Source organism: Gopherus flavomarginatus, chromosome 2, assembly GCF_025201925.1.
Source record: "Gopherus flavomarginatus isolate rGopFla2 chromosome 2, rGopFla2.mat.asm, whole genome shotgun sequence".
NCBI lineage: Eukaryota > Metazoa > Chordata > Testudines > Testudinidae > Gopherus > Gopherus flavomarginatus.
The window spans coordinates 150,696,833-150,838,663 of NC_066618.1; the positions used below are offsets into that span (position 1 = coordinate 150,696,833).

A 141,831-nucleotide genomic window follows, 5' to 3' on the forward strand; every position below is an offset into this window, starting at 1 on the left:
TCTGGGGTTCTGGCTGCTGGCCCCTTGCAAGCCAGAGTCCCCGCAGCCCCACTCACCTTGCTTCCAGCGCAGGCCCCCTGCCAGACAAGGTTCAGGATTCCGGCCCTGCTCAGCCCTGCTAACCGATCTGGGGTTCCAGCCACTGACCTCCTGCCAGCCAGTTATCAACTAATAACTCAAAAGCCTGCATGCAGCTTAAAGTATCCAAATATGTGCCACCAGACATTGGAAAACTCAGCAAGGAAAAGCCAGGGCAAGGATCACACTAAACTAATAAGATCTGTATTTTAATTTAATTTTAAATAAAGCTTCTGAAACATTTTGAAAACCTTTTTTACTTTACATATAACAGTAGTTTGGTTATATATTATAGACTTGTAGAGAGACCTTCTAAAAAACGGTAAAATGTATTACCGGCATGCAAAGCCTTAAATTAGAGTGTATACGTGAAGACTCGGCACACCACTGCTGAAAGGGTTGCCAATCCCTGGGTTAGAACATGGATGTCTAGCCACGCTAGACAAATAAACCCATGGGCCCTAAGGAGGGATGTGGATTGGTCTTATTGGTGTGTGTGTGTGTGTGTGTGTGTGTGGATGGGCCTATGGAAGGCAGGGGAGCTGTGGATGGGCCCCAGGAGGGTGTATATGAGCCCTACAGTGGATAATGGGGGCTGCAGATGGGCCATACAGGGTATGTGTGGAGGACGGTCTCACAGGAAGAAAAGGGGTATCGATGGGCCCTATGGGTAACGAGTGTGTGGAAGAGTCCCAAACAGGAGACCAGCTTCAGCCCAGTTAGTACCCTGCAGGAAAGGAGAACCATCAAGGAACAGGGAGGGGTGAGTGAATGTGAGGATGATAGATGTCACATAAGGCAAAAGGACCTGTGGAACTGACTGCCACAAGAACTCTGTGAGGCCAAGGGACAGAGGTTGATGTGAAGAATGGGAACTGTCACTCTTTCTTTAGGGCACAAGCCAGTCTTGAATTCATGAGGGGCCTTTCCTAAGGGGGAGGTCACTCTGTCAAGGCAGGGGGCTCCTTGCACCATCCTCTGATGCAGCTGGGACCGAGCCCTGTCAGAGATGGGACACTGGGTGACACAGGCCCCTGGGCTGATCTATTCTGCCAGCCCCAGGGTTGCTATGAGGGTTGAGAAGGACTAAGGAGATGAATGATGGAGGAAGAGGAGCGATGCCAGGGAGGGGAGAGGTGGCACAAGGGGGCACTGCCTGCCTGCCAGGAGCTTGTTAAATTCAGATTGAAAGCCTCAAAAAGACAGGTGTGTTCCTCCTAGAAGGGAGACGGAGGAGGGTCTTGTGCTGCTGTAGGGCATTGCAAGCCATGATATGAGATATGATACAATCCCGTCCCTGCATGGTTTATACTTCTTGAGCTTGCAGCATTCAAGCAGCAGGGAAAGCACATCTAGCCAGAGCATTTTGCTCAGCTGCAGGATTCCTGCCCGCGGAGGGTGAGTTTGTGCGCAGATCTGAGCTGCTGAGCTTTCCTCTTGCCCTGTCCTGGTCCTGCTAAGGTAGGGCTTGAGTGGGTGTTAGAAATACCCAGGAATATACCACTACTCTCCCCACAGCTTTCTCAGTGGCACCACATTCAATATGGCTGTTGATGGAGCAGAGACCATTGTGCCTGCCAGGCAGTTGCTGTATCAGGCGGGCCAGCAGGCGCTACTCAGACTCGCCGAGCTGCTGGAGAAGAAGCTGTCACAACCAAGTCCCTGTGCTGTGGCAGGAAGGGTTGTGGATGGGGCAGACCTGCACCCCTGCAATGGTCTACAGGGGCTATTGTAGCAGGGACACAAGTGAGAACTGCCCTATCCTGCACTGGGGGCAGCCCCTGAATGTCCCTGCCCTCAGGGGCCTGCTTTCAGAAAAATTTCAGAGGACGGAGATGTGGCAGCATACAGAGCGTTACATGCAAAGCCTGGGGAAGGGGCAGCATGAGATACGTAATGGAAAAAGTGTGTACGTGCGTGTGGGGGAATCAAGATCTGGGAGGGGCCAACTGCCCCACTTGCCCCACAGCAGATGATGCCCTTGTCTGCACTGGGGTGGAGCTGGCCCAGTGCCATTCATGCCACACATAGCTTTGGCTTAAAGTTCAGCATGTGCCGAATCGGGAGCTCATTGCTTAAGTCCCTGCAGAAGGGGTTGATCCATAGAGCCCTACAAATCTGAAGATATCCGCGGGCCGTGTTTGTGGATCGCTGGTCAGATGCAAATACAAATTTTGTATCTGCATAGGGCTCATCAACCCATGGAGGCAGTGCCATTGCTGCTGCCCCACTAGGGGGAGCTAGAAGCTAACATTCCCCAGCTTCGCTGCCATCCTCATCCCAGCCTCGCTGTGCCTGGTCGCAGCTCCTGCCATCTGCCCATAGGTGCTGGAGCTTGGGCTGCTGGGGGTGCGGTTTCACTCCCTGGCTTGAAATGGTTTCCATCATATCCAGGGTTTACAGTTTGGTTCAATGGCTCTCAGCACCCCCACTATGCACACTGTTCCAGCACCCGTGCATCCATCCTGCAAATGGGGAAACTGAGGCACAGAAAGAGGCAATAGCTTCACACCATGGCAGAGCAGAGAGCAGAAGCCAGGACCTGGCTCTAACCACTAGACTTTACTGTCTCCAGCTCCTAAGTGTTAGCTACAGCTGTAACCCAGACACCCTCTCCATATCCCTCAGCTGTGGGCTGTGTGAGCTTCCAGTGGCAATAAAGCCATTCCCCCATTTCCCCCTAAAGGCTGCATGTCACTCTGCAGGCGTGTATGTAAGTGCGCTGAAGGTGCGATGCAGCACTCAGCGCTAGGCCTGGGCTCCCCTCTGCTCAGGAGGGGCAGGGGATGGGGAGAGGGGTGTGTAGGGGGCTGGTGTCAGTGGCTCCATGGCCTGCTTTCCCTCTCCTCCACCAGAAAGGCTGGGCTGAGGGGTAGAGACTCTCCAGGACACCATCCCCCCTCCCACTGGAAACAAGGCAGTGTAACCAGGGCAGCTAGTTAACCAGGGAGCTGCTGGCCTAGGGAGGTGGTGGATTCTCCATTGCTTGGAGAGTCTACATCAGGACTGGATGTCTCTATCTATGAAATCCCTTCTAGCTCAACCACCTGATATGGGCTGGATGCAGGAATCGCCAGCTAAGGTTCTCTGGGTTCTCTGAGTGTTGCATGATGTCAACTCAATGGTCACAATGGGCCCTTCTGACCTTGAAGCCTACAGCTCGATGAGATCTGACAGCAGTTTGGTATATCACTTTATACCCTCCCTGTCAGTGCCATCTGAAGCTCTTTCTTCCTGCAAGAGAGCCCCTCCTGTCAGTATTGCAGCACCCCTTGCCCCTCTTGCTATTGCACCTCCCTCTCAGTATTGCAGATACTTGGCAAAGTAAAGTCTCAGGCAGTGCCTGAATGGATCACATTATATAATTTGCCATAGTTTCCTTTTCCCCAAGGCACCAGATCTCCCTGCTGAGCCCCCCGAAGACTGAGTTTTTCACTGCCCAGGAGTCGGAGAGTGCCAGGGCTGGTCTTAGGGCTGGGCCACCTGGGCAACCGCCCACGGCACCATTGTCAGGGGATGCTGTGCAGCAGTGCACAGGTGCCATGCTTCTGGGTCCTGCGGTGGCTGTAACTCAGCCTTGTGTGCATGCAGCACACACAGGTGTGTGCAGAGCCAAGGGGAGCACAAAGGCAGGATGGTCCAGTGGTTAGGATACTACCCTGGGACTCAGGAACCCCAGGATCAGTTAGCTGTTCTGCCACAGACAGCTTGCATGACTCTCAGGGCCTCACCTCTGCCCTGGTCGTCAGACCTGGCTACTTGGAGCCAGGCAGACCACGGCAGGCTGACACCCACCATCTCTGCAGGATTCCCCTGAGGACGGTTGCAATCTGTTCTAGTGGATTAATATTAAACCTGTGGCTCAGGCCCCTGTCGCGTTGCCAACAGAGTGGTAGCTGGGTAAAAGTTAGGTGCTCAAATGTGTCCCATAGCTTGAGTCGCATGTACCGTGTGACTGGATGCAGTGGAGGGGGTCGGGAGGTGCCTTGTTTGACTGTTTGGAAAAGAAGCCACTTCCCGGTGGGGCATGTACGGAGGGTCTATGATATAACTGCAATACAGCACTGGGGCTAGCTGGGTGCAGGACCTGGCACTGCATGGATAGATGGGTGCTCATGGGTGCCTAGGTGCAAGAGTCTGAGTGCGGGTGGATGCCTGGCAGGATTTGAGGTTCTGAGGCTGGGTGGGTGCTGAGACTCTGGGCGGCAGACAGGTGAGACAGTCTGGAGCCAGCATCTAGCCCCTCATCAGGCTGCCTCCTTAGCTGCCTTCTCCTCCAGCCACCACTGCCTCCCAGCTGCTCCTTCCTGTCCTGCTCATGCAGGGACGGGAGGTGCCAGGCAGGCACCCTGCTCCGCAGGCACAAGAGCATCCCCTAGCAGTGAAAAGGTGCAAGTGCAGGCAAATGCCTGGAGCCTCCCCTGACATTTGCATGAGAATCCAGCTGAGCAGGAGGAATGCAGACGGGGCTGCGGGCCGTGTGATTGTCCCCCGACCCCTGCACAGGGGGAAAGAGAAAAGGGGCCTGGGCCCTTTTCTGCTTCTTCGTGAGCAGGGGATTAATCCATAGCCTGATAAAGCTATAGCCTTAGGCCCTCCTATTTTTAGGCCCCATTGTAGGCCCTCTGTTCCATACTGAAGTAACAGCTGAGCGACGGTAGCATGGCCATTGAATTTTTTTTGTCTCATTAGATATTGCTTTGTACAAATTAATCCATCAAGATGGTGAATTCAGTTGATGGTGGTTGTGATTTTGTCTTTGTGGGCTAAGGAAGTGTTTGTGGGACCAAGCAATGTTGAACTTCATACACAGGCTACGTCTACACTACAGCATAAAATCGAAATTACTAAAACCGGCTTTATAAAACCGATATTATAAAATCGATTTTATGCGTCCACACTAGGGCACATTAATTCAGTGGTGTGCATCCATGGTCCTAGGCTACCATCGATTTCCGGAGCGGTGCACTCTGGGTAGCTACATTAAAGGAATGAGACCAATAACTTCAATTTCTGTCCACACTAACCCTAAATCGATATAGTAATATCGATTTTAGGGTTACTCCTCTCGTTGGGGAGGAGTACAGAAATCGATTTTAAGAGCCCTTAAAATAGATTTAAAGTGCCTTGTAGTGTGGACGGGTACAGAGTTAAATTGATTTAACGCTGTTTAAATTGATTTAACTGTGTAGTGTGGACCAGGACACAGTAGGCCTACACTGGGCAATAGAAACCATCTCAAAGAAAAGAGGATGGTAAAAATTGAAGGAGGCCAAAGAAAGATGGCAAAGACAAGATGCAGTGCTGGAAGGAACTTCTCCCCTAACGTTTTTTCCTCCTACTAAATCTGGTTGTGAGGAAATCCAGGCAAATACCTGCCCAAGTGAATATGCTGCACCTGCGCCTGATGAAAAGGAGCAGCCTCCTGTGACTTCTCTAGCTGCAGTGTGACCCCACTCTTCTGAAGACTTACCCAGTGATAGTAATACAAAAATATCCTTCTCCAATGATCCAGGCGAGTGGGACATGACTTCTCAAGACTTCACTGGATATTGGACTGAGAAGGGCCCACAGAAATGCCAGAATCTAGATTCTGACTTTTCATTGACAAAGCAAGAGTACACCAATAAGAATCGTTATCCGATCAAATCAATGTTTGACTATGTAAAGCCTAACAAACAGATTGGCACACGAGAATTGTTCATCTATTTGCCTTCTAAGAAGAAAGTGTACTGTTTTTATTGCCACCTGTTTTCTGATACCAAAAAGTGGGGCATGTTCTGCGAAGGCTTCAATGATTGGAAGAATACTGTATATATTACCAATCATGCAATGAGTGAGCAGCATACATTGTCAGTTAGCTGAAGCTATGAATGCAGTTGTTCTGAGATACCCCAACATCCTTGAAGCGCTAGAGAGCATCAAGAATAATGAATCTAAAAAATCAGCAACAAGAAAAGATGCAAAGAACCTGAGTGACGCAATGCGCACTTTGGAAACTGGTATTTTGTGTGAGGTCTGGAATGATGTACTTCAGCCATTCAGCAGGTGCAGTCTAAGCTTGCAAAGTGCTCAAATTGACCTTTCCACTGCTGTAAACCTAATGAGGAGACTTGGAACTGTTCTTCAACAAATGCAGGATAGTTTTGATGAGTATGAAATTCAGGGGGCTGCAAGGACTGCTAACCATGAGTACAAGGCAGCCAAACGCGGCAAAAGACATGCAATGATACAACTGACCACTCATTCAGTGACAAGGAGGCCTCCAGAGTTAATACCTTCATCACAATCATCGACCAACTGAAGAGTTCATTAGAAGATCGGATCAAGGCTTATGAAAATATTAAGAAAACCTTTAGTGTACTGACAAACTTTTTTTCCCTAACATTTCAAGTTCCGAAGTCAGTGAAGGTATCAAATGTCTGTGTCAGAAGTACCCAGATGATCTCCCAGTAGATTTTACTAAAGAATTTCTTCAATTTGTTGAATTCACATCACCCTCAGATAAAGAGAGAAAAGATGACAAAAGCAAATGTATTTGTATGTACCAAGTCACTGAACATTTGTGTGATTGAATGTTTCCCAAATGTTGAAACTGCCTTATGGCTGCATTTGTCATTAATGATCACTAGCTGTGGTGGAGAACGTTCCTGCTCTCTTCTAACAAGTGCAAAAATTTCCTCGATCCACCATGTCTCAAGTGCATTTTGGTGCTTTGTCCCTCTTGAGCACTGGGAATGAAATCATCAGGTCTTTGAATTATGATGACATCATTCATGACTTTGCCACAGCTAAAGCTAGTGGGGGGAAATGGTTTGTTTGAAGATCTGAGTGTCATGAGAGTAGAATAAACTTGTTAATTTTACATAAAGAAATATGTAAATATGTATGTAGATACAAGTTTGATGACTTCATAATTTTTTTTGCAATATGTAATTCATACTTAGGCCCTTCCCTCCCATTAGCCTTAGGCCCCTCATAACCCTAATCTGGCCCTGTTCATGAGGCAGGCTGGGGTCTCTTCCTACCTTCACACAGCCAGGCACAGACTGGCCCTTTGGGGCCACAGCTGCCAGAAATCCTTGCTGATCTCTACTAGAGGCTGGGAGGTTTGCTGCGGGCTAATGCTGACAGCTGTGGCTGAGAATAGCAAGGGAACAACATGTGATGAACTTCTTGGGGAGCCTGGCTCCCACAGCCTCTGTGTCGCAGGCTTGTTCCCAAGAACGGGTCAGTTTGGATTCTTCCTGCTCCACAGCCTGGTCGTAAATCGCCTGCCATGTCCCTTGCAAAGAGAATGTAATCTACTAACAACGAGTGTAATTAAACTGATGCACCTGTGACCGTAGATCACTCCAGCCCTCTCTTTGCCATGGAAATCTCTGCTGAGAAACAGGGACCCTGATCCAAGCTGCCCTCCCTCCCCCTGAACGCTGTGAGCATTCAAAATCCCAAATCCAAATGACCTTGATTTATAATGGGCCAAAGGAAATATCCAGGTGCAAATAAGAGGGGGCTGGAAACCCAGCAATGCCTGTAGCAGCATGACCACCTCTCTGGCTGCTGAGAAGGCTGAGGGTGGGTGGATGGATGGGTGAAGCAGGAGCCACCCCAAGGAGCATCCTTTATTTGCCATCTTTCCTGCTGTGGAAAACCCGGAATTGCCCTAAAGTGACACACACCCGGTGAGGAAGAGACTGAAAATCCCCTCTGGGAGGGAAGTGAGACTGCGATGGAAGTGCCTTCGCTTGCGCAATCTTGCCAAAGAGCAATATGGGCATTTCTCTGCCACTGGGGAATTCACGCTGTGGCAGGAGAACGGGCAGGGAACTACCCATCCACACACCACATCCTTCTGCCCAGCATCGCTTTAGAACTGTCAGCCATAGCATCCGCGGGGGAACTCAGTGCAGTGCCATTGAAGTTACTGGGCCTAGGGAAGCAGGATAGCCTAATGGTAGGGTGCACACCTAGGACTTAGGAGACCTGGGTTCCAATACCAGCTCTACCCTGTGTGACCTTTGGCAAATCTTTCAGCCAGTGAAATCCCAGACTCCAGGTGGGAGTAGGCAAGTAATGCAGCCTCTGTATTCTGAGGTTCCCCCACCTATCCCAGTTCTTAGTGATTTCACTGGGCGAGGAGAACCTCACTGCTGCATTTCATCCCAACACTGTCCCCACACCAGGTCCTAGCTTATTGGCGATTTCAGCTCTAGTGATCACCAAACAGCTACAAGAGGCCTCAGCTGAGTTTGACCAGCTCTGAATACAGATCTGCTGCCCATTAGTCAGACAATAAGAAAAACATTTCATTACCATCAATTCGTCCAAGACTTAAGTGAACTCTAACCCAAAACAGCCAGAACTGATCACTTTGGCAAAGCAAATCTGACTGCTTATCAGCTTGGCAAAGTAGGTGTGTCTATGCAAATGAGACCTGCTCCTGTGGTCTCTTCCCCCAGTTCGTTAATAGCTGGCAGGAGAGTGCTCATTCAGACCCTGGCTTACATCTGGGATAATAGCACTGCCCTGCCTTGCAGAGGTGTGATGAGTCGCTCAGATACTATGGTGATGATAGATAAGTATCTTACATTATGTCTATACTGCAATCATGAGGTGTAATTGCTGCTTGAGTAGACAAACCAGAGCTAGCTTTAATCTAGATCAGGGGTAGGCAACCTATGGCACGGGTGCCGAAGGCGGCATGCGAACTGATTTTCAGTGGCACTCACGCTTCCCGGGTCCTGGCCACCGGTCTGGGGGGGGCTCTGCATTTTAATTTAATTTTAAATGAAGCTTCTTAAACATTTTAAAAACCTTATTTACTTTACATACAACAATAGTTTAGTTCTATATTATAGACTTAGAGAAAGAGACCTTCTAAAAACGTTAAAATGTATTACCGGCACACAGAACCTTAAATCAGAGTGAATAAATGAAGACTTGGCACAGCACTTCTGAAAGGTTGCCAACCCCTGATCTAGATTCATAGATTCCAAGGCCAGAAGGAACCATTGTGATCGGCTGATCTGAGCTCTTGTATCACACTGGCCAGAGACCTTCCTCAAAATAATTCCTAGAGCAGATCTTTTAGAAAACCATCCAAGCTTGATTTAAAAATGGTCCATGATGGAGAATCCACAATGGCCCTTGGATTCAATGGTCCATTGTCCCAATGGCTAATTACCCTCCCTGCTAAAAATTAGTGCCTTATTTCTAGTCTGAATTTGTCTAGCTTCAACTTCCAGCTGTTGTGTCATGTTAGACCTTTCTCTGCTAGGTTGAAGAGCCCATTACTGATGCTATAACCGTGTCTCCATTAGGGCTTTTGCCGGCACAGCTATGTCAGAGGAAACTCCCCCAACCCCCCGCCCCCAGGCCAACACAGATCTAGCAGCAAAACTTTTCAGCATAGAGACCAGGCTTCATTGTGAAATTACACAGGCTCTGTATCATAGACTCTTAGACAACATGGCAGAGAGAAGGGTTTGCCGGTCAGGGAGTGCAGCATTGGATGCAGGGTCTATGTGAAGAACAAGGACCTGGCAGAGTGTGATGGGGAGCAGGTCCCCAACTGGAAAAGGGTCTGACCCAACACTCAGGGGTTAGAACAGCCAATATAACTGGGTCACTTGGAACCGTCCAACATAGCTTGACCTGCAGTGCGGACATGGCTCTGCTGGGCTCCTTTGCTATTGCTAACTAGGACAGGACACTTACACCATCGGTTTCCTCTTGTGAGTCACAGAGAAAGTTGGATACGTCTCCTGAACTCAGAGTGACCGTGGCCGCTGGGTTCCCATGCGTCACGGCTTTAGGCCCAGCTTGGGGTTCCAGAACAGACACTTTCTGCAAATAAAAAAATATCCCAGCCTCCTACTTCCTGACCTGCATGCGAGCTGCAAACCAGCAACCCATTATAGCCTGCGAGCACTTTCCTGTTCTTCTGCAACTGAAGTCACAGTGTGACCACAGCTACAACTTCCCCTCTTTTCCCCTGCAAAACTCCCCATCAGAACCCTGGGAAGGAACCTATGCCCGGATACTGCCCGGATCGCCACTTTGTATAGGCAGAGAGAAAATCAAATAGCTCCTTTTCCTCTGCTGAGATAAAGGTGCTCTCACCCCTTTGTTGAGAAGGATGGGGGTCTCGACACAGTAAGGTTCCCATGTGCTTCCACCCTCCCCCCTAAGGCCCCTTCTAAACTGGGTTTTTTTTTTGACCCCAGTGCAGCAACACTGATGCAATCCACCAGTGCAGATGTGCTGGCCCAGTCAGATGCACCAGCACAAGCCTCATTTTACACTGGTTCAGTGTGTCTATATGTGACATCCTGGCACCCTCATATTTACTATTGAGATAGGATTATGATATGTTTAGTACAATGCAGGCCTTGTGAGGTATTAGTCTAAAATTCTTGATCTGTTGCACATTACTATCCTGTTGGATTGTATGTGCTGTCATTGTATCTGAAATTATGAATAGTGACTGTCTGTCAGTATTTCAAATGTGTTTGCTCCTGGGGTGACACCCACAAGCTAGTTTACATCCAGTTTAGGCAGCACATTGTGAATGGTCTATTCAAAGTTGATGGCCCATCAGATAACACAATGGGCCTTAGTGGGAGCTCATCCCCACCACCTGGGCCTTCCTGTGAATGCTTGAGCTAGTATATGGATCATGGCTGCCATGACTCATCAAAGCATGCAAGGACATGTGACTAGATCATGTGATAGTGGACTCCATCTTCTGCCTGTACTTTTCCACAGCTGGGCTGGGAACTCTCCTTGGAATAATGATGTTCCCTCCCCATGAAAGAAACTCTAAAAGGGGGAAGTGACATTGTCACTTGGGCTCACTCCCCTCCCCCTTGGAAACATGGCTAGAGGACAAAGACTTTGATTGGGGAGGGGGGTCCCAGGATGGAAAGGAGGAACCCCAGCCTGTGTGTGGAAGATTGGTGAACTGTTCGTACCATCAGGGTGAGACACTGCTTAATTTAAATCCTCTCTAGTTAATAGAACTCAAATTGTGAATTTGCTTTATTTTTTAGGTAATCAACTTTGATCTGTTTTATACTTATTACTTATAATCACTTAAAATCTTTCTGTATTTAATAAATCTGCTGTATATTTTACCTAAAAGCAGTGTGGTTTGAGTGAAGTGCATGAAAAAAATCTTAGCTCAGTTAACAAAAACCTGTGCATGTCCTCTCCACTTAGAGGGAGGGGCAGAATGAGTTATAAACTTATGAACTGATCAGGCTTTTGACCAGGGCAGGATGGTACAATTCTGGGGTCCTAGACTGGGGAGCTGTGGGGAATTGGCTGGAGCCTCCCTAGTGTTGGTGCATGAGTGGCTGGCAAAAACATTCATGTAACGCAGCTAGGTGTGTCCTTGCCTATGAATGTCTGTGTTAAGTACAGTTTCTGGAGAGGTTTGCAGCATGTCACGTTATCACAGTGTGAGAGGGAGCTCAGGCTGGTGAGACAGAGGGCTCAGTGATACCCTAGTTCCAGATTGTACCCTGGGGAAGTACGTCACACTATATCAGGGGGTCCTCAACCCAGACCAGCCCCAAGTTCCTTCAGAATGTTCCCTGGCTCTTGCCACAATGCACCTGTGTTCTGCAGCTGGAGGGAAAGAGTGAGGTGCATCAGATGAGTGGGTCTGAGATCTCGGGACTTGGAGAAGGTGAGCTCAGTCCTGCTCCTGTTGAGGTCAATAGCAAAATTCCCATTGAGGTACAGGGGGAGCAGGACTGGCCCTGCTAGGTTAACAGGTGTTGGCTGAGTCATGTCTCAGAAACGGCCCGTGTTAGATCAGTGGGGCTTGCTGTGAAGGAAAGCTAGGATGAATAGCAAGAGGTCGATTTGGCTCCAACAGGAGCTCTTTGATTACCTGAAAATAAAAAAGTATCCCTACAGAAAAGTGAAAGTGAAAACCGGGACAAATTGCTAAGGAGGAGTGCAAAAGACCAGTACAAGCATGTAGGGATGAAATCAGAAAGGCTAAGGCACCTGGCCAGGGACATGAAAGGCAATAAGAAGAGGTTCTTTAAATACATTAGGAGCAAAAGAAAGACACGGGAAGTGTAGGTTCACTACTTAGCAGGAAAGGTGAGCTAATAACAGATGACATCAAAAAGGCAGAGATGTTTAATGCCTTCTTTGCTCCAGTCTTCACTAGAAAGGTTGATTGTGACCAGATATTTAACACAATTAATGTTAACAAGGGGGAAGAAACACAAGCCCAAACAGGGAAAGAGAAGGTTCAAGTCTATTTAGATAAGTTAGATATATTCAGTTCAGGAGGGCCTGATGAAATGCTCTGTAACTGTTTAAAGAACTAGCTGCAACAATCTCTGAACCATTAGCAGTTACCTTTGAGAACTCATGGAGGATGAGCGAGGTCCCAGAGTACTGGAGAAGGGCAAACATAGCACCTATCTTTAAAAATGTGGGCAAATGAGGACTCAAGGAATTATAGACCAGTCAATCTAACTTCAATACCTGGAAAGGTACAGGAAAAAAATTATTAAGTAATCAGTTCGTAAGCACCTAGAGGATAACAGGCTTATAAGGAATAGCCAACATCAATTAGTCAAGAACAAACCATGCCAAATCAACTTAATCTCCTTCTTTGACAGGGTTACTGGCCTAGTGGATGGGGAGGGTGAGCTACAGATGTGATTAACAGCTTGATTTTTGTAAGGCTTTTGACACAGTTCCATTTGATTCTCATAAGCAAACTAGGGACATGTGGTCTAGGTGAAATTACTACAAGGGGGATGCAAAGTTGGTTGAAAGATCCTACTTAAAGAGTAATTATCAATGGTTTACTATTAAATTGGGGGGATGCATCTAGTGGGGCCCCACAGGGGTCAATCCCAGTCTGATACTAGTCAACATTTTCATTAATGGAGTGGGAAGTAGGCTTATAAAATTTGCAGATGGCACCAAGCTGGGACGGATTGCAAGCACTTTGGAAGACAGGATTAGAATTCAAAATGACCTTGACAAATTGGAGAATTGGTCTGAAATCAATGAGATGAAATTGAATAAAGACTGCATGTAGGAAGGAAAAAAATCAAATGCACAACTACAAAATGGGGAATAACTGGCTAGACAGTAGTACTACTGCAAAGGATCTGGGGGTCATAGCGGATCATAAATTGAATATGAGCCAACACTGTGATGCAGTTGTAAAAAAGACTAATGCCATTCTGGGGTGTATGAACAGGAGCATTGTATGTAAGACACTGGAGGTAACTGTCCTACTCTACTTGGCGCTGGTGAGGTCTCAGCTGGATTCTGTGTCCAGTTCTGGGCACCACACTTTAGCAAAGATGGGGACAAACTGGAGAGCGTAGCGATGAGAGCAACAGAAATGGTCAACGTTTAGAAAACCTGACCTGTAAGGAAGGGTTAAAAAACTGGGCACATTTAGTCTTGAGAAAAGCAGACTGAGGGGAGACCTGATAACAGTCTTCAATCATGTTAAGGGCTGTTAGAAGGAGGACTGTGATCAACTGTTCTCCACGTCCACTGAAGGCAGAACAAGAAGCAATGGGCTTAATCTGCAGTAAGGGAGATTTAGGTTAGATAGCAGGAAAAACTTTCTGTCTCTAAAGGTAGTTAAGCTCTGGACTAGACTCCCAGAGGAGGTTGTGGAATCCCCGTCATTGGAGGTTTTTAAGAACAGGTTGGATAAACCCCTGTCAGGGCTAGTCTTGGTTTACTTTCTCCTGCCTGAGTGCAGGGGACTGGACTAGATGTTCTGTCGAGGGCCCTTCCAGCCTAGCATTTCTGTGATTTATACCAGCACACTTGAAACTGACTAGTGAGGGGATTCAGTAAATAAAAAAGGGAAAGCCAATGAGGCAACACTTGGAAGGGGAAGTAGATTGAGCATGCACCTCCGGCACAGAGCTATTGGTCTGCACACTCAGCAGCTCCTGCCGGCCAGCTGGGAGATGGCTTAGTGAGGGGCAGAGGTGCTGGAACTAGGAGTGCAGCACCACCCCCTGGCCTGAAGTGGTTTCCACTATATCCAGAGTTTACAGTTTGGCTCAATGGCTCTCAGCACCCCCACTATGCACATTGTTCCAGCACCCCCGGTGAGGGACGATGCTGAATTGGTGTCAGTAACACTAAATGCTTCTTAATTTGCACAGGCATAACTCTACCTCTTATTGATTACCTGGAGTGCTGGACTGACCAGCAGCCCCTGTCCTGGACCAGAACCCCATTGTGCCAGCTCTGTACAAACCCAGGACAAAACCACAGCCCCTGCCCTGAAGAGCTGACAACCTCATCTGAGATCAGCCCTCATTTGCGCTGCGTTTGCCTCAATGAGGCTTGTGTCACTCACCTGCAGCTGGCGATGAATCTGATCCGGCGACCCCCATCTAGCAGCCAAAGCCCTAATAAGCAGAGTGAAGCTAGACAAATTCAGACTGGGAACACGGTGCAGATCTTTAAAAGTGAGAGCAATTCCACATTGGAAAAATATACCCCGGGCTGGGGTGGAGGGTACATCATGGATCATTTAAAACTCAAGCTGGGATGTTTTTCTAACAGATTGGCTCAAGGTCAAGCAGGAAGTAATGCAGGGCAGTTCTCTGGCCTGTTCTGTGCAGGAGATCAGACTAAATGACCACTGTGGTCCCTTCTGGCTTTAGACTTTATGGCTCAGCTCTGCAGAGGATCTGGGCTCACAGATCTGTTGTCATTCCCCTCTAGCAGGTGGGCCTACTGTCAGGGATCCTGAACTCCACCCCATATGGTGCACACACCGATGAGCGCGCTGGCCTGGGTGCGGGCAGAGACCTGCCCTGACAAGGTTACAGTCTGCGTTCGGGCAGAAGAATGCTAGAGGTGAGGATAACAAATCGGCAAAGCACTGGAACTGGTGAGGCCGGGCAGACGGCTGCAGTACTGAGATTATGCAAGGCAGGGGCACTGGAATGGGGGGGGGGCAGGGGCTTTAAGGGTAAGTGATGGCAGGGAGGAGCTTGCGGAGAGGTGTCAGTCGCAGTCGGGGCCTCAGAGGAACGGGTGGAGCGGGAGTGGGAAGAGGTGGAGCGAGGGCAGGGCCTCAGGGAAGAGGCAGGGCAGGGCTTTGGGGCAGAGCATGGGCATGGCCCTGGGGAGAGAGGTGGGGTGTGGGCAGGGCCTCGGGGGGAGGATGGAGCGGGGTGGGGTCACGGTCCAGAGGCCTCTGGCCCTCCCACTTCTAGGGAGCTTCTGGCATGGCCTAATCTCGCTCCCATTAGAAGCTTCCCATTCCCTTAAAGGCAGGGAGATTGGGCCCGTTAGGGCCTGCTGCTGATCAGTGCTCCGAACAGTAACTCCCTCGGTGCAGGGGAACCAGCTGCAGTTCCTGGCTAGGAGCAGGAGGGGACTGGGCACTCTGGCAGGGCTGTACAGTCCAGTGTCCCCTCAGTGTCATGGGAACTGCTCCGCTGGGATGCTGGGGGGTGTCCTTGTCCTTTGGACACTGGTGGGGGGTGAGGGTCCAGTGACGGAGATTGTGTTGGACAGAAATAATGCTAGACTTGTCCTGCCCTTGAGGAGAAGAGACCCGGCTGTGGGGAAGGATGTGTAGGGTCATGTTAGCACACGAGGGGAAGTCGTTCTGACTTGCTCACACTTCTCTATGCAGAAGTTGCTCAGGTAGTAATGGAGGAAATTCAGGGCAATTGTCGTTAGTCAGGGAGCAGGGCCTGGGGCAACACCAGGGCCCCTGGCTTCTTGTAACCTCTTTTGCAATCTCTGGGCTGAGCCTTGTTTGATTCACCTTGTGTGATCTCATTTCCTCTCTTTCACACTCATTAGCCCAGCCCTGCACGCCAGAGGGAGGTGCCTGGGACAGTGCCAGAGGAAAGACATGGCTCTCACGCACAAACTGCACAGGGCTGTGGATGTATGTTGGATTCCCTACGCCATACGCCTCAGTCAGAAGCAGCTGGTAACGACAGTGTCTGAGCTACTGCCTTCAGATCTGGATTCCAAACATTCTCAGAGCCTGGAGTGTTTGGCTTCTGTGTTGGTCCTAGCTCTGATAAACTCACAGACTTTACAGTCAGAAGGGTCCATCCTGATCATCTAGTCTCACCTCCTGCACATGGCAGGCCACAGAACCGCACCCACCCCCTCCTGTAACAGACCCAGAACCTCTGGCTGAATGACTGATGTCCTCAGATCATGGTTTAAAGACCCCAAGTTACAGAGACTCCACCATTTACACTAGTTTAAACTTGCAAGTGACTCAGACCCCAAGCTGCAGAGGGAGGCGAAACCCCCCAAGGGTCTCTGCCAATCTGACCTTGGGGAAAATTCCTTCCTGATTCCAAATCTGGCGATCAGTTCGACCCTGAGCATGTGAGCAGGACTCACCAGCCAGACACCTGGGAAAGAATTCTCTGTAGTAATTCAGAGCCCTCCCCAGCCAGTGTCCCATCTCCGGCCGGTTGAGATATTTGCTGCACAACATGGATCCATTAGTGCTAAAAACAAAGCAGGTGGGGGACTAACCCGCCAACACCACTTGCCTTTCCTGAGCAACTTCCAGAAGAACATTTAGGATGAACGGTTACAACTAGCTGTAGGTCTGCAAGAGGAACTGCCACAAGCTGAACCAGTGCAGGCAAACTGTCAGATCCAGCGGGTGTTGCGTAATTGAGCGAGAGATTCAGCTGCACTGGCAGTTAAAGAGAGGCTTTGTGCTGAAAAGTGACAGTCGGAAGAGGATCATGGGCTCCATGTTTATTGTGACTCCAGGTCAAAGCTCCCTCCAAACCCACTCTGGGATCTGAGAGCTAAGCTGGGTTCTTCCCGGCCCTTGCATCAACCCCCAGAAAGATTCCCACGGCAGGAACGACTGTTGTCGATGTGCGAACCAGGCTGCAGGTTAGCCCCCTCATCCAGGGCAGGGTTGGTTCTTGTGGAGCTAATGGGAGTAGATGAAAATCTTTTAGCTCTGTAAATGCTGCAGGTGAGCATGGGACAGCTGGGGAACAGATCCACAGAGCAGGAAAGGGCCAGTTAACAGAGCAAACATCTGTCATTCACCCAGCACCAAAGATCACCTTTTCCCAGACTTGTTATGGGGTGTTCAGGAGGGGTTAAAAAAGCACAGCCAGGGTGGCACAGGTCAGAGCAGAACCAGACAGGCCTATATGAATCCTGGGTCCACCTAGAACTAAAGACCCACCCCTGCAACTGACCCCTCAGCAAGACCCAGAAAACAACAGGTTTCAGGGGACAAAAACTGATGGTGGCGGAGGTCCAAGGGAGGGCGCCAAAGGAGGATGCTGAGCAGAGAACCTGGACAGTTCTCAGCTGTCTGCAAAGGATCCCCATGCGTCACAGAACCAGGCAGGAAACAGTAAGCAGAAGTATGAGTGATGGGCCAACTCTATCCATTCCCCAGCTGCGTCCCAGGAGCAGAACCGAAGGGACTGAGGGGAGCTGGACTGGAGCCTGCCTTGCTGTGCTGCATCCTTCGGTAGAGGTGAGTGATGTTCCCAGGTGTGCGAGGGGGGAGAGGGCAGAAGGGGACTATTTACACCCATCAATAAACCAAGCAAAAAGGACAAAGAAACAAATTGGAGAGGCAGGCATGTAGAGGTGACGGTGCTGCCTGGGAATCTCCACACACTGCCAGAGCCAACTGGGCCCATTCCCCGCTGCCTAAGGCCACAGGGGGTCTCTCGGCGTGGCTGAGTCACAAGGACAAGGAAATGTATACAGGCTTTTTGCAATGGACTAGAGCAGGCAGGAGTAGATGCAGTACAGGGTGGCAAACACTAGAGGGAGTTTTGGGGTGACCTGTGACATTAAAAAAATGGGGCTTTGGTTCCTTTGCAGTAGGTGAAGACCTGAGAGGTGTTTGTTTTGCAGGTGTTTTGTGTTTGATTCTCCACTGCAAAGTTCAGAGGCAGATGACAAAGTTCAGGCCTCACCCTGTCCAGGATGACTCTCAGGATGAGTAGGAAATTCGTCAAATCCTGACTGCTAAGGAAGCGAAGCACGCTCAGGCAGGCCCAGTGTTTACAACTCTTGAGCAAGCAGGTTGAGTTAGTGGGCTGGTCTCCCCTTCAAGCCATGCGTTGTTCCTGTTGCGTAGACTCTGCTCCGTCCTGCCTTCCACAATGACGAGGAAGATGACAAACGCATGGGAGGGGCCAGCTGCTCGGAGATGCTATTGGGAACAGGGTTGCCAGGTGTCTGGTTTTTTACTGGAACACCCAGTCAAAAAAGGACCGTGGCAGCTCCGGTCGGCACCATCAACTGGGCTGTTAAAAGTCCGGTCGGCGGCACAGCAGGGGCTTTCAAGTAAGGCAGGCTCTCTGACTGCCCTAGCTTCGCACAGCTCCTGGAAGTGGCTGCCAGGTCCTTGCGGCCCTTAGGCTCATAGGCAGCCAGAGATGCTCCATGTGCTGCCCCTGCCCCCTAGTATCAGCTCTACAGCTCCCATTGCCCAGAAACCACAACCAATGGGAGCTGCAGGGGCGATGCCTGCGGGCAGCACACAGAGCCTCCCTGGCCGCCCATACGCCTAGGGGCTGCACTGCAGGGACCTGGTGGCCGCTTCCTGGGTAAGCGCTACTGGGACCCTGCATCCTGAACCCCCTCCCGCACCCCAATCCCATGCTCCAGTCCAGAGTCCCCTCTTGTACCCAAACTCCTGGAGCCTGCAGCCTCCCCAACACCCCAAGCCTGAGCCCCCTTCTTCACCCCAAACCTCTCATCCCTGGTGTAATGATGCTGGTTCTGGCAGGACCTGACTGAGAGTGCCAATTCAGGACAAATTGCTTAAAGCAGGGCTGGGGCCAAGGCTGGGTTTTTTCCACTTCTAAGGCAAACCAAACCAGCCAGACAAAAAGGACTTTGGTTTCGCCCCACTGGCTAACCACGAATCACACAAGCAATTCCCTTAGACACTCCAGTTTCCCAGTATCACCACCAATACCCCAGTAAAAGAAAAAAGGGCTCTTGTGATCCCAAAGGACCAAGCCCCAGACCCAGATCAATATACAACGCAGATCTTACCCACAAATCATGCTGTTGCCAATCCTTTAGAATCTAAAATCTAAACATTTATTCATAAAAGAAAGAAATATAGACGAGAGCTAGAATTGGTTAAATGGAATCAATGACATACTGTAATGGCCAAGTTCTTGGTTCAGGCTTGTGGCAGTGATGGAATAAACTGCAGGTTCAAATCAAGTCTCTGGAACATCCACAGCTGGGATGGGTCATTCAGTCCTTTGTTCAGAGCTTCAGTTTGTAGCAAGGTTCCTCCAGAGGTAAGAAGCAGGATTGAAGACAAGATGGAGATGAGGCATCAGCCTTTTATAGTCTTTTCCAAGTGTAAGAACCTCTTTGTTCTTACTGTGGAAAATTACAGCAAAATGGAGTCTGGAGTCACATGGGCCAGTCCCTGCATATTTTGCTGAGTCTCAAGGCGTATTTGCCTTCTCTCAGTGTGCCAGTTGTATAGCTGATGGTCCTTAATGGGCCATCAAGCAGGCTAGGCAGAGCTGACATCAACTTGTGTGGGAAGTCTCCCAGAAGCACAGCATAATTTTGAAATACAGATAGTCTACAGCCAATACTTATGACTTTAAATACAAAAATGATACATGCATCCAGACAGCATAATCATAACCAGCAACCCATAACCTTGTCTTAGACACCTTATTTGACCTCCTTTGTACCAGATTTGGTGCCACTACAGGACCTTGGTTGCAACAATGATCTATACGGTCCCACTTCATGTCAATAATGTCACATCTGGCCCCACCACAGAATCCACACACACCCTGTACCTCAACCACCTGCCCCAGCCCTGAGCCCCCTCCTGCATCCCAAGCCCCTTATCCCCAGCCCCACCACAGAGCCTGCAACTCCAGCTGGAGCCTTCATCCCCAGCCTGGTAAAAGTGAGTGAGGGTGGGGGAGAGCAAATGATAGAGGGAGAGGGGAATGGAATGAGTGGGGACGGGGCCCGGACCCCAAAGCAGCCTGGGCGTTCCAGTGTGTAAAGGGAAGGATGGGGTGTCTGCACACTTGCATGCTGCAGCTCTTTGCTCCAGGAGGCTTAATCCACACTGCCACAGACGAGCTTGGGGGGCAGCTGGGGAAGGGTCCCAGTGATAGCTGTGACTGCACAGATCCATTGGATGTGCCCCTCTCAGAGAGCAAGCATGACGGGTAGGGCAGAGTGGGGGTGGGGCTTCTACAGCCACGAAGGGGGGTTCTTTCCCTTCCCCGTATGAAGGACCACACAAAGCTTGTGATGGGCCAATATTTATATAGGATGATGTGGGTCACTAGAGGCCAATTAGCCTGATGTCCATCCCAAGCTGATCCAGAATCAAACGAACAAAGAGTTACTAGACGACAAGATAATATGCACCAGTCAGCATGAAAAGCAGGTCTTGTCAATTAAATCTGATTTTTTTTCCTAATGAGATTACACGTTGGGCTCACAAATGTAGCTGTGTTAACAAAACAAGCTTCTGGCAGGCATTTGATTTAGTACCACAAGACGTTCTGATTACAAAATTAGCCTTGAACCAAATCAGTAAGTCCCTATTAAATACCAGCTCGCTGACCGATCTCAAGCGTAACCCTCCATGGGGAATTGTCATTGCCTCGGGACCTGGCCTAGCCTCGTATCTTTGCTGAGGCCATCCCAGGCTCCTCTCCTCTGTGGATCGGGCACAGAGGGGCCCTGGAACACGCGCTCACCAGTGGGTTACACACCTGCACTAGAGACTCCCCATGGCATCTCCTAGTCCAGAGGTCGGCAACCTTACAGAAGTGGTGTGCCGAGTCTTCATTTATTCACTCTAAGTTAAGGTTTCATGTGCCAGTAATACATTTTAACATTTTTAGAAGGTCTCTTTCTATAAGTCTATACATACAATAGTTTAGTTATATATGAAAGTAAATAAGGTTTTTAAAATGTTTAAGAAGCTTCATTTAAAATTAAATTAAAATGCAGAGCCCCCGGACTGGTGGTCAGGATTCGGGCAGTGTGAGTGCCACTGAAAATCAGCTCGCGTGCCACCTTTGGCACACGTGCCATAGGTTGCCTACCCCTATCCTAGTTCAAGCTCACCAAGTGGTCACGTGATTGCAGCTTTGCTGCTGCTGGGACCACTACAGGTGTCCTGGGCCTGCCAAGCTCAGCAAGCAATAGGGAACTGGGTCAGGGGGAACAATTAGTAAAAACCAAAGGAGACAAGCGCCCTCTGGACGTGATGCTGCGATTGTAGTGTTCTTCTCCGGGCCAGTGGGCATTGGATGGGGTCCTCAGTGCAGTTACTCTGGATCTACACTGGAGTAATGGAGCAGAGTTGGGCCCTCTTCCTGAGCACGTGAGCTGCACATTGTCCATGTCCTCATGGGCACTTGGTGCACCTCAGCATGCTCAGACCTAGCGCTCCCACCAGTGGGCTACAATGAGTTATCTGTGGCTGATTAGCTACAATGGGACAGCTGCTACGCGAAGCCAGCCTGGTTGGGGGATCTGCAGAGTGAATCTCCTGAATGAGTTGGTATCTGGCTCTTTTCAGCTACTCTGCCAGTTGGTTCCAGAAGGATCTTTTAGCCATGCTGGAATTCCTAATGCATGGGTTATTTGCATGTTGTAATCTCTCCCGTGAGAACAACCCCTCCCAGTATAAATAGCTGGGTGATCGCTACAGAGAGCCCAGCCTGAGCCTGCCTGTGACAGAAGGAGCTTCAAACTAGATGCCCAACAGGTATTGCTGTTGACAGAGCTGCTGCTGGGAATATTCCTCTCCTCCACTGCTAGACCCTGGGCCTTCAGCAACACCCAAGATGGTTTTAGTCCTTCCTCTAGCTTTGCTTGTTATTGTGCTTGTCCTCTGGATGCTTTTCTATTATTTTGTGGTAGCACCTAGGAGCACTAGTCCCAGCCCAGTCTCCTGCTGTGCTAGGTGCTGTACAGACAGCCTGAAGAGCTGATAATCTAACTATAAGCCAAGAGCAGGTGGATACAGACAGATGGGGGAGCACAAAGAAACAATTCTCTCTTTCCTTTTCAGAATCAGCCCTGCCAAGAGATCTCACAAAACTAACGGATCTGAGGACAGTCTCCAGGTAAATCTGTTCCCATTTGTAAAGGTGTGGGACTCACCCTTGCAGCACCTCCTACTGGTCATCTCAGGGAATTAGTCCTTTTCCAGCCTGGGTGCCCTCTGGAGGTGGGTGTCTCACTTGTAGCTGGCCCCGTGTCCCTCCTAGACCCTGGTGCCCCTTTACCCTGGGGCTGCCCCTGCTCCCTGGCAATACCTCACCAGTCTCTATGGGTCTCCCCTCTCTGGGAAACCCTCAACCCTCTAATCTCCACCTTGCCTCAGTCTGGGCTACTGCCAGTCATCACGCAGCCCCCACTCCCTGGGGCAGGCTGCAGTGTAAAAGCCACTTATCATAGGCAAGGGGAGGGATGGTCAGACCTGCTGCCTTCCAGTACCTCTATGGGCCTTGGACAAGGCCCTGCAGCCTGGGGAGTTGCCAGCCTGGAGCTCCCCTAGCTCTCCCCAGCCCTGCTTTACTCCCAGTACCCTTTCTGCAGGCAGGCCCTGCTCTCTCCCAGCCTGGAGAAAGACTACTTCTGGGCTGCTGGCTCACAGCCTTTTTATACAGGCCAGCTGTGGCCTGATTGGGGCATGGCCCAGCTGCAGCCGCTTCCCCAATCAGCCCAGCTTAGCAGCTCTCAGCCACAGCGTTCTCCCAGGGCTGACTTTAACCCTTTTTCCACGGGAATCGGGGAGTCGCCCCACTGCACCATTGTATAGACAACACTTTTAGGAGACACCATGGCTCTGGCAAGAAATGCTGCATCCTTCGAGGCATTTTGCAATATTAACACAGCAGATGTGGATATAAACTCTGTTGCGGCTGTACCTCTGGGGCGGGCTGGAGTGTGTTACTACACCACGATTGCATACATCACATCTTGAGAAAGAGACATTGCAAGGTAGAGAAACTAGCTATGGGAGACGGAGGGTTGAAGAAATGAAGGGATTTCTGAGTACTAAATTCTAGAACTGATCAGATCTCACCCCACCCCAATCATGGGAGAGTAGCCAAACTAGAAGAGGTGGGGGCAGTGGGCCTGGAGGCGGGCTGGGACGGCACCAGAATGTCTGCGCTCACGATCTCAGACAGTAATTTCCTACCAAGGTGTAAACTGGGAGTGATGCAGACGCAGCTCCCATGTCTGAGACCCTTGGCTCCCTAAGGGAGAGAAATCTCACGGCTCCTTGTTCTTTTCCCAGTGACCCTGAGGGCTCCGTCTCCGCAGCAGGATCGGCCTCCACACACACGGTACAGATCTGCACTCGTGTCACCCTGCCCCGTGTATAAATGGCTGAGAGTCCTGGCTGAGCCCGGGGCAGGGGCAGCCAGATACGCAGATTTGCTGGGCCATAGCGGATCCCAAAGGGGCACAGCCTTCTGGTGGGGACCCAGCCTGGCCTCCTGGACCCGCTCTGGGGCCCGCTCTGCAGGGGCTGTTCCCTGGCTCTAGCCCCAGGGGCCTGTCCGGGGCAGAGCAGCGAGGGGTGGGACTGCCAGTGGCCCACTGGGTTAAGGGGGGGTCAGTTACCTGGCTGGAGAAACACCCCTTGCCCAGCACATCCTGCCAGCAGCTAACAGGGCACTGTGAGGTCTGGATCCTCCTGCGTAGGGCAGCCTGGGTTGGCCGAGCCCTGTCGGTGCAGCTGGGCTGACAACCTGGCCCCAGCTAGCCAGTCTGGAGCCTTCTCAGAGTGGCAGAGAGGGGTCACTACCCGTAGCCCCCCCCGGCTGCATCCTGGGCCAGGCCCTAGCGGGGAAGCATCCCACCCCCGGCAGCATTGCCAATGGCTGGTCCACGGCCTTCGTCCTGCCGCGGCCATGAGGCGGGCATCCCCTTTGGCAATTCCATGGGGAGCTGCCCTGGAACTGGGCCACGGGAGATGAGATGAGGAATGAGCTGAGATCCAAGTCAATCAGGTTGCTTGGCAGGTGGGGCTCAGTCCCACCCCTGCACACCCCGTGCCATGTGCTGCTGGCTGCCAAGATCTGAAGGGGGCAGTGGGCCAAAGATGAGCCTTGCTCTGCCCCGCCCCCCATCCTGGCTCAGTAGGGCTAGTGGGGCTCCCCTCATGGGACCAGCCTGCCTGAGAGTTGGTGTCCATCTGTTCTTCCCAGCCACCGCCCTCCCACCAGGACACGACAGGCACCGGGCATACGTCCACCACAATGGCATTCCAGCCAGGAGCAGGGTCAGGGGGACGGCTGAGTGAACCCCGTGGGAATCAGGACAAAGACATGAAGGATTTGTTTGACAGATTTGTTACGACAGGTGGGTCTCGGCGCGGGATCCAGATAAAGGAGAATCTCAGGGCCTGAGAGGGCTGCCTGGCAAAACTCCTTTTTGTGCCTTCTCATCAGCCAAATTCCTGCTCAGTCTTGTCCTCGGCCCAGCACCGAGGAGGGGCATGGCAGGGTCAGACAACAGGCCTTGCACCTATAGCTGCTGCTGGAATTAGGGGTGTGTGGTGTATCTATTGGGTTTCCTGGAAGTGGGCGGGTGAAGCCCGCCCACTGCTAAAGGATCCTCCCCCAGCCTAAGGGGAGGAACCACAGGGCCACAGAACCCACTGAGTGCGGGGGACAACTAATAAAAGAACAGGGACAGGAGTGAGGTCAAAGGGTCAGAAGGAGGGAACCTAACGGGACACCGAGCAGAGAACCCCGGACAGCGCCCACTGCTCCTCGAAGGCGTCAAGGGAGCCAGTGGATGCCGCCCAGAGGAACTCCGCCCGGATGCGTGATCGGACCATGGAGCGGAAGCAAGCCCCACAGTCACCGGAGTCTCCATCGGCCAACCTCCCCTCCCTGGTCGCGTGGATGGCATTTTTAGCCAGGGCGAGGAGGAGGTTGACCAGGAGGTCCCGGGACTTCGTGGGGCCACGGATAGGGAGTGCGTACAGAAGGAGGTGAGGGGAAAAGTGTAACCAAAAACGTGAGAGGATGGCTGTGAGGAGCCGAAGTAGGGGCTGCAACCTGGCACACTCTAAGTAAACGTGTGCCAGGGTCTCCCTCACGCCGCAAAAGGGGCAGGTGTCCGGGACAGGGGTAAATCGCGCCAAGTACACGCCCGTGCTCACGGCCCCATGAAGGAGCCGCCAACTGATATCCCCAGTGGGCCTTGGGACCAAGGTGGAGTAGAGGCTGACCCACCGGGGCTCCTCACCCTCCAGAGGTGGCAGGAGGTCCCTCCACTTCGTATCAGGGCGGGACACGAGGGTGAGGAAGTGAAGGGTGTGGAGCACGAGCGCGTAGAGCTGCTTCCGAGGCGCGGTTTGGAAACGGACCGGCTGCAGGTTGTGCAGCCGGCTTGCGGAGAAGGGACGGGGGGGGCCGGTCGGGCCTACGGGGCAGGGGCCCGATGAAAAGGTCCGGAGGGCTTGGGGTAGGGGCTGGGCGGGGCGTGCCCTCCTGCAGGACCCGGTCGAGGTAGGCCCGAGCAGCGGGCGGCAAAGCGGCCTCCACCTCCTGGAGTACGCGCCGGGGAGTGGGGTGTGTGGTGTACCTATTGGGTGTCTGGGAAGTGGGCGGGCGAAGCCCGCCCACTGCTAAAGGATCCCCCCCAGCCTAAGGGGAGGAACCACAGGGCCACAGAACCCACTGAGTTCGGGGGACAACTAATAAAAGAACAGGGACAGGAGTGAGGTCAAAGGGTCAGAAGGAGGGAACCTAACGGGGACACCGAGCAGAGAACCCCGGACAGCGCCCACTGCTCCTCGAAGGCGTCAAGGGAGCCAGTGGACGCCGCCCAGAGGAACTCCGCCCGGATGCGTGATCGGACCATGGAGCGGAAGCAAGCCCCACAGTCACCGGAGTCTCCATCGGCCAACCTCCCCTCCCTGGTCGCGTGGATGGCCTTTTTCGCCAGGGCGAGGAGGAGGTTGACCAGGAGGTCCCGGGACTTCGTGGGGCCACGGATAGGGAGTGCATACAAAAGGAGGTGAGGGGAAAAGTGTAACCAGAAACGTAAGAGGATGGCTGTGAGGAGCCGGTGTAGGGGCTGCAACCTGGCACACTCTAAGTAAACATGCGCCAGGGTCTCCCTCACGCCGCAGAAGGGGCAGGTGTCCGGGACAGGGGTAAACCGCGCCAAGTACACGCCCGTGCTCACGGCCCCATGGAGGAGCCGCCAACTGATATCCCCAGTGGGCCTTGGGACCAGGGTGGAGTAGAGGCTGACCCACCGGGGCTCCTCACCCTCCAGAGGTGGCAGGAGGTCCCGCCACTTCGTATCAGGGCGGGACACGAAGGTGAGGAAGTGAAGGGTGTGGAGCACGAGCGCGTAGAGCTGCTTCCGAGGCGCGGTTTGGAAACGGACCGGCTGCAGGTTGTGCAGCCGGCTTGCGGAGAAGGGACGGGGGGGCCGGTCGGGCCTACGGGGCAGAGGCCCGATGAAAAGGTCCGGAGAGCTTGGGGTGGGGGGTGGGCGGGGCGTGCCCTCCCGCAGGACCCGGTCGAGGTAGGCCCGAGCAGCGGGCGGCAAAGCGGCCTCCACCTCCTGGAGTACGCGCCGGGGAGTGGGGTGTGTGGTGTAGCAGGGTGGACTCCTGCTCCGGGAGAGAAGGGGTTTAAACAGCCCTGACAAGGAGCTGTAGCTGGAGCCAGAAGCCTGGGCTGATGGCGGGAGTGGCTGCAGCTGGGGGCCACGCACCAAACTGAGCCACAAGGCTGTATAAGAAGGCCAGGGGAGCCAGAAGTAAGGAGAGTCTGTCTCTGACAGGGAGAGAGAGACAGGCCTGGCTGCTTGGGGACTCACCCAGGGGACCTAAAGGAAGGCAGGGTTGGGGAAAAAGCCTTAGGAGCTGAGAAGTCCTAGGCCAGCAACTCCCCAGGCTGCAGGGCCTAATTCTAGGCCTGTAAGGTACTGGGCTTGCAGAGGGGTAGCTGGAGAGTGGGTAAAGGCAGCCAGGCCAAAACCCCTTTGCCTATGATGAGTGGCTGATACTGCACTCTGCCCCAGGTGTGGGGCTAGACAAGGACTGGGCAGTAGCCAATACTGAGGCAAAGTGTGGATAGTGGAGTGGAGTTCCCCTGGGAGGGGGGGAGACCCAGTTAAAGGGGCACTGAGGTCCAGGGAGAGGCCCGGGGCCAGCAGAGGATAGGTGGATCACTGGCCTGCAGAGGGTGCTCCGTAGCGGGAATCGAGTTAATTCCCTGAAGCAACCAGCAAGAGGTGCCGCGGGGGTGAGTCCACCCATTTACAGTGGGTTCTGCTGCACCTCCTGGTTTACAGTGTAGTTCAATGGATCTCAGCACCCTGACTATACAAATTGTTCCAGTACCTCTGCTTGCATCCCCAGTTTACACTGAGAACAGAATCTGGCCCCAATACTCTGAATTATGTGCAATCTAAACCATCTCCCATGGGATCTAGAAGCTTGCTTTGTGGTCAGATGTCAGGGGAAAACTCTCAGAAAAAGGGAGATACAATTTCTTAGAGTCCAGTCTGTATCATTGGAGCATGGTCCGGGGACCGGGATGCAGGGGCAGCAGCAAGGCCTAGGCAGTTACCTGCTTCCTTTCAGAAGCTCTCCCTGGGATAGTTTATAGGGGACAAGTTAAGAGGGAAGGAGCTGAATTCAACGTGCACACTGAGGGGTCATGGGGTGCCAGGCAATGCTATGATATTGCAGGGCAATGGAGGGGAGGAGTGCAAAGAGCTATGAAGCTGCCAGGGGGCAGATTCCTTTCCGATGGACATCCTCATCACTGTAGGAGAATTTCTACAGTTAAGGTCCTGCATTAACATTTTGCCTTTCTCCATCATCCAGACAATGGTAGTTCCACTATTTTGACCCTTCCCACGCCGTTCATCTTCACCCTGCGTGATGCCAAGCAGAAGATCGTGCGCTTGCAGAGCAAAAATCTTGTGGCCGAGGCCTCCAACTCGGACCCCGGTGAGCTCCACACCCCCTCTCGTTTCCTACTCCCGCTGGCTGTCCTGCCGCTTCCCCCCCAGCAAGACAGAGAGGGGTTGAGGGCTGCGATGCCCTCTCCGGGGCGGTGCCTGGCAAGGAGGAAATCTGAGTGCGGAGCCTCTTGCTTTCCCCAGCCCAGCAGATTCTGCCAGGGAGCTCGATGCAGAGCAGGAGCCAGGGTGGGGCAGGAGAGGGCCAGGTCTGTGGTTCAAGGGCTGCCGCATGGTTGCTCCTTGGAGGGGTGGATCAATGCTGCCTCTCCCTGCCCCTGTGGCAAAGTGACTCTTGGCAGTCTAGGGACTTGAGTCGTCTTGTGTTCCCCCTGCAGAGAAACTCAGCGTGGTGCCCAACCGCTTCATAGAGGGCAAACAGAATCCCATCATCCTGGGCGTCCAGGAAGGAAAAAGCTGCCTGTCATGCGGAACGTCGGCCGAACCCAAGCTGCAGCTGGAGGTGAGTGTCCTCAGCAGGGGAGCTACCAGCCTTGAGGAGCAGAATTTGCACCTTCCTCTCAGGTGGCTGCTTCTGGCTCCCACCAGGGACAGGATCCTGAAGTAGCCAGAGCTGTGGGCTGCTCCGGTCCAGCCATTGCAGGGCTCCTGGTGGATCAGACAAGTGCTGGGGGCTGAGTGGGGTGGATGTGGTTCCTGGATAAGGCTGTTCACGTAGGAGCTTGGTGAGTGGGACCCATGTGCCCATCGGGGGCAGCAAGAAGCTAAGGGGCAGCAGGCCCTGCCCTGGACCCTGCTCCATCTTGGAGACACAAAGGGGGCAGGAGGAATCAGGGTCCGGCTCCTGCCCCTCAGCTTCCAAGCTCACTTGCCCAGGCCTTGAAACCACAGGCTGGCACTGGCTGTTTTTACTTTCAGCAGGATTTGTCCTTGCCACTGGCAGGAGCGGAGCTGATGGAGGAATCTTCTCTCCCCACCATGGAACTGGTCCAATATGGACGGAATGGTGGTCAATAAAATGCATTGGAGCTCTGAACTGGTGCCTCATTTGCCATGTTTGTGGTCCCATGCGATGCACAGTTCATGGGCATCCATATGGACAGAGTTACAGAGTGATCTGACCTTTAATTTTGATCTGACCCTGCCAGGGTGAAGGGAATGAAGACCAGAGTCATGTGATGGGATGTATACGCAGGGCCGGTGCAAGGATGTTTCGCGTCCTTGGCGAAATTTCCAACTTGCGCCCTTCCCCCCACGGCAGCTCCCCACTCCCCCACCCTGAGGCACCCCCCGCACCTCAGCTCACTCCTGCTCCACCTCCACCCTGAGCACGCTATCACCGCTTCACTTATCCCACCTACCAGGCTTGCAGTGCTCATCAGCTTAGGCACTGCAAGCCTGGGAGGCAGCAGAAGTGAAGCAGCCACAGTGTGCTCGGGGAGGAGGCAGGGCAGGGGTGAGCTGGGGCAGGGAGTTCCCCTGCATGTCACCCCCACTTACTTGCTGCAGGCGGCCCTCCCTGCGCCCCTCTGCCCCAACTCCCTCTGCCTAAATGCCGGCAGCGACCGGGGTGGCCGAAGATCCGGATGCCGCGGTCACTGTCAAAGAAAATGCAGCCCCCCAAATCCTAGCTTCCTAGGCAACCACCTAGGTCGCCTAATAGGTTGCATTGGCCCTGTGTACAAGGCCTCCTGGGGGATATGAGGGCAATCAGAGGAGACTGCAGGGAGAGCAGACCTGGGGATGGATGCTCACTCCAGTCCTAGGAAAGAGCCAGCAAGGAGACCTAGGAAGAGCTGGGAGAGAGACCTGCTAGGAAGAACAGCTCAGCAGGGAGAGGACTCAGGGCCTGGACCCGAGGCAGTGAGCCCCCTAGGAAGGTTGGGGGAAGATCTGTGTGTTTAGAACTTTGTGCTAGTAAACCAGACTCCCAAAGGGGAGAGTTAGTGAGAAAACACTGGCAGTGTGAAGTTCAGTTAACTGGGGAGGAAAGGGAAACCGAGGCAGCAAATAGGCCCAAAGCCAGAGGCGGGTAAGCCCCTCCTACAAGTGGGCTTATGTTCCCATAAATGTTTGGGGAAGGGATAGACAACCATCCATTGTCACCTGCCAACAGGGATATTTGCGATTTTAGTCCCCTGTTTATAAAACTACATTCAGCCAATCAGTGAACAGGATCAGTAGCGTGTGACTTTGATGACCAGTCGCAGATAGCGAGCCATGCACAAATAACCAGTAGGCTGATCATTGTTATCCTAGCTGGTCCTGAGACTGGTTAGGAATAACAGACACTTGCAGAACTCTTAATGAGTCAGCAGAACTAAGGGCTAAACGCCCAGGGAATGTTGTTCCCAGGAAATAATCCAGCTTCCTGCGACGGCATCTTCCTTTCTCTTCCCTGCTCAGGATAAGAATATCATGGAATTATTTAAAAACAAGGAGCAAGCTGCTCGCTTCACTTTCCACAACATTCCTGAAGGCAGCATCCACCGCTTCGAGTCGGCCGCCTACCCGGGCTGGTTTCTCTCCACCTCCCAGAAGAGCAGCGAGCCCATCCGCATCACCAACCGCATAGGCGAGACAGAGATCACTGAGTTCTATTTTAAAAGGATTCTGACCTAATAGCCGCCTGCGATGGGAAGACACTTGGGGTATGCAGTGGAAGACGAAGGCCTCAGAGGTTCCCCCCTTCACCCCAAATGATATTGCTTGCTTCTTTTTAGTCCTTGAAATTAAAGTATTATCCGCTCTCCTTTTTCTGGGAGATTCTCTGGTGACTCCAGAACTCGTGGCATCATGACATCACCGGCACCAAGGAAGCAAATCCTGAGCAGTTGAGAGGGGATGGGATATTTAGCCAGGCTGGTTTTTATGGTCTTGGTTTTTATTAACCTCCAGTTAACACAAACACTCAACACATAGTTGGGAGCAAAGCATTTGCTGTTAAAGATCCAGCAAAAGGTCACAGCCAGGCCCTGCTACAAACTCAGAGCAGAGGAGGGCAGGATGAGCCCCTGCTCTCAGAATCTCTGTGCCAGCATCACTAGGTACCCATCCCAAAAGGAGCTCCAGCCCCTGCATCAGGGTCAACCGTCAAGGGTCCTGTGACCCAGTCACATGGGTTCACGTAGGATTGGGCATTGCACTAACAAATATGGTCCTATGCAGCATGTAGCCCCAAGGAAATGCTGTGGTAGCATTAGCGGTGCTCTTAGACCCAGGTCAGGAAAGCGGCTGTGGGCAATATAGCACTTAAACACATGCTTCAAATTAGTGTGGCTCATGTTCTTTCCTGACTCAGGGCCATGGTGCAGGTTCTGATCTCCTTAGAGAGCTCCCAAATCCCATTAGCCACCTTATAGTGCTTGGATGCTATGAGTACGGATCTATTTCTGCAGGAACTTTACTCCTGAGTGCACTGCTGCCTATGCTGGACATGCTCATTGCAGTCAGCGGAACGCCTTGCAGTAGGAAGCAGCAGAGGCAAGGTTAAGGTGTTAGCTGGACTGAATCCTTAGATATCTCTCACCGGATTTATGCTCCCTCACATAGATTCCAAGGCCAGAAGAGACCATTGTGAGATCTTCTGTGTCACACAAGCCAGAGAGCTGCCCACAATAATCCCTAGAGCACAATTGTTAGAAAAAACATCCCATCTGGATTTAAAAATTGCTGGTGATGGAGAATCCACCATGATCTTGGGTAAATTGTTCCCATGGTTAATTACTCTTACCATTAAAAAGGTACATATGATTTCCAGTCTGAATTTATCTAGCTTCAACTTCCAGCCATTGGCTCTTGTTAGACCTTCCTCTGCTAGACTGAGGAGTCCATTCTTAAATATCTGATCCCCCTGTAGATACTTATAGACTTGATCAGCCACCTCTTCACTTTGTTAAACTAAGTAGATGGAGCTCTTTGAGTCTCTCACTATAATGCAGGTTTTCCAATCCTTTAATCATTCCTGTGGCTCTTCTCTGAACTCTCTCCCATTTAGCAACATCCTTCTTGAATTGTGGGCACCAGAACTGGACACAGGATTCCAGCTGTGGTCACACTAGTGCCAAATATAGAAGGAAAATAACCTCTGTGCTCCTACTCGAGATTCCCCTGTTCGTGTATCTCAGGATCACATTAGCTCTTGTAGCAACAGCATTGCACTGGGAGCTTATGTTCAGCTGATGATCCACCGCACCCCCCCAATCTTTTTCAGCGTCCCTGCTTCCTAGGGTAGAGTCTCCCATCATGTAAAACATGGCCTGCCTTCTTTGTTCCCAGATGTATCCATTTACATTTAGCTGTATTAAAACACATATTGTTTAGTTGCACCCAGTTTACCAAGCAATCCAGATCTCTCTGTATCAGTGACCTGTCCTCTTCGTTATATACCACTCTCTCAATTTTTGTGTCACCTGCAAACTTTCGGTGATGCTTCTATGTTTTCTTCCAAGTCATTGCTAAAACTGTTAAACTGTTTCTTAATCTTCCCTTTGGTGTTTTATTAAGTGTGAACCCACCATACTTTGGATTAGACTATGCTCTGCTATATGAACTCAATGGGAAGTGCAAATTAGCCACGTCACCATGTGCTGTGAATGAGTGAAATATGCCAATAAATACCCCTGTAGATATTCAGATGAAAATGTTTTGCTACATTTATCAGAAACATAGCTGGCCATGCCAAACATTATCTCCTGAATTATTAAATTACCACCTGGATAATTTAGTGCCACTTTCATTAAGATCAATGGGGCTTTTGCGTCTAGATCTCTATAAAATGCTTTGAAATATAGTCCAAGCTCTGGGCCGCTGGCTAGATGGGGAGTTGTGTGGTTGGATTGTACACGTTGGTGGCTTTGCTTACGGCTCCTTCAGAAATACTGTAATCACGTCTCAATATCTGTGTGGCTTTTTTCTAACCAAACTTCCACTTAACGGCTATTCGCTCACTGCAGCTCAGATACATTGGGATAAGCGACTTCCTTTTCTGGTTTTTCCCCTTGGTTAAATGCAGCTTTGAAATTCTGTACGTGGGGAGCAAGCAAGAGGAAATAAATGTTTTGTGACTCAAAATTGCCACTGTGGTCGCTTTTTGTTGACCCACTTTAGGGAAGCTGTAGAGAGAGATGGGGCCATCTACCTTGCACGCTTCTTTCAGCTCCAGCGGCACTGGCATAAACTGCGGTGAGCGCTGCTCCAGAGCCAGTCATGGCTAAGAGCAGTTTAGCCTGTCTATTCTAAAGGTTTCAACAGTTGGAGCTTCTCCTGGGGCGGGCCACTGATGGCTGAAATTGGGGCCCAGCCCCAGGACAGATGAGGCCAGTGTGTAGCTGCTCACGGAGGCTAAACTGGCATAGTTCACACCCTGTTCCAGCCACTTTGTCTGGGAGATTGGATGGTTCAGGGGAAGGGTGATGAGACAGAACCTTTAAGTTTGAGTCCCTGGCCAGTGCACCCAGGGCCAGCCTTATGGGTGGGTGACTGGGAAGACCACCCAGGGCGTCATGATCAGATGGGCACCATGCTCAAGAGGCAAAGAGCAGGGCGGGCCTGGGGTGAGAGGTCACAGAAGGGAGCTTGGGGCAATGGAGGGAGGAAGAGGCAGAGGGGCTGGTGCCCAGGGAAGCAGCGTGGTCCAGGGTTGATGCGGGGATTGGTGGGAGGCATTGGAGGACGGGGTCATGGTGGGGAGGCAACAGGGAGGCAGCGGGGTCTAGGGGTGCCAAAATACAAGTTAACCCAGGCGCCATTTTCCCTAGTGTCGGCCCTGAGTGTACCAGCGGCCTGGGCTCATTGGTATCGTCTGCTAGCTATAGTAGGTGGTGACACTTTGGGAAGTGACCTGGTGAACTCTATGCAGAACCTAATGGAGCTGAAGGAAATGGCTGCCGCTGACTGGCCCCTCTGCAGAGAGGCAAGGGAATGAGTGGGTCTGGGAGGCTGAGCTCCAAAGTCACTCCTGAGAGAGCCCTCCAAGCAGGGTTGAGACGGGGGGTGGGTCTGCGTGGAAGGCTGTCCCACACTGCACCTGTTCTGTGTATAAATAAAGGATCTGGGTGTCCAGTGCCGTACATGCAGCAGTATTTGCCAGCCATAAAACCTGGAGACCCTCACACCTGCTCCAGTCAGGATCACAGGCAGGGGAAGAAGTGAGCCTCTATACTAGATGATAGCTGGGGTGCTGGTGGCACAAGTCCTATTTGGAACTGGGTCTAAGGACTCGTACACATAGAGAGTGCAATGTGTCCGTTATAGCCATGAACATCCTGGCTGGCAACAGGCGGGTGTTGAGTCCAGAGGCAGTGTTGCCTAGGGGATAGAGTGCTGGGCTGGGACTCAGGAAACCTGTTCTGGGCTCTGCCACTAGACTGCTGGGTGACTTCGGGGAATTCACTTGAGCTCTGCGCCTCAGTTTCCCCATCTGTGAAATGGGAGTAATGAAGCACTTTGAGATCTACCAATGAAAAGTGATGCTCAGCCTCGCCTGGAGGGAGGATGACTTGCCCATTTCATTAAGGCACCCGGCTTGATAACCCAACCCTTGGCTTTTAGACGCTTTCCCAATGCTGCCCTGCCTTGCGTCTCCTGTTGCTAAGAAGGCTGTGGCTGAACAGCACCAGCAATATCCAGAGCCCTCATGCCCCTCAGGCTGCAGGCAGGTGGGCATGGTATGGAAATGGACTGGCTGTTTTATCTCTGTCTGCCAATGGAAGGGAAAGAGTAGCTTGTGCCAATTTTCTTAGCTCTGCCAGATGCCTTGGCTACATGAGTAGATGGAGATCCTCTGGGCAGCTCTGTGCTTTGACCGTTTAGGAAGCCCCAGAGGGTCATGTGGGGAGCTGGTCTCATACCCCGAGATGCCCCCATGTTCACTTACGTAAGCGGGGGAATGGTCCCGCTATTGTGGGGAACTTTCCTGTCTTCTGCACTACCCTGGTGAAGTGGGCTAGCGAAAGGATCTGAGTCCTCGCTCCCACTTCCTTTACCCAGAGGCGTCCCTGCCCTTGAGGACTCCCCTTCCACTCTCCTGTCTGGCAGAGTCCTCGTAACCCCAACAAGGCTGGGCCCAGGATTCCTGGGGGACTCGACCCCCAACACTGCTGTGGTCACCTAGGACAAGGGCTAGGGTGTGCCCACTCTGGGGTGCTCTCTCTGCACTGGGCACCTCCCTGAGCCACTGATAATTTCATACAATTTAAAGCAAATACAAGTTGTTTAATTAACAATGAATTTTAAAAAAGAATAAGGAAAAATGGGAAAGGTTAAAGGAAAACACATCACCCGGCTCTGTGGCAGGGAACATCACAAACAGTGTCTTTGGACATCAGGGCACTTCACAGTCTGTTCCTTGTAGGTCCCAGGTCTCCTTCTCAGGCCCTGGCAGTGCTGCAGGGACGCTGCGGGTTGGACATTTGCAATGGTGGTGGCCACATACCTCTGGGCTTTGGGTGGTGGGACCCTTCTTCCCAGTGTCAGTCCCATCGGGTTAAGATTCCCCTCCCAGCCTGGCCTGCAAGGACCCTTGGCTAGGGGTGTCTTTTTGCACTGGGCCTTTGCCCAAGGTCCCCCTTTGGCTGGCCCCACTTGCTCATCACACCTGGCTTTATGGCTGCAGCTCTGCTCCCAGCACAGGGTCTGCTCTCCCTGGGCTGCGTCTCTGGCTCTGTGGCTGCTTTTCTGGCCCCTCTGGATCTGGCACAGCTCTGCTCCTCAGCTCAGCTTGGGCACCTGCTTTCCCCTTAGCTCAGCCCCACTCTGTCTGACCCAGGCAATTCCAGCTCACATGGAGGACGGGACCACCACCCGTCTCCTGACTCCCTGATTAGCCTGCCCACCCTGTCAATCAGGCTCAGAGGCTGAGGCTGACCTGGAGCATTAGCCTCTCCCCAGTCTTTTAGTGCTGGGAGCTATCCAACCAAAACACCCCCACTGAATGTTAGTAAGGGGGCAACAGTCCCCTTACACTTAGTTCACTCAGGCAGCGTGACGTCTGGTCAGCGCTCTCGCTCAGCTTGTCAGTAGGGCCGGGAGGGGGCTAGCAAGGAGGCGTGGGTCCCAGGGCTACGGCTACTCTGCAAAATAAAAGACCCAGGGCCGTGAGTCTCTGAGTCCGGCTCTACAGACTCAGGCTTGCATGACAGGGCTAAAAATACCAGTGTAACCATTTCTGCTCGGGCTAGAGCTCGGGCCCTAATACTGGGCTTCCCTCCGCCCCTCGGCCCCGGGCCCCAGGTTTCAGAGCCCAAACTCCAGCCCGAGCGGGAAAGTTTACCCTGCTATGTTTAGCCCCGTCGCGTGAGTCTGCAGGCCCGGCCTCTGGAACTTGCTGCTGCAGGACCGTACCCCAGGACACTGGTGACACCCAGGTTTCCATTCCCACTTCTGCGCTTTCCGGCCTGCCCTATATTTTGTCCCTGCTTCTTTCCTGGAATACCTCTACTGTGAGCTGAATATTTTGCACTCCCAAGGTTACCCTAGGGGAAACCACCCCGCCTAGGTTACAGTACAAATTGCTGGGGGATAGCTGAAGAGACATATGTCCAGATCCTTCACAGAGGGCTCTCTGGGCTTTGTGGGAGACCCGAGGAATGGATCAGAGAGCTGGAAGCTGTGTGCTGTAACTTTAGCGCCCTCGTGACCAAGATGGAATCTGCTCTGCAGGCAGGTCTGGCCAAGAGAAGGCAGGTGCAGGAATGCGGCAGGAGAAATCCCTTCCACCCAGGGGCACTTGTTCCAAACTCCCCAGAGTGAACACACACACCCACAGGAAAAGTACAATGGATATAACTGTGAAAGTAGAATGAATTATATTGTAAAAATAAGAATGGATTAAAGAAATGTTGTATGTACCTTTGAGCAGAAATAAGAAATATTGAAATACAGGTGCCAGGAAAAGAAATATTAGGCATAAACAATGATGCTAATGGCAAAACATTAACAGAAGATCGGTAATAGTTAGTAAGGAAATAAGATATGCATGTCTAGGCCAGGTAAACTTATCAGATTCTGCTTCCTTTGTTATCTTGTTAAGTTTTCGCCCTTTTATCTGTCTAAATAAGATAGTTTGTGTCTTGCATGCTGCTCACATTATCTGGGTGTTATTAGCAGAGCGCTGTGCTAATAAAGCAGAGTGGTCTGACAAACTGTGAGCCCTGAGTCTAACTTTGACATAATAAAGGGAGATATTTATTGACAGAGAGATGAGAGCAGAAATACAACAAGGGGAAATATAGGGGGAGCCAGGGCCAGCTTTAGCCATTTCACCACCCCAAGAACGGCAGCATGCTGCAGGGTGCACTCTGCTGCTCGCCGGTCCCACGGCTCCGGTGGATCTCCCGCAGGCGTTCCTGCGGAGGGTCTGCTGGTCCCGCGGCTCCGGTGGACCTCCCGCAGGCGTTCCTGCGGATGCTCCACCAGAGCCGCAGGACCAGCGGACCCTCCGCAGGAACGCCTGCGGGAGATCCACCGGAGCCGCCTGCCGCCCTCCCGGCAACCAGCAGAGCGCCCCCCGCAGCATGCTTCCCCAAGCGCGCTTGGCGCGCTGTGGCCTGGAGCCGGCCCTGGGGGGAGAAGTAAAACAGGGTTGCCTCCAAACCAAGGCCCCACGGGCCCAGTGGTAGCACAGTCTGGAAGGGCAGACACGGAGAAATGTGTCTGCACACAGAGTTCAGGAGGCCTGAGCAAAGTTCCAGTCCAGTGGGGAGTCTTGGATGCTCCTGGTCGTCTTTGGTGCCAGTGACCTCTCCCCAGCAAAACCCTCTGGTGCCCTCTTCTGCCGCTCTCTGCAAAGCCACACAGAGCGACCACCTCCCCACTTAACTAGCTACAGCCTCCCTCCTTGTTCCCAATGCAGAGTCACAAGCCCCAGTACTCACAGCCCCATGCAGCTCTGGGCAGCCGTGATACTGGGTCCAGCTCCGGCCTGTCCTTCTCGGGCGATTCCCCCCGGCACAGTGCTGCTCCAGGCTCCTGTCCTGGAGTGTCCTCGATTGGGCCTGTCCTGCTCAGGCCTCAGGCAGGTTCTCCCTGCTTCACTTTTTCAGAGCCTGCTGCTGCCTCTCTCTCACCCTGGAGCTCCAGGCGCTGCCTCCTGGAGTTTCCCTCCTTTTTTCTTACTTTCCCCCTTCTCCCTGGGAAAAAGATTTAAAGGGGCCATGCTCGCTAAACCCCAAAGGGGTTACAGTGCGAACTACAGTCCGGCAGCTAGAAACGTGTCTCTGAGGTGATTTCACCTCTCTGGGGTTCAGCAATGTATGGCACAGCCTCTTCTCTCCTTCCAGCTTTGCTCATTTCTTGCTTTTCTTACCCTAAAGATGCTGAGAGACAGGTGTTAGAAATATCCCCTTGGGGTCACTACTCCACAGAAGGGGCCAAAGAGAGACAGAGAGGAGTAGCCTGTAGAGAAATAGGAATGTTTGAGACAGGAACTGTATTTTTGTGTGTGTGTGTGTGTGTGTGTGTATGTGTGTGTGTGTATCCAAAGAGAGGACAATCTAAATATTACACAAGAGACAACAGGTGGAGACAGACAGACTGACAGGGAGTCCAAGGAAACAATGAGACAAAGTTGGGCAGGATGACGGGCGTTGGTCTCAGCACCTAGCACAATAGAGCCCAGGTCCCTGGCTGGGGCTTCCTAGTGCTGCTGCAAAACCAACCGATAATAATAATTCCTGGTCCTGCTCTACCCCGGCAGCCATGGGGTGGAGCACGCTCTGTGCGGATAGAATCTTTGAAAAATTTAGCCACCAAACTCTAACAAGTCTCTAGTGAGCATGTGCGAATTGAGATTTTTATTCAGAGGCTCATTACCTGGCCAGATTTGGGTGGCCTTTCCACCCATCTGTCCCAGTTTGCCTCCAGCTTTTGCTGATTGTCATGAACAATTTGGGTGTGATCTGGGTGTAACAGGTTAGGTCACAGAAAACCGCTTGGGACTGCCACCTAATGTACTGAGACTACCTCTAAGCCCATTTTCCCTGCCAGCTTGGGACTTCAGTAACCTGTCTGGTTGTGCCAGACATGTTAGCCTGCACCAGCGGAGCTAAGGACTTTCCTGGGTGAAAGGGCAAGTTCCCTGTTGTTTGAGTATGCTACCCTTGGAGTACAGTGGGCATTGATTTAAAGAGGACAGCATAGCAGACCCCATGTGGAATGGGCTGGGCTGACTCCAGGAGGCTGGAGAACAGGAAAACCCAGGTTTGAGGCATGACTGAGAAGCAGAACCGTGAGAATGCTGAGAAAGAAAAATCCCTGGTAGGGCAACTGGTGCTTGTGTTTGAAGAGGATGGGTGTGGTCCCTACTGGTTTGTTTTGGCCTGGAGGTAGCAGACAGGACTTCACAAACAGCACTGGCAATTTGCTGAGACCTGGTTCAGGTCCTGAGGAAGGAATGTGGAGTGTCTAGAGATGACAGAGTTTTATAAGAAAACTTCTATCAGTATTTACACAACAGAATGATACAAAATGGGGGGGCACTCCCATGGATCCGAGCCACTGGGATCTAAGAGGCATTGGCGTGAGTGAAACTTCCCCGGGGGGAGGCTAGCTCCCTGTCCTGCCTCTTCTGTCCTCTGCCCCGCCTCTTCTACCCCAGGCCCCACCCCTACTCCACCCCAGGCCCCACCCCTGCTCCCACTCAGCCCCCTCCCCGCTCAGCCCCCCTGCTACCACATGCCATGTCCCTCCTTTCCTCCACCCCCTTCCCCACAACGCCCCCACTGCCCGCAGGGATCCAGTGGGCGGGGGAGCCTCGTGAGGGAGGAGGGTGGAGGAGAGGAGAACACAGTGTGTGTGGGGACTTCCAGAGAGTGGGGGTGTAGTGGTGGAGAGGAGGGACTCAGCCAGGCAGCAGCGGGCGGTGGAGACCTCGGTGAAGGGAGCAGAGCAGGGATGGGAAGCCCAGGTGTCTGGCGGCAGGTCAGCAGCAGCTGCGCCAGGGGAGGCTTAGCCTCCTCTGGCCTATTTTACCTGCCACCTATGCTAAGAAGGGAGAGAAATCTCATCTTTCTTTGTTCTTTTCCCCAGTGACCCAGTAACCCCGTCTCTGTAGGATTGGCCTCCATAGTCATGGTATGGACCTATGTTAGTTGCAATCACATCATGGTTATAAAGGACAAGTGGGCTGATTATCCAAGGATCACAGTCGAGCCCAGAGCACAATGCAGCGATACACAGGGTGATGGGCAGTAGAAAACTGTTATGGGTATATCCTGAAGGGACATGACCTCTCCTGGCAGGGGTCCCAGCCCTTCCTTGTCCATTTTGACAAGGACCTCGTCTGGTGCCTGCTCTTAAAGGGACTGCTCTCCCATCTCTAGCACCGAGGGGTCCTGGGCCTTGAGGGTGCGATGGGACAGAATTGCAAATGCCACCTTGGTTTTAAAGGCTGGGGGGGGGAGCAGAAAAGCTCCAGCCTTTGATAGCTGAGCTCTGAAGAAGTGGTATCGTTAATAACCAATGCCCATCTGTATTTCACAGCTGCAGAACGCTGCTTAAGACTCAAGCCATGAGGACACCCAGGCATCTAGCTGGCTTCCACCGAGCACCCATCAGCAGCCAGGCACGGTGAGGGGCCTGGCACAGAGAAAGGATAACGCCCCAGGGTGCCCCATGTTGATAAAGACATGGAGGATTTGTTCAGCAAGTTCGGTGCACCTCTTTGAGAGGTCTGATTTCTACCTGTAGCAGGGGTAGACAACCTATGGCACACGTGCCAAAGGCAGCACGCGAGCTGATTTTCAGTGGCACTCACAGTGCCCAGGTCCTGGCCATCAGTCCAGGGGGGTCTGCATTTTAATTTAATTTTAAATGAAGCTTCTTAAACATTTCAAAAACCTTATTTATGTTACATACAACAATAATTTAGTTATATATTATAGGCTTATGGAAAGAGACCTTCTAAAAATGTTCAAATGTATTACTGGCACGCGAAACCTTAAATCAGAGTGAATAAATGAAGACTTGGCACACCACTTTTGAAAGGTTGCTGACCCCTGACCTATAGACTTACAGCTCAGGGATAATCTATGGCTCCAACAAGGTTCATTATTTTTGCTACTGAGCTAATGACATGCAGGTAAACCCTAAGGCCAGGGGCTAAATTCACCCCTTGCTCCTGATTCACCCTAGCACAAATGCGTTTGGTGTGATCTAAATTTGCTCACCCAGGATTCACTCTGGGGGAGGATTCTAATTCCTGTGAAGGTCCAGGAAGGATCCTGCCTGGGGACTGGGCCATTGCAAAAGGGGAGCGGGGGTCTCCTGATTTTAAACTGACGCATGGCCCAGGAACCTGGCCTGAGCAGCAACAGCAGGCCCTGGGTGTTACTCCCCTCCCGGTACCTGGCAGGGACTGCTTACAGGGTAGGAGCCCAGAGAGAAGGCGCTGAAGCGTCACAGCACAATCTGAATTCACCATCCTGGAGGGGTCACTTTTAGCATCCTGGAAGTTTAACCCTTAATAATCCTGGTTGAAATCTTCTCCCCCTTGCTTTTCTTCCCACTCTCCAGTCCACACAAGGCTTCGCCCACTGTCGCATTCACTTGGTCACATGGCTGGATGTTTTCACAATCCATGACACAGAGCAGAAGGTCATCCGCTTGCACCGCAACACCCTCCTCAGAGACCTCCAACACCATCCCAGGTGAGCTGCAGGCCCTGCCTAGCTGTCAGTGGCATTGTCCTTTCTCCTTGGTGCCACTTGATCAAGGGACGAAAGGAGCGGCTCAGGGCTGGGTTGTCCTCTCCACCATGGTGGATGGAGGTGGACATGAATCCTGGAGATTGTGAGTGGATGGGCTCGGAGAAGGGGAGACTCTGTATCTGTGGCATCATATCCCCTTTCCCTTGATAGTCCTCCGCTGTTCTGTGGCATGCCGGCGGCTATCTGCTTCATAGACCATGTTCTCCCCCTGACCCTGCTGTATTTCAACCCTGACGATTAATTCTCCAGTTGTCCTTTTGAGCTCTGCTGGGTAAGAGATGTCCATTCTATTCCCAGTGTCTGTAGCCCAGGGGTGGGTAAACTTTTTGGTCTGAGGGCCACATTGGGGAATAGAAATTGTACGGCAGGCCATGAATGCTCACAAAATTGGGGCTGGGGTGCAGGCTCTGGGGTGAGGCTGGGGATGAGGAGTTTGGGGTGTAGGAGGGTACTCTGGGCTGGGACTGAGGGCTTCAGAGGGCCAGAGGGGGATCAGGGCTGGGGCAGGGGTGCGGGAAGGGTTGCAGGTTCCGGCTGGGGGTGTGGGTTCTGGTGTGGGGCTGGGGATGAGAGGTTTGGGGTGCAGGAGGGTGCTCCAGGCTGGGATCGAGGGGTTTGGAGAGCAGGAGGGGGATCAGGGCTGGGGCAGGGGTTTGGCGTGTGGGGAGAGGCTCAGGGGTGCAGGCTCCAAGTGGCGCTAATCCTCAAGTGGCTCCCGGAAGCAGTGGCATGTCCCTTCTCCAGCTCCTACATGGAGGTGCAGCCAGGCAGCTCTGCACACTGCCCCATCCACAGACACCGCCCCTGCAGCTCCCATTGGAGTGCCGTAGGGGGGTCATTGGACTGCATAGGAGCCAGAGCAGGGCCATGCCACGGCTTCCATGAGCCGCATGGTGTGGCCCCCGACCCTGCACCCTAGAGCGGGGCCGAGCCATGTGGTGCAGCCCCAGATCCAGCGCCCATCTGGAGCGCTGGAGCAGGGCAAGTCCCAGACCTCGCTCCCCAGTGGGAGCTCACGGGCCAGCTTAAAGTGGCTTACAGGCTGAATCCAGCCCATGGGCTGTAGTTTGCCCACCTCTGCTGTAGCCTCTTAGTCTGAGGCCTTACTCATAATAAGGGTGGTGAAGGGCAGAGAATTATTAACACCAATTAGTAGAAAAGGTCTAGAATTCAGGCTCTCCTGATTCCCAGCCTTGTGCATGTTCTTCTAGGCCAAGGATTACCTTGTGGGAGCAGGTGTGTGACCATAGACTCATAGACTCTAGGACTGGAAGGGACCTCGAGAGATCATCGAGTCCAGTCCCCTGCCATCATGGCAGGACCAAATACTGTCTAGACCATCCCTAATAGACATTTATCTAACCTACTCTTAAATATCTCCAGAGATGGAGATTCCACAACTTCCCTAGGCAATCTATTCCAGTGTTTAACTACCCTGACAGTTAGGAACTTTTTCCTAATGTCCAACCTAAATCTCCCTTGCTGCAGTTTAAGCCCATCTCTTTTGTCTTGTCCCATTTGGAGGTTTTGCCCGCTGTAGCAGGAAACTAGGGGGCATTCTCGGTGCAAATGGAACACTGGGCAATTTTAGCCCCTAGCAAGTTCCAATAAGCTCAGCAATACTTTCAAATGGTGACTGATGCCTTACGACTCAGCCAAATCTGAACAGATTCTCACACGAGTATGAAAAGACACCTCCCAGAGCTGGGGGCTACCCCTCGGCCTGATTTCAGAGTCCTGCTGCAGACCATAGAAGTGCTAGAGCTATTATAACAAATAAGTCAGAAATATATTTATAGTGGGAAGTGTTAGGCAACTGATGTACAAGGGTCATGAGTAGCAGTTGTAAATATATAAAATATGGCAGCCCCAGGATTGGGGTCCCACAGTGCCGGGAGCTGTGCAAACAGAGAAAGGATAATCCTACCACTCCTGCTATAAATAGTGTCCTAGCAGTCATGTGGCTTCACAAATCTGGGCAGAAAGGGGCCAGTTTTTCTCACAGACTCTTAGGGTATGGCTACACTTAGAGTTGTACAGCGCTGGGAGTTACAGCTGTGTAGGGAAAGAGCTGCAGTGTGGCCACACTGACAGCTACTAGCACTGCAGTGTGGCCACATTTGCAGCATTTGCAGCGCTGTTGGGAGTGGTGCATTGTGGGCAGCTATCCCAGCGTTCAAGTGGCTGCAACGTGCTTTTCAAAAGAGGGGGGTGGGGTGGAGTGTGACAGGGAGTGTGGGAGAGACAGAGAGAGTGGATTTTTGGAGCTGACACTGTTCTCAGCTCCCTGCCTTGCAAGTTCTAAGGACTGGAAGACACACAGCACCTACCTTCAATCATTTTAAAAGTTTTGACCCCTTCCCCCACCCCTCTCTTATTCACTAAATGCAAATTATGCACTCCTAAATAGCCTCCAGACCACATAAGCAGCTGCTCAACACGGACTTCCCTCTCCCCCTCTGCTGTATGAGCGTGCGTTTCTCTCTTCAAGCAAACAGCTGTGAACATTCCAAAGCAATTCCCCTGCCTGCCTCCGCTCACTCAGCAAACAGGAGCTGTGTTTGTTTTTTAAATAAGCAGTTCGGGAGAGCTCAGAGTTCCGCCATTCTTCTGGTTTGTTGTGAGCAGGCATTCTGGGATACCTCCTAATACCCTGGAGGCCAATAACAGCGCTTTTGGTGGCCACACTTGATGAGCAGCGTTGCATCACCAGCACTGCAATCGTTACACCCCAAGCAGACCAGGTGTACAGCCAGCGCTGCAGCCAGGGAGTTGCAGCGCTGGATGTGCCTTGCAGGTGTGGACAGTTACTAAGTTGCAGCGCTGTAAACCCACCACCAGCGCTGCAACTCTGCAGTGTAGCCAAGCCCTTAGACAGTAAGGCCAGATGGGACCATCACGATCATCTAGTCTGACCCCTGCACATTGTCATCCGTGTTCTCGTTGCTTCCCTGTCCTGTTTTCATTCCCCAGAGAGGGTCAGTGTGGTGCCTACTCAGTTCTTGGATTGCAGCAAATATCCTATCATCATGGGTGTCTATGACTGGAAGTGCTGTCTATCCTCCAGCTCAGTGACTCAGTCTGTGCTGTACCTGGAGACAGGGCCGGCTCCAGGCACCAGCGCAGCAAGCAGGTACTTGGGGCGGCCAATGGAAAGGGGCAGCACGTCCAGTTCTTCAGCGGCAATTCGGCAGCGGGTCCCTCTCAGAGGGAAGGACCTGCTGCTGAATTGCCGCCGAAGAATGAAGTGGCGGCGGTAGAGCTGCCGCTGAATTGCTGCCGATCAAGGCTCTTTTTTTGGTTTGGGGGGTTTTTTCGCCTGGAGCTGGCCCTGCCTGGAGATGAGCGCTCCTGAGATCAGGGTTTTAGCAACTCCCTCTTATTTCATCCCACAGCTAGGTGGTGTTTTGCAATGTTAATTCAAAAAAAGTTCGTAAAGTTCCAAAGTGAAAGTAATCGGAGACTCTGCCCTGAACACACATCTCTCTGAGTTCTAACTGGAGGTAGGCTGGGTCCTGTGCAAGGCTTGTGATGCCTTCCATTTCAGAGAAGAGTCAGGACTTGGCTGCGATGAATCAAAGGGGATTTGCTATTGAGGCTGCTGGATCCAGACAGACCCTGGGGTTCTCTCAGGCTCTCTGCCTCCCAGCCTGTGCTGCCCCATGGTGCCACACGGGACCCCCCTAAGCTACTCTCCACAGGATCAAAGCAGAGGAAAGAATGTTCATATCTCCCCTATGACAGCGTCTCCTTCTCTGCTTCCCACAGGACAGGCTCATCATGGACATGTATGAACACCTTGAGGAATCGAAGCACTGCACGTTCAACAACACTCTCACAGGCAGCACCCACTGCTTTGAGTCGGCCACCTACCTGAGGTGGTTCTGCGGCACCTCCCAGAAGAGTGACGAGCCCCTCAGCACCACCAGCTGCACAGGGGAGTCAGAGATCATTGAGTTTTACTTAAAAAGATTTTGGGCTAGATTGTGCCTTTAAGGCACCCATAGGGAGCGGAGCCAAGCAGTCCCATCCCAGTGGGAGCTCCAGCAGCAATCGGACTCTGAAAGTTAGGTTTGTTAGTCATGTGTTAAAGACACACATTTTTTCCATCCCTGCAAATGGGCACCTGTTTCTGTGTAAAACACACTGGCTGAGTGAGCTGTGCCCCCTTCTAATAGCTAATCTACACAGATGATAAAAGCTCACTACTAGTGCCAGCTGTTGGAGTTGCTCCTTTGGTTCGATGGCGGAAACTTATGCCCTTGATGCTGGTTCAATTCCTGGCTCATGGTGGGGTCATTATTTACATATATGGAATACACTGTTATATATTGATACAGACAGACACTAGACGATGAGGGGAAAGAATGAATGAAATTTACTGGAGATTTGGCAATGATAGAATTGACCAGCCCTCATTGAAGTATAAATAATTCTAGCAATAAACTGACGCCCAACTCCATATCCACATTTGGATCCTGTAGCCCCTCACGGCTCTGGTTCTGCTATTTTGCTTATCCTCTGTACTGTGGTGTGAGATGAAATACCCTGGCCCAAATCCTCCCCTGGCACAGGCCAAACAGGCTCTGGGCTAGAGCCGACTGAAAGTTTTCCATCTGAAACTTTTTTCAGTGAAAAATGCACATTTGACGATACCAACATTTTTAGCGAACACACGTCAGTGTCATTGAATTCTTTCAGCCCAAACCAGCTTTTGCAAAGAATTCCCCCCAAATGTTTTGATTTTTCCCTTCTTCAACATAAGGTTTCAGTCTGAAATTTCCTTCCATTTTATTAAAGAACTATGCAAAAAAAGATGGAAAAGGCTCAACAACTAAAGAAAATACTTTGTTTAAGGTTGATTCTGTTTGACCCGGAACAATTTTTTTTAATTTTTTCAATTTGCTAAAAATTTTGACCCCCAATTCCCCACACCCTCCCCGAATTGCCAGTGAATGGAAAAATCCATCTACTCTGGTTCAGCTTCTCTGACGGCTGGGCCCTGAACAATGGGAGGGAACTTCCAATCCAGCAGTCTACAGAAGAAGTGCAACCCTCTGGCTTGACCTCTATGGCTGGGTAAGGAGCATTGCTAAGTGGCTTCCAGTGCTTTGGGGACTGACAAAACATTCCAAAGTCAAGGGCTTCCCAGAAAGGACTGGCTGAGAGTGCGTTCCCCTCTGTTAAATGTATTTGCTTGTTTATACATTGCATCTAGGCCTGTCCTGCCTCTGCATTATAACTGGAAAAGCTACATACCAGAAGCTGGTTAATGAGATCCAGTTCCCCTTATCTTTTTCCGAGAACTCACAGATTTTCAGGCCAGAAGACAACTTTATGATCAGCTAGTCTGATCTCCTGCAGAGCATCCCACCTACTCAGCAGGTGAAAACATAAGAACAGCCAGACTGGGTCAGACCAATGGTCTGTCTAGCTCAGTATCCTGTCTCCCTATAGTGGCCAATGCCAGGTGCTTGAGAGGGAATGAACAGAACAGAACAGATAATCATTAAGTGATCCATCTCCTGTCACCCATTCCCAACTTCTGGCAGTCAGAGGCCTAGGAACACCCAGAGCATGGGGTAGCATCCCTGCCCATCCTGGCTAATAGCCATTGATGGACCTATCCTCCATGATGGACCTATCTTCATGTCTAATTCTTTTTTGAATCCAGTTATACTTTTGACCTTAACAACATCCTCTGGCAACGAGTTCCACATGTTGACTGTGCATTGTGTGACGAAGAACTTCCTTTTGTTTGTTTTAAACCTGCTGCCTATTAATTTCATTGGTGACCCCTGGTTCTGGAGGTTTGTGAAGGAGTAAATAACACTTCCCTATTCATTTTCTCCACACCAGTCATGATTTTATAGACCTCTATCATATGCTCCCTTAGTTGTCTCTTTTCCAAGCTGAATAGTCTCTTCTCACATGGAAGCTGTTCCAAACCCTTAATCCTACACCAAGCCCAAAGTAACCTCCTGTAGAAATGTGCATAGTACATTACTTTTTCCCTTCTTGTAAGAGAATTGCCAAAGGTGTCATGACCCTGCTGCCTAGAGAAATATTTTAACTGAAACTTTTTGGAGGCAAAAAAAAAAAAAGCAGATTTGGTTGATACAAACACATTTCATGAATTCACACCAGTTTTACTGAATTAGGTTTTGGTTGTGTGTGACATTCTGTATCTTGGAGGAGCATATTGTAACCCCCATGTTCTTCACTTTCATATAATCGTGATCTCACATATAAAGCATGCCTTGTAAGGTATCAGGGGAAAGGTTATGATCTGCTGAAAGTCATTTTTCTATCCAGATATGTGTATCTTTAATGCATATGAAGTTATGAGAATTGTGTAGTATGATGGTCACTAAAACATGCTGTAAGTTGGGGAATCAGCCAGATATTAGCTCCCCAAAGGCAACAGCAAGGAAAGTAACCAACGCCCGGGCGGGCTGTGAAACAAACCATCAACAGCCATTGTCCAGCAAGGGAGATACAATGCAATGACACCCCTGCATGAGGCCAAACCTGGGGAATTGCTCAACCTTGCATGGGAGAGACTCACCAATGCCCCCAAGACATGCCTGGACTTATGCTCCCCAAGCACATGGACTGAGAGTATAAAACAGACCTAGTGGATACATACTGGGCCCTTCTCCTGCCCCCACCTATGCTGCAAGCAACCAAGACACTGAGAAGAAGACAAGACTCCAACACAGGATATTGGCCCAGGTTTAAGGAACAAACCTGCAAATTAAGGACTGCAGTATCCAATGGGGTGAAAAAAACTGTTTAATCTAGTTACTGCCCAGTCTAATAGGGTTGGGAGTTTAGACTGCATGCTTATATTTTATTTTATTTTTGTAACTAGTCTGACTTGTTATGCTTTGACTTATAATCACTTAAAACACTGCTCTACAGCCAAAATGCTTCTGAAATAAATGTAGTCCAGCTTTACTAATTCTGGGTCACTGAGAACAAAAATGAGCTTAAAATTGTTGATTGGCTCTAGTTTTCAAGATATGCTATTGGGTTAGTATATACGACCCTTGACTTGGGAATGGCGGAGGATAAGTGAGTTATAAAGGGAAGGGATCTCAATTTAAACCAGAAATGACTAAAATACATCTTTGACTGGTTCTATGAATAAATCTATGACTGGGTTTGGACAGTACTTGCTTTTTAGGCAAAACAATGAATGATGCAATCTGAAGCTGGTATTGCATCATACATGATATGAATTGCATCGTGTTATTCCTAGAAGTCATGGATGATGCGATCATAACGAAGCTTACATCACTCTGCTGAATAAATTGCCCTATATCAGCTCTAGAAATCATACAGTGTCGTGCTCTCTTATTTGTCAGTATTTGATTTTGCAAAGGGACACATTTCTGTTTAGCCAAAGTGAGCAGAGATGCCTCGTACTTGTGTGAACAGTGCAGATAACTTCTGCTATGTTTGTGGTGAAGTGACTTTTGCATCACAAAAGCGCAGTATAACCACTATGGTTAAGAAAGCCTATCACCTTTCTTTTGGCTGCAAAATTGGAGATCAGGACAAGAGGTGGGCCCCACACATATGCTGCAACACTTGTGCAACAAATCTTCGCCAGTGGTTGAACAGGAAAAGGAAATCTATGCTTTTTGCAGTGCCAATGATTTGGAGAGAGCCAACAGATCATACCAGAAATTACTGTTACTTCTGCATGGTGCCTCCAGTTGGGAAAGGTGAAAAAGTAAAAGAAGAAAAAGTGGACTGTGCATTATCCAAACATTCCATCAGCTATACGCCCAGTACCCCACGGAGAAGGACTACCGGTTCCTGATGCACCAGAATCATTCTCACTTGAGTCAGACGAGGAAGAGGAAGAGGATGAAACTTCTGGTCCTGAACCATCAATGTCACAGGACCCACATTTTCTCCCATCTTCCTCCTCTGAACCACACCTCATAACACAAGGTGAACTGACTGACATTGTCAGGGATTTGGAACTACCCAAGAGTAAGGTAGAGCTGTTGGGCTCCAGACTACAGCAGTGGAATCTCCTGGCAGGCTATCAGGGCAAATGGAGCCCATCAATGCTTGCGGACTATTGCTGGACAGTGACAAGAGATGCTCCATTTAATAAAGACAAGAGACAAGCCAAGAAGCGCCGAGTAGACACGGAATAGGACTAAACTATGTACATAATAGTTTTTTGCCTTTTGTTTCATAATACATTTTATTTATATAACCCTTTTGCTGATTTTTAAAGTGTTACATAAACAGGACAAGTGAAATATTATCATGTAAAGCAACCATAAACACATGAAAAGACCTAGGTTTACAATTTATGATTAAAACTCTACTATCTACACAATATACATAGACATAAAATATAAAAACTTAAATATCTTAGAAACATTAGCCAATCAGTTGTTTTAATTGTCATATTTGAATTCAGCACATCAAAATATATAATAAATATCACATTTTATCTCTGAAGCAGACGACTTCTCAAAAATTGTAGACTAGTGAAATCTATCTTTATAGTTAATACATTTGTGTGTTTATTCTACCTGAAGCAGTGCATTTGGTTTGCAGTGTGTCACAGGCTCCCCTTGGGATAACAAGCCTGGTACAGATCAATTTCTTTGTTAAATTGACAAACTCATATAAGCTTGCAGTGTCCAGTGGGCATAACTGGGCACTGCAAGACAGAGGTTCCTAGGGTTGTGTCTGGGACCAGATATATTGGCTAGTGCCATTCGCTTGCAAGCAGCTGGGAGCAGCTTACATGCCAGACGCAGTGCGGGTTCTCACAACAGTGCAGGGTAAGGCTGGCTCCCAGAGTCAAGGATTGGGGTAACCTAGCAGATCACCAGTCCAGACAACACCACAGGGAAAGTCAGAGGCAGTGAGGGGGAAAAAAACATGAAAAAATCCCCCCCCAAATTGAAATGTTTTGTTTTTTCAGTTTGAAATGAATTTTTGTTTCAAACTTCCCTTTAGTTTTACGAAAACCTAAATAATTTGAAAATGGTGAAAATTGAAGTGAAACATTCAGCGAGACCTGAAACGAAATCCATTGCCCCCCAGTTCTATTTCCACCCTCCTCTACCGTACCGCAGTATGAAAACTAGGAGAAGGCTGCAGGGAAATCAGTCATTGATTCTGAGAGGCAGGAACCACAGGCTGACCCAGGTATTTTGATTCTATGTGGGTTCTTATCCCACCCCCATCACCATGGCATCTGGTGCTTTCCAGTCATGTATTAAGCAGCATGACTCACATCCGCCACATGCGGTTCTTTCTGTGTGTGGTGTGGTTGGGTCGAGTTCTGTTTGTTTTGCAAGGCCCATGCTGCTCTGTGTTGCTCTCAGCAGAGGTTGGTTGAAAAAGGGCAGCCAGCTCTTGAGATGGGGGATGAGGAGGTTTGCCTTGGTCCTTAGCTCTCGAGGGAGTTTGTCTCACAGTCTAGTACCAGTCCCTGAGGATGCTCCGTCTTCTTACCCTGGGGGTAGAAAGTTTCATGGGGCCTGAGGGGCACATCTGGTGACCCCAGTTCAATCCTGGCGCTTTGGAAATGGGGAACCTTGGAGATACGGCCTGACCCCTTGAACCTGAATTGTCTCAACTACAGCTACTTCTCAGAGCAGCCTGGTGGCCTAGGCTGTCTGAAGCAGCCGCCTCCCTTTGCGAGGTGGGCTGTCACAGGGTGGCTGGCCCTTAAGGGGAGAAAGGCCACTGGTCACAAGTTTATTTCCCCTCCCCAGGTGGGGAAAATGATGGGTGCGTCACAGAGGATGGGTGTCCCTAGAAGAGCTGCAGGAGAGAGGGGGAAGCTCAGGAACCGGCAGAGAGTGAGAGAGGCTCCTGCAGGAAAGACCCTGACACCAGGGCTGGTTTGGAAGCAGAGTTCGAGCTGGGAAAAGCCCAGGAGTGATAACTCCCTTACAGGAGGAACAATGAATTGGAGACCCAGCTCTGGGAAGAAGGGTTGGTGAGTCCCTAAGGGAGAGAGAGACACTGCACTGGAGTGAGGGCCTGTAAGCCAGTGTGTACCCAGCGTATCGAATAAATGGGACCCGCAAAAGGCGAGTGTTGTAACTAACTTTGGATTGTGATCTGGAGTTTTTGAGCTGTTCAGGGAAGTAAACTGGGGCAGAGTGTCTGCAGAGCGACCTCAGGCCATCAGGAAGTGCTTACCTAATTCCACTGTTAGGAGACATACAGGAAATAGACACTTGCTGTGGGGAAGTTACATCAGAAACCTTCACGGAGTGAGGCTATTTCCAGAAAAGCAATTACAGTAGAACCTCAGAGTTACGAACAGCAGAGTTACAAACTGACTGGTCAATCACACACCTCATTTGCAACCAGACGTATGAGATCAGGCAGCAACAGGGACCAGAGAGAAAGAAAGAAAAAGAAAACAGCAAATTCAGTACAGAATTGTGTTAAATGAAAACCACTAAAATAGATAAAGGGAAAGTTAAAAAAAAAAAAAAAGATTTGACAAGGTAAGGAAACTGTTTCTGTGCTTGTTTCATTTAAATTAAGATGGTTGAAAGCAGCATTTTTCTTCTGCCTAGTAAAGTTTCAAAGCTGTGTTAAACCAATGTTCAGTCGTAAACTTCTGGAAGAACCAGCATAATGTTTTGTTCAGAGTTAGGAACATTTCAGAGTTATGAACAGCCTCCATTCCCGAGGTGTCCGTAACTCTGAGGTTCTACGGCAGGAGTAGGCAACCTATGGGACAGGTGCCGAAGTCGGCACGTGAGCTGATTTTCAGTGGCACTCACACTGCCCAGTTCCTGACCACCGGTCCAGGGGGGCTCTGCATTTTAATTTAGTTTTAAATAAAGCTTCTTAAACATTTTAAAAACCTTATTTACATTACATACAACAATAGTTTAGTTCTATATTATAGACTTAGAGAAAGAGACCTTCTAAAAATCTTAAAATGTATTACTGGCACGTGAAACCTTAAATTAGAGTGAATAAATGAAGACTCGGCACAAGACTTCCGAAAGGTTGCCGACCCCTGTTCTACGGTATGTACATCACAGAATATTTTACACAATCTGGATCCCAGAAGACTTTGGTGAACTCAAGTGAAACCTGTGAATCTCTGTCCCTGATGAGGGAGAGGGAATTTCAAAGATATAACAAACAATGTTTTGTACGATGAGTTTTCAGCTGGGCTTTTATTTAAGAATTCTGAGGAGAGACAGCCTCATCTCAGGCGGCATCATTTGCATCTTCTTCCAGCCAGTTTGCAGTATGTTTCACTGCAATGTGGGTGGGTAGGGGGGAGAGGGAAATACAGCCACCAGTATATATTCATAGATTTCGAGGCCAGAATGGACCCTTATGATCAACTAGTCTAACCTCCTGCAAAGCACAGACCTCAGATCTTCCCCTGGGGATTCCTGCATCCAGCCCATATCTTGTGGTTGAGCTAGAGCATAATTTAGAAAGTCACACCCAGTCTTGATGTAAAGAATCCAAGTGATGGAGAATTCTCCACGTCCCTAGATGAATTATTCCAGTGGCTAACCGCCCTCACTGTTAAAAATGTGACCCTTATTTCTAGTCTCAATTTGTCTGGCTTCAGCTTCCACCTATGTGATCTTGTTCTGCTTTTGTCTGGTAGATGAAAGACTCCTAAACTATCAGAAATCTCTTCCCTTTTGTAGGCACTTGTAGACTGTGATCTGGTCACCTCTTAAATGTCTCTTTGGTATGCTAAGGCCTTATCTACATGGGAAAGTTATACTAGGTATAAGCTAAGGTGGGGTGAGCAAACTTTTTGGCCTGAGGGCCGCACCAGGTTTTGTAAATTGTATGGAGGGCCAGTTAGGGGAGGGGGTCGTGGCCTGGCCCCCACCTCCTATCTGCCCCCCTGGAACTCCTGCCTCATCTAACCCCCCCTGTTCCCTGATGGCCCACTCAGGACCCCTGACCCATCCACACGCCCCCCGCTCCCTATCCCCTGACCGCCCCCAGACACCCCCCACCCCATCCAACCCCTCTTCTCATTCCTGATGGCCCCCCTGGGACCCTTGTCTCATCCCACCATCCCTTCTCCCTGTCCCCTGACTGCCCCCTGCTGCCCCATCCAACCTCCCCTGCTTCCTGACTGCCCCCTGGGACCCCTGCCTCCATTCAACCCCTTGTTCCCCCCCTATTAATGTGCTGGACTGTACTCTGGCCCTGAAAGTTTGGGAGCTCTAAGGAACTGTCATTGTCATGGGGAGGAAAATACAGCCACCAGTATGCCCTGACCCTATCCACAGCCCCACCCCCTGACCACCACCCCGAACTCCCCTGCCCTCTATCCAACCCTCTCCCCCCGCTCCCTGCCCCTTACTGCGCTGCCTGGAGCACTGGTGGCTGGCTGCGCTACAGCCGTGCCGCCCGGCTGGAGCCAGGCCACACCGCTGCTGCTGCCACCACCACACAGCACAGAGACCTGGTCAGGCTGGACTCTGCAGCTGCGCTACCCCAGGAGCTCACAGCCCTTCTGCCCAGAGCATTGCGCCGGCGGTGAAGCGAGCTGAGGCTGCGGGGAGGGGGAAGAGCAGGGAAGGGGCCGGGGGCTAGCCTCCTGGGCCAGGAGCTCAGGAGCTGGGCAGGATGGTCCCATGCGCTGGATCGGCCCACAAGTCATAGTTTGCCTACTTCTGAGCTAAGGTGTGAATTTAAACTCCTATAGTTATACTGGTATAACTCCCTTGGGGATACTCTTATTCCAGCATAAGAATATCTTTTTCCAGTTTATCTTCACTGCAGAGTTAACACAGACTTGTATCCAGGGTTAAGCCCAAACATGCCTCCTGTCCACACATACAGCCCTCTTATCCAGGTTTATGTATGTTTTGAATCTGGGCTAGCTTACCTGTCTAGGTATGTAGGTTAGAACCTGGGTTTCACTTTAACTATTCCCTGGTCTATACTATGAGTTTAGGTCAAATTTAGCAGCCTTAGATCGATTTAACCCTGCACCCGTCCACACAATGAAGCCATTTTTGTCGACTTAAAGGGCTCTTAAAATCGATTTCAGTACTCCTCCCGATGAGGGGATTAGTGCTGAAATCGACCCTGTTGGGTCGAATTTGAGGTAGTGTGGATGCAATTCAACGGTACTGGCCTCCAGGAGCTATCCCAGAGTGCTCCATTGTGACTGCTCTGGACAGTGCTCTCAACTCAGATGCACTGGCCAGGTAGACAGGAAAAGGCCCACGAACTTTTGAATTTCATTTCCTGTTTGGCCAGCTTGGCGAGCTGATCAGCACAGGTGACCATGCAGAGCTCATCAGCAGAGGTGACCATGGAGTCCCAGAATCACAAAATAGCTCTAGCATGGACCGAATGGGAGGTACGGGATCTGATCGCTGTTTGGGGAGACAGATCCGTGCTATTAGAACTCCATTCCAAAAGACAAAATGCCCTAATATTTGAAAAAATCTAGAAGGGCATGAAGGACAGATGCTATAACAGGGACCCGCAGCAGTGCCATGTGAAACTTAAGGAGCTCAGACAAGCCTGCCAAAGAACCAGAGAGGCAAATGGCCGCTCCAGGTCAGAGCCCCAGACATGCCGCTTCTATGATAAGCTGCATGACATTCTAGGGGGTGCTCCCACAACTACCCCAGCCCTGTGCGTGGACTCGGTCAATGGATTCTCATACAACAGGGATGCAGATTTTGGGGACGAGGAAGATGATGATGAGGGGGACGTTGAAGATAGTGCACAGTAGGCAAACTGAGAAAACGTTTTCTCCGACAGCCAGGAACTGTTTATCGCCCTAGACCCAGTACCTTCCCAATCCACCCAAGGCAGGTTCACAGACCTTGAAGGTGCAGAAGGGACCTCTGGTGAGTGTACCTTTGTAAATATTGTACATGGTTTAAAAGCAAGTGTGTTTAATGATTAACTTGCCCTGAAGACTTGGGATGCATTCTTGGCCAGTAAAGCTACTGGAAAAGTCTGTTAATGTGTATGGGGATGGAGCATAAATCCTCCAGGGACATCTCCGTGAAGCTCTTCTGGAGGTACTCTGAAAGCCTTTGCAAAAGATTTCGGGGGAGTGCAGCCTTATTCCGTCCTCCATGGTAGGACACTTTACCATGCCAGGCCAGTAGCACGTAGTCTGGAATCATTGCATAAGAAAGCATGGCAGCGTATGGTCCTAGTGTTTGCTGGCATTCAAACAACATCCGTTCTTTATCTCACTGTGTTATCCTCAGGTGAGTGATATTATTCATTGTCACCTGGTTGAAATAGGGGAATTTTATTAAGGGGACATTCAGAGGTGGCCATTTCTGCTGGGCTGTTTGCCTGTGGCTGAACAGAAATCATCCCCACTGTTAGCCATACGGTGGGGGGAGGAGTGAAACGATCATCCCAGAGAATAGGGTGTGTGTGTGTTGGGGGGGGAGGGGTTAGTTGGGTTTGTGTTACACGCTAACCAGCAAACCTCAACCCCTCCTTTTAAATTGCCAACCCATTTTAAATGGCCAATCCAACAGCCGCTTGGTATGGGAAATGAGGGCGCTGCTGTTTGAAACCATTCCCACATGTTATGAAGGTTAAAGAAGCCAAAAGACTGGCTCACCATGGCTGCCTGCAAGCCGAATTCTGTTGCCTGGCCCTGCGTGAGTGACCTCTCACACCAAACCGGCAGGCCCTCCCTCAATAAGAGGCAAAATGCGACCTTGTAACGAAAGCACATGTGCTATGTAATGAAAACAGCAAGGTTTACCATGAAAGTGTGTACCCATTGTTCTATAAAATGTGTCTTTTTAACTACCACTCTCCCTTTTTTTTCCTGCACCAGCTGCATATGTTTCTCCTTCCCAGAGGCTAGCGAAGATTAGCAGGTGAAAAAAAAGCACTTGGGATTAAATGTTCTCTGAGCTCCTGCTGTCCTCCCACACCGACAGAGCACAGCAGAATGCATGGAGGCAGGCAATGTCAGAGTGCAGGAAAGCACAATATGAACGCAAGGATAGGTGGTGGGCTAAAGAGAGTAAGTGGTGGGCTGAAGATGACAGGTGACATCAGCTTGCTGACAGAAGGCAGGAGTCAATGCTCAGGCTGCTGGAGCATCAAACTCATACACTCCAGGGTATGGTTGAGCTGCAGGAAAGGCAGCAGGAGCACAGACCGCCGCCACAGCCCCTGTGTAACCAACCGCCCTCCTCCCCAAGTTCCATATCCTCCTCACTCAGGCACCCAAGAACAAGGTGGGGGGACCTACGGCCACCCAGCCATTCCACCCCAGAGTATTGCCCAAGCAAGAGAAGGCTGGCATTCAATAGGTTTTAAAGTGCAGTGTGGCCTTGTCCTTCCCTCCTCCACCACCCCTTCTGGGCTACCTTGGCAGTTATCCCCCTATTTGTGTGACGAATTAATAAAGAATGCATGAATGTGAAGCAACAATGACTTTATTGCCTCTGCAAGCGGTGATCAAAGCAGGGAGGGGAGGGTGGCTAGCTTACAGGGAAGTAGAGTGAACCAAGTGGGGAGAAGTTTCATCAAGGAGAAACAAACAGAACTTTCACAACGTAGCCTGGCCAGTCATGAAACTGGTTTTCAAAGCTTCTCTGACGCACACTGCGCCCTCCTGTACTCTTCTAACCACCCTGGTGTCTGGCTGCGCGTAATCAGAGGCCTGGCGATTTGCCTCAACTTCCCAACCTCCTATAAACATCTCCCCCTTTACTCTCACAGATATTGTGGAGCGCACAGCAAGCAGTAATAACAATGGGAATATTGGCTTAGCTGAGGTTTATACGAGTCAGTAAACTGCGCCAGTGCACTTTCAAACATGCAAATGCACATTCTACCACCATTCTGCACTTGCTCAGCCTATAGCTGAACAGCTCCTAACTACTGTCCAGGCTGCCTGTGTATGGCTTCATGAGCCATGGCATCAAGGGGCAGGCTGGATCCCCAAGGATAACTATAGGCATGTCAACATCCCCAACAGTTATTTTCTGGTCTGGGAAAAAAGTCTCTCCGTGCAGCTTTTGAAACAGACCAGAGTTCCTGAAGATGCAGGGCCCATCAGCTGGCGGGAGGTGCTTGGGGGAGGAAGAGGGAGCTGATAGGGGTGCTGCCACTGAGTGCTCAGCACCACCATTTTTTCCCTGTGAGTGCTCCAGCCTCGGAGCATCCACAGAGTCGGAGCCTATCACTGGAAGCAGTCCAGGGAATGTGCAGGGAGGGATGGGAGAGGAATGCCCAGAATTGCTGGGCTGAGGGTCCCTGGACTGGAACCTGGAATAGTGGGCAGCCTTGGGTTCCCCTCCCAGCCACTGGAGAAGTGGCACCAGTAGGACAGCACTAGAGAAGACTGCCTGAGACTTTGTGCAGAAGGACTGTGGGCAACCGCTGGAAGGGGAAACAATGTAGTGATCGGCAGAGGACTGAGTATCTAAGAGAAGGCTACAGTTCCTGAAGCAAGAGGGGCCGCAGGGACAGACAATGTGAGATACACTGCCAGACGGGGGGCCCAGCACCTGGAAAAACTAATTCCCAGGACGGCCAAGAGGAGGCGCCACCAGCGGTGAGCGAACGGCATAACAACTCCTCAGAATGATATTAACCTTTTGTGCAACTGCATCATACTGTTGACTCACATTCAATTTGTGATTCACTATAAGCCCCAAGTATCAGAGGGGGTAGCCGTGTTAGTCTGTATCCACAAAAACAATGAGGAGTCTGGTGGCACCTTAAAGGCTAACTGATTTATCTGAGCATAAGCTTTCATGGGAAAAAAACCCACTTCTTCAGAGGCATGGAGTGAAAATTACAGATACAGGCTTAAATGTATATTGGCATATGAAGAGAATGGAGTTACCTTACAAGTGGAGAACCAATGTTGAAGGCCAATTTGGTCAGGGTGGATGTGGTCCATTCCCAATAATTGATGAGGAGGTGTCAATACCAAGAGAGGGAAAATTGCTTTTGTAGTGAGCCAGCCACTCCCAGTCTCTATTCAAGCCCAAATTGATGGTGTTAAGTTTTCAAATGAATTGTAGTTCTTCAGTTTCTCTTTGAAGACCGTACAATACCATAGGAAAACTGTCTCTGAGTAATACTGGAGCCACGGGGTGATTCTGAAAGCAACCCTGCCCTTAACTGAGCGCCCTGGGGCTCTGCATGGATGCAGGTAAAAGCTGAATCTAGCCAGGGTCATCCAATCGCCACATGCTCAGGAATCGCAGGCATACTTCGGGGGCACAAGTGTCAACGGGAAAACTCCCCCACGCTGCACTGGGGAGGGGGCGAGCAGCCTGGGGACAGGACCCTGGCCTCTGTGACTTTAAACTTTCTTAAAGTAGAAGTTGGTGATTTCGGCCTCCCCAAGGCGGTTGGTCACCCAGAGGGGCTGGTCATTTCTGGGGGACGTGCTCAGGTACCAGCCTGGGAAGGCGACCGACTCGAAGCGGTGCGTGCTGCCGGTGGCAGAGCAGGTAAAGGTGAAACGCTTGGCTTCCCGGCTGTTCTGGTACAAGTCCATGATTTTCTTGTCCTGGAGGGGTGGGGGGCATGAGAGAGGCCAGTTAGAAATGGAGATGCAGCTTAGAGGTGAGGAGGAGGGGATCTGACAGCTGCCCTATTGACTTCAGTAGGAAAATGAGTCGCTAACACATGGCTTGGCTCTGATCTGTGACTCTGAGTCAGGCATGCCAAATCCCAAAGCAACAGGCTCTTTTTCTGACCTCCTCCTGCCCCCCACTGTCAGTGCCAGAAATCGAAACCAGGAGCTCAGCCCCTGTTAGTGACATGGGTCCAGCAACCCTGAGTCCCAGTTCACCTGACTGAGGTCTGGTCTACACTACGCGTTTAAACCGATTTTAGCAGTGTTAAACCAATTTAACGCTGTACCCGTCCACACAACGAGGCCCTTTATATTGATATAAAGGGCTCTTTAAATCGGTTTCTGTACTCCTCCCCAATGAGAGGAGTAGCGCTAAAATCGGTATTACCATATCAGATTAGGGTTAGTGTGGCCGCAAATCGACAGTATTGGCCTCCGGGCGGTATTCCACAGTGCTCCACTGTGACCGCTCTGGACAGCAATTTGAACTCGGATGCAGTGGCCAGGTAGACAGGAAAAGCCCCGCAAACTTTTGACTTGCATTTCCTGTTTGTCCAGCGTGGAGCTCTGATCAGCACGGGTGGCGATGCAGTCCCAAATCTAAAAAGACGTCCAGCATGGACTGTACGGGAGATACTGGATCTGACCACTCTATGGGGAGACAAATCTGTTCTATCAGAGCTCCGTTACAGAAGATGAAATCCCAAAGCATTTGAAAAAAATTTCCAGGCTATGATACAGAGTCCACATCACAGTGCTGCGTGACATGCGTAACGGAAAGCCAAAGCATCAAATGGACGCTCATGGAGGGAGGGAGGGGGTACCGAGGACTCCAGCTATCCCACAATCCCAGCAGTCTCCGAAAATTATTTGCATTCTTGGCTGAGCTCCCAATGCCTGTAGGGTCAAACACATTGTCCGGGGTGGTTCAGGGTCTATCTCATCAATTTACCCCCCCTCCCCCTCCGTGATAGAAAAGGGGAAAAAATCTTTTCTTGACTTTTTTATATGTCACCCTATGTATACTGCATCCTGCTGGTAGACACGGTGCTGCAGCAGTAAACAGTAGTATCCTCTCTCCTCCCCTTCCTGGTGGCAGATGGTACAGTGCAGTAAGACTGATAGCTGTCCTCGTCATGAGCCTGTGAGTGCTCCTGGCTGGCCTCAGGTGAGGCTGGCCGGGGGCGCCTGGGTAAAAATAGGAATGATTCCCGGTCATTCCCAGTAGATGGTACAGAACGGCTGGTAACCATCCTCATCATAGCAACTGGGGGCTGAGCTCCATCAGCCCCCTCCCTTTCCTGATTCTGTACTGCCTGGACTATCATACCAGCGGGATGCGGGATCCTCTCTCCGACACCGCTTAATGTCCTGCCTGGACTTTCATAGCAGCTGGAGGCTGCCTCCCCCCCATTTTATCTCAGTAACAAGTCAGCGTTTCTTATTCCTGCATTCTTTATTACTTCATCACACAAATGGGGGGGGCACTGCCACGGTAGCCCAGGAAGGTTTGGGGAGCAGGGAAACAACGGGTGGGGTTGCTGCAGGGACACCCCCTAGAATGGCATGTAGCTCATCATTTCTGCGGGATCTGACACGGAGCGGCTGTGCTCTCTGGTTCTCTGATACTCTGGTTCTCTAGTATACTTCACCCATATTCTAGGCAGGACTGACTCTATTTTTAGATACCATAAAGGAGGGAATGACCCGGGGGGTCATTCTCATTTTTGTCTTTGCGCCCCCGGCCGACCTCAGCCAGGGGCACCCATGACAGCAGCAGACGGTACTGAACGACAGATAACCGTCATCTCATTGCCGATTTACAATGGCGCAGCAGACGGTACAGAACGACTGATAACCGTCTCTGCTGTCATGCAAAGGCAAATGAATGCTGCTGTGTAGTGCTGCAGTATCGCCTCTGTCAGCGGCATCCAGTACACATACGGTGACAGTAAAAAAAAGCTGAACGGGCTCGTAGCAGGGTGGATCCCTGCTCCTGCCCTGCAGGGGTTAAAAGCAGCCCTGGGAAGGGGCTGTGGCTGGAGAAAGCAGCCTGTAGGCTGGGGCCCGAAGCCTGGGCTGATTGGGGAAAGTAGGCTCAGCTGTGGCCATGCTCCAATCAGGCCCAGCAGGCCCCTATAAGAGGCAGTGAAGCTAGAAGCAGACAGTCTCTCTCTGGCTGTAGAGGGAGAAGGGCCTGGCTGCAGGAAGCTAGACAAGGTACCTTGTGAGTGGAGCAGGGCTGGGGAAAGGCAGAAGAGCTGGGGAGCTCCAGCCTGGAAAGCCCCAGGCTGCAGCCTAGCAGAAGGCTAAAAGGTACTGGAGGTTGCAGGGAGCAACCCAGGGGTAGGCAAAGGCAGCAGGTCCAAACCCCTTTGCCTATGATGAGTGGCTGATACTGCAGTCTGCCCCAGTGTACAGGGGCTAGGTGGAGACTGGGCAGTAGCCTATACTGAGGCAAAGTGGGGATAGAGGGAAACCCTCAGAGAAAGGAATGACTGCTTGGAGGCAGCACTCCATGTCAAAGGGCATCGGGTCCAGGGAGGGACATGGGGCCAGAGGACAGGTGGATCACTGGCCTGCAGAGGGTGCTCCGGAGCTGGAACCAAGCTAATTCCCAGAAGTCACCAGCAGGCGGCACCGCGGGGGTGAGTCCACACGTCTACAAGGCTCCATGGTTGCCGTGCTATGGTGTCTGCCAGGGCAATCCAGGGAAAAAGAGCGCAAAATGATTGTCTGCCATTGCTTTTCCGCAAGAAGAAATGACTGATGACATTTACCCAGAACCACCCAAGACAATGATTTTTGCCCCATCATACACTGGGCTTTCAACCCAGAATTCTAAGGGGTGAGGGAGACTGCGGGAACTATGGGATAGCTATGGAATAGCTACCCACAGTGCAACGCTCCAGAACTCAATGCTAGCCTCGGATCGTGGACGCACACCGCCGAATTAATGTGCTTAGTGTGGTCGCGTGCACTCGACTTTACACAATCTGTTTTACAAAACCAGTTTATGTAAAATTGGAATAATCCTGTAGTGTAGACGTACCCTGAAAGGATGGGGCAGCATCTGTGGCTAATAAGTGAGAGGAAGATGGCTGTGATGGGGCACTTAAGAACATAAGAACGGCTGTACTGGGTCAGACCAAAGATCCATCCAGCCCAGTATCCTGTCTTCCAACAGTGGCCAGTGCCAGGTGCCCCAGAGGGAGCGAACCTAACAGGTAATGATCAAGTGATCTCTCTCCTGCCATCCATCTCCGCCCTCTGACAAACAGAGGCCAGGGACACCATTCCTTATCCATCCTGGCTAACAGCCATTAATGGACTTAACCTCCATGAATGTATCTAGTTCTCTTTTAAACCCTGTTATAATCCTAGCAGTCCCTGAGAAAGGCATAGGGCAGTTGATGGGCTAGCCGGCTGACCTGCCAAGCCAGGGCCAGGAGGCTGAGAAGGCCAGAGGGCTGGGACACCGCCAAAGGGGCTTGTCTGCTACCTTTCCCAGGCAGAGGCTTGGAAGCCAGGCAGAACTTGAGAAGGACTCCAGCCAGAAGGGCAGGGCTGGCTGGATCAAAGACTGGGCGAGAATTGAAGGACTCCTGGGGGTGGCAGCTGATGCGAGAGCTGGGATATGAGGTGTGTTGATGGACCGGGTCTGAGGATTGTGTGCACCACATGTGAGATAAGAGGACAGTGTTTGGGGCTCTTGATGGCTAGTTGCACTATGTGAGATCGTAAGCTGGCCCTGGGGATGGGGTGTTACCAGACCCAAGAGAACTTGGGCTGGACTCTTAGGGAGCCCAAGAGGATAATTGCCATTATTTTGCCCAGAAGAAAGGGGGCACTTAGAAGGCGAGGGGGAATTGGAACATGGGGGTTGTTTCTGGCTCGAGCATTAGCACCATGAATAGAGTCTGAGGCCCAATTGCGTGTTTTTGGACCATGACTATTGTCCTGGCACCTAGGCCCCACATTGCCCCCCGCCCTTGCTTGTGCCCATAATACCCCACTACATTCACTGAAAGGCCCCTGGGCATTGGGTGATGACTCTTCTGATGATGCTGGAGCCGGTAGAGAATCCAGCTCCCGCCCCTGGCCTAACCACTTCTTGAAGTCACAGAAGTTGGCAGATTGGATGACAGGACCTAAGGGGAGTGGATCTGCTGAGTCCAAAGGCTCTGCTGGGAGATGCGGGGAGAGGGACAGGTGATGGGGAGGTGGGGCTGGGACACTGGAGAGGGGATGGGGAGTGAGACAGGAGAGTTGAGGGGAGAGATTATGGAGTGGGGGGTTAGCAGTGCGCCTAGGGGCAGGCCTAGGAGATTGGGAAGTGGGAGGAGTGGGGAGTAGAAAGGGGGACAGGGAGTGGGCTGGGGAATGGGGGTCAGGTGATGGGGAATGGGAGGGGTCGGGAGCTGGCTAATGGGGAAAGGGGGACAGAAGGGTTGGGAGGGTGGGGGGAAGGGGGACTGGAGGGGGGTTGGGAGTAGGCGATGGGGAACGGGAGGGGAGGCAGCAGCGTGGTCACGCTAGGAAGATATCAGAATGCCCTAGGCCTGACTCCCCAGTGATGGGTGCTCACCTCCAGCATGAGGGTGGGCTGGGCCGAAGTGCCACAGGACAGACAGCGAGTCCCTCCATTGATGCCCATAATGATGGGGAAATGGCTGGGGTCCATGAACTGGTTGGGCACCATGCTGATCTTCTCTAGGAACACAGAGCACGGAGGAGGGGAGCGGGATGTGGGGTGAGCTACAGACGAGTGGGGGCTGGGGGTGTCAGGACCTATGCAGCATCGCTCCTCTCCCCTGCAGCGCAGCCCATCTCCTGGCCTGGGCCTGGCCCTTGGTCACTGGGACTGCCTGGGGCAAGGACCCCCGTCCCGCTGTGGCAGCCAGGGGAGAATCCCTTGCACACGCGGGGTAATTGTGGCTAGTCTGTGATGCTCCCCCAATGCAGGGGCAGGACTGGGGTGGGCTCTTTGTCACTGAGTCTGGCAAAGTGACCCTAGGGCTGTTTTGGCCCCACAATGTCCCTGAACCCCTGCCTGCCCACGCCTGGACTGGTCAGGTGTTTGTGCCTGCTGGGGTGTCAGGGCCTATCTTGCCCTGCCCATTGGGAAGGCCAGGCAGCGCAGTGCGGGAGGAGCTGGTGCGGCACGGAGGAGCTGGCCTGCAGCCCACCTGGAAGGGCGTTGGCGGTCTGGGGGGAGGCCACGAGGCGGTCGTGGTGGCAGCGGACGACTTTCTGGCTGGTGTCACGTAGGGTGAAGAGGCTGGGCCCTGGAACGGTCATGATGGTAGGTCCTGAAATGGAGTGTGGCAAAGGGAGAACAGGGCAGGAGAGGAGGGAGCTTGGGGTAAAGAGATCTGCACTCTGCCCCTGCCTCCCTCAGGGCCGGCTCCAGGCACCAGCTAAGCAAGCTTGTGCTTGGGGTGGCAGATTCTATGGGGCAGCATTCTGCCCAAACCTAGGGCGGCACGGCTGCTTTTTTTTTGGTTATGTTTTGTTTTGTTTTTTGTTCGCTGCTCTGGCTGCCCTGCAGGGGGCGGAGGAGGGGAGCACCCTGCAGCAAACTAGGCAGGGCAGCCCAAGACCTTCCCTTCCCGCTGACCGGAGTGGAGCCCTCTCGGCAGGTGGCACACCGGTCGGGGCCGCGTGGCGAGCGCCCCACTGAAGCACTGGCTGCCCCCTTTCTTTCTCTCCCTCCAGCTCCCTCCTCCTCCCCCCCAGTTAGTTCGGGCATGCACTCTGCAGCACAGGGAGTCCCCTGGCTCCGGCCACCCTATAGGGCTTTTTGTTTTGTTTTTCCCCGCTTTGCCAGCTGCGCCGTTATTTCCCCCCCACCCCGCTTTGCCGCTCCAGCTGAGCTGTTTTTTTTCCCCCTGCTTTGCTGCTCCAGTGGCCCCCCCCTTTTTTCTGCTTGGGTCGGCAAAAAAGCCAGAGCCGGCCCTGCCCTCCCTACCAGTGCACTGCCAGTGCCTGCTCTGTCTGTAAAAAGAACAAGAGTACTTGTAGCACCTTAGAGACTAACAAATGCACCCTGCCCTTCCCAGCGCCTCCTCCACAACCCCTGCAGCCCCCCCGGAACCTCTCACCCGCCCGTCCCCTCTCTGCTCCCCTGGATGGATCTTACTGGAATCAGGCGCGTTGAGATCTAATGCTAGATTTGGGCTCAGCGGGCTGCTGGGCTGTGGTGGGGCACTGGCCAGGGCAGGGTGGGCAGTGCCCCGGGTGGAGGAGAGTCAGCCCCCGGAAAGTGGGGAACCTGCAGGTTCTTACTCTGTTTGAAGAACTCGTTGAACAGATCCACCAGGTTGCTGTTGCCGGGCTGGGAATAGGGTCCTGGCGTCCTCCCAGCTCCTGGCCATGCTGGGGATGTGTGCCCAGTGTCTGTCATATCCTGGCGGGAGCGGGGTGGCTGAGAAGGACAGATGGACACCAGCTCTCAGGCAGGCTGGTCCCATGGGGGGAGCCCCATTGGCCCTGCTGAGCCAGGATGGGGGTGGGGGGCAGAGCAGGGCCCATCTTTGGCCCACTGCCCCCTTCAGATCTTGGCAGCCAGCAGCACATGGCATGGGATGTGCAGGGGTGGGAGTGAGCCCCACGTGCCAAGCAACATGATTGGCTTCGATCTCGGCTCGTTCCTCATCTCACCTTCCTTGGCCTAGCTCCAGGGCAGCTCCCCATGGAATCGCCAAAGGGGACGACCGCCCCATGGCTGCGGCAGGACGAAGGCCGTGGATGAGGCACTGGCAATGCTGCCAGGGGTGGGATGCTTCCCTGCTAGGGCCTGGCCCAGGATGCAGCCATGGGGGCTACGGGTGGTGACCCCTCTCTGCCACTCTGAGAAGGCTCCGGACTGGCTAGCTGGGGCCAGGTTGTCAGCCCAGCTGCACCGACAGGGCTCGGCCAACCCAGGCTGCCCTACGCAGGAGGATCCAGGCCTCACAGCGCCTGTTAGCTGCTGGCAGGATGTGCTGGGCAAGGGGGGTTTCTCCAGCCAGGCCGGAGCCAGGGAATGACAGACACCAGGGTCAGTTAGTAACTGATCCCCGCTTAACCCAGTGGGCCACTGGCAATCCCATCCCTTGCTGCTCTGCTCCGAACAGGCCCCGGGGGTAGAGCCAGGGAACAGCCCCTGCAGAGCGGGCCCCAGAGTGGGTCCAGGAGGCCAGGCTGGGTCCCTACCAGGAGGCTGTGCCCCTTTGGGACCTGCTATGGCCCAGTGCTCTGCGTATCTGGCTGCCCCTGTCCCTGGGCTCAACCAAGACTCAGACATTTATACACAGGGCAGGGTGACATGAGCGCAGATCAGTACCGTGTGTGTGGAGGCCGATCCTGCCGTGGAGATGGGACTCTCAGGGTCACTGGGGAGAGAACAAGGACCAGTGAGATTTCTCTCCCTTGGGGGAGCTGAGGGTCTCAGACATGGGAGCTGCACCTGCATCGCTCCCAGTTTAAGCCTTGGTAGGAAATTACTGTCTGAGATTGTGAGCGCAGACACTCTGCTGCCTTCCCAGCCCTCCTCCAGGTCCACTGCCCCCAGATCTACTAATTTGGCTGCTCTCCCATGACAGTCCTCCATTTTCCCATAATGCACCAGCAGGGCCAATGCCTGGTGGACTTTACCAAGTCTCTACTCAGGTAAAGCTCCTCTTGATCTCGGGGAACATTTGCCTGAGCAAGGATTCCAGCATCTGTTGCATTTGCTGGGATATCACTAATAGACATGGAGGAAACCCAGTGCCACTATGAGGGTTCAAATCAGTGGGACTCAGCTGGATCGGAACCACCTCTGGGTTAGAAACTCCCAAACCCAGCCACAAGCTTTGGCAAACCCCAAACTGGCCCTGACTACCTCAGCTCTGATTCTCCACCGTTGGCTCATAGGAGCCTATCCTCCTCCAGTCTGTGGCTCCCTGCGGCTCCCTTCCCTGGCCCGGCGATTGCCTCCTGCTGCCAGGGGCGGTGAAGAGCCGAGAGCCCAGACACAGCGATTAACATCCCCACTGGCCATTGGCACTGACAGCACCTTCCACTAATGTCCCTTTGCCCACTGGTCCCAGTTGAGCCCAACCTGCACCATCGCATTTTATACCCACATTGCACTGGCACAACGTTCATGATGCCAATGAACTGAGCCCACAATTGTGCACATGGGCTGTAGAATTCAGCAGCCAGGCTCTTCTGTATTTCCCCAACTCATCAACTCCACCTACTCCCATTTCTCAGTTAATAACAAATCACTTCTTCCTGTGTCTCTACCACCTCCCCTCAGTCTCTCTCTCTTGTATTAAAAACTCATGCTATTCTTAACTCTAGATACCATGTAATTTTGCTAGAAGCTCTAACATGAAAATATACTATAGAATTAAATGCAGAAACGCTCCATTCATGCAAATACAGAAATGCTCTATTCAGACAAAGTTTGGTTTACGTGGCTATGAACCCAAAAGAAAGAAAATATCAAATTTCAGGTTGAATGAGCAGCTTTAACTCTGGCCCTGTATGCATTTACCCTTAGCTCCCCCCTTGGACATTATTATTATTATTATTATTATTATGGTGCAGACTTTAATTAAATGATCATATGCTATTTATCAAAGATAATACAAGATTCCATATAACTTTCTTCTACAACAAAACAATGCCACCAAGTATCAGTGAGCATTATGGTGTGTTGGCAACCTCAGGGAGTTATAATTCAATTACAATGGTAACTCCCTCAAGATCTGTGTACGATCAGTTGTTTCATTCATACATTAGACTAATAATATTATTGCATTGTGGCAGTGCCTAGGAGCTCAGCTGTGGTGCCAGGTACTGTACAAACATTGGACAAAAAGTCCCTGCCCCAGCATGCTCACAATCTCACCAATCAATTCATCTCTGAGCAGAGGCCAAGCACAGAACATTTCAGCCCCAGGGAGGGGCAATTCAGAAAGTTACAAGCATCAGAAAACAAGACATTGCAAGGGAACCTGTTTGGCAACCTTTACTAGTGTCTGCTCTCGTAAAACAGCAGTTTGTTGTGTTGCACCGTGTATGCGTGCAATAGCCATGCTATGCCTGTACAGAAGGGCTTACAGAGTTCCATAGACAGAGCCTTTCCATAGTTGGTTTTTTTAATCTCCTTGTAGGATTTAATAGAACACTATCACCCACCTTCAAACAACCCATTAAAAAGATCTTATTCTCTGTTATATTCTACCAGCTTTCAGAATAAAATCTGTGGAACCCCCCTGCATTCCTGGAGGACCCTATGGGGTTCAGCCTGGTACAGTCTATAGGACCTTCCCATAAGGGTGGAATACATAGATCACCATTCAGATTTCTCCGGGCCTTCTTTCTGCCCTTAGCATTTAAGTCATCATTTACCCTTGTGCAAGTGGATGCAAAATGCGACCAGCTCAGGATAGTAGCACGTTGCTGCCATGCTGCTCATGTGTAAATGATGACACAAGGTGCAGGGCAGTAGGGACTGGGGGCTTGTCTACATGGGGAAGTTACACCAGAATAAGGTAGTAGTTTCAAATGCAATCAATATTCTAGAATAAGAGCATCTGCATGGAGGGTTATTCTGGAACAGCTGTTCCAGTCGATTTCTAGGTGGAGACAAACCCTTAGATATTTGACACAGAAGCTGACCTAGTGTCTCTTGCCCATGATCACTTACTTGGAGTCAGTGGACGTCTCAGGAACTTGTGACAGGAACGAATCTGAACAGAAGAGAGAGGAAATGCCTGTGAGTTAATTCAGCCAACAGAAGAGGTCAATGGGGCTCCGAAGCAAGTGGCTTAACCCTGCTTCAGTGAACTTTTCTACTGTAAGAGCTGGAACAAGTCTCCTGACGCAGCTAGATGGACCTGACTGACACCCCTCAGGCTGTGTATTTCTATAACGCCCAGTGCTCCATTTACCCTCTTCTGCTTCATCTTCCTCTGGTGGAGGAGTTGCCTAAATACCGTTGTTTGGCATGCTCTGGGAAGAAAAGCAATCGAAGGAGCAGCATGTTAGCAGCAAAGCTAGAAGAAGGGAAGAGACCATCTCTCGCGTTGCCCCAGAGACTGCAGTGGAGAAGAAGCATGTGATTGACAGCCAGCTCCTTGACCTCTGGTTTGACCAGTTCACTGTTGTGCAAGGCTTCAGCTGAACTGTCCCAGCTACTTATTCACATGCAAAATCACTACTTCAGTGCGCTCAGGGACGTAAAAAAAAATGGCAATGTGATCACTGAATATACAGCCTTACCTCTGCCCCAGACGCTCCCAGGCTGCTTCTAGGTGCAGGTAAAATGTTGCAATATGAGGTTGTTCCTTATTTTCCTTATTTATTTCCTTCTATTTTATTTAGCATCTGGCAATGTTTTCCTCCAGACTTGTATCCGTATGTTAATATCAGATATTCCAAGGCCAGAAGTGATCATCTAGCCATGCCCCTTCCTAGCCCCACACAGCCCTAGCATGCCATCTAAACCGGGGGCTGTGATATGCTTGTCTCCTTCGTGAACATAAGAACGGCCTACTGGGTCAGACCAAAGGTCCATCTAGCCCAGTATCCCATCTACCGACAGTGGCCAGTGCCACGAGCCCCAGAGGGAGTGAACCTAACAGGTAATGGTCAAGTGATCTCTCTCCTGCAATCCATCTGCACCCTCTGACAAACAGAGTCTAGCAACACCATTCCTTACTCATCCTGGCTTATAGCCATTAATGGACTTAACCTCCATGAATTTATCCAGTTCTCTTTTAAACGCTGTTATAGTCCTAGCCTTCACAACCTCCTCAGGTAAGGAGTTCCACAAGTTGACTGTGCGCTGTGTGAAAAAAAACTTTCTTTTATTTGTTTTAAACCTGCTGCCCACTAATTTCATTTGGTGTCCCCTAGTTCTTGTATTATGGGAATAAGTAAATAACTTTTCTTTATCTACTTTCTCCACATCACTCATAATTTTATATACCTCTATCATATCCCCCCTTAGTCTCCTCTTTTCCAAGCTGAAAAGTCCTAGCCTCTTTAATCTGTCCTCATATGGGACCCTCTCCAAACCCCTAATCATTTTAGTTACCCTTCTCTGAAACTTTTCTAGTGCCAGTATATCTTTTTTGAGATGAGGATACCACATCTGTTCACAATATTTGAGATGTGGGCGTACAGTCAATTTATATAAAGGCAATAATATATTCTCCATCTTATTCTCTATCCCCTTTTTAATGCTTCCTAACATCCTGTTTGCTCTTTTGACCACCTCTGTACATTGCGTGGACATCTTCAGAGAACTATCCACAATGAATCCAAGATCTTTTTCCTGACTCGTTGTAGCTAAATTAGCGCCCATCATATTGTATGTATAATTGGGGTTATTTTTTCCAATGTGCATTACTTTACATTTATCCACATTAAATTTCATTTGCCATTTTGTTGCCCAAGCACTTAGTTTTGTGAGATCTTTTTGAAGTTCTTCACAGTCTGCTTTGGTCTTAACTATCTTGAGCAGTTTAGTATCATCTGCAGACTTTGCCACCTCACTGTTTACCCCTTTCTCCAGATCATTTATGAATAAGTTGAATAGGATTGGTCCTAGGACTGACCCTTGGGGAACACCACTAATTACCCCTCTCCATTCTGAGTGTCATAAACAGATAGTTAAGGGTTAATGCCTCTTTTGCCTGTAAAGGGTTAAGAAGCTCAGTAAACCTGGCTGACACCTGACCAGAGGACCAATAAGGGGACAAGATACTTTCAAATCTTGGTGGAGGGAAGTCTTTTGTTTGTGCTCTTTGCTTTGGGGGTTGTTCGCTCTTGGGACTAAGAGGGACCAGACATCAATCCAGGCTCTCCAAATCTTTCTGAACTAGTCTCTCATGTTTCAAACTTGTAAGTAACAGCCAGGCAAGGCGTGTTAGTCTTATTTTTGTTTTCTTAACTGGTAAATGTTCCTTTTTGCTGAGAGGATTTTACCTCTATTTGCTGTAACTTTGAACCTAAGGCTAGAGGGGGTTCCTCTGGGCTATATGAATCTGATTATCCTGTAAAGTATTTTCCATCCTGATTTTACAGAGATGATTTTTACCTTTCTTTCTTTAATTAAAAGCCTTTTTTTCTTAATACCTTATTGATTTTTCCTTGTTTTTAGATCCAAGGGGATTGGATCTGGATTCACCAGGGATTGGTAGGTGGAAAGGAGGGGGGATGGTTAATTTCTCCTTGTTTTAAGATCCAAGGGGTTTGGATCTGTGTTCACCAGGGAACTGGTGAAGTCCCTCATGGCTACCCAGGGAGGGGAAAGTTTTGGGGGGACAGGAAGTGATCCAGACACTGAAATTCTGGATGGTGGCAGCGATACCAGATCTAAGCTAGTAATTAAGCTTAGAAGTGTCCATGCAGGTCCCCACATCTGTACCCTAAAGTTCAGAGTGGGGAAGGAACCTTGACACTGAGAATTTACCATTAATTCCTACCCTTTGTTCCCTGTCTTTTAACCAGTTATCAATCCTTGAAAGGACCTTCCCTCTTATCCCATGACAACTTAATTTACGTAAGAACCTTTGGTGAGGGACCTTGTCAAAGGCTTTCTGGAAATCTAAGTACACTATGTCCACTGGATCCCCCTTGTCCACATGTTTGTTGACCCCTTCAAAGAACTCTAATAGATTAGTAAGACATTTCCCTTTAGAGAAACCATGTTGACTTTTGCCCAACAATTTATGTTCTTCTATGTGTCTGACAATTTTATTCTTTACTATTGTTTTGACTAGTCTGCCCAGTACCGACGTTAGACTTACCAGTCTGTAATTGCTGCGATCAGCTCTAGTGCCCTTTTTAAATATTGGTATTATATTAGCTATCATCCAGGCATTGGGTACAGAACCCGATTTAAAGGACAGTTTAATAGTTAATAGTTAACTATTAACCAGTTAATAGTTCTGCAATTTCACATCTGAGTTCTTTCAGAACTCTTGGGTGAATGACATCTGATCCCGGTGACTTGTTAATGTTAAGTTTACCAATTAATCCCAAAACCTCCTCTCATGACACTTCAATCTGTGACAGTTCAGATTTGTCACCTACAAAAGCCAGCTCAGGTTTGGGAATCTCCCTAACATCCTCAGCCGTGAAGACTGAAGCAAAGAATCCATTTAGTTTCTCCGCAATGACTTTATTGTCTTTAAGCGCTCCTTTTGTATCTCGATCATCCAGGGGCCCCACTGGTTGTTTTGCAGGCTTCCTGCTTCTGATGTACTTAGAAAACATTTTGTTATTACCTTTGGAGTTTTTGGCTAGCCATTCTTCAAACTCCTCTTTGGCTTTTCTTATTACATTTCTACACTTAATTTGGCAGTGTTGATGCTCCTTTCTATTTGCCTCACTAGGATTTCACTTCCACTTTTTAAAGGAAGTCTTTTTATCTCTCACTGCTTCTTTTACATGGTTGTTAAGCTACAGTGGCTCTTTTTCAGTTTTTTTACCGTGTTTCTTAATTTGGGGTATACATTGAAGTTGGGCCTCTATTATCATGTCTTTAAAAAGCGCCCATGCAGCTTGCAGGGATTTCACTTTAGTCACTGTATCTTTTAATTTCTGTTTAACTAACTCCCTCGTTTTTGCATAGTTCCCCATAGCCCAGTGTTGGGCTGTTGAGGTGTTCTTCCCACAAGGGATGTTAAATGTTATATGATCACTATTTCCAAGCAGTCCTGTTATACTTACCTCTTGGACCAACTCCTGCACTCCACTCAGGACTAAATCTAGAGTTGCCTCTCCCCTCGTGGGTTTCAATACCAGCTGCTCCAAGAAGCAGTCATTTACAGTATTGAGAAATTTTGTCTCTGCATTTCGTTCTGAGGTGACATGTACCCAGTCAATATGGAGATAATTGAAATCCCCCACTATTACTGAGTTCTTAATTTTGATAGGCTCTCTAATCTCCCTTAGCATTTCATCTTCACTGTCACTGTCCTGGTCAAGTGGTCGATATTAGATCCCTAATGTTATATTCTTAATAGAGCATGAAATTACTATCCATAGAGATGCTATGGAACATGTGGATTCACTTAGGATTTTTACTTCATTTGATTTTACATTTTCTTTCACATATAGTGCCACTCCTCCCCCTGCACGACCTGTTCTGTCCTTCTGATATATTTTGTACCCCGGAATGATTGTGTCCCATCGATTGTCCTCAGTCCACCAGGTTTCTGTGATGCCTATTATATCAATATCCTTCTTTATCACAAGGCACTCTAGTTCACCCATCTTATTATTTAGACCTCTAGCATTTGTGTACAAGCACTTTAAAAACTTGTCGCTGTTTATTTGTCTGCCCTTTTCTGATGTGTCAGATTCTTTATGTGAATGTTTCTCATCTGATCTGGCCCTGACATTATCCTCTTCCAGCCTCTGTTCTTGACTATAACCTAGAAACTCTCTATCAATAGACTCTCCCCTAAGAGAAGTCTCTGTCCAATCCACGTGCTCCTCTGCAGCAGTCGGCTTTCCCCCATCTCCTAGTTTAAAAACTGCTCTGCAACCTTTTTAATGTTTAGTGCCAGCAGTCTGGTTCCACTTTGGTTTAGGTGGAGCCCATCTCTCCTGTATAGGCTCCCCCCATCGCAAAAGTTTCCCCAGTTCCTAATGAATGTAACCCCCTCTTCTCTACACCATCGTCTCATCCACACATTGAGACTCTGAAGCTCTGCCTGTCTACCTGGCCCTGAGCATGGAACTGGGAGCATTTCTGAGAATGCCACCATAGAGGTCCTGGATTTCAGTCTCTTCCCTAGCAGCCTAAATTTGGTCTCCAGGACCTCTCTCCTACCCTTCTCTATGTCATTGGTACCTACATGCACCACACCATCGGCTCCTCCTCAGCACTACACATAAGTCTGTCTAGATGCCTCGAGAGATCCACAACCTTCACACCAGGCAGGCAAGTCACCATACAGTCCTCCTGGTCATCACAAACCCAGCTATCTATGTTTCTAATGATCAAATCTCCCATTACTAACACCTGCCACTTCCTAGCAACTGGAGTTCTCTCCCCCGGAGAGGTAACCTCAGTGCGAGAGGCAACCCCAGCACCATCTGGGAGGAGGGTCCCAACTATGGGAAGGTTTCCCTCTGCTCCCATTGACTGCTCTGCTTCCCTGGGCCTTCTATCCTCCTCAACAGTGCAGGGGCAGTTTGACCAGAGGTGGAACAATTCTACAGTGTCCCGGAAAGCCTCATCAACATACCTCTCTGCCTCCCTTAGCTCCTCCAGTTCAGCCACCCTGGCCTCCAAAGCCCATACGCGGTCTCTGAGGGCCAGGAGCTCCTTGCACTGCCTGCACACATATGCCACCCGCCCACAGGGCAGGTAATCATACATGCTACCAGGACTGGCTTTAGGTGTTTTGCCGCCTGAAGCAAAAACAAATTTTGGCTGCCCCCCCTCCCAGCCCTGGGCTCCTCGCCGTGCCCCCCAGCCGCCCCAGCCCTGGGCTCTCCCCCATGCCACCCCCTGTGGCCCCAGCTCTGGGATCCTCCCTTCCCCCTCACCATTGCCCCACACGCACACCTCCTGCCACCCCAGCCTTGGGCTCTCCCCCCCACCACCTGCACCCTCCTTCCGCCGCAGCCCTGGGTCACTGGTAACTCACTTCCAGGGCAGGTCATTCAGCAGGAATTTTAGTGCACAAAACACAGACAGGATTGGTTCCCATATGGTTACAGAACTGCAGTAAAGTGGAACAATTTTCAGCTTGTGTGATTGGAGGATATCTGGATGCATATTATAAGACTGTCCTGCATAAATGAGGAAAAGTTGAGGTGCCTTTATTATTCTTTTGTTCCACTCTTTCTTTCTATGGTGAATTTGCCAATGCAATATCACTGTCTTCCTTTTAAACAAACAAACAAACAAACAAACAGCAATGGCTGTTGAAAATAGCAATTCCAGTCCTAATAACCCTGAGAAGCATTTCTTGCTCAATTTTATCCTACTTTTTCTACAGCAAGTTACAGTGGATCAGTATATTTGATTTGGGAGAAATGAAGTAACAGCTGCCCAAACTGAGCTTGAGTACTCCTGAATTTTGAGGTGTTCAAATCTAGGAGGCAGGGGCTGGCGGGGGCTGTGGCTCTGTGGGGGAGCACGGCAGCATGTATGCAGCAGCATGCCTGGTGCTGCACTGAGCCAGACACGCTGGTCTGAGTGGCACGGTAAGGGGGCTGGGGGTTGGAGAAAGAGTAAGGGGTTCCGGGGGGGCAGTCAAGGGACAGGGAGCAGGGGGTTGATGGGGCAGAGGTTCGGGGGGGCAGTCAGGGGCAGGGAGAAGGGGGGGTTAGATGGGTCAGGGGTTCGGGGGGCATTCAGGCGACAGGCAGCGGTTGGATAGGCATGGGAGTCCTATGGAGTTGTCAGGGGACAGGTAGGGGGTGGGGTCCTAGGAGGGAGGTTGGGGGAGGTCTCAGGAGGGGACAGTTGGGGATAAGGAGAAGGGAGGCTTAGATACCGGGTGGGGTCTCGGGAGGGGGTGATCAGGGGACGGGGGGGTTGGATAGGGTGGAGGTTCAGGGGGGCAGTCAGGGGCAGGGAGAAGGGGGGGTTAGATGGGTCAGGGGTTCGGGGGGGCAGTCAGGCGACAGGCAGCGGTTGGATAGGCATGGGAGTCCTAGGGGGTTGTCAGGGGACAGGTGGGGGGGGGAGTCCTAGGGGGGAAGTTGGAGGGGGTCTCAGGAAGAGGCAGTTGGGGACAAGGAGAAGGGAGGCTTAGATAGGGGGTGGGGTCCCGGGGGCAGTTAGGGGCAGGGGTCCTGGGAGTTGGTGATTGGAGGGGGTTGGATGGGTTGGGGTTTCTGTGGGGGGCAGTCAGAGGGAGTGGATGGTGGCAGGGTGGGGCTACCCTCCCTCCCCGTGGAGTGTCCTATTTTTTGAATGTTAAAACACGGTATCCCTGCCCTTCACAGCACAGCTCTCCATTCACAGCTATCTGCAGCATGAGGTCTCAGCTATCTCACTCCCTCCCCCTTCCTTTCCTATTGGTAGTGGCCAAGGGAATGCTGGGAAATGTAGTTCTTTCCTTGCACCAGGGCTGGCTCTATAGGCAGGGAGCTAACCAAGGAACTACAGCTCCCAGGGCCCCCTGTTGGTTCTCAGCTCCCATGCTGGATCCCTGCCGCCCCTGCAAATGGGCTGCCCTAAGCACATGCTTACTTTGCTGGTGCCTAGAGCTGCCCCTGCATGCTACACTGAGTGCAATAAACTGGATAGCCCCCACTCTGCTGCTGGGCTTCTGCCTGCATTGTCTCCTAGTTAATGACGGGGTTGTTTAAAGCAAGAAGTTTTGACTGTAATTTAGTTTATAGGTTTTAAAGCAAAACAGTAAGGGGCCCTTGCTCCCTTCCAGACTCCCTTGCAAAACTCCCTGTTAGCAGCCCCTGGTCACAAAGCTCCCTGGTTGCTTGCGCACTGCTTTATAAAGCCCCGGCCTGCTTGATAACTCCGCCCCCGACTAAGGCTCAGCCACTAAACAGAGGCTTCTAGCTTTCATACCTTCCTTTGAAGCTCACAGCTTCCAACTGTCAGCCACAGCACAGGCTCCTTCAAACAACCAAACAAACAGATGGACAAACACAAACTGAGAGCACAGCAAGTAACCCCCAAACACAAATGAACACACACTACAGACAGTCACTTACCCTAAGGGTGCTGTATTTGCTCCTCCTTCACCTGGAGAACTCCCTTGTGAAACTCCCCGTCAGCAGCCTCTGGTCGCTTGTGCGCTGCTTTATAAAAATATATGGAGATATACCTATCTCACAGAACTGGAAGGGACCCTAAAAGGTCATAGAGTCCAGTCCAGTCCAGTCCCTGCTTTCATTAGCAGGACCAAGTACTTATTTTGCCCCAGATCCCTAAGTGACCCCCTCAAGGATTGAGCTTACAAACCCTAAGTTTAGCAGGCCAACACTCAAACCACTGAGCTATCTCTCTGCCCCTCAACTTAAATGTATATCCCAAATTAAAAAGCACTTTGCAGCCTACAATGAGAAGCACTATACAGGAGTGAGGTATTATTCATTATTATAGGAGCTGGGGATGCTTGAACTGTGCTAGGTGGCAGATACTCCAGTTGGGGAGATCCAGCACTTCCTGACCTCACTGTGCTACCAGAGCCGAGCAAAAGGGGGGTGGATCTGGCCCACAATTTGTAGCACGTAGTGCAGAGCATGAATGCCAGCAACCCATCATCTGGTACTTTGCCTTGCACTCTTGCTCAAACAATAGCAACACGCCCACAAGACATGAGATTATAATTTAAAATCCCCGACTAAGTCACCCCCCAGAGCATCCCATCTTTAGGGGCCTGATTCCTCTCTCACCTGCACCAGGTGTAAATCAGGTGCTCTTGCGCTGACATCTGTGGAATTGTAAGCAAGCATGAATGAGATCTGGAGCAAGCCTGGAAGAGATACTATCAGTGCGAGATTAGAAACTATCGACGGCACTTGATACAGTAACTCCTCACTTAAAGTTGTCCTGGTTAATGTTGTTTCGTTGCCGATCAATTAGAGAACGTGCTCGTTCAAAGTTGCACAATGCTGCCTTATAACGTTGTTTGGCAGCCGCCTGCTTTGTCCACTGGTTGCAGAAAGAGCACCCTGTTGGAGCTATCTGGTGGGGGCTTGGAACCAGGGTGGACTGGCAGCCCCCCTATCAGCGCCCCGTTCCCCTAAGTTCCCTGTGCGGCAGCCACCCAGCAGGCTATCAATTGCTGGCAGTTCAGCTGTCCCTCCCCACCACTACCATGTGCTGCTCCTGCCCTCTGCCTTGGAGCTGCTCCCGGGAGCCTCCTGCTTGCTGTGTGAGGCGGAAAGAGGGGGGCTAATGTCAGGGTGCCCACCTCTCCCTTCCCCCTGTTACCCCATCTCCATAGAGTGGGGGGAGGGAGGCATGACAGGTTTCAGGACAGAAGGCGCTTGCTGGCAGCAGCTGCAGTCTCAACTTGCTGATCTACTTAAAAAGGCAATGTACTTAGAGTAGGGTCAGCATACTTAAAGGGGCAGTGCGCATCTCTCTCTCTCTCTCACACACACACACACAGAGGGTGTGTGTCTCTGTCTGCCATGCTGTCTCCCCTCCCTCCATTAGTGCTGTCTTGTAGATTGTGAGGCTACATTAACAATGTGCTAACCCTTGAGGGTTCAGCCAAGTGCTAGTTCATCATTTAGCAGTAAGGCATTCCCCAGGAAATCTCACCCTCTTCCACCCTCTGATTTCACCACCTCAACCAAGCTTCACAATCATCATTGCTGTGTACAGTATTAAGTTGTTTGTTTAAAACTTATGAGGTGTGTATATATATTAGTCTTTTGTCTGGCGAAAAAAATTTCCCTGGAACCTAACCCTCCCCCATTTATATTAATTCTTATGGGGAAATTGGATTTGCTTAACATCGTTTCACTTAAAGTCGCATTTTTCAGGAACATAACTACAACGTTAAGAGAGGAGTTACTGTACCTGAGCAGCTTGCAATCTTTATCCTCAGCCCCCGGGGAGGCAGGGCAGTGATGTTATCCCCAATGTACAGATGCCGAGACTCAGGCCTACATCCTCAAACATATTTAGGCTCCTACCTTCTATTGATTTCAGTGGGAGTTAGTAACCGGAATACCTCTGTGTTAGTGCCGCTAGTAACCACTACACCATCCTTTTGCTCTGAGAATCAGCGCCAATTCTCTCTCGCCCTGTTGGACTGTGAGCTCTTCTGACTGGGACGGTGTTCTGGCCAGTAATGAACTAAACCTGCCGTCATCAGCAATGGGCTCTAGGAGGTCATCCAGGAAACCCTGATATAAACACCAAGGTTGGAGGCCAATCGCTCCCCCAGTGACACCAGCGCCGCTACTCAGGGGTAAATAAGGGCAGGGTCTGACCCTTCTCTGGAGATTTGGCTTCCACTGGATCCTAGCAGTTTGTGACTAAATCGAACCACTTCCCTCTGCAGCAACTGCTGCACTAGGACAGCGGTTTTCAAACTTTTTTTCTGTTGACCCAGTTGAAGAAAATTGTTGATGCCCACGACCCGACGGAGCTGGGGATGAGGGGGTTGAGGTGTGGGAGGGGCTCAGGGCTGGGGCAAAGGGTTGAGGTGTGGGGGTGAGGGCTGTGGGGTGGGTCCCAAAGCCCTCATCCGTCCTAGCAAAACTCCCCATTGCCAGTGATGGACGTCAGTTAGAGTCGAACTGGTGCTGCACTAATGTAGACGGGTCCAATCCTTGCTTGAATACCAGCGACCCCCGGCACTTAGCTGCAGTGTCGGTAGCAGCGAGAGCCAGGTCTCTCTTTATGCAGGGTCTCTGTGTGACCCTGCATAAAGCAGAAGACAAATGACACCAATCATCTTTCACTCCTTTTCCCAGGTCATTTATATTCAGCAGTAATAATGTCGCTTCAGCCATTATTATGCGAAGCACTGTGCCTCTAAATTGACTTCCCTATCTCCTGCCCTGGGATCACCACATAAATCCTTCTTTAGGTGGCCTATTATCCAGCCATTTGACTCTGAATATGCTATACCGACACCTGCATTGAACACTGCTCAGTTTGCTTTGGATGGAGTTATTTTGCCAAGGCTCTGCTCCCTATGGAGAAGGCTAAGGATATTGCTTCTAAAGGCCTTTAAGTTTGGTGTTTTCACTGACCACATTGGTCCTCCAGCGGGATGCTGGAACAGGTGGGGGCAAGGGATCTTGTCCATCCACTTTTCATCATGGGCTCAGCTCCCTGCCTCTCCTCTTCGCTCCCCGACGCTCCATGTCCAGCCAGGTCTGAAGCTGGAGCCTGGCCCAGGCAAGAGTGGCCAAGGGAGCCTGGGCAGCTGTGGACACTCCACCTGTCCAGGATGCGGGGGCCCGAGCATGACCCCAGTGGACGGTGCTCCCCAGCCTGGCTCCGACTTCCGGCTTCACTGGGGGGTGGGTCCTCAGGGATAAGGGGTGGGGCAGGGCCACGGAGGTGGCGGGGCCTCAATTCCCGCCCACACACGCACAAACTTTTAGGAAGGATCCGTTGCCCTTGCCTTCCAGCTGCCTTGAGTTTTTTGAAACACAGTCTTTGCTTTTCTGATGCTGGGCTTTCCCTCAGATATGCAATCACCCTTATTGCGAATGATGCTCCCCAAATAAGTCCATCTCTTAATGGCTTTCTAGGCTTCTCCTTCCCCACAGGTAAAGTCATTGCTAGGTACGCTGATTTTCATAACTTCCATCTCTGGTTTATTAAGACCTCTTTGCCAGTGATCATAAGACCTGTTTGACCCTGTTAGCAAAGACTGAATTTGCCAAGAAGCCCTGGAGGGTCCAGTTGCACCCATTATGGATCCTGGTCTGAGGCAGTGCCCACAGGGACACCCTTCCACTGACACGTGACCTGGCCCCCAGACAAGGCCCCCCATTGGCAATTCAGATGCTGTGTTATATGAGAACTTGCCTCACCTGTTCTCTGATCTGGTAAAGTGTGTTCTGTGATCAGGCTACTAGACCAGAGCACCCAGTGAGCAGCTAATGCAGCTTAATGGCCCAGCCCTGGCTGAACAACTCGATCCCTCCAGCCAAAGGAATTGGCTAAATTGCAATTCCTTGCAGGTCATTTCCTGCCACAGCCAAGAGCCCTTGCTATCCGGCTGAGGAGTCCAAGCCCTGATTAATCTGGGGATTGGAAAGAGAACTGAGACAGGCCTGAAGCAGCTACGAGCTTGAACAAGAACGGGGGGGGAGGGATAGCTCAGGGGTTTGAGCATTGGCCTACTAAACCCAGGGTTGTGAGTTCAATCCCTGAGGGGGCCATTAAGGGAACTGGGGTAAAAATCTGGGGATTGGTCCTGCTTGGAGCAGGGGGTTGGACTAGATGACCTCCTGAGGTCCCTTCCAACCCTAATAGTCTATGATTCTATGATAAATGTGCTGGAGGCCAGGGCTGGACTGAGGCCAGAGCTTAGAGTCCCAGCTTCTGGCATCATGTGTTAGAGAAGCTCAGCTTTCATATAGTAAACAAAAAGTCCACATGGCTGCCAAAAAAAGCTCAAAACCATGACCTAAGTACAGTGATATCTGCCTGAGTCTGCAGAGAGCCTGAGCCCATTGCTCTGAGCAGGGGAGCTGTCCCAGGTGCACTCAACACAACCACAGCTGCCTGAGTCTGCAGAGAGCCTAGGGGCTTGTTTGCACAGGGGAATCCCAACATAGCTGTACCAGAATAATTTTTGGCTCTAGCTTGGCTGGAATAATTCCCATGTGGATGCTGTATTCCGGTATCATTACTCCACTTTGGAAGACAATTGCTTTGAGAGCGGGGAGCTGTCCTAGGTGTAACAGACACAGTGATGTCTGCCTATGGCAGTTGCTCAGAGGAGTGAGATCTACTCCCTGCATCTCAATGGGGTGTTAACACCAAGCCCCACTGCTCTGCCAGTGCCCCACCAGACCCCTTCCAGCAAGGAGCTGCGCGTGCAGCAGCCCCAACCTCACTCCCCTCCCCACCTAAACAGATACACCCTAGTGGTTGGGACAAGGACTGGTCTGGAGAGTTTCCCCTTGCTGCCACTCCTGTCTCTCCGGAAAGCAGGAACCCCAGCCGCCACTCCTGGTAGGATAGCAGAGCCTCAGATGTGAGGTCCCAAGTCATGGTGCCAAGGGATCCCTATCACTTTCTTCTGGCCCCATGGGAGGCTACCAGCTCAAACTACCAAAGAAGGAACTCTGAATTGAGCCCTGCTGTTTGAGGGCCCCAAGAACCTCACTGGGACCAAGTGCCCTGAAAAGCGGAGCGGTCCATCTAACCAATTCCTTGGCAAGCCACCCTCCATCCCACGCTGACCAGGACCCTCTGAGCCATCTGGGTGCAGGAACAGCTGTACCCTAACCAGAGAAGGGGGCCAGCAACCAACAGCCAACGCTTGATAAATACCCAGCTGTCCGACAGGCAGCACCTTGCTCTGGGACTGGCTGCAGACAGCATGCGGCTGACCGCAGCAGGAGGGGAGAACATTGGCACTCGGCACATGCTGGGATGTGCTGCTGAGAGCTCTCCAAACCCAGAGCCCTGCCAGGGAGGATAGGCAGCCATCTGCAGCGCGTCTTCTGTGTCTTCTCTTGCAAAAGCCACCAGAATGGCTACGAGCAGCTGTGTATATATGCCCTGGCATGTTGGGTTAGTTGGAAGCCAGCTGCATCCACATGACTGTCTTGTACTCTCAACACGTAGATAGCAAAGGCACAGTAGTATGAACTGAGCGTCTTGTACCTGGAAACACACTGAGACATCCTCCTCCAGCCACTTCATCGTCTCATCTCTCTGCATAGGGATCCATAGACCAAAGCTGGGTGGGGGCTCAGAGCTGTGATCTGGAATCTGAACTCCTGGCAACAGTGTGAGGGGGTTGGGCACCTCACGCTTCCTGCAGACACAATAGAGAGGTTGGCACTGGGGGGTGATCTGTGAATTGTGGATCTGGCTTTGGAGTCTGAACCCCCTTTTCTTTCCAAAGCTCTGGGATGCTCCCGGCCCAATTTGACCCGAAGCCAGGGGAAGCTGGGAGGAGAGCACCAAAGGAGAAACAAGAGGAAGTGCAGAAAGAGCCCCAAGAACAATCTGAGGTCTGCTGAGATCAGTTCTTGCCCCGCACTATTGAAGAGTTTTATCGATGACCTGGAGGAAATCATCATGGATGAAGTTTGCAGACAGCACAAAGACTGTGGGAGTGGTAAACAGGGAAGAGGACTGGTCACTGATACAGAGTCATGTGGATTGCTTGGTAAAGTGGGCGCAAGAAAACAATATGCATTTTAATAGGGTTAAATGTAAACGTGCATATCTGGGAACAAAGAACCTAGGCCGTACTGACAGGTGCTATTTTGGGAAGCAGCGACTCTGAAAAAGATTTGGGGGGCATAGTGGCTAATCAGCTGAACATGAGCTGCCTGTGTGATGCTGTGGCCGAAAGAGCTAATATAATCCTGGGATGCATAAACAGGGAAATCTCGAGTAGGAGCAGAGAGGTTATTTCACCTCTGTGTTTGGCACTGGTGCGACTGCTGCTGGAATCCTGTGTCCAGTCCTGGTGCTCACAGTTCAAGGAGGATGCTGATAAATTGGAGAGGGGGCAGAGAAGAGTCACAAGAATGATTAAACCTGTCTTATGGTGAAAGACTCAATCTATTTAGCTTAACACAAAGAACCACAGAAGTGTAGGAAGGGACCTCAAGAGTCCCTTGCATTCAAGACAGGACTAAATATTATCTAGACGAGTGTTTCTCAAACTGGGGTTCACAGACCCCTGGCATTCCTCGAGGGTACTGAAATGAGGCACGACTCACCCTGCGGCGCCTCTTGCTGGTCGTCCAGGGAATTAGCCTGTCCAGGCTTTGGAGCGCCCTCTTCAGGCCGAAGTCCCGCTTGTCGCTGGCCCCCGTGTCCCTCCTGGATCCTGGTGTCCCTTTAGCTTGGGTGCTGCCTCCTGGAAGTACCCCCATTCTCTGGGCTTCTCTCCCAGGGGAATCCCCACCCTCTACCCCACCTTGCCTCAGTGTTCACTGCCGGTCCTCATCTAGCCCCCATACACTGGGACAAACTGCAGTCCGTATCACTCATTATCAGCAAGGGGGCTTTGAACCTGCTGCCTCAACCTTCCCCCGGGCTGCACCCCTGCAGCCCCAGTACCTCTTAAGCCTTAGACAAGGGCTGCAGCCTGGGGGTTTTCCAGGCAGGAGCTCCCCGGCTCCCTTGCCCTATTCCCCAGCACTGCTCTGCTCCAGTACCTTTCAGTTCTCAGGCAGCCGGGCCCTCCCCTCTCTACCGCTAGAGAGGGACTGCCTGAGCGCCTGCCTTGCAATCCTTTTATAGGGCCAGCTGTGGCTGTTTTCCAGATCAGCTGAGGCTTGCTGCATTACTCTGCCACAGCCCTCTACCAGGGCTGTTTTAAGCCCTTCAGAGCAGAGCGAGTGACCACCCCGCTACAGTACTCCAAGGGGTCTGCTGGCCCCACTAATCAACTCCTCCTCCTCTCTCTCCTGGAGGCTACTGAAGCCAAACTGGTAAATTTTAGGTGCTAAAAGTCCAGCAGTGCAGCGGGCCTAAGCCAGGCTCCCTGTCTACTCTGGCACCACTCCACTTCCAGAAGTGTCTGGCATATCCCTGTGGCCCCTGGGCAGTGGCCAGGGGGTCTCCGCGTGCTGCCCCCACCCCCAACGCCAACTCTGCAGCTCCCTTTGGCCGGGAACTGCGACCATTGGGAGCTGTGGGGGTGGTGCCTGCAGGCAGGGGCAGCACATGGAGATCCCCTGGCCCCCCACCTAGGGGCCGCTGTCAGAGATATGCCAGTCGCTTTTGGGAGCCGCCAGAGGTAAGTGCTGCCTGGTGGGAGCCTGCATCCCTCACCCCCTCCCACACCCCAACCCCCTATTCCAGCTCAGAGCCTGCACCCCATACCCAAACTCCCTCCCAGAGCCTATACCCCTCACTTCCTCCCGCACACCAGACCCCCTGCCCCAGCCTGTTGAAAGTGACTGAGGGTGGGGGAGATCGAATGACGGAGGGAGGGGAAATGGAGTGAGTGGGGTTCAGGAGGATGGGGCCTTTGGGGAACTGGTGGAGTGGGGGAGGGGCCTGGGGCTGAAAATATTTAAATCAAAATAGGGGTCCTTGGGTTGCTAAAGTTTGAGAACCGCTGATCTAGATCATCCCTGACAGGTGTTTATCTAACCTGCTCGTAAAAACCTCCAGTGACGCAGATTCCACATCCTCCCAGGGCAATTTATTCTAGGGTTTAACCACCCTGCCAGGAAATGTTTCCTAATGTCCAACCTAAACCGCCCTTGCTGCAGTTGTACGAGAACAATTATTCACAAAACAGAGAGCAACTGCTATAAAATATATCATTTAAATCTAACATTTTAGAAAATGATGCACACATTTCCATTGCAATATAGTGTGTTTACTTCAAATAGTATTGTAACTGGGTAATGCAGCAATCATTGTTCCTAAACAATATATATATTTGCATTAGCTCCATTTTAAGGAAATGGGACTCTGGGGATTGTAGTATCACGTGTGCAGGTTTGTTGTCTTGAGACTGAAAAGCTGGGACTGAAACAACATGAGAGGTCTTGATTGTTCAACAGTTGAAGAGCTGCATTAAACCACAGACCAATCAGAACACTCAGATCTGAAAAAAAAGTAATTTATAATTTAGCTGTCAGCTTACTTGATGCCCGGAGCAGCACTGGATGGCGGGGGCAGGGGGGGGGATGTTTCTGCTTATAATAATAATTCAATCAAAATGTGCTTTAGTCTTTGTACAAGGGTTCGCCGGGGCTTGACCCTCTCCAGGGCGGCAGAGAACCACACCGGCTCACTACCCACAGTTGATCTTGGGGAACTAGTCCGGCCATGTGGTCTCCCTCAGCAGCCCTTGCTGTAACCAGAAGAGACACGGTCAGCCCGGCCCTGGCTCAGGGCGGGGCAACAATGCTGAGTCAGGGCTCTGGCCCTCAGTCAGGGCTGAGCAACAACAACAGGTCACCTCCTCAGGCCAGGGAGAGGGGGAGTCTACCACCCTCAAATTGGGTGGCGGTGGGGACGCAGGCCCTCCCACTCCACTGCGTCCCAGCCTGGGGCCCTGGCAGTGGCAGAAGGCCCGATGGAATGCAAATCCCTATCTTGGCACCGGAGCACCTTGGCAGCCAGTACGTAAACTGCAAGGGGTACTTTTCAATGGTGCTGCAAGCACTGGTGGATCACAAGGGACATTTCACCGACTTCAATATGGGATGACCGGGAAAGGTACATGACGCTCGCATCTTCAGGAACTATGGTCTGTTTGAACCGCTGCAGGAAGGAACTTACTTCCCAAACCAGAAAATTACCGTTGGGGATGTTGAAATGTCTATAGTTATCCTTGGGGACCCAGCCTACACCTTGATGCCATGACTCATAAAACCATACACAGGCACCCTGGACAGTAGTAAGGAGCAGTTCAACTATAAGCTGAGTAAGTGCAGAATGGTGGTAGAATGGTGGTAGAATGTGCATCTGGTGCAGTTTACTGACTAGGTTAGACCTCAGCGAAACCAATATTCCCATTGTTATTGCTGTTTGCTGTGTGCTCCATAATATCTGTGAAAGTAAGGGGGAGACGTTTATGGTGGGGTGGGAGGTTGAGGCAAATTGCCTGGTGGCTGATTATGTGCAGCCAGAAACCGGTGCGGTTAGAAGAGCACAGCTTGGTGCCCTGCGCATCAGAGAAGCTTTGAAAACCAGTTTCATGACTGGCCAGGCTATGTTGTGAAAGTTCTGTTTGTTTATCCTTGATGAAAACCCGCCCCCTTGGTTCACTCTACTTCCCTGTAAGCTAGCCACCCTCCCCTCCCCCCTTCGATCACCGCTTGCAGAGGCAATAAAGTCATTGTTGTTTCAAATTCATGCATTCTTTATTACTTCATCACACAAATGGGGGGATAACTGCCAAGGTAGCCCAGGAGGCGTGGTGGAGGAGGAAAGCACCGGGTGGGGTGGTGGAGGAGGGAAGGAGGGAAGGACAAGGCCACACTACAGTTCAAAAGTTATTGAATGTCAGCCTTCTGTTGCTTGGGCAATCCTCTGGGGGTGGAGCGGCTGGGTGCCCGTAGCCTCCCACCGTGTTCTTGAACATCTGGGTGAGGAGGATATGGAACTTGGGGAGGAGGGCAGGAGGTTATACAGGTGCTGCAGCGGTGGTCTGTGCTCTTGCTGCCTGTCCTGCAGCTCCACCAGATGCCTAAGCATGTCAGTTTGCTCCCCCATTAGCCTCAGCATTGCATCCTGCCTCCTCTCAGCATGCTCCCCCTCCCTCCTCTCATTGCATTCATTTAACTTTCCTGGACTCTGCCATTGTTTGCCTCCACACATTCTGCTGAGCTCTTTCAGTGCAGGAGGACTGCATAAACTCTGAGAGCATCTCGTCACAAGTGCATTTTTTTTGCCTTCCAATCTGCACTAGTCTCTGGGACGGAGATGATAGGGGGAATGTAGAAACATTTGTAGCTGCGGGAGGAAAAAAAGGGAGAGTAGTATTTTAAAAGATACTGTGATGGGTTGGATCACAGAAACCCTCCTGGGAGCTGCCACCCGATGTGCCAAGACTACTTCTACCGCTGCTTTCCCTGCCACCTCGGGACCCCAGCACCTGCCTTGCTGAGCCAGACACTCCAGTCTACTCCAACAAAGACACAGTGTCTGAATTACTTGCCCCAAAGCTGCAGGTTTACCTGAAAGCAGCTAACAGAAGTGTTTCTGTCTTTAACACTCCGATGCCCAACTTCCAATGGGGTCTAAACCCAAATAAATCCGTTTTACCGTGTATTAAGCTTATACAGGGTAAACTCATAAATTGTTCGCCCTCTATAACACTGATAGAGAGATATGCACAGCTGTTTGCCCACCCAGGGATTAATACATACTCTGGGTTAATTAATAAGTAAAAAGTGATTTTATTAAATACAGAAAGTAGGATTTAAGTGGTTCCAAGTAGTAACAGACAGAAAAAAGTAAGTCACTAAGCAAAATAAAATGGAATGTGCAAATCTATGTCTAATCAAACTGAATACAGATAATCTCACCCTCAGAGATGCTTCAGTAAGTTTTTTTTCTCAGACTGGACACCTTCCAGGCCTGGGCACAATCCTTTCCCCTGATACAGCTCTTGTTCCAGCTCAGGTGGTAGCTAGGGGATTCTTCATGATGGCTTCCCTCCTCTCTCCTGTTCCACCCCTTATATATCTTTTGCATAAGGCGGGAATCCTTTGTCCCTCTGGGTTCCCACCCCTCCTCACTGGAAAAGCACCAGATTAAAGATGGATTCCAGTTCAGGTGACATGATCACATGTCACTGTAAGACCCCAACCCTTCATTCCTCCCAGCCTGACACACAGGAAGGCCTGCCTGCAAACAGAGCCATCTATAGTCACTTGTCCTGGTTAATGGGAGTCATCAAGATTAGAAACCACCATTAATGGCCCACACTTTGCATAATTACAATAGGCCCTCAGAGTTATATTTCGTATTTCTAGTTTCAGATACAAGAGTGTTACCTTTATACAAATAGGATGCTCAAACTCAGTAGATTATAAGCTTTGTAATGATACCTTTCCAAAGACCTTTTGCATGAAGCATATTCCAGTTACGTTATATTCACTCATTAGCATATTCTTATAAAATCTTATAGACTGTAACATCACAGGTACATTTTAGAGAACAAAGGTAAAACTATTTCACACTGAATCAAGCAATTCACATTACATGGCACATGTGCTTTTGCTACAAGGTTGCATTTTGCCTCTTATATTGAGTGCCTGCCGGTTTGGTGTGAGACATCACACACGCTTGGCTGGGCAACAGAATTCGGCTTGCAGGCAGCAAAGGTAAGGCAAAGGGTTTTGGCTTCTTCAACCTTCTTAACATGTGGGAATGGTTTCAAACAGCAGCTCCCTCCTTTCCCATACCAAGCGGCCGTTGGGTTGGCCATTTAAAAGGAGGGGCTGCAGTTTTAGGGTGAATGTGCAGTGCAATCCAACCTCCCCCTCCCAATTCTCTGGGATGATCGCTTCACCCCGCACACCACCGCGGGGCTAGTATTAAGGAAGATCCCTGTCAGCCAAACGCGAACAGCTCAGCATGAACAGGTGTCCCCACACTGCAAGGCTAACAGCGGGGATGATTTATTTTCAGCCAAAGGCAAACAGCCAGAGCCAGGGCCCATTTGCTACAAGGTTTTGTTCTGCAGTGATTCCAGACTACTTGCTACTGTCTTGGCATGGTAAATTAATCATTAAACATGCCTGCTTTTAAACCTTGTATTATATTTATAAAGGTACACTCGTCAGAGGTTCCTTCTCCGGCTTCATGGTCCGGGAGCCCGCCTTGGGAGGGAATTGGCTCCAGGGTGATGAACAGTTCCTGGCTGCCAGGGAGAAGGGATTCTCCGCTTGCCTGCTGTGCGCTATCCTCAACCTCCTCCTCCTCATCTTCAAACTCCTCATCTTCAAACTCCTCATCCCTGTTGTGTGAGACTCCCCCCTGGCAGGTCTCCACGGACAGTGGTGGGGTAGTGGGAGGGGCCACCCCTAGAATTGCATGGAGCTCATCATAGAACCGACATGTATGGGGCTCTGACCTGGAGCAACTGTTTGCATCCTTTGTTTTTTGGTAGGTTTGCCTCAGCTCCTTAACTTTCACACGGCACTGCTGTGTGTCTCTGTTGTGGTCTCTGTCCATCATGTCCTTGGAGATTTTGGCAAATATATTGGCATTTTGTCTTTTGGAATGGAGTTCTACCTGCATGGATTCTTCTCCCCATACAGTGATGAGATCCAGTACCTCCCGTTCTGTCCATGCTGGAGCTCTTTTGTGATTCTGGGACTCCATGGTCACCTGTGCTGATGAGCTCACCATGGTGGCCAAACAGGAAATGAAATTCAAAAGTTCCCAGGGCTTTTCTTGTCTACCTGGCCAGTGCATCTGAGTTTAGAGTGCTGTCCAGAGTGGTCACAACAGAGAACTCTGGGATAGCTCCCGGAGGCCAATACTGTTGAATTGCGTCCACACTACCCCAAATTCGACCCAGCGAGGTCAATTTTAGCACTAAACCCCTCGCCAGGGAGGAGTATAGAAAATTGATTTTAAGGTCCTTTTAAGTCGACAAAACAGGCTTGGTCATGTGGACGAGTGCAAGGTTAAATCAACCTAACGCTGCTAAATTCAACCTAAACTCATAGCGTAGACCAGGGTCTAGTAATCTTTAACTTGGTCTTCCCCTGTTTTAGCCCCAGATCCTACCTCATTTTCACCGGTGTTCACTATAGTAGATGTCTGACTGCTACTAACCTTTTTGGTGAAAACTGAAACAAGAGCATCATTTAGCACTTCTGCCATATCCATGTGGCTGTTATTGTCTTTCCCCCCTTGAAAGGTTCAGTGGTGACCTGATCACAGTCTGTAAGTGTCTACACGGGGAAAGATTTCTGATAGCAGAGGGCTGTTTAATGTAGCAAAAAAAAAGGCAGAACAAGATGGAATGGATGGAAGCTGTAGCCAGACAAATTCTGACCTTGACTACATGGAGAAATAGACTGGTATACTCTGCAATAGCTCTTCAGGAATAGTTCCCCTGCAGATACTTCTTTCTGGAATATAATCACTTTTATTCCTCAGATAAGTCAAGTTAGAGTCATTCCCGATTACCTGAATTCTACTGTTGTCAGTCGGCGGGCATGTGTGTGTTCTCTCCGTATGCCATCCCAGCTCTGCATAGGTAGCTGGCCCAGCAGACCTCGAACGTACTACCCAGAAAGATCACAGACATGGTTCGGTGGCGAAGGCACTTGGCCAGGTTAGTTGTCGATGAGACATGGTCCTAGTGCTCTGGCTCTGTGGTCATGGGTACACTACCACATGTATGCCCGAGACAATGGTACCCGTTCAGTCAGCGGTGGAACTTTCCGCTGACCTCTCGGCTGGACAAAGCTGCCCCACTATGATTTCTGTGTTATACATTGATACAAACAAGTTACGTATCACGTTCCTGACATGGTTAGTTACCAACCCTCCACTTTGTACCTGCTGGTTCAAACAAAACATCTCCGTGCAAAATTCTGTTCTCCTGTTCTTGTCTGGGGTGGGGTCGGTGTGGTCCTGTACCATCTCCAAGGAATGGGTTTATGCCATGATTCTCTGTTGGGGTGTACCTATGCTAGCCTTCTGGAAGGTGTTTATGTGAGTACCTCATACTTCTTAGTGTCCTATGGCACCTTATAGACTAACAGATGTATTGGAGCATAAACTTTCGTGGGTGAATACTCACTTCGACAGACGCATGACGCAGATGCAGACATGCATCTGATGAAGTGGGTATTCACTCATGAAAGCTCATGCTCCAATACGTCTGTTAGTCTATAAGGTGCCACAGGACTGTTGCTTTTTACAGATCCAGACTAACATGGCTACCCCTTTGATACTTCATACTTCTTAGATGTGAGTGTGTTTTTCCCGAGTTCCTGTGCTGGACAATGAACTTACAGGCAAGCGTCTGCTTCATGACAAGGTCTGCCTTATGCTCATAGTCTGGCTTTTGCTGACTTTGGTTCAAGCCTCGGGTCTTGCTCCCGGCTCTTTGCTACATCTACCAGCCTAGTTATTCCAGAAAAGCTGAGCAATCACAACCCAGCTTGCCAGTTTTGCACAATGTGTCATTTCAGTTCAGCAAACAGAAGGGGGTCAGTAGTGAGCAAAACTGGATGGGGAAATCGCTGACTCATTGCATGCAGCCAGCAAAGTTTCTTCCTCATTGCACAGAGCTGACTTTCCCCAGCCTCAGTAGAACTGGATCAGAGAGCCCGGGGTGTGCAGAGATGCAGCTCCCACTGAAATCACTAGTGCTCTCTCTGTGTTGGGAAAGTAGACACCAAAATGTCTGCGCCTGGTCTACACTAGTTCTTCCTCCTGTGCTTCCACCAACACATTAGCACTTACACCATTGTGGGGGAAGGGGGAATCAAATCATCCAGTGCAGACAAAGCCTCCAGGCTACTAGTTTTCCTTACTATCATTTGTGCGGCATTGATTTCATCATGTATTTCACTTCCAGCCCAGTCAGCTTTCATTTAAAACAACAATGGTTACAGAAAACGCTGGACACTACCGGCTCAAATATAAACAACCCAGATTTAACTACTTGTCAGATTGCGTGAGTTGTTTAAGACCATCTGGAGATTTTGGGTGGCCTCATTCATGATGAATGAACATGTGGGGTTAGCTGTGTGGTTTGTATTACAGGAGCATACAGAGGGTCTAACGGAGATGAGCCACCCACTCCCTTGTGCCAGGTGCTGCACAGACATCATCAGAACATGAGTGAGACAGAGTGAGAGGGCCAGTCCCTGCCTCAGAAAGTTTACAGTCTAATAAGACAAGCCAGACCGAGGGTGGGAGAAAGGTGGCGAGCTGAGATACTGGTCAGTTAAGAGCTCAGCTCCCCTCAAAGCACCAGAATAGATGGCCAGGGTTTCCAATAGACCTCAGAATGCTGTACATGTGAAAGGTCAAAGTGGAACCTGAGCTGTTCTTGAGCTCCAGCCCCAGCTGTGGGTCCTGGAGGGGAAGCCTGGCCCCACATCAAACAGAGCGTCTGGGGTAAACCCAAGAACTGAAGTAAGAGCTCTGGCATCACAGCCCAGTGTTTTAACCACAAAGCCAAAGGAAGAGGATATGGCTTGGAGTCTTTACACGCAAATGACGCCTTGATGCAGGGGTCGGCAACCTTTCAGAAGTAATGTGCTGAGTCTTCATTTATTCACTCTAATTTAAGGTTTCACATGCTGGTAATACGTTTTAATATTTTTTAGAAGGTCTCTCTCTATAAGTCTATATATTATATAACTAAACTAGTGTCGTATTGTAAAATAAACACGATTTTCAAAATGTTTAAGAAGCTTCATTTAAAATTAAATTAAAATGTTGATCTTACGCCGCTGGACCACTCAGCCCACTGCTGGTCTGGGGTTCTGTTCACCTAGGCCGGCAGTGGGCTGAGCAGGGCCTGCGGCCGGGACCCTGGCTGGCAAGTGTCCAGCAGCCAGAACCCCAGACCGGCAGTGGGCTGTGCGGGGCCGGCTGCTGGGACCCCAGACCAGCAGTAGGCTGAGTGGCTCAGCCCGCTGCCACTCAGGGGTTCCATCCGCTGGCTCCTACCAGCCGGGATCCTGATTGCCGGATCCACTCAGCTTGCTGCCAGTCTGGGGTCCCGGCCCTGCCCACATACAGTGAATACCTGTCTTCTCCCTGGTTCTGGCCCATTCTCTTCATCTCTCTGCACTGAGCACAGGGCTGGGGGTGAAGGGTCTGGCCAGAAGCTAGAATGAAGGAAGGGGTTCAGGGTTGGGGCAGGAGGTTTGGGTGTGGGACACTTACCAGGGCAGCTCCCATATGATGCAAGGGGTGCACGTGGGAATGTGGGGGGGGTCCAGGAGCTCCCATTTGGTGCTCAGGGTGAGGGCGGGGATGTGGGGGGGTTGGGGATGTGGAGGGGGTGCAGATAGAGCAGAGGTGGGGCTGGGTATGTGTGGGAGTGCCAGAGTCAGGGCTGGGGTCATGGGGGGGTGGTGAAGAAGGCAAGCAGAGATCTGGGTGTGTATGAGGGAGGTACAGGGCCAAGGGCAGGGGCCTCAGGTGTGGGGGGGTGGGGTGCGGGGCTCAGGGCAGAGGGCTGTGTGTGTGTGTGTGTGCAGGGAATTAGGACTCAGGGCAGAGGGCTAGGTGACTGTCCCCCTCAGAACCTCCAACCCCCTCGCTCCTTGTCCCCTGACTACCCCCTTTTGGGACCCCTGCCCCTAACTGCCCCCCAGTACCCCATCCCCTATCTATGCCTCCCTGCTCCTTCTTCCCTGACTGCCCCCTAGGACCCTACCCCCTGCCTGTCCCCTGACTTCCCCAACCCTTATACCCACCCCCAGGCAGACTCCTGGGACTCCCATGCCTCATCCAACTGCTCCCTGCCCCCTGATAGGGCCCCCAGAACTCCAGACCCACACCCCTGCTCCCTGCCTGCCACAACCCCTCTCCACAGCCCTGCCTCCTGACAGCCCCCCCACCCTAAACTTCCGACTCATCCAACCCCCCCAGGTCCTTGTCCCCGACCACCCTCTCCAGAGACCCCCCCCACTCTAACTGCCCCCCCAGGAGCCTCCTTGCTCCCTGTCCCCTGACTGCCCTGACCCCTATCCACACCCTGTCCCCTAACAGGCCCCGGAACTCTCATGCCTCTGACTTCCCCTCTCCAGAGACCCCCACCCTTAGCCACCCCCACCCCCGAGATCCCACCCCCTATTCAATCAACCCTGCTTCCTGTCCCCTGACTGCCCCCAACCTTTATCCACTCCCTCCCCAACCCAGACCCCTTACCATGAGGTTCCAAGCAGAGCCAGATACACTACCCTGCCGAAGCGTACACCCCCATCCCTCAGAGCACTGCGCGTACAGCGGCAGGGCTCTCGGTGACTGGGGACCAGAGATCTGTGTGTGCAGCGGCAGGGCTCCAGGGGAAGGGAGAAGGCAGGAGAGGGGCCGGCGGCTTGCTGCACTCGGCCCAGTGCTCCAGCTCAGGACTGCGGACCCCACGGCAAGGATTTTTAATGGCATGCGGAGTCCCAGCAGGCAGCCACGTGCCATTAAAAATTGGCTCATGTGCTATCTTTGGCACGCATGCCATAGATGGCCAACCCCTGCTTTAATGTAATCCATATTTTCATTCCTAGAAAGGAGTGTTACGCTTCTCGAGTCTGACATAACACAGAGTGATTCCTCTCCTCTGGACTCTTTCCCATTTCTCCACATTCTCCCTAAATGGTGGTGCCCATAACTGGATGCTGCGCTCTAGCTGGGGCTTCACCTGTGCCAAGCAGAGTGGGACAATGACCTCTTGTGTCTTACATGCCACACTCCTGTTAACACATCCCAGCATCATATTAGCCTTTTGTGCAGCTGCATCACACGGCTGAGTCCTGTGCAGTTTGTGATCCATCGTAACCCCCCAGATCTTCTCCAGTCGTGTGACCACCTAGCCAGTTATTCCCCAGTTTATAGTTGTACATGTGATTTTTTCCTTCCTAACTGAAGTACTTTGCACTGTCTTTATTGAGTTTCACCTAGTTGATTTCAGACCAATTCTCCAATTTGTCAAGGTCCTTTTGAGTTCTGTCCCTGTCTTCCAAAGTGCTTGCAAAATTTATCAGTCTACTCTCCACTCCATTATCCAAGTAATTAATGAAAATATTGACTAGTACCAGACCCAGGACTGACCCCTGTGAGACCCCATTTGATATATCTTCCCACTTTGACAGCAAACCATTGAAATCCATTCTTTGAGTATGGTCTTTCAACCAGTTGTTCACCCACCTTACAGTAAATTCATCTGGACTACTTTTCCCTAGGTTGCTTATGAGAATGTGTCAAAAGTCATACTAAAATCAAGCTATATCACATCTACTACCTCCCCCATCCACTAGGTCACTAACTCTGCCAAAGAAGGGAATTAAGTTGGTTTGGCATGATTGTTCTTGACAAATCCATGCTGACTATTCCTCATAACCCTCTTCTCCTGCAGATACTTATAAATTGATTGTTTTAATAATTTGCTCTAGTAACTTTCCAGGTATTGAAATTAGACTAACTGGCCTATAATTCCCCAGGTACTCCTCATTCCCCTTTTGAAGATAGGTACTATGTTTGCGCTTCTCCAGTTTTCTGGGGCCTCTCCTCTCCTCCAGGAGTTCTCTAGAAAATTGCTAATAGCTTCAAAATGGGGCTTCAGCTATTTCCTTAACTATCCTAGGCTGAATTTCACCAGGCCCTGTTGACTTGAATACATTTAACTTATCTAAATATTCTTTAACCTGTTCTTTCCCTATTTTGGCTCATGTTCCTTCCCCCTGGTTGTCAATATAGATTGTGTTGAGTATCTGGTCACCATTAACCTTTTTCGTGAAGACTGAAGCAAAAGAGGTATTACACACCTCAGCTTTCTTGATGTTATCTGTTATTAGCTCTCCTTCCCTGCTAAGTAGTGAACCTGCATTTTCCTTTATCTTTCTCCTGCTTCTAATGGATGTGTGTAGAGAAACTCTTATTGCCTTTAATGTCCCTGGTCAGGTGTAACTCACCTGATTGTGTCCCTACACATTTGTGCTGTTCTTTTTTACTCCTCCTTAGCAGCTGTACCAGGGCTCCACTTTTTGCAAGATTCCTTTTTGATTTTCAGGTCATTAAAGAGCTCCTCGTGGAGCAATATAAGCCTCTTACTGTTCTTCCTGGCTTTCCTTTGCATTAGGATAGTTTGCAGAGTGTCTTTAACTTGTGCAGTTGTCTTTGAGGAACTACCAAGTCTCCTGAACTCCTTTTTCCTTTAGATTTTCTTCCCACAGGACTTTACCTACCAGTCCTCTGAGTTTGTCAGTCTGCTTTTTAGAAGTTCGTTATCCTTATTCTGTTGCTCTGGCTCCTTCCTTTCCTTAGAATCATTAAATCTATCATTTCATCATCGCTGTCACCCAGACTATCTTTCACCTTTAGGTTCCCTGCCAATTCCTCCCTGTCAGTCAGAATCAACTCTATCGTGTCTGTTCCCCTGGTTACTTTGTCCACTTTGTGGAACAAACGTGGTCCCTGATACATTTCAAGAACATATTGGCAATGTGTTTTGCCGTATAACTTTCCCAACAGGTGTCTGGGTAGCTAAAGCCCCCCATTACTACCAGGCCCTGTATTTTGGGTATTTCAGTTTTGTGGCTCTTTACTGAACCTTTTGCAATTTGTCAACATCTTTTCTGAAGTGCGGCCACAAAAACTGGTCCCAGTCTGCAGGGATCTTCTCATTAACACTGGGACTGATGTCCAGCTAGCTGGCATTCCTCTGTTTGTTTCTCTGGCCGCGGCTTGGCAACTTCTGAGACCCATATCTGATCCATTCCCAAATGCCAGGGAATGTTCGAGGAAGTGGTGGGAAGAGCCCTATTGATTTTAGTGAAAATTAGAAACTTGGGAATACCGAATTTGCACAAACGTCAGCACCAGAGTTCCTGCTTGCTGCTGGGACCTGAGGAAGGTCTCTGGCACACCCTGCTGCTTCCTGAAGAGACGAGAGGCAGCAGCTTATTAGAGGGTCCTTGCTTCCTTGCTTTCGTAGGCTGAGACATATACCCAGCTGCCCTCACCCACCCCACTCTGGTCAGCTCTTTGCCAGCCAACGCCAAAAGTTGTGATGCCCTCCATTCCAGCCAGTCCCCCCGCCCACAGCTGGGACCCTTGCTTCTCCCACCCTATCCTGGCCAGGCCCCCCAGCCAGCACCTCCAGCCTGTTGCAGATTAGCCAATGGGCTGATGGGGCCTGTGGGCCTGCGCCTGGCCAATTGGGGGGCCCTGGAAAAATGAGTGCCCAAGCAGAAACCTACTGCAGGTGGAGGAAGCCTGGAGCCCTGCCACAGGGTGGGCAGAGGAAGCCACAGCACCCTGACCCTGATACCCGGCAGAAGCACCAGGCAGGCAGGTGGGGCGAGGGATGCCCCAGTGTGGCTGCGGCCCCAGAAGTGCAGGAGCTTTCGTTTCCTGCCATGGCCTCAGGGTTCTGGGAGCTCTAATTCCCCTCTGTGGCCAAGAGGCCATGGCAGGGGGCGGAGATTCTCCAGTTTTGAGGCTACAGCGGAGGGTGGGGGCGGGGGGAGGGAAGGGCAGAAAGGAGCAAGGATCACAGGGTCCTAGAAACTGGGCTCCAGGCCAAGCCCAGACATCTACACTGCAATTAAACAGCCCTTTAGCCTGCACCCTGTGAGCCCAAGTCAGCTGGCCTGGGGGCCAGCTGAGCTGTCTAACTGAAGCATAGACATACCTGAAGGCTACTGATGAAAATTGCTCTATTAGAGTTGGGGGAAGGGGGCTGTTTATTAGTATTATTTATTCTGCACCCATTTCCTTGCCTTAAATTTTCTTCATGGTAGTGTCCTTCTCCCACCTCCCAAGCATTTCAGCACACTAGACTTAGCCTGATCCTGAATGGAGCTGACTGCTAGCAATTTGAGCTGAGCGAATAGTTGTTTTTTCAGTTTGGTGGCCAAACAGACAATCCAAAAAAGAAAATTTGGTTTGTTTCTAACCAGATCTGAATTTGTGGGGGGTGTTTCTCGCCAAGACAAAAAACTGGAGAAATGTTGTTCGGGTGACTGTTCGGATCAGCATTTTGAAACACATTTCAAATCCTAACATTATTTTTGACATATTTCCATTTTAAAATGTCATTTTTGATTTGACACTTAGTTTCAAAATGCACAACACCTTCAAAAGCCGATCCGGGGAAGTTACATTCCTAACTCTGCTAAGCTCCGAAAATCGTGGAGTGATATAAGACTCTGAATTTATGGTTCATTTCAATAATCTGTAACCCAGGAACTCTTCTTTTTCCTACAACTTTGGAGCTATTGACTGCCCACTTCACCTGGAATGTTCTCTTGCAACGCGTTTAAATCATTATCTGATCCACCTTTGTATTTAGCTGTGATGTTCTAGGTGCCTTTCCCAAACCTGAAGAAGAGCTCTGTGTAAACTCAGAACGTGTCACTTTCAGCAGCAGAAGTTGGCCCAGTAAAAGATATAACTTCAGCCACTTGCGTCTCTCATATTCTGGGACCAACCCAGCTAACGCAACGCTTCAAACAAGTTTCAAAAATGTCATTTCAAAATCATTCAGCTCGGGTTGTTTTGTCTACATGAAAAGTTTTGACATTTCCAAAACGTTCGTTCTCATTTTTTCATGCCAAACTGTTCCTCAGACTCACCCTGAATTGATGCCCCAAAAGTACATTTTTGGTTAATGTACTTTTTTTTTTTTTTTGGTTTTGCCAAAAAAAAGCTTCCCCTAGCTGTACGCACAGTTCTTCCTGGAGTTAATGAAAACTGCCGGCGCTCAGCTGCACCCAGGATTGGACCTCACATTTATAGCAGTGAATTTTGCTAGGAATCATGCTCTGGTGGTGTAGCAAGGTGGGTTGGCTCCACCGGCCTCCTGGCAAACAGGGTTAAACAACTTGTCCTAAGCAGAGCCACATCTTCTACAGTGATTACAGAGAGATTCAGCTAGCAAGCCTAAATGATCAGTGGACGGGTATGCTGGCGGACTGAAGAGACAGGAGGCAATGGTTCTCTCTGGCAGGGTCGGTGCAAGGGTGTTTCGCGCCCTAGGCAAAACTTCCATCTTGCGCCCTCCCCCTCCCTACTCATCCCAGTCCTGAGGCGCCCTCCCCAAGGCAGCTCCCCCGCTCTGCCCTGAGCCCCCCCCGTGGCAGCTCCCCACCCCACCTTCCGCCTTGAGGCACCCCTCCCGCCCCAGCTTTCATCCTTGCTCCGTGCACAAGCACGAGCACCCCAAGCACACCGTGACTGCTTCACTTCTCCCACCTCCCAGGCTTGCAGCACCTAAGCCTATTGGCGCTGCAAGCCTGGGAGGCGGGAGAAGTGAAGTGGCCACAGCATGCTTGGGGAGGAGGCGGGGCAGCGGTAAGCTGGAGCTGGGAGTTCCCCTGTGTGCTGCCCCCTCCCCTTACTTGCTGCAGGTGCCCCCCCACGCTCCCCTGCCCCAGCTCCCTCCACCTAAATGCCGGCAGCGACCTGGGTGGCCAAAGTTCCGGCTGCCACAGTCGCTGCCAAAGAAAATGGCACCCCCCAAATGCCACTACTGCCTAGGTCGCCTAAATGGTTGCACCGGCTCTGCTCTCTGGGAATAGAAACGTTAGCAGGGAAAGGACTCCAGGAGCTTGCCACAACTGAAGTTAGATGGCTTCCTTATCATCTTCCTGGTTTGGACTGGGAGGAAACTTGAGGGCTCACCTAGGCCACAATGAAATTCCTTGGGGCAGAATTCACTCTCTGGTGGAGAGACAGTAGAAGGTCTATGTCCCACATATGTCCACAGGGCTGAAGCGGGACTTTTGTGGGACATAGACCTTGTGGAATTGAAGTGCAGGGTTTTCATCCTTCACTTGCATGCTCCTTTGTGGGGGTCTTCTTCCCAGGCCAGGTTAGCTTCTCAGTATTGATCACTGAGTTTCCTTTTTTCACGTACTTCACCCACTTGTGAAATTTACAAAAATATCTTTACGTCCCCATTTCTCTGGGGAATTTCCCAGCTAAGCAACGCCTTCTTCCTCTTCTGCCCTCTATAACTTGCTCCTCCATCAGCTATGAGGAAGCAATCGACACTGAGACACTCAGAGAGACAGAGAACAGTCCTCCAGTAGGAAGGGCCGGCGGCACACATCACACAGGTATTGTGCTCAGAGTTCATTTGCAGCTGGCAATATCGAGCTGGCACTTGGGGTTGGGAGTTCCTGAGCAGCAGCATTGCTGTTTTATGAGGCAGCCTCACCTGGAGTGGAGGCATATAGGAGTACAGGGCATGTTGTCTTAGAAAAGCTTTGTAATAGGTGGTGCAAACTGGGGCTTTGAACTCAGGTACAGCTTGATTCTCAGAGGTGCTGAGCTGAAATCATTGGGAGTTGCAAGCGCTAGGCATCTCTGACAAATATTTGCTTTGAAAGACTAGTTGGCATGCAATATCTATCAATCCTTGATCGATCAATTGATCTACAGCCGATCCTGCTGGCTTGCTTGCTTTCACAATAAGTTCTCACCCAGATACAGATCTATTTCTCTTTTCACCGTAGTATCAAAGGGGCAAACATATCAAATCACCCTATTGTTACAACAAATATTCCTGTTTCCAGGTGTTCTGCCACCAGCTCCCTGGCTTTATTGCTGCAAGGGCAGATTCAGCAGTGGCGTAAGGGAACGCACGGCTGACTAATTTCAGTGGCCTGTATGTTAGGAGACAATCTCTCTTTCTTCCTGGCTGGCTGGAGGTGCACAGGGTTCAAGGGTAATCATCTTTGGTTTTTCCTCCTCAGGTTTCACAGCGAGAAGCAGCCATGGCAGCCGTTCCTGATATACAGGAGGAGTTGATGGAGTTCTGCAGGTAACCTTGGATTTACTGACTCCTTGTGTTCTAGGGTCTCAGAGCTGGGGATTCTTGCTGGAGTTTCAGGGTGAAATTCAGCCCAATGCAAAGAAACAGCATGAGGCCTAGGTACCGCTTAAGGCTGGCTACAGCCCAAACCAGCATAGCAATGCCAGAAAATCTGTGTACTGTTCAGTCTCCTTAGCTTACGATAAGTGTAAATGCCTTCGCCACTCGTCCCTGAACCTGTAACTGCTGTAGAATTTCTTCTCCGGGGAATAACTGGCTTTGTTTGTTTGTCCCTCACTTACAGTGTGAACGATGAACAGTTCTACGAAGTCGGCCACCCCTACTTGGGGAAGGTAAGGAACAGCCTCTCAGTCCAACAGCCCTTCCTGGGGATTTTATACGCTGGTGAAAGAGGGGTCAGGCCCCAGTTAGGTCCCACTTGATGAGAGATAGTGTCCTCCTTGGATCTAGGGGCCATGGAATGTCTGGCTCAGTGAAACTTCACGACTGGGCTATAGCAAAAGCATGTCCAGCAGCAGCTGGCATTCACCCTGGGCCTGTCTGGCTACCTGCTGTTAGCATCCCCTCATCATTCAGCCCCCACCCTCTGGGGGAAAGCGGAGGAGGCTGGCTTGCAAGCAGTGGTGGTGCTGGCCAGGCAGGTGGCAAGTGGCTGGGGGATGGTTTGACCAGTCTCCCTGGAGCCGTCAATCTAGCGGACATCTTGAGGGACACTGGCAGACGCTTCTCCTGTCCCCTGCTGGGGGAAAGTAGGGGGCAGGGCATTCACTGGCAGGAGGAGCTGCGGTTCATGGCCCATTGGTATCAGAGGAGTTGCACTGTTGCCCAAGGGTGCTCTCAGCACAGAACAGGCACTGACAGGAACCCTGGGGTGGGTCTGAGAGGAGATTCCTACCACTGGACCCGCCTCATGGAGGGGGAAGAACCTGGCTCAGACTTTGTGGCTGCAGGGGCTAAAGTAGCTCTTACAGGAGGGTGGGGCAGCAGCTTGTTTCACGGTCTTTTCCTTGCCCATAGAGCTCCAACCAAGACCCAAGACCCTGCTCCCTGTCCCAGAGCTGCTCAGCCTGCGACGTGGGCATCCAGTTGCAGTTCACGGAGGACACCTCTCGCAAGGTGTTCCGCAGGTCCGTGGTGCTGGTGGTTGCCATAGAGAAGATGAAAAAGGCATCGAAAGCGAGGCCCTTCACGGACGATGATTTGAGAGGCATCTTTGACACCGTCTTCGGTACGGCCTGGGGGATCCCTGGAGCTAAGTGACCTCATCCAAGGGTTGGGCCTGAGGGGGACACACAAGGGGCTTCGGAGCCCCACTAAAGCCAGCTCTGTGCACCAGGGGTCAAGTCTCAAGCTACAGAGCTACCAAAGGCATTTATATGACACCAGATTGTCTAAGGCCCAGATCCCCAAAGGTATTGAAATCAATGCAAGTTAGGTGAGGCCCTGAGCCCCTCACAATATTTAATGCCTTTATCTCACAGCACCCCTGTGAGGCTAGCCTATTCTCCACATTTCACGCTTGGGGGAACTGAGGCACGGATGGACAAAGTGACATGCCCATGGTCACACAGGGAGTCAGTGGCAGAGCAGGGAACTGAACCCAGGTCTGCCATGGTCTAGGCTAGTGCCCTAAACACAAGACCTGTCCAAATGCATTCCCCTTGCTCAACCTTAGTTTCTCCCCAGTGCAATGGAGCTGATGATCAAGTGTTTTGGGATCGATAGGTGAGAACAGCAGAGTCTGATTGTTACCAGTTCATTTCTCCTGGCTCCCAGCAGGAGCACCAGGTGCATGAGACCTGGTTTCTGGAAGGGTGAGAGGTCAAGTACCTCGAATAGGAAAGGGGAGGCCAATATGTACTTTTGCTACAGTCAGGAAAAGGCACCCGTTGCTGTGGGTCAGAGGCAGCTCTTCAGTCCCCAGGCTCTGAGCAAATACTTTAACTGTGTGTTGCAGCAAATTCACATCTGCCAGGAACTTTGCACTGAGAAGCAAAGCAGGACTCCAACCCCTGGCCCCACAGCACATGCCCTGCCACTAAGGAAAAGAGGGAATCCCCATTAGCTGTTACCTGTACGGGGCCTGTGACAGATAGCTTGGCAGTGTTGATTAAATCACAAACACACCGATCAGTTCCTTGCACTCTGAATCACTCTGGGGACCACGTGCAGGAGAGGCGAGCGTGGGCTCAGAGAATGGGAGTAGGTATTAACCCTTAGGTACTTGTTCTTGTTTTCAGAGACCATCTCATTTGAGAGTCACAATGTTACCCACACAGTGGATTCCATTTACCGTTACTTCAGATCCATCTCCTACGAAATACGGGACACTGACCAGAAGTGCTTCAAGCTGGAGGCTCCCGCCCACCTGGTGGCTGTGCATTTGCAAGGCCCCAACATCAGACATCAAGGTAAGGTCTGGATGATACCCAAGTGTTAGCCCAAACCTTCGCCCAAAATGCTAGCCAAACCTTTGACTTTCCCCCAGTGAAGGAACTGAATCTCTGGTACTCTCCCATGCACTCTGCTCATCCGTCTTTGGGCTACATTATTTCTATTCTGGGTGATACCAGGAGCTCCCTGAGAAACCTGATCTGATCAAGTTTCCAGGCTGGAACAGTTTTCACAGGTCTGGTTTCCCACCTGAACTGGCCCTGAGAACATCAAGGCCAACCAAAGAGACAGCCACACCATGCCAGTCCCTTATTAAAGGCCAGGGTGGGCCCCCGGCAGTCCCAAAAGAGGGTCCTTCCTCTCTGTTGAACTCCTTGCTCCTCACATCTGCCAAAGGAGCTGGTCTGAATCCTGCACTCCAGTCCCTGATTTCCACCCGGGGCCACCGGATTGGAGAATCTGACCTTTCGTATGTTCCAAGCCCCCAGTGAGACCCCCGGGGGCGTACACTGCATGGCTTTGGCCCAGGACATTCTGAGCACGTGGCAAGGCAGCCTGCGGAGTGGCTTCCCTAGTTAGCTCCCAGCACTGGCTGCATCTCTCCCCGCAGAATGCAGACAGCTGTTCTCTGTGCCATTGCTGATTCCGTATTTTCCCCCATCTTGCAGTGAAGATAAACATGGCTCTCTACAGACCAAAAAGCGGCACAAGCAACCAGAGCTCCATGAGGTTTCCGGTCGCTCTGGGCATCAAGGGGAGAAGTCTCTATCTGTCCTGTGTGCACAATGGCCAGCAACCGATGCTGCAGTTGGAGGTTAGGAGGCTGGGGGTTTCCGGGCTCTGGCATCTGTCTCGCCACTCGCTTTCTGAGAAACCAAGAGCCGCCTGCTCAGGAAGTAAAGTGGGTCTCTGCTCAGAGGAGGGCTTGTGGCATCCTTTTTCCATCACAGCAGGGCCGCAGCAAAGTTGCCAGCCCTATAAACCACCACTGGGCCCTGCAAGCTGAGCGGGGATCCATCTGCCTCATGCACCAGCCCCAGCGATAAAGCTAAAGCTTAGTAAATCATTCTGTGGATGATGCACAAGCTGGGCTCGATTCTAGCTCCTGCAGCAGATCGGACCGGGACTCACCCTGGCTCTGATCAGGCCCCCACAGGCTGTGGGATCACCCAGCACCCAAACCCATTGCTTCCAAGTCTCCCTTCCCCCGGGCGAGAACTAGCAGAATCCCAGGCTGCTTGGGGGACATTCCCAGCCTCCAGCAGCACTGGATATCTGTGGATCCCAGCCTCAGAGCTCCTTGCCCACTCCTCCTCCCCTGGCAATGGGTCGAGCACTGGAGTGGGAACCAGGAGAGCTCTTCCTGCTAGATCTGGTTAAAAAGAGAGGCCTGGCATAGCTCTCTCCTCTGGCCTCTCTTTCTAACCGGGCCTCCCTTTGTGCCACAGGAGGCCGATATCCTGAAGGACGTTGATGGAGCCGAGCTGGAGCGCTTCATCTTCTACAAGGTGGAAAATGAGAGCACAGCCCAGTTCGAGTCGGCCACCCACCGCGGCTGGTACATTTGCACCTCTCCCCAGAACAACCAGCCAGTCGGCATCACCAACCGGCTGGGAGAAGTGTTCATCACCAACTTCTTCCTCACTCAGTCCAAGTACTGAGTGCTCATCCCAAACCGGCAGTTACCGGTTTCAGCAGAATCTTTGTATGTACTAAGTACATGGGGGACAGTTGTATTTATGAGTGAGTCCTGGCTCATGGTCGGGGCGGCTCTAGGCATTTTGCCACCCCAAGCACGCACTTGGTGTGCTGATGCCTGGAGCCGCCCCTGCTCACGGCTCAGAGACGTGATTGTAACACGTCTCTAACATGTATGTACTGTGCCTTTCTGTTTGCTTTGTGCCCTGCCCTATCCTAGAGCATGGGCCAGTGGCCCCAGCATCTAGAATTAACCTCTTACTGGCATGGGAGCTCTATATTAGAGCCCTCTTTACTAGAGGCTTATCTTGGTGGCTGTCTCTTCTCTCCCACCTTCCACAGCTTCAGTCGTTTTGCTCTCAGACTAATATACACATACATTAAATGATATAAATATTAGAGACAGAGGAATGGTCATCATCATGCAGCATGATTTTTTTTCTGTAGAAATGCTATTGTGTTGTTTCAATACAAGATTAAATTGCTCTATTTCAGTGTTGGTGACTTCTATTAACATGTTAATTATAAATGAGGGTATTTTTGGAATTTATTTATTGACTAATTTAATATTGCCGGGCTGATTTTTAATAAACAAACCTGTACGGGTGATCGCATTATTCTGCTTGTAACTTCTGTTGCCTGTGTGCATGGCGGTCAACAAATTGGGTCGGACCGGAAGTCAAAGAAAATCCAGATTACCAGCTATTTTCATCGAATCATAGAATGTTAAGGTTGGAAGAGACCTCAGGAGGTATCTAGTCCAACCCCCTGCTCAAAGCAGGACCAACCCCAACTAAATCATCCCAGCAGGGCTTTGTCAAGCCTGACCTTAAAAACCTCTAAGGAAGGAGATTCCACCACCTCCCTAGGTAACCCATTCCAGTGCCTCATCACCCTCCTAGTGAAACAGTGTTTCCTAATATCTAACCTAAACCTTCCCCACTGCAACTTTAGACCATTGCTCCTTGTTTTGTCATCTGCCACCACTGAGAACAGCTGAGCTCCATCCTCTTTGGAACCCCACTTCAGGTAGTTGAAGGCTGCTATCAAATCCCCCCTCACTCTTCTCTTTTGCAGACTAAATAACCCCAGTTCCCTCAGCCTCTCCTTGTAAGTCATGTGCCCCAGCCTCCTAATCATTTTCATTGACCTCTGCTGGACTATCTCCAATTTGTCCACATCCCTTCCATAGTTGGGGGCCCAAAACTGGACGCACTACTCCACGTGTGGCCTCACCAATGCCGAATAGAGGGGAATAATCATTTCCCTCGATCGGTTGGCAATGCTCCTACTAATACAGCCCAATGTGCCAAATGAAGGATTTGCCACATTTCATGGAGTTCTAGCATTTGCTAATTGTGCGTGTTTGGACAGCTGTCAAAATGCTCCTGGAAGGTGAATTTTGGGGAATTTTAGCACAGATGATTCCACAGCCAAAAATCCCTACTGAAAAATTCATTATTGGTGTGATGAAGTGGGACTGTTCTTAACGTTTCCTTTGAATACTGTGTGGGTGCTTCAGTTTCCCCTATGCATTTCTTAAGTCTCCAGTGTGCATAAATGGCCACACTCTGTATCCTGGCAACAAATGGCTGGGGCCCTTCCCCCCGCAAGGGAATAGCTAAAGGTGAACAAAGAGATCAGGTGACCTCTGGCCTGGGAAAGAGACAAAGGCCAGAAAGGAGGGGTTGGAGGGGGTTTCAGTTTGGAGCTGGCTGGGGATGGGAAGTGAGGGCAGACGGGGTTGTCTGGCTCGCTGGGCCCCAGAAAGGACCCAGCTGAGGGATCCTGTTCTCTGTACCTACAAGCTCTGTTTTAGACCGTGTTCCTCTCATCTAACAAACCTCTGTTTTACTGGCTGGCTGAGAGTCACATCTGACTGCGAAGTGGGGGTGCAAGACCCTCTGGCTTCCCCAGGACCCCGCCTGGGCGGACTCGCTGTGAGAAGCGCACGGAGGGGCTTATGCTGAATGCTCCAAGGTCAGACCCAGGAAGGTGAAGCCGTGTGAGCTTCTTGCCCTGAAGACAGTTTGCTCCAAGGGAGAGGAGGCTCCCCAAAGTCCTGACTGGCTTTGTGGGGAGCAGTTCCAGACCATCGTCCGGGGACTCTGTGACAATTGGCTATTTGTTACTTTTCTGTTTCAAATAGTTCAGTCATCCAGCCAGGGTGTAGGAACAATTCCAAATGATTTGGATAAACAGCCACTCGCCAAGAGCTGAAAATCATCTGTCCAAACGATACTGATTCATCTCAAATCAATTTGTAGAAATCATTATCAATTCCTCAATGATTCACTAACTAAAAGGGGATACCTGCGTGTCAGGCGCTGACTAAGCACCCTATGTCACTGCAGAGTGACTGGTGCACCAAGAAAATATTAGCCTACTACTACAGGGAGCTAATGAAGCTACTCCTTTAGTTCCAGTGCTAAAAGCAGGTGCTTTTGGCATTGCTTGTCTCCAGTTCGGTTCCCACTGATGAGCTGGGGGGAGGACATTGCATGATTAGCCCAAGTGATAAGCATGTTTGTGGCGAGTTGCCCCCCTTTAAGATGCCACCTGATGTGCTGGACTACCACTGAGCCTGCCTGTTCTGCCAGCATGGGCATCTTTTTACTTGGCTTGCTGAGCCAGGCTATTAAGCCTCCTCTAGCACACACACAGGCACACTGAAATCAGCTCTGGGAAGACCCAGCTTAAAGGACTTGCCCCAGCACTCAGGTGTTCACCTCCGTTGGAGTGCAGACCCAAAGATATATTATGAAATCCGCCTCCTCCCTCAATGGTGGAAAGAATGCACAGTCTCTTCCCCTCACCCTCTCCCACGCCCCAATTATAAATCACACAAACAGGGTTATATTATAAACTAGAAATAAATGTATTAACTACAAAAGGTGGTTAAAGAGATAGCAAACAGAACAAAGCAGATTACTAAGCAAATAAAACAAAACATGCAAACTAAGCTTGTTTCACTAAAGAAATTGGTTCAGTAATTTCTCACCCTAGATATTGTTACAGGCAGATTGCAGAAAGTCTTAAAAGACTCGTCTGCAGCTTGAGACCTCGGATATTATTACTCACAGGCTAGACACCCTTCCAGCTTGGGCTCAACCCTTCTCCCCCCAGTTCAGTTCTTCCTTCCAGATGTTTTTCAGTGTCTCTTTGGGTGGGGAGGCAGAGGAGAGCCATGGTGAAGTCACTCCCCTGCCTTATATAGCTTTTGTGTAAGGAAGGAACCCTTTATCTTCCAGTGGAAAAACACTGGCATTCCAAACGGGGAGGAGGAGAACCCAGTACCAGGTGACTCAGGCCCATGTCTCTGCAGGGCTGTGGCAGCCATTGCTCGTAGGCTGAAGAATGAGCTCTTTTACAGACCACTGTCTTTGCTAATGGGCCATTAAGCACTGTCTGGCTTTCTCATTGTTGTACCTGAAGGGCTAGTTGGGAGTGACACCCAAAGTAACCCATTTGAAATACAGATACATAGTCAATATTCCTAACTTCAGATACAGGAATGCATACAAATTGGATAATCACATTCAGTAAATCAGCAGCTTTCCAATGATACCTTACATGAGCCATCTTGAATAAAGTACATCTCAGTTCTGTCATATCCATCTTATAAGCATATTTCCATAAAGAATATGGAGTGTAACGTCACAATGTTCTCAGACCTGATCTTTTCCCATCTAGAAGCAGAACTGAGTCCATTCATTTCCCCTCCATCTCACACCTTCTCCCCTGCCTGGCTTCACTTCTAGCATTATGTTCCTGTTCCTGGCAGTTAGATGGGGCACTCCCTCACCCTCACATCACTCGAATCCAAGGGCAGCCATCTAAAAGATTACACCTCTCCTGCTACGTCAACTCCAGCACAATCTCTCCGACAATCAGGGGACCGAGGGCTCTATGCTGGCTGCATCATATGCTGGGGAGGAACCCGTACTGCAGATCTTGGGCAGCCACCTGGAACACGGCACGAGAGATCCCCAAGTGGGGAGCTACCTCTAGACACCTGGCTATGCTCCCAGACCTGCCCCCTACCTGAACCACACACGCAAGAAGTGTGCAGAGAGGCCAGCTCAGGGGGCTTCCCTCCCACCCCCAACAGTGAGAGGCTCTGCACCCAGGCCTGTCACAGGGTGACTGGCCCTTTAAGGGCAGGTGGGTCCTGGCGGGTCCTGTGGTTAAAATCAGGCTGGGGGTGGACTGGTGAAGCCTGCGGAGAGTGGGGAGACTCCAGGCAGGAAGCCCTGGGAGTTGCTGCTCGACAAAGAGCAGGCAGGGACACATAGAAGCAGGAGGGCTGCATAAGCTGTGCTACGCTACAGAGACTGTCTGGAGCTTCCTGGCTGAGGACCTGGGGGTGCAGGAGCCAGCTAGGAAGTCTGGAGTGTGGAGAACGTTGAGCCTCAGCAGGGACAGGGTAGGCATCACGCACCAAGGGGTGGGAGCCCATTAGGAAGGCTGGGGGAGAGGGACGGGACATGCTTGTGTTTCCTGGTGAACTTGGTTAATCAACCCAGTGCCCTGCCCTGCCCCCAAGCAGGGGCGTGGCTCAACACAGGCTGAAGTTATTGGGGTGCCTAAGAAGGGGAAACGGAGGTAGCAGCAAGTCCGAATTTGCGTGTCATCCTTGCGCAGGGGCCATGCTAATCTTCTCTGTATCGTTCCAATTTTAGTATATGTGCTGCCGAACTGGGTACATGGTGCTGCTATGGGGACCTTCAGTAATAAAAATACGAGCCCGTGCTGTGTTTAAACTATATATTTAAGGTCGTCTATGCACCTTAGCTGAGAGCAATAGCAGAATCATAACCCTTTTCTACACTAGACGGAGCTAGAAACCCATCCTCTCAGTGTGGTCATACATGATAATACTTAGTCCTGCCTTGAGTGCAGGCACTGGACTAGACAACCTCTGGGGTCTGAGAAGCTATTGACTCCTGTGGATTCCCTGACACGTGGAAGCTTATTGCTTTTTAACTCTGTTGGGCCTGGACCTGCTGTCGCTTACACCAGTGTAAACCAGGTGTCAATGGTGCATGGCGTGCAGCTGGTATATGAGAGAGGAGAGGCCGGCTGGGGTGTGTTATTTTGGCCAAGAGCCCAAATACGATGCTGCTGAAGATTGCCATCCCATTGTGCTAGGTACTGTACAGACAAATAGCAAGGGATAGTTGGGAGAACGTAGAGTCTAAAGAGACAACAGGGGGCGTGGTGAGGAGTGACTTGCCCATACAGAGCTGAGTGGTCACACTGGGAGGTGAGCCCACTTCTGCTGCTGCCTGTTATATGCCCCAACTACTGAGCTGCGGAGCTGGTTGTGCCCCGCGGATTTTGCTTAGATTGCTTAGCCGGGAAAGGCCCTTGGTGTCCTTTTGTGTCGCTCAGCACCTGACCAGATGCATCCACCTGAGAATTTCCCGAGGCGGAGAGCTCCATGGGTACTGGAACGCTGGCTTTTCAGGGAATGGAATTGCCCAACAGCACAGGGAATATCATTCTGAACAGATCGTTCCGTCCCTGTTCCTGAAGAATAGCTAGAAACTCATTCTGCTCCTTTGCACTCAGGCCTTTTTAAGCAGCCCTAATGTAAACGGGAATATGGCCCGGGCCAGAAAGGGCCATTGTGGGCTGACCCTCTGAGTGACCCAGGCCCAGGAACCTCGCCCAGTGATTCCTGCAGCCAGACAAATGAACTGTAGTTAGAGCCTGGCTTCCAGTCTTTGAAGACCTCACAGGACAGTGAATTCACCACATCCAGGTCAGTGGTTAATTACAAATCTGTGCCTTGTTTCTAGTCTGAATTTCTCTAGCTTCAACTTCGAGCCCTGAGATCTTGTTATGCCTTTTTCTGCTAGATTTGAAAGCCATCCACTATCTGAACTCTCTTTCCTTGGTAGTTTGTTCCCAGGGCCAGTCACTCTCATTCTTAAAAAAAAAAAAAAATTGCACCTTAGTTCCAATTTGAATTTTTCTACCTTCATGTCCCAGCCATGGGATGTTCTGCCTTTATCTGAGAGGTGAAACTTACCAGGGATCTCTCCCTTGGTAAGTTTATACATTTTGAAACACTGATGTTCTTGGAAGCCCCCAATTCCGACAGAAAGAAGAGTTTGCCTGTTACAATACACTGTTGTGTCTATGCAAACATAGGCAGCAGGTTATATACATTTGAGGTGCTTGGGCACCAGGAATATTCAGGGCCGGGTGCCCTGCTCCAGCAATATTTGGAGCTGGGTCTCTCCCCCCTGCCCTGCCTGGATCGGGCCCCGCCCCCGCGGGCCTCCCTCGCGCCGAGTCCCTGCCTGGAGCAGGTCCCAGCCCCCGCCTGCCACCTCTCCCCCTGCATTTCCCCCCCCTCCAGCGCCGCGTCCCTGCCTGACAGAAGCAGCGCGAGGCCTGCCAGAGTAGAACGGCTCCTGGCAGAACTGCTGTCTGCTGTCCCAGGGTCCTAGCGCTCGCCATTCACTAACAGCAAGGCAGGCTGCCCTACCCTGCCCTTCCACCCTAGCCCTGAGCCTCTCCAATGCCCCAAAAGCCTCACCCCAGCCAGAGACCTCATCCCCCTGCACCCTAATCCTCTGCCCCAGCCCTGAACCCCCTCCTGCATCATGAACCCGTCATCCTCAGACCCAACCCTCATTTCCCCGCACCCTAATCCTCTGCCCCAGCCCTGGGCCCCCTCCTGCATCATGAACCCCTCATCCTCAGCCCCACAGCCCTCACCCCACACCCCAGCCCTCTGCCCTGAGTCCCCTCCTGTATCAAGAACCCCTCAGCACCAGCCAGCACCCTCATCCCCCGCCAGGGCCGTAGCAACAAAGAACGTGGCCCCCTCCGAACATATGTCCGGGGCCCCTTACAATGCAGAAACGATAAAAAACTAAACAACTAAATTAAGGGCAAGGGGTGCAGGGATGGCTGGAGACAGGGGTGTGTGGGGTGGGGTGGGCTGGCTGGCTTCAGGCAGGGCACAGGGGGCTGTGGCATGGGTTGGCAGGGCTGGAGACAGAGGAGTGCAGGACCGGCTGGCTTCAGGCAGGGGTGTGTGGCAGGGGTTGGCTGGAGACAGAGCAGGGGTGGTTGGCTGGAGATAGGGCAGGGGGTGCAGGGCTGGCTCCAGCCCCTGCTGGGAGCCCCAAGCCCTTTAAATTGCCCCCTGGGGAAGCCGGGCCACCCCAGTACAGCGCACTCACTCTTGCTGGTACGCCGAACCGGGGCAGGGCCTGATTCAGGGGAATTGGTTGAATTGGCCTAAAGCCAGCCATACCAGTATATCCCGGACATTACTAGCACACTTTTCCCCCATTGATACCTAGTAGTTGCACTGTCATCTCCCATAGCTACTTACGTTGCAGCATTGTTGTTAAAACTAAATTGGGAAGAAAGACGACTGATTCAGAACCTGTTTAATGGTTACTTTATTGCTAAAGGGTGTAGTGGGGTGTAAACTTGGAGAGAGGAAGGTTTCTGTGATGTAGCAAACTGTACTACAGTCATACAGTATCTCAAATGCCAAGCTGCATTTCAGTGATCTGAGGTCTGAAGAACAATGTGGAACTAGCTATTTTATGGGATGTCTACATTTCATCCTGTAGTAACATAACTGGTGATAGGAAAGCAGGGAGGGAGGGGTGTGTGTGTGTGTGTGTGCTCGGCAAGGCTGGTGGCCACGGGGCCAACGGCTGTGGGTGGGCTGGGTGGGATCTCGGGAGTCATGTCTCAGGGATCTGCCCTGCTCCCCAGCAATGCTCCTGCTCTGAGTTGTCTCCATTGCCTGGGACCAGTGGGGCCCCACCTGCCTCCCTGGGGGAAGAGCCACCTGGGACTGGTGCAGAGGCTGGGCCAGTCTCGGCCAGTCACAGGGCACAGTAGGGGGTGGGGAGAGGCTCAACTGGGTCCTGAGGGAGCTTGGCCTGGGTAGGCTGTGTTCCAGCCTGGCTGATTGCACCACTCCCCAGGGGCCGGAGTTTTCCTGCCCCAAGACCAGCTCTGGCTGCGCTGCCAGCTCAGCCTGGCAGACACAGTCACCTCCTATCAGGGCTGGCTATTGTGGCTGGGGGTTAGGGTGTGGGCAGTGATGAGCTGCCAAAATCTTAACAACTGGTTCCCTATAAAAAGTTCTGATTTAAGGTTGGGGAGCCGGGGCGGGGGGAGACATACCCGTGGGGCCGGGGGCCCCTCCAGGGCCCAGGCCAGTTGCCCCACTTGCCCCCTCCCCTCCCCTCTGGCCAGCCCTGGAGCTTGCAGCAGGACACACACATCCCCGCCACCTTTCCAGGCCTCTCAAAAAGCGGCAGCAGGACGACATTCTCAAGCTCAGCTGAGCTGCCTAGCTGATGCCGGTGGCTGAACACGCTGCAGCGGGGTGGGGTGGAGGGAGCGGGGGAAGGGCCGGGGAGCCTCAGCCTCCGCCTCCCTAGCTGGGAATCCTGGGAGCAACAGGATGGTCCAGCCAGGGCCGGCGCTTCCATTTAGGAGGCCTAGGCAATCGCCTAGGGCGCCAGGATTATTGGGGGGCGGCATTTTGCCTGGGGGGGGGTGGAAGGCGATTACAGTGGACCTGCCGCAGGCACCACTGTGGCAGCTCCAGCAGAGCCGCGGACCAACGCGCGGGGCGGCGAAATGGCTGTGCGCCTAGAGCACTAAAAACACTAGCACCGGTCCTGGGTCCAGCCTGTGGACTGGAGTTCTTTGCCCACCTCCTGGCCCTTTAACAACCGGTTCTCCATGGAGGTCTAATTTTAGCAACCGGTTCTTGGAGCTGTGGGAACCGGCTTCAGCTCACCACTGGGTGTGGGACAGTAGGTCTCTAGTGGGTCTGGGGGGATGCTGGGCAGTGGGGGCGTGGAGAGATCTGTGTGTGTTGGGGCACTGGGAAGTGTGGGGTGTCTGTGCGGGGCACTGTGCAGTTGTGGTGGTGGGGCAGTGAGGGGATCTGTGGGGGGGCTCTGGGTGGGGAAGTGCAGGGCACTGTGCAGTTGTGGAAGGGCTGTGGGGGGTCTTCAGCTAGGGGGTGACTAGGCAGTGAGAGGATCTGTGAGGGGGTTCTGAGTGGGTGGGGAAGTGGTCTGGGAGGGCACTGGGCATGGTGGTTTGTGGGGGTCTCTGAGTGGTGTGGCATTGGGCGTAGGGAGTCAGAAGGGTGCTGGGCAGGGGTGTGTGGGGGTCTATGGGTGGTGTGGCACTGGGCGTGGGGAGTCAGAGGGGTGCTGGGCAGGGGTGTGTGTGGGGGGGTCTCTGGGTGGTGTGGCAGTGGGCGTAGGGAGTCAGAGGGGTGCTGGGCAGGGGTGTGTGTGTGTGAGGTCTCTGGGTGGTGTGGCACTGGGCATAGGAAGTCAGAGGGGTGCTGGGCAGGGGTGTGTTGGGGGGGTCTCTGGGTGGTGCGGCACTGGGCGTAGGGAGTCAGAGGGGTGCTGGGCAGGGGTGTGTGTGTGGGGTCTCTGGGTGGTGTGGCACTGGGCGTAGGGAGCCAGAGGGGTGCTGGGCGGGGGTGTGTGGGGGGTCTCTGGGTGGTGTGGCACTGGGCGTAGGGAGCCAGAGGGGTGCTGGGCAGGAGTGTGTGGAGGGGTCTCTGGGTGGTGTGGCACTGGGCGTAGGGAGTCAGAGGGGTGCTGGGCAGGAGTGTGTGGAGGGGTCTCTGGGTGGTGTGGCACTGGGCGTAGGCAGTCAGAGGGGTTCTGGGCAGGGGGGTGTGGGGAGGGTCTCTGGATGGTGTGGCACTGGGCGTAGCGAGTCAGAGGGGTGCTGGGCAGGGGCGTAGCATGGGGCAGCATGGGCCCACACCGAAGGGGAAGAAGCATGATGGCAGCACAGGGCCGGGCTGGACACTGCCGGTCTGGCAGCTCTCGGTTTATAAACAGTGCCCTTGTACTGGGCAGGGTGTTTGAGCGAGAGGTGCAGGCTCTGACCTGGGGCAGGATATTGGGGTTCCAGAGGGGGTGCAGACATGTGGGCTCTGGGAGGGAGTTAGCAACTCAGCACGTTGTATAAAAGAAAGGAGCTGCAGTGATTTCATATAGACACAGAAACTGACAGAAGACACTTTTACAAAGTCAAAATGTGAGAGGCAGAGTTTGAGGGAGGGAGGGGGCATCTGTACAATATTTCACCAACCCCCGCACCCTAATCCTCTGCCCCAGCCCTGAGCCCCCTCCTGCATCATGAACCCCTCATCTTCAGCCCCACAGCCCTCACCCCTGCACTCCCTCCCAGAGCGTGCACTCCCTCCCCCTTCCCACACACCCCTTCCCACCCCCAAACTCCCTCCCAGAACCTGCACCCCTCACCCCTTCCTACGCCCCCACCCCCAGCCCAGAGCCTGCACCCAAACTCCGTCCCAAAGCCTGCACCCAAACTCCATCCCAAAGCCTGCACCCCTCCTGCACCCTAATCCCCATCCCAGGACCTGCACCCCAGGCCTCCCCCCACAAGCCCCCTCCCAGAGCCTTAGGCAGGTGGGGGTGAAGTTTGGGGGGCAGAGTTGGGGGGTGGGTTCTGGGCACCACCAAAATTTCCACAAACTTGCCACCCATGTATGCAAGTTTTTCTCTGAACACAGCCCAGTGTCACCGAGTTTGTGCATACACACTGACCTCGCTCAGAGTCAGAGAGGTTAAGCCCAGAAGAGTGATCTCGTCTGACTTCCACTGCAGCACAGGTCACCAGTACCACCCAGCACCTGCATGCTGAACTCACGCTGCCTGACTTTGTTGTGTGTAAGTACCAGTGCATTCTGGGAAAATCCAGGCGGGTCTCCCATTGTGCCTCAGCAGAAGACGTCACAGAGCAACCCAGCAATGCAATATGGAATGTCCAGCTAGGCAGAGAATGAAGGAAACTGATTTCCAGAGCTGTTGGAAAACCTATAGTTGTTTTCATCCCTAATTAAGGTGAAAAGTTGAAATATCAAAATTTTGCACCCAGCAGAAAGTTCCAAAAAATGTCAGTTCACAAACGTTGAAACATTTTGTTTCAGTCTAGTTTGCCACTAATCCGTGTTCCTCTGAGCTGCCGCAGTGCCTCATGGGATTTGGCATTGGAGTGCCTCATGCCTCCTTTTTTCCCTATGGGCTGGGCTCTCCAGCTAACTATATCTCCCATGAGGCACCATGAGGACATGACTCCCATGATGCACCACATTAATTCAACCAGAGATCACAGTGCATCATGGGAGCTGTAGTCCAGTCAAGGAGCCTGGCGCATAGAGCAGAATAGGGGTATGACATAAGACAACTTACCATAGGTCCAACTACATGGGTGCTCCACAGCTCCCCCTCTCTTCCCCGCAAGCACCTCCCACCCACCAGTGGCCCCACTGATCTATTCCTCCCCCTCCCACCCAGTGCTTCCCACGTGCCACAATCAGCTGTTCCGTGGCATGCAGGAGGCACTGGAAGGGAGGACGAGGAGCGGGGATGGGGTGCGCTCCAGGAAGGGGCTGGAACTAGGTGGGAAGAGGTGGGGTGGGGGTGCAGCAGGGCAGGGTGGGGGCTTGGGAGAAGTGGTGGAGTGGGGGCAGGGCCTGGGGCAGACTGGGGGCAGGAAGAGGGGGGGCAGGGGTGGGGGCTTAGGGGAAGGGGTGGTGTGGTGCATAGCGTGGGTTGAGCACCCCTGGGGCAAGGAAGAAGCCGGCACCTGTGCAACCTACAACTCCCATGAGTCACTGTAGCAGCTCTGGCGCATGTATATATGACAATCAGGGTTCAAACACCCTAAGGGGAGAACAGTGTGTCTGAACGGCGAAGAATAACCAGTTGATTCAATTGCTTATTGAATCACAATTACAACTTCAACTTTGTACACACATGCATACATTCATAACCACAGCCTGTATACTGACCTCCTAATGACCATCAGTTTCAGAACCTCATCAATGAAAGCTTGTAATGTTCTGAAATTGATGGTCATTAGGAGATCTGAATACAGGCTGTGGTTGTAGAATCATAGAACTGGTAGGGACCTCGTGAGGTCATCTAGTTCAGTCCCCTGCACTCACGGCAGGACTAAGTATTATCTAACCCATCCCTGACAAGTGTTTGTCTAACCTGCTCCTAAAAATCTCCAGGGATGTAGATTCCACAACCTCCCTAGACAATTTATTCCAGCGCTTAACCACTCTGACAGTTAGGAAATTTTTCCTAATGTCCAACCTAAACCATCCTTCCTGCAATTTAAGACCATTGCTTCTTGTCCTGTCCTCAGAAGTTAATGAGAAAAAAATTTCTCCCTCCTCCTTGTAACAGCCTTTTATGTACTTGAAAACTGTTATCATGTCCCCTCTCAGTCTTCTCTTTTTTCCAGACTAAACAAACCCAATTTTGTCAATCTTCCCTCATAGGTCATGTTTTCTAGACCTTTCATCATTTTTGTTGCTCTTCTCTGGACTTTCTCCAATTTGTCCACATCTTTCCTGGAATGTGGCACCCAGAACTGGACACACTACTTCAGTTGAGGCCTAATGGGTGTGGAGTAGAGCAGAAGCATGACTTCAAGTCTGGCTTACAACACTCCTGCTAATCCAGCCCAGAATGATGTTTGGGTTTTTTTGCAACAGAGTGACACTATTGACTCATATTTAGCTTGTGATTTACTGTGACCCCCAGATCCCTTTCTACAGTACTCCTTCCTAGGCAGTCATTTTCCATTTTGTATTTGTGCAACTGATTGTCCCTTCCTACATGGAGTACTTTGCATTTGTCCTTAGAATCATAGAATAACAGGGTTGGAAGAGACCTCAGGAGGTCATCTAGTCCAACCCCTTGCTCAAAGCAGGACCAACATCAACTAAATCATCCTGTTCTTATTTAATTTAATCCTATTTACGTCAGACCATTTATCCAGTTTGTCCAGATCATTTTGACTTTTAATCCTATCCTCCAAAGCATTTGCGACCCTTGTGATACTTGTGGTATCATCCACAAACTTTATGAGTGTACTCTCTATGCCATTGTCTAACTCATTGATGAAGATATTGAACAGAACTGGACCCACAACCGATCCCTGTGGGACCCCACTTGTTATGCCCTTCTACCTTCACTTTGAACCACTGATAACTACTTTCTGGAAACGGTTTTCCAACCAGTTTTGCACCGACCTTATAGTCGCCCCATCTATGTTGCATTTTCCTAATTTGTTTATGAGGTCATGCAAGACAGTATAACAAAGCCTTATTAAAGTCAAGATATACCACATCTAAGAATGTCCATGACTACATGTGTTTATGTGTGTACAAAGTTGCTGTGATGCAACTACAGTATCATCGCCTACTAAGGGGGTGAAGTCATCTGGCAAGGAGGGGCACCTCCCACAAAACCAGTTACAGGACTCGAAGTTAATGGAACGCCATTGACGAGAAAACCCCAGTCTCCATAAACTAAAAAAAGGAGAGAGTTTCCCCAGATGTGAATAACTATGAGTCATGACTCATCACGCCGGAAAGGTTTTTTTATCCAGAAGGGGGGGGGGCAGTGTTTAAGTGGCATGGGTGCTGTCCATGAAACATTGGATCCTTTCCAGGACCAAGGGCATGTTGGGAACTTGGTCAGAGGCCCCAGTTAACTTGGATTAGAACAGGGAATTTAGCCAATGTAGAAGTGTAAAGCCTGAGATTGCATCTATACGTTTGTTTTCTGTGTAACTTGTCTGCTTTTCTGCACCATTTCATCTCGGAAGCTGTGCTATTTCTATTCAATAAACATTTTGTTTGTTTCTACTCCCAGACAGGTCTTTGGGGTGCAAACTGTGTGGAAGTGTCCCAGAATGAGCTGGTAATTAAGGGCAGGTTCCAGGGGGGTGTTGAACCAGAGGGGAGAAATCCGGAGGACTGCTAGTTAAGAACTCGGGGAGATGGATCAGAGGAGACTCTGGAGCAGAGGTCACTCTGCTAGGAATAACTAGGCTGGTGGAAGTGAGGGTGAGGCCACGATGCTTGTAGGTCAGCTACTGGTGTCAGAGCTCTCACCCATAGCAACCCAGCATTAAGACCCCCCAATTTACGCAGGCAGATGGTGTCTGACCCCCTCCCCCTTGCTGGTCTGGGTGATCCCCAGAATGTCATAACATATGAATAGCAACATGAACCATGATGCAGTATTTCATTGCCATTCCCTTGATGGGAAAATTGAGAAAAAATCAATCAAAGCAAAATTTTCCCATGGAAAAAGCATTTGGAAGGAGGTTTCCTGACCAGCTTTGTTAAAATAACATCACAGGGCATGGCACAGGCTTTGGATGTAGTTTTCCCTCCCATACCCCCAAGAGGCAGGTCTGGGCTGTTATCTCCATTGTGCAGATGGTCACTGAGGAGTAAATGGCTTTGCCTAAGGTCATATAAGAAGACCACAGAGTAGCAGGGAATTGAAGTTGGTTTTCCCATGTAAAAGGTTAGTGCTCTAACCACTAGGCCATCCTTCCTGACTATTGGTTATACAGCTGCGATTAAGCACTCCTGTCTGCAAAGCAAAATAGTGTTGCAATGGTGCTTGGCTGTGATACCCATGCACCAGGAGTGACACACTGTCCTTGGCCTGGTTAATCAGCAACCCTGTGATGCGCAGACACAGATTTAATCAGAATCAACCATGTCTACCCTCCAATTGCAAACCTGTCTCAGAGCTACAGCTCAGACCTAATGATGTGCCCATAGTGGCTCATTTGAACACTAAATGTTACAGATATTTGCACAACAAGAGGAGGAGAGACTCTATCCTGGGAAGCAGCGATTCTGAAAAGGACTAGGGGAGCATGGTGGAGAATCAGTTGAACCCAAGCTCCCAGTATGATGCTGTGGCTAAAAATGCTAATTTCAGAGTAGCAACCGTGTTAGTCTGTATCCGCAAAAAGAACAGGAGCACTTGTGGCACCTTAGAGACTAACACATTTATTTGAGCATAAGCTTTTGTGGGCTACAGCCTATTTCATCGGTGACCCTGGGCTGCATAAACGGGGGAATCTTGAGTAGGAGCAAAGAGATTATTTCACCTCCAGATTTGGCCCTGGTACAGCCGCTGCTGGAATCCGGTGCCCAGTTCTGGTGCCCACAATTCAAGAAGGATGTTGGTAAATTGGAGAGGGCTCAGAGAAGAGCCACAAGAATGATTAAAGGATTAGAAAACCTGCTTTACGGTGAGAGACTCAAGGAGCTCCATCTATTTATCTTAACAAAGGGAAGGTTATGGGAGGACTTGATCACAATGTATAAGTGCCTACATGGGGAACAGAAATTTGACAATAGGGGGCTATTCTATCTAGAAGAGAAAAGTCAAACCAGATCCAGTGGCTGGGAGTTGTAGCTAGACAAATACAGACTGGAAATAAGACACACATTCTTCATGGTGAGTGTAATTAACCATTGAAACAACTTACCCAGGGGCATGGTGGATTCTCCATCCATAGCTATTTTTAAATCATGATGGGATGTTTTTCTGAAATATCTGCTCTAGTCCAGACAGGGATTATTTTGGAGAAGTTCTATGACCTGTGCTATTCTAGCGGTCGGACCAGATGATCACAGTGGTTTTATAAACTTTGAATCTATTAATTATTAGTGTTCATGATGATGATGATTGGGATTGCATTACCCTGCTCTGCCAGCTGTTGTACAAACACAGAGCAAACAGACTGTCCTGCCCCATGGAGCTTGCCATCAAAGTTAGAGTCACAGGCTGTGTCTACACTAGGAACACAGCTGCTGTGCTGCTGTAGTGCTTTAGTGTGGATAATACCAATGCTGACCGGAGGGGTCTCCCGCCAATGGAGTCAATCCACCTCTCCGAGAGGAGGGAATTCTTCTCTCAGCCTAGTGTTGCCTGCACCAGCGGTTAGGTCGGCTTAACTATGGCACTCAGGGGGGTGGATTTTTCATCCCCTGAGCGATGCAGCTGGATTGGCCTCAGCTTCTAGGGTAGACCAGCCCTGAGTAAGGACTTTAGGGATTTTGGCTCTGCAGGCCCAGCCTTGCAGGCTCTGCTCCATTCAGGGGTGGCTCTAGACATTTTGCCGCCCCAAGCACGGTGTCGTGCTGCAGGGGGCGCTCTGCCAGTCTCTGGTCCCGCGGCTCCAGTGGACCTCCTGCAGGCATGCCTGCGGAGGGTCTGCTGGTCCCACGGTTTCGGTGGAGCCGCGGGACCAGCGGTCCCTCCGCAGGCATGCCCTGCAGGAGGTCCACCGAAGCCGTGGGACCAGTGGACCCTCCGCAGGCATGCCGCCCAAGGCTGCCTGCTGGCCACCCTCCCAGCAACCGGCAGACCACTCCCCGCGGCATGCCGCCCCAAGCACCCACTTGGCGTGTTGGGGCCTGGAGCCACCCCGACTTCATTAATTGACATGTCAAAAAGTATGTGACATTCATTCATCTATTTAAACCTTCACTGTCAAAGATGCTTAATTTTGCCTTCCCATGCACCCATCCTGAAGGCACAGGAAGTGACTGGCACATTTTCCATGTTCCTACAAACACCATTAGCCAGGCAACAGATCCTGCCCATCTCTGGAGTTAAGCTGTCAAGACCAGACACGTTCAGTCAGTCGTTTTTCACAGCTCAGCAGAGTGAAAAGTCTCCTGTGTCCAGGGAACTGGTGCCATCTTTTATAAAAACAACAAGGAGTCTGGTGGCACCTTAAAGACTAACAGATTTATATGGGCATCAGCTTTCATGGGTAAAAAACCCACTTCTTCAGATGCATGGAGTGAAAATTACAGAAACAGGCTTAAATATATATTGGCACATTAAGAGAAGGGAGTTACCTTACAAGTGGAGAGCCAGTGTTGAAGTCAATTCAGTCAGGATGGATGTGGTCCATCCCCAATAATTGATGAGGAAGTGTCAATTCCAGGAGAGGCAAAGCTGCTTTTGCAGTGAGCCAGCCACTCCCAGTCTCTATTCAAGCCCAAATTGATGGTGTTAAATTTGCAAATGAATTGTAGCTCTGCAATTTCTCTTTGAAGACTGGTCCTGAAGTTTTTTTGTTGTTGCAGGATGGCTACTTTTAAATCTGATATAGAATGTCCAGGGAGATTGAAGTGTTCTCCTACTGGCTTTTGTATGATACCATTGCTGATGACTGATTTATCCTTTTGTGTCTATTTATCTGTTTACGTAGAAACTATCCGGTTTGGCCAATGTACATGGCAGAGGGGTATTGCTGGCACATGATGGCATAGTAGATGTGCAGTTGAATGAGCCTCTGATGTTGTGGCTGGTATGGTTGGGTCAGGGCTAGTGCAAACCATTAGGAGACCTAGGCAGTCGCCTAGGGCACTAGCATTTGAGGGGTGGCATTTTGGGTCCTTTGGTGGCGACCACAGCGGCTGGATCTTTGGCCGCCCAGGTCGTCGGCATTTAGGGAGCTGGGGCAGGGGGGCGCGGGGAGGGCTGCCTGCAGCAAGTGAGGAGGGGGGCAGCACACAGGGGAACTCCTCGCCCCAGCTCATCTCTTCTCCTCCTCCTCCCCTGAGCACACCGCCCCCCTCTGTTTCTTTCCCTCCCAGGCTTGTGGTGCCAAATAGCAAGGTGGAAGTTTTGCCTTGAGCGCGAAACATCCTTGCAGCCGCCCTGGGTTGGGTCCTCTAATGGTGTTGCTAGAGTAGATATGGGAACAGAGAAGGCAACTGGGGGCAGAAGCAACAGGGTTTGTTACAGGTTTGTCGCCTGCACATCTACTAATGTGATATATGCCATCATATGCCAGCAATGCCCCTCTGCTCAAAGAAGCATTTGTGGCAAGGGAAACTATGGAGGCAGAGACAGCCAGGGAAGCAGCCAGAGCGGAGGTTGCACACAGAAGGGTCATGGAAGAAAAAGAGAGAGAGCGGGAAGAAAGAGAGAGAGAGTGAAAACACTAACTGGACCAGCTAGAGAAGCAGAACCAGACCCCTGCCCCCACCCCAACGACTCCCATCACTCCAAAAATCCACAAGTGGGAACACTTATGTCCTCCATACAATGAGGACGATGATATTGTTGAATAACTGACTACCTTCGAAGGCTGTGTGTAATATCTGAAATCCCTGATAAGAGAGTTCCTACTGTTGGGGACCCCGGTGCCCCAATAATGGCAAGGTTCGTTGTCTGACCGCGAGAGTGACAGGCAACACCAGCAAAGTCTGAACAAAAGCTCTTTATTGAAGAGTGCACACGACAACAAAGAGCAAGCTCGTCTTCCAAAAGGAACCAGCTTGCTTCTTTACAACTAGCATATAATTTTTATAGACAGTTCCATCGCGTCACAAATTATTCATTTAGCAGTCCAATCCCCTTTCACTAATTACTAAAACCCGACCTTTCTTATGTTTAAAACTAATTGATTAAGATAAATAATACTGCCTAAACAATTACTACAAATAAGAATGATATAATTTATATGAGTAATAATGCCTTAACAATCGCAGGTAAGTAAGAATGTGAGGGAGTCGGAAAGAAACAGAGAACAGAAACAGGGAGTTTCGCCAATGTCCCTAACACAGTACATCTGGTATCATGCCAAGAATGCCTTTCCTTTTATCTTATGGATGCCTAACTCTGTGAGAGACAGGCAACTCCCGGGCGTTTTCCACTTATGAATTACCCAGAAGCCTCTGTTAGCCTGACTTTATTCAGGTTGGCATAACTGGCTTTGTGATACATTTCCAGTTAGGCCTAATGCTACCGTGATTGCGAAATTAACTGGCAAAGCTCGAAATGCATTCAGTGGGATGCCTATTGAAGATGCTTTAGTCTATTGTAAATTTAAAGATACTGTTTTGCAAAGTTTTCAGATTACCCCTGAAACATATAGAGTTCCATTTAGGAATCTGAAGAGAGCTATTGGGATGAGTAATGGAGAATATGTAAACCCAATGATCGATTTGTTGGGGAAATGGGTGCGGGGTAAGGAGATAGCGAGTTTTGAGGGAATGTTGGATCCTCTTGTTCAAGAGCATTTCCTAAGCATATGTAATGCGGATGTAAAGCAGTGTCTATGCAACAAAGATGTAAAGTCTGTGGATGAGGTGACTTTTTTAGCTGATGCCTTTGAACAGAATCAGGCATCTGTTGAGGGCAGGCCAAAGAAGGAGGGGTTTAAAACTGGATGTGGGAAGGGAGGATCCCATTTTGCCCCTGGGAAGAGAGAACAGGGTTGGGAACCAAAACACTCTTTTACCCTAAAACATTCCTCTACCGGTAACTCTCATCCCAAATCTCCTGTTAAAGCAGAAGAGTCCAGGTGCTATCAGTGTAATTCCACTGATCACCTGAGGAATAAATGCCCTGTGCAAGGAGGAAGTAGGCAACCAATAGCTTGTGTTAGTTCTGCTGTCCTCACCACAGAACCCCCCAGGCAATTGAAACCTATCATATTGGTTCTGTGAGATTAGCCTCTGCAGAATAGACATGGAGCATGTTAACGGCTGTCCAAACTGATGGCAGGGAATACTTGGGGCAGAGGGATACAGGCATAGGCATTGACTTCTACTGGCACTGGTGGGTGGTCGACCCCCCTCTGCCCCGGCCCTGACCAGACTCCACCCCTGCCCTGCTCGCTTCTGCCTCCATTCCAACCCCTTCCCCAAAGTCCCTGGTCCAACTCTGCTCCCTCCCTGCCACTATTCCAATTCCTTCCACAAATCCCGGCCCCGGTTCTGCCTCTTCCCCACCTCCTCCCCTGAGCATGCCACGTTCCTGCTCCTCCCCTCATCCTCCCAGAGCTTGCTACAGCTGTTTGGCTGCAGCAAGCACTGGGAGGTAGGCGGATGAGTGGGGACACATGGCACACACAGGGGAGGAGGCGGAGATGAGATGGGGCGGGGGGAGCTTGGCTGCTGGTGGGTGCAGAGCACCCCCTATTTTTTCCCCACCCCAGAGCACCCCTGGAGTCGGCGCCTATGGATACAGGGGCCCAGATCTCTCTGGTTAAGCAGAGTGGGGTTCCAAAGGCCAGTATGTTACCTGGCCAAATGGCAGAGATTGTTGGGGTGGGCGAAAGCAGATTCCTTGTACCATTAGCTGAAATCCATGTGGTGTGAGAAGGTTTGGAAAGTGTTCTGACTGTGGGGGTGATGGAACACCTCCTGTTCCACCTGCTCCTAGGTAATGATTTTTTCCGTGCAGCTCAGATTAGAATATTTGCCTGCAACAGGAGGGAGTGTTATGCTGGGACCCTCGAAGGAGGGAAAGGGTACGGTCTCAGGAACTGCTGAGGAATGGGAGAAAGTCTCTTTCATTCTTCTGCAGCAGGGAGTAGCCACATGCTTCCAGGTGGGAGGGTGGTTGAGACCAACTTCTGCACTGCAGCTGGAGGCAACACCACATCGGGAAGGGATGGGGGTGTGATGCCGGCCAGGGAGAGACCTGTCCAGGTTGTTAGCTGCCGGCAGGTGGAGGCTGAACCACAAGCAAAGCCGGATCTAGGAAGCAGAGAGAAATGTGTCCCAGAGGAGAGCCCAGAGAAGGGTGATGGGATCTCAGAAATCACTGAAGTGAGTGAGGATTCCTGTGACTCTGTAACACAGGGAAGCAGGCGCTTCCAGGTGGGAAGGTGGTTGAGTCCAACTCCTGTCTAGCAGAAGATAACATACCCTCAGGCACGGGGGCAGGAGATGTGCTGGTGATTAAGGAAACTGTCCCAGTTGTTAGCTGGCAGAGTTCTGCAACTAAACAAAAGACCAAACCCTCCCTAGGAAGCACAGAGAAATGTGTCATAGGAGGGGGGCCCAGAGGAGGAAACTGGGGAAGGAATAGTGGGGGTACAGGAATGTCTCTTCACTAGTCACTTGGAGCAGGATGCCCAGGACACTAGGAGGATGGCTGGGTCAGCATCTGTGCACCCATGCACTCAGCCCATGACCCAGGTTTTTTAAAAGGTACTGTGTAACTGACCTCCTGGAGGGAGTAGTCACACAGCTGACTTCTCAGGAACAGACAAAGGGGTGGCGGACGGTACCACAATCCAGGTCCCCATTTTTCAGGATTCTATTTCTGAGAAGTTTTTGGAAAGTAACTGTGTCTCTTTACATCAAGATGCAGCTCCAATGCCTGTGATAACAAAGGAGTTGGGACCAGGAAATGGCCAGGTGGTAGTCTGCCAGAATACAAATGACCCAACTGGCCCTGGGGGTGGAGGGGGAGGGTGTTCTCCCAGGCTGGTGAGATACAGGGAGCAGTTATGGGAGAGCTGCTGGAAAAAGATGAATCTGATCAAAGGATAAACACACCTCGCCCACAGAGCACAGATCACAGCCCTTTAGGGGACAGGGAAGGACTCAGTGCTGGGAGGGGGAAACACAGGGTAACCCCAAAAGGGGAGCTGTATTTTCTGCATATTTACAGTCCTGGGGCTGGGAGACCACTCCCCAAAGGGCCAGTCAATGTGTAGGATCCCCTTGGACACCCATCTTGCCAGACCCTGAGATATCAAAGTGCCAGAAACATGATTAAATTAAGAACCAACAGAGGGGAACCCTGGAGGGAAGGAAAAGCCAGGGACTGATTACATGGGAGAGAGTCAAAGAACACCCTGGGTAATGAACAAACTAACCTCAAACTAGAATATCTGAACAGAGGGTGTGGTATCATAAAGATACTTATCAGAGGGGTAGCTGTGTTAGTCTGGATCTGTAAAAGCAGTGAAGAGTCCTGTGGCACCTTATAGACTAACAGACATTTTGGAGCATGAGCTTTCGTGGGTGAATACCCACTTCGTCAGATGCATGTCATCCAACGAAGTGGGTATTCACCCCTGAAAGCTCATGCTCCAAAACGTCTGTTAGTCTATAAGGTGCCACAGGACTCTTTGCTGCTTATAAAGATACTTGTAAATGCACATATGTGATAAAACATTTTGGTATTAATGTTAAGTTTTGGGGATAAGAATTTTACATGGATGTTAAACCTTATGGTAAAGCTAGTTCTCAGTTGATACATGTAAACAGATTTAAAGCTAGAAACCATAAAAACCTGGTTTGCTGTGTGTGAATGGGGAAACTGATGCACATTGCCTCATGGCCTTAATGGCTGGATGCCAAGAGAACTATAACAAAAAACTGCTTTTGAAATAGTCAGTGACTAACCCTCTTGCAGTAAACTAAGGGGGGTGGTGTGACATTCTATACCTTGGAGGAGTGTTCTGTAACCCCTATATTCCTCATTTACATGTAATCATGATGTTACATATAAAGTATGCCTTGTAAGGTATCAGGGGAAAGGTTATGATCTGCCAGGGCTGCCCATAACGGGGGACAAGTGCGGCAATTTGCCCCAGGCCCCGCAGGGGCCCCCACGAGCGTTTTTCACTGCCGCCAAAGACCCCAGGCCCGCTGAATCCTCTGGGCAGCCCTGTGATCTGCTGAAAGTCATTTCTCTATTCATATATGTATATCATTCATGCATATGAAGTTATGAGAATTGTGTAGTATGGTTGTCACTAAAACATGCAGTAAGTTAGGGGAATCAGACAGATATTAGCTCCCCAGAGCCAACAGCAAGGAAAGTAACCAACGCCCGGGTGGGCTGTGAAACAAACCATCAACAGCCATTGTCCAGCAAGGGAGCTACAATGTAATGACTCCCTTGCATGAGGCCACACCTGGGGAATTGCTTAACCTTGCTTGGAGAGACTCAATAATGCTCACCTGACTCTGAAGAGGGAGGGGGCAAAGCCATAGGGGAGGAAAGGAGATAATAAAAGGGAGAGACATTTGCCATGCTCTTGCTCTCTCTTCCACCTACATCTACAGACACCACCACCAAGCAGCTGAAGCGCGGATCAAAAGGGGAGAGTCTGGCTGAAGAGCAACCAGCCAGGTTGTGATGAGAAGCATCTAAATTTGTGAGGACGTTGAAAGCGTTAAGATCAGCTTAGAATGAGTTTTGCTTTTATTTCATTTGACCAAATCTGACTTGTTCTGCTCTGACTTGTAATCACTTAACATCTATCTTTATAGTTAATACATTTGTTCGTTTATTCTCCCTGAAGCAGTGTGTTTGGGTTGAAGCATGTCAGAGGCTGCCCTTGGGATAACAAGCCTGGTATAGATCAATTTCGCTGTTAAATTGACAAACTCATATAAGCTTGCAGAGTCTAGCAGGCATAACTGGCACTGCAAGATGTAGGTTCCTAGGGTTGTGTCTAGGACTGGAGATATTAACTAGTGTCATTCACTTGCAAGTAGTTAGGAGCGACTTACATGCCAGAGGCTGTGTGTGAACAGCCCAGGAGTGGGGGGTCTCTCAGCAGAGAAGGGTCAGGCTGACTCTCAGAGTCAAGGATTGGAGTGACTTAGCAGATCACCAGTCCAGACAACACCAGAGAGGAACATCACAGCCATCTATTCCCAATTCCTGCTTTCCTGCTCCTCTGCCTTACCTCTGGTACTTGATGTTGTCTCTGGCTCTGACCTCTGGCATGGCTTCTGGCTCTGACATTCAGCTTGGTATTTGATGCTGTCTTTGGTTTTGACCCTCTGCTCCAACCACTAGGCATGACTTCTGCTCCAACCAGTAGTCCTGACCACACATACCCCAGTCATTGCAAAAGTAGGAGGAGACAAAGCAGGCTGCTCCCTGCAATGGCGAGGCTCAACTCACCCTGACTTACTCTAGGCTGGTTCTTTGCATACTGACTGTATGAGATCCCAATCACAGGCTTCCCTGCAAAGGGGCCTGGTAAGTATTTTTGGCACTGCCTGGCCCATCCTGCCCAGCATTCTCCTCCCCCAATCCACTCAAAAGCTTGGTAGCCTACCCATGGCACAGGAGCAGACCAGATGCCTTTGGTGCTGAAGGTTGTGGGTTTAGTCCCAGCCTACATGTGCTTCATCCATAGTTCATAACATATGGTTCCTGGCACACATTAAACTTGCAAAGGTCACGTAGCGAGTTCATTCTCATAACGGTGTCTTGACGTGACATCTGCAGCTGTTGTGGGAAGGGTGAATAAACTCATCGAAGTGTTTCCGGTTGTGAAAGAATCAGCTTTATTTTTTGGGCTATAAAAGCAGGCCATGAGCTGCAGAGAAATCAGTCCCAGCCTTACCCTCCTGAAGCCAAACGAAGGAGACAATCAAGGCCAGACGGATCCATTCCAATCTCCTCATCTGACCACCTCCAGAGTCGAGCTCGGAGAACCTCCTCCAGTGACTCCTGCATCCTGAACTCCTGGTTTGGCTACGGCATAGCTTTCAGAAAGATGTCCAACTTTGTTTTAAATACTCTAAGTGACAAATATACCACCATATCCCTAGGTAAGCTGCTCCAATGGGGTTAATTACCCCTCACTGTTAAATGTTTGTTCCTTATTTCTAGCCTGAATTTGTCTATCAATTAGAGAGACAAGGTGGGGGAGGTAATATCTTTTATTGGACCAACTTCTGTTGGCGAAAGAGACAAGCTTTCGAGTTACACAGAGCTCTTCTTCAGGGCTGGAAAGGTACTCAGAGTATCACAGCTAAATTCAAGGTGGACCAGATTGTTTAGCATAAGGAGCAACAGCATATTATCACCTAGGCCTAGGGCAGCAAATTTGCAGGGGCCGAAAATTTGCTCGTGACCCCTCTCCAACTCCACCCCTTCCCCAAATCCCCGGACCGCCTCCTCCCCCAGGTGCGCTGTGCTTCCCTCCTCCCTGCTCCCGCCCAGGCTTGCCATGCGAAAGCGCTAGGAGGGAGGGAGAAGAGAGTAGCAGTGCGCTTGGAGGAGGCAGAGCAGATATGAGCTGGGGCCCGTGGGTGCGGGGAGTAACCCAGGGGAGCCGGAAACTGCTCCCCGTCCCAGCTCACCTCTGCTCCACTGCTGCCATTCACTGACCATGCCGCAACTCACCTTCTCCCCCCTCCCTCTCAGGCTTACCGCAGGGGAGCAGAGGTGAGCTGGCAGGTGGGGGGCGGTAATTTTTTGAGGGCCTAGGGGTGCCAAATTTGTTAATCCGCCACTGATAAGGAGTGAATGCGTAGTGTAAGAGACCATTCGAGGTGAAGTGGGTAGTTAACACTCCTGCAGCCATCGGACAAAAAAGGGGGGTTAACGGGTTACAGAGTGTTTTAATAAGGCAGAAATCCGGTTTCTGTATTAATAGTGTCTAGCAAGGTTATGAATGGAAGTTCCCTGGCTCATTGTTTGAAAGTGGTGTGCAGAGTTCCTTGGACTTCAGGATGAGGACTGAGAGGTCAGATATGAAGTCATCTTTTTGTGAAGAGCCATCGCCCATGGATGACCTTGTGTTTTTGTTTTTTATCATTTTCCAGTGTGAGTTCATTTGAGAGCAGAGCTATTGTCTGGCTGGTTTCACCCACATAGCTGTAAGTGTGGTATTTAGTGCATGGGATGAGGTAAGCCACATATTGTGATTGGCATGTGTAGGACCCACAGATCCGGAGTGGTGTGTTGTGGGGAGTGTTGATCATCGTAGCAGTGGAGATATGTCTACAGCTTTTGCAGCTGTTCTAGCAGGGTCTGGTGCCACTTTGAGTTGGTGGATCCTGGTCTGTGTTAAGCTTGCTTCTAATGATAAGCTTGGTGATGCTTGGGGTTGTTTGAAGGCCACGGAGGGGATTCAGGGAAGATCTCTTTCAGGATGTGGTCCCTCATTGAGTATGGATTGTAATAGTTTAATGATACCCCATATGGGTCCTGTATGGGATGGGTGTGATAATTAGGCATTTGCAGTCAGATGTATTTTTTCCCCCATATTGAAGTGGGTTCTCTCAGGATATTTGGGTGGCTCATTCCATGATGTGATCTATTTCTCTGGTGGAGTGTCCTGGTTTGGTGAGGGCGGCTTTAACCATGTTAAGGGGTGTATCCCAGATTTCTCCTCAGAACATATTCTGTGGTATCTGAGTGCCTGGGGCCTATATAGCCCCGATTGCTAGAGTGTGTAAGCGCTTCACAACCATTAATGTCTTTATCCTCACAACTCCCCGTGCAGCAGAGCAGTGCTATTCTCTCCACTTTACAGATGAGGAACTAAGGTACAGAGGTCAGGGCCAGCTCCAGGCACCAGCATAGCAAGCAGGTGCCTGGGGTGGCCAATAATGCGAGAGGCGGCACGTTTGGCCGTTCAGCAGCAATTCGGTGGCAGGGCCATCACTCCCTCTGGGAGCGAGGGACCTGCCACCGAATTGCCACCATAGAATGAAGTGGCGGTAGAGCTGCCCGCAATAGTGGCTTTTTTTTTTTTTTCGCTGCTTGAGGCGTCAAAAACGCTACAGATGGCCATGACAGAGATACTTAGGCCCGATCCTCAAAATCCTGAAATCAATAGGTGTTGGCCTTCTAAATACCTTGGAGCGTCTGGATCTAAGGGCATGTCTACATACAATCTTAAATTGACCTAGGTTAGGTTGACTTACAGCCACTGCAGTAATTACTGCAGTGGCTGATGTCCACACTACCCTCCTTCCGTTGGTGGTGCATGTCCTCACCAAGGGCTCTTCCACTGACTGAAAGAGGGGCTCTCAGCCCTGCACAGCTCCCCCACAGGAGCTCACCTGCCCCCTTGGGCTTTTCGCCTCCCTGCTCACAGCCACGAGCTGCAGGGGTGGGGGGAGTGAATGCCCAGGGCTTCTCACCTCCTGTGGGTAGATCCATAGCTGGTTCCCAGTAGGGATTAGGGAGCTCGGGTGGCAGCCCAATTTTGGGAGCATGGGGGGCAGCCCAGCTTGGAGCGGAGACCTGCAGCAGCCAGCTGGGTAGCTAGGAGCTGGGCTTTCTTGTCAATTTCACAGCTTCAGCAGAGCATGAAATTGACAAGAACGACAGCCAACAGCCGATGTAAAGAACAATGTCTGTGTGCTACACCTTAATGACACCGACACTGACATTGACATAGTTAGGTCTCTGTAAGCTGCCTTATGTCCATCGAACATTGTAGTCAAGTATCAGCCGTGTTAGTCTGGATCTGTAAAAAGCAACGGAGAGTCCTGTGGCCCTTTAAGACTAATAGACGTACTGTTCACAGTGAACTCTGTAGTGTAGACCAGGCATTAGTGACTTGTATTTCCCACGGGGGATAATGGTACTTCTGTACCTCATAAGGGGATCATGAAGCACTCAGATACCAGAGCAATGGGGATCATGCAAGTATCTAAGATACAGATCTTAGGGGCCATTATCCATTCCTTATGTGCAAGTTAGAAAACCACTTTCCCTTGATCTTTATTTCTCAGCTCCTCATCACTTCAGAAGCTGCCATCTCCCATGGGGACACCTGATGGCTGTAGCTATTCCAGCAGCAAACTCTTTACAGCACCCACAAGTGTATTTTGTGGCACTGGATGAATAATGAACCAATGTTCTTGCTGTGTTATGTGAATGCTGAGTGGGGAGTATTGACCTGGGAAGGTTGCAGAGAAGTTGGGATTGAAGGCCAGGTGATACCTCTGCCCGGGACACTGAACAAAGGACACAGAGGCTGGGGGGGAGTTTTCAGTTTGAAGCTGGCTGAGAAATGGAGAGGGGCGCCCCGACGGGGCTTGGGCTTCCCAACGGGGCTGTGGCCTCCCTGGGGGCCCCAGATGGACCTAACTAAAGGGGATCCTGTTGTCTGTATCAGCAAGACCTGTTTGGGACTGTGTTCCTGTCATCTAAATAAACCTTCTGTTTTACTGGCTGGCTAAGAGTCACGTCTGACTGCAAAGTGGGGGTGCAGGACCCTCTGGCTTCCCCAGGACCCCAGTTGGGCGGGCTTGCAGTGCGAAGTGCACGAAGGGGCAGAGGATGCTAAATTCTCCAAGGAGAGACCCAGAAGGTGAAGCCGTGTGAGCTTCTTGCCCTGAAGACTGTCTGCTCCAAGGGAGAGGAGATTCCCCAAAGTCCTGACTGGCTCTGTGGGGAGCAGTTCCAGAGCATTGCCCAGGGACTCCATGACACCCCCTTCCCCCCTAAAAAAAAGGTGATTATTTTTGTGGGAAAATTGTGCAAAATCTATCCTTGTCCTGGTGTTCGTGAACTATCTGCCTGGCTTCTAGCATGCCAATAAGCAAAAATTGTCCAATTGTTTATTAGAAAAATATTGCAAAACTCATCACAGAAATGACCTGGCAAATAGTCTACTAAATCAATAGTCTCCTATTCTCCTGACCTTCACAACAAAATTAAAACTGCAGAACTTTCATGGTCTTGAGCTGACTGTCTCTGCCTGTTTGTGTGTCCCTCTCTTAGATGAGATGGGACCTTACAAAAACAGTATTAATTATTATCTAATTATTTAATGATGTTTATGTATTTTTGCTAACTTAAAATCATGTCATTTCTTCCTGAGATGTATCATGCTGGATTTTTAAATGCATGGTATTTATTATATGCTAAATAATGTGGCTATTTATCAAGGAATGTGCTAACTATCTACTTCATGTGAATGTGTCGTTGTGGTCTGTTTAACTATTACATTTGGAATGGTGATCGCTATTGTCTGTTTGATGATTTCACCACCTGGCTGTAATTAATGACATTTGCAGGTGTCACCTTCATTGTTTCATGTAAACTCCATGAAAGAAGATAGTTGTGGGCTGTTTGCCTCAGTGTGTGATTATCAATGGTACTTGTTTGTTTTGGTGACAGTGTCCAGCCATCTCATCCATGGACCAGGGCCCCATTGTGCTAGGAGCTGTCAAACACAGAATATGGTGCCATCACAGACCATAGACCAACATCAGCTCTGAAGGGGAGAAAGGTGACCCAGTGGTTAGAGCACTAGCCTGCAGCTTGGGAAACCCATTTATTTTCCTGCTCTGTCTTAGACTCCTTGGGCACATCACTTAGTCTCTCAGTGCGTCCGTTCCCCCTCTGTAAGATGGGGCTGATGAGATTTCCCTACCGTACTGAGACAAAGTGCACGTTAATGATTATCGTGTGCTCCGATGGTCGTGGGCCCATGAGTTTGAGGGATGGAGCAGGGTTATTAAACTCCTAACATAAGGGCAGGAAACCCTCCCCCCATGTAAACAAAATATCTGGCATCCAGAAATGGAAGCAATGTTCAGAAGCAGCGAAGGTGAACTCCCTTGTGTATAAAGCACCTCCAAGCAGCAGAACTAAGAGGTAAGAATTCTGAAGCAAATCTGCGTGTGCCTGAACTCCCCAGCTGTCCCTTGGATTCACACAGACCATTGCAGCAGCAGGGCCAGACCCCAGCTCCTCCTGCTCCCAAGTCATAGAATCATAGAATATCAGGGTTGGAAGGGACCTCAGGAGGTATCTAGTCCAATCTTCTGCTCAAAGCAGGACCAACCCCAACTAAATAATCCCAGCCAGGGCTTTGCTAAGCCTGGCCTTAAAAACCTCTAAGGAAGGAGATTCCACCACCTCCTTTGGTAACCCATTCCAGTGCTTCATCACCCTCCTAGTGAAATAGTGTTTCCTAATATCCAACCGAAATCGTCCCCACTGCAAATTGAGGCCATTACTCCTTGTTCTGTCATCAGGTACCACTGGGAACAGCCGAGCTCCATCCTCTTTGGAACCACCCTTTCAGGTAGTTGAAGGCTGTTATCAAATCCCCCCTCACTCTTTTCTTCTGCAGACTAAACAAGCCCAGTTGCCTCAGTCTCTCCTTGTAAGTCATGTGCTCCAGCCCCCTAATAATTTTCGTTGACCTCTGCTGGACTCTCTCCTATTTGTCCACATCCTTCTTGTAGTGGAGGGACCAAAACTGGACACAGTACGCCAGATGAGGTCTCACCAATGTCAAAGAGAGGGGAATGATCACGTCCCTCGATCTGCTGGCACTGCTCCTACTTATACAGCCCCAAATGACGTTAGCCTTCTTGGCAACAAGGGCACACTGCTGACTCATATCCAGCTTCTCATCCACTGTAACTCCTAGGTCCTTTTCTGCAGAACTGCTGCCTAGCCACTTGGTCCCTAGTCTGTAGCAGTGAATGGGATTCTGCCTTCCTAAGTCCAGGACTCTGCACTTGTCATTGTTGAACCTCATCAGATTTCTTTTGGCCCGATCCTCCAATTTGTCTAGGTCCCTCTCCCTACCCTTCAGCTTATCTACCACTCCCCCCAGTTTAGTGTCATCTGTGAACTTGCTGAGGGTGCATTTAATCCCACCGACCAGATCATTAATAATGTCGAACAAAACCGGCCCCAGAACTGACCCTTGGGGCACTCCACTTGATAACAGCTTCCAACTAGAAATGGAGCTGTTGATCACTACCCTTTGAGCCCAACAATCTAGCCAGCTTTCTATCCGCCTTATAGTCGATTCATCCAATCCATACTTCTTTAACTTGCTGGCAAGAATACTGTGGGTGACCTTATTAAAAGCTTTGCTAAAGTTAAGATATATCACGTCCACTGCTTTCCCCATATCCACAGAAACAGTTTATCTCATCATAGAACGCAGTCAGGTTGGTCAGGCATGACTTGCCCTGGGTGAATCCATGTTGACTGTTCCTGACCACCTTCCTCTCCTCCAAGTGCTTCAAAATGGTTTCTTGAGGACCTACTGCATGATTTTCTGTCTGTAGTTCCCAGGGTTCTTCTCCCCTTTTTTATAGATGGCATTATATTTGCCTTTTTCCAATCATCTGGGACCTCCCTTGATTGCCACAAGTTTTCAAAGATAATGGCCAATGGCATAGGTGCTGACTTCCCCTCTGCCTGGTGGGTGCTTGACCCCCACCAACCCTGTCCCTGCCCCTGTCCCTCCTCCTCTCGCTCATGCACCACCCTCACCCACCCTCATTCCACTCCCTTCCCCCAAATTCCCACCCCTTCTCTGCCTTCTCCCCTGAGCACGCCGTGTCCCTACTCCTCCCCCTTCCTCCAAGTCCTAAGTGCCACCCAAAAGCTGTTAGGCAGGGAGGGAGGCAGGAAGCGCTGGGAAGGATGGGGCGGAGTGGGGATGCGGTACGCTTGGGAGGGGGGAGAAGATGAGGCAGGGGAGGGGAGAACTTGGCTGATGGTGGGTGCCGAGCACCTGCTAATTCCCCGCCCACAATCGCCATTAGTTTTCAGAGATAATGGCCAATGGCTCTGCAATCACATCAGCCAACTCCCTCAGCATCCTTGGATACATTAGATCTGGACCCATGGATTATGCATGTCCAGCTTTTCTAAATAGTCCTTAACCTGTTCTTTCACCACTGAGCGCTGCTCACCTCCTCCCCACACTCTGCTGCCCAGGGCAGCAGTCTGGGAGCTGACCTTGTCTGTGAAGACGGAAGCAAAAAAAGCATTGAGTACTTCAACTTCTTCCACATCATCTGTCACTAGGTTGCCTCCCCCATTCAGTAAGGGTCCCACACTTTCCCTGACCCTTTTCTTGTTGCTAACATACCTGTAGAATCCCTTCTTGTTACCCTTCACAACCCTTGCTAGCTGCAACTCCAGTTGTGTTTTGGCCTTCCTGATTACACCTCTGCATGCTCGAGCAATATTTTTATACTCCTCCCTAGTCATCTGTCCAAATTTCCACTTCTTGTAAGCTTCCTTTTTGTGTTTCAGTTCACTGAAGACTTCACTGTTAAGCCAAGCTGGTCGCCTGCCATATTTACTGTTCTTTCTGCACATCCGGATGGTTTGTTCCTGCATCCTCAATAAGTCTTCTTTAAAATACAGCCAGCTCTCCTGGACTCCTTTCCCGCTCATATTAGCCTCCCAGGCTTTTCCCCGGTCTCATACTGGAGCTCTGAGCAATCCTACCACTCTCTTACATACAGTGCAACGCCTCCATCTTTCTTCTCCTGCCTGTCCTTCCTGAACAGTTTACACCCATCCATGACAAGAATCAGAGGGGTTAGTCTGGTTTTGTAAAAAAGCGACAAAGAGTCCTGGAGCACCTTATAAACTAACAGACGGATTGGGGCATAAGTTTTCGTGGGTGAATGCCCACTTTGTCGGATGCATGTAGTGACATCCATCCATGACAGTGCTCCAGCCATGTGAGCTACTTCACCAAATCTCTGTTAGTCCAATCACATCATAGTTTTTTGACTGTGCCAGGACTTCCAATTCTTCCTGCTTGTTTCCCTGGCTTCTTGCGTTTGTGTACATGCACCTAAGATAACTAGCTGATTGTTCTGCTTTCTCAATATGAATCAGGAGGCCCCTCTATTGCATCCTCCTCTTTATATTTCCTCCCGGTATCCCACTTCTGCACTTACCTCAGGGCTTAGGTCACAGTCCCCTGGCTAACCTAATTTAAAGGCCTCTTCACTAGGTTAGCAAGCCTGCCTGCGAAGATACTTTTCCTTTTCTTCGTTAGGTGAATCCCATCTTCCTAGCACTCTTTCCCAGAACAACTTCCCATGGTTGAAGAATCCAAAGCTCTCTCTCCGACACCACCTGCATAACTGCACATTTACCTCCACAATTCGATGGGCCCTACCTGAGCCTTTTCCTTCAACAGAAAGGATGGACAAGAATGTGATTGGCACCTCAAACTCCTTTATCCTTCTTCCCAGAGCCACGTAGTCTGCAGTGACCCACTCAAGGTCATTCTTGGCAGTATCGTTGGTGCCCATGTGGAGAAATAGGAAGGGGTAGTAGTCTGAAGGCTTGATCAGTCTCGGCAGACACTCTGTCTGTCACATCCTGATTTCTAGCTCGAGTCTCTTGGTCTGGTTGGCAGATGGATAACTCCATCTCCCTTAGGAGAGAGTCCCCGACCACCACCACCTGTCACCTCCTCTTGGGAGTAATGGTTGTGAAACCCCCATCCATAGGCCAAAGTAGGGGGGAGGGATAGCTCAGTGGTTTGAGCATTGCCCTGCTAAGTTCTTGAGGGGGTCACTTAGGGATCTGAGGCAAAATCAGTACTTGGTCCTGCTGATGAAGGCAGGGTGCTGGACTCAATGACCTTTCAGTTCTATGAGATAGGTATACCTCCTTATATTTTATATTATTTTAATGCATCTCATGCCTTCTGATCAATGGGGTCTCCTTCTGATCTCTTCCCTCAGATGTCTCTTCCAAGTCATTATCCACAATAGTACCTGTGCAGAGAACCTGAAACAATTTCTTAATTCTATCTGCATAGGGGGTACATGGGTTCTCCTCATTCTTCTCCTGGAGGTCACACACTGCTTTCTTCCCTGTTCTGCACTGCTCTCTCTGATTCTTCAGCATGTTATGCCTCCAGAACCAAACACTGACTTCTATCCAGAAAGTCTTCATTTTCTCTGATGCAAAGCAGGGTTGTACTTGGGTCTCTAGTACTTTAACCTTCTCTTCCAATATGGAGGCTAGCTTGCACTTCATACAGACATACAGATGAAGTCACTTCTAGCCTCTGGGAGAAGGACAAGCATGACAAACATTCTGTGCAGGTCACAACAGCTGATAGCTCACTATGCATATTGTCTTCCTTCTAAGAGCCTCTTCAGATGTATTTACTGCTCACAGAAGCCTGAAAGGAAAAAAACTCTGTGGGAACTCCCCTGAGGCGAACTCCCACGCAAACTGCCTCTATTCGCCTCTCACTCAGTTCACAACTGGCTGCCTTTTTATAAGGCTGCTGGCTCAAAGCAGTTGGCCCGGCTCAAAGCCTTTCCTCCAGTCAATGCAGCTAATGGAGAACCCCCTACACTAGCGAGGATTTGGGTGACATACCAATGACCAGCAGTCCCATCCAGCAGACGCGCACTCATTTCTCTCACTCCATTCATCCTTTGGGATCCCACAGCTCTCCACACACTAGTCATGCAGCCAGCTCTGGGATGCAGGGAGGCACTGGCGACCAACCAGAGGATATTGCCTAGTGCTGCAGAAAAAGAAGGAGAAATGTTGGCCAATGACCCTGGCTCAAGGCCCTACTCTGATAGAAATGCCCTGGATCTAGACTCCCTGGCCAGAACAGGGAGGAGCCCTGGTACTTTTAAGGCTCATGAAGTAACCTGGGGCAGATTATCTGGGCTGGGAACGGGCTGTGTTGACCCTGTGATGACTGGACACTATTGTTCTGAGAAGTCTGTGTTGACAGACACTTCCGCAGTTCATTGATTCCCTCCGGCCTCGCTCACTCCTTGCTGCTGTAGCTCTGGCTGAGCACCTGGCCCATGCTGGAATTGCACCTCCAGCTTCAAGTGTTGAAATCTTCTCCCACCCGCCCCGCGATCATGGGCAACAGCTGCTCCAAGGAGGAGGCACTGAGCTGTCGTGCATGAGGCCATATGCCCCAAGTGATCCCTGCTGTTCTCAGGGGATCCGCATGTCCCATTGTTCAAACTTTCTCCCAAGCACAGCCCAGTTCAAAGCCTCTCTCCCTCTGTCCCTCTTATGCTCGCCCCAGTGCTCTGGTGGTTTAAAGGAGCACTTTGCTGTGTCAACATACAGATGTTTCCCCAATTTATCTCGGGCCTTACCTTAGGTTTAACTACACTGGGCTGGGACATGGGAAACCTGGCTTCTATTTCCAACTCTGCCACTGCCCTGCTGGGTGGCTGTAGGCAAGTCACATTCCCACTCTCTGCCTCAGTTTCCCCATCTATATAACAGGGATAGTTCTACTGACCCACTTTTACAAAATGCTTTGAGATCTATGGCTAATAGTGCAATAAAGGAGTGTGGCATTATTATTATTATTACTATTATTTATAATTTATTATACAAGAAAGCGGATCTGATTTAAATAATTCCGGGGTTGGGGGGGTTCTTGTCAGATTAAGCTGAATGGAAATAAGCCACTCCTATTCATATACAAACTTGCACTCTTTTAAACCACATCCTTAATGAAAGCAGTGAAAGTTGGTAATTAGAGGCATATGCCCTCACCATAGCTATAAATATTTTCATTGGGTTCTCCAGAAACATGCTATGCCCTGGGGAAATTCCGGCCCCCCAGCTCTTGCCTTCCCCAGGGAAATCAAGGAAGCCCAATGAGTGTTGATGCAGACGCAATCTGTGACATGTTGAAGCATCCGGGTTTTGTTTCTGCTTCCTGTTTTTGCGTATTGTTCCTTCCTATGATGACATATGCAAATGTATTTGACAAAGGGAAACACTGTGGAATCTGCCTTGAGGCTGAGCTGCACTGAAGAAATAAACAGCCCATGCCTCTTTCCTTACTGTCCGATAAAGGATAAAGAAGGACTGAATGGAGTTTATTTCTGCCTGCCTTTTTGTTTTTATCTTCGAAATCGTGATCTTTACCATCTTTTTGTTGCATAGATTCTAAGGCCAGAAGGAGCCTTTACAGCTAGTCTGACCTGACCTCTCATTTTCTTAGAAAGTCTCATGAAGCTTCTTAGAAGCTTCAGGACTTAGCTTCATGACACCACAAAAATAAAGAAGTGAACCTGACTCACTGAGAAATAAGGTTTACTGACTCTTCATCACCCTGTGGGGATTTTGTTTGTTTGGCCTCAGAAGGGCATACTCAGGACTGATCTTTAAAAAGGGGAACAAAGAGGACCCGGAAAATTATAGACTGGTCAGCCCAACTTCAAAGCCTGGAAAGATACTGGAACAAGTAATTTAACAGTCAATTTGTAAGTACCCAGAGGCTAATAGGGCTATAAGGAATAGTCAGCAAGAAAAAATTATGTCTTTTTTTGATAGCATTACTGGCCTAGTGGCTTGGGGGAAGCAAATGCCGTGATATGTTTTGATTTTTGTAAGGCTTTTCTCACAGTCCCACAAGACATTCTCATAAGCAAACTAGGGAAATGGGGTGTTCCAGGAATGCCCCTGGCAGGCGGGGCCGGTTTGTTTACCTGCCGTGTCCTCAGGTTCGGCCAATCGTGGCTCTCACTGGCCACACTTCTCCTCTCCAGGCCAATGGGGGCTTCAGGAAGGGCAGCCGGCACATCCCTTGGCCCACGCCGCTTCCTGCAGCCCCCATTAGCCTGGGATGGCAAATCGTGGTCAGTGGGAGCCACGATCGGCCAAACCTGCGGACGCGGCCGGTACACAAACCGGCCCGGACCGCCAGGGCCTGTCCCTGCACAAGCAGTGGACTGACTTTGAGAAGCACTGGTCTAGATGAAATCACTATAAGGTGGGTGCAGAACTGGTTGGACGACCACACTTGAAGAGTAGTTATCAAAGGTTCACTGTCAGACTGGGAGGCCATTTCTAGTGGGTTCCTGCAGGGTTCAGTCCTGTATCTGGTACAATTCAATATTGTCACTAATGACTTGGACAACGGAGTGGAGAGTATGTGCAGATGATACCAACCTGGGAGGGGTTGCAAACACTTCAGGGGACAGGTTTAAAATTAAAAAACAACAAGGAGTCTGGTGGCACGGTAAAGACTAACAGATTTATTTGGGCATAAGCTTTTGTGGGTAAAAAACCCACTTCTTCAGATGCATGGAGTGAAAATTACAGAAACTGGCTTAAATATATATTGGCACATTAAGAGAAGGGAGTTACCTTACAAGTGGAGAACCAGTTTTGAAGGCCAATTTAGTCAGGGTGGATGTGGTCCACTCCCAATAATTGAGGAGGAAGTGTCAATTCCAGGAGAGGCAAAGTTGCTTTTGTAGTGAGCCAGACACTCCCAGTCCCTATTCAAGCCCAAATTAATGGTGTTAAATTTGAAAATGAATTGTAGCTCTTCAGTTTTTCATTGAAGTCTATTTCTGAAGTTTTTTTGTTGCAGGATGGCTACTTTTAAATCTGTTATAGAATGTCCAGGGAGATTGAAGTGTTCTCCTACTGGCTTTTGTATGTTACCATTCCTGATGTCCGATTTGTGTCCATTTATTCTTTTACATAGAGACTGTCCGGTTTGGCAAATGTACATGGCCGAGGGGCATTGCTAGCACATGATGGCATATATCACATTAGTAGATGTGCAGGTGAATGAGCCCCTGATGGTGTGG

At 50.6% G+C, this 141,831-nt stretch overlaps 3 protein-coding genes and 1 non-coding gene across 6 annotated transcripts; 2 read left to right on the forward strand and 2 right to left on the reverse strand.

Moving 5' to 3' along the window:
* The first annotated feature begins 16,830 nt into the window (after positions 1-16,830).
* LOC127043611 (interleukin-36 receptor antagonist protein-like) lies at positions 16,831-33,076 on the forward strand. 3 transcript variants are annotated; one of them, XM_050937594.1, is made up of 8 exons: positions 16,831-16,992; positions 17,516-17,596; positions 22,166-22,220; positions 23,402-23,450; positions 24,318-24,471; positions 27,971-28,096; positions 28,446-28,570; positions 30,475-33,076. In XM_050937594.1, the coding sequence occupies exons 5-8, from the start codon at positions 24,369-24,371 to the stop codon at positions 30,688-30,690; spliced, it is 570 nt and encodes a 189-aa protein (XP_050793551.1). In that variant the 5' UTR covers positions 16,831-16,992; positions 17,516-17,596; positions 22,166-22,220; positions 23,402-23,450; positions 24,318-24,368; the 3' UTR covers positions 30,691-33,076. The 3 variants fall into 3 exon arrangements, with proteins under 3 accessions (XP_050793551.1, XP_050793552.1, XP_050793553.1); XM_050937595.1 differs by lacking the exons at positions 16,831-16,992; positions 17,516-17,596 and adding an exon at positions 21,847-21,859; XM_050937596.1 differs by lacking the exons at positions 16,831-16,992; positions 17,516-17,596; positions 22,166-22,220 and adding an exon at positions 22,240-22,324.
* A 26,021-nt stretch (positions 33,077-59,097) lies between these two features.
* LOC127044660 (interleukin-36 receptor antagonist protein-like) lies at positions 59,098-65,782 on the reverse strand. Its single transcript, XM_050939738.1, has 4 exons — positions 65,665-65,782; positions 64,566-64,688; positions 63,965-64,089; positions 59,098-59,307 (listed from the first exon to the last, which is right to left on the reverse strand). Exons 1-4 carry the CDS (start codon positions 65,780-65,782, stop codon positions 59,098-59,100), a joined length of 576 nt encoding a protein of 191 aa, XP_050795695.1.
* Positions 65,783-100,192: 34,410 nt separating this feature from the next.
* LOC127043593 (interleukin-1 beta-like) lies at positions 100,193-105,691 on the forward strand. Its single transcript, XM_050937565.1, has 7 exons — positions 100,193-100,263; positions 100,903-100,970; positions 101,266-101,314; positions 102,000-102,210; positions 103,223-103,393; positions 104,045-104,190; positions 104,825-105,691. The coding sequence occupies exons 2-7, from the start codon at positions 100,924-100,926 to the stop codon at positions 105,035-105,037; spliced, it is 837 nt and encodes a 278-aa protein (XP_050793522.1). The 5' UTR covers positions 100,193-100,263; positions 100,903-100,923; the 3' UTR covers positions 105,038-105,691.
* Positions 105,692-109,671: 3,980 nt separating this feature from the next.
* On the reverse strand, positions 109,672-109,780 carry LOC127046050 (U6 spliceosomal RNA). The gene has a single exon (XR_007772915.1). It is a non-coding gene; the product is annotated as a U6 spliceosomal RNA (small nuclear RNA).
* Between the last annotated feature and the right edge of the window lie 32,051 nt (positions 109,781-141,831).

Excerpts from the sequence above, each read along its gene's own strand:
- LOC127043611 (XM_050937594.1), top strand. The coding sequence starts at position 24,369 with ATGGCATTCCAGCCAGGAGCAGGGTCAGGGGGACGGCTGAGTGAACCC. Across the intron at positions 24,472-27,970 it reads TGACAGATTTGTTACGACAG|ACAATGGTAGTTCCACTATT; the intron begins GTGGGTCTCGGC and ends TCCATCATCCAG. Across the intron at positions 28,097-28,445 it reads GGCCTCCAACTCGGACCCCG|AGAAACTCAGCGTGGTGCCC; the intron begins GTGAGCTCCACA and ends TTCCCCCTGCAG.
- LOC127044660 (XM_050939738.1), bottom strand. The coding sequence starts at position 65,782 with ATGACAGACACTGGGCACACATCCCCAGCATGGCCAGGAGCTGGGAGG. Across the intron at positions 64,689-65,664 it reads CAACGAGTTCTTCAAACAGA|GACCTACCATCATGACCGTT; the intron begins GTAAGAACCTGC and ends ACTCCATTTCAG. Across the intron at positions 59,308-63,964 it reads AGCCCACCCTCATGCTGGAG|GACAAGAAAATCATGGACTT; the intron begins GTGAGCACCCAT and ends CCACCCCTCCAG.
- LOC127043593 (XM_050937565.1), top strand. The coding sequence starts at position 100,924 with ATGGCAGCCGTTCCTGATATACAGGAGGAGTTGATGGAGTTCTGCAG. Across the intron at positions 100,971-101,265 it reads GAGTTGATGGAGTTCTGCAG|TGTGAACGATGAACAGTTCT; the intron begins GTAACCTTGGAT and ends CCTCACTTACAG. Across the intron at positions 103,394-104,044 it reads CCCCAACATCAGACATCAAG|TGAAGATAAACATGGCTCTC; the intron begins GTAAGGTCTGGA and ends CCCATCTTGCAG.